We start from the raw sequence: 144,179 nt of genomic DNA on the forward strand, positions 1-144,179 counted from the left end.
CTTGTCTAGATCTTGGACGTGGTTTTTCTTTTATCTGCATGGTACCGTATTTTTCTGACCATAAGACGCACTTTTTTTCCCTCCAAATTTGGGAGGAAAGTGTGGGTGCGTCTTATGGTACGGATGTAGCATGTGGGGGGGGGCAGCAGTGAGTGGGATCGCACTGTTATCCCACTTCAGGATGTCCCCACTGCCTGGAATCAGTGCTGGGGAAACCATGTGGTCCCGATGATTAAGTGCAGTGAATATTCATTAGCTACTCCCCGCCCACCTATCAGCTGAGAGGTGAGCCAGGAGCAGCAAATGAATACTGCACTTAAGCAGGGACATGCATGGCTTCCCCAGCGCTGATTCCTGCAGCAGCTGGGGAGATCCGTGTGTCCGGGGGAGAGGAGGCAGCAGCAGCAGGGTCTGGGGGAGAGATCGCTGTACCTTCCTGGGCTGGAGCTGAGTCCTGTGCAGTGTGCACAAGGAGGACCTGTGATGATGTCAGAAGTGGGCGGGCTGGATCATCACATGGCAGCACAGAGCCCTCCCTCTTCTTGACATCATCACAGGTCCTTCAGACTCCAACACTAGAATCTGCTGGCTTCCATTACCTGTGCTGTGGAAAGGCAACAAGAGGGAGGGCTCTGTGTGCAGTCATGGGATGCTTTTACCTCACCACAGTGTGGCTGGCTGCCACAATTAAGAGGTTAGTCTTTCCAAAACACAATAAAGCACTCTGCCTCTTCTTTAATGAACTATATCTCCCAGCATGTCATAGGATCTGCAGGACATGCTGGGAGTTATAGTTCTACCATTGGATTTTAAAGCAGCACTCCAGTGTTATTTTGCAGTGCTGGAGTGGTGCTTTAAATATAAGCCCTGTGCCCCCATTCTTATACTCACCCTCCAGCATCTTCATATAGTACTGTACAGACACCACACTGGTCCCACAGCTTGGAACATAATAACATACTATTATATGTGGTGTTATTATATATAATAGTATGTTATTAAATATTTTACATTTTTTTGCTTCAAATATTTTTTTCCCTATTTTCCACCTCTAAAACCTGGGTGCGCCTTATAGTCCGGTGCGTCTTATAGTCTGAAAAATACGGTACTTCTTACTGCTTGAACCAGCTCTTCTGTATCTTCCACTGGAAAGTAATACTTCCTTCCTTGGACCTGCTCTTCCAGTGGCAACTCTCCTTCTTCCTGGTCTGAACCTCTATCCGATTCTGCTTCTGAGGAACCATCCTGATCCTCTTGGTCTGGATCAATTCTTGGTCTCTTACGAGCCGGGCCCGGACTGGATAAATCCCGTTGAGACATCGAGGTCAAAGAGTTTTGGGCCTCCTCCCGGATTAGACTCCTTATTTCCAATAACATTGCCGATTTTTCATCTCTGACAATATTAGTAATACAAGAGCTGCAGAGAGCTTTCTTGTATGCTTCTGGAAGCTTCACATTACATATGGAGCACCTCTTAGATTTTGACGCCATGCCAGACTTTTTTGTCTGAGGGAGGGGAGTCTGAGTGGCCTCTTTATCCTAAACATAAGAATTAAGAACTGCTCAGTGTGTGTGCGAGCGTCTGTATGCACTCTGTGCACTGCGTACTTACCCCTGTCTCATTTCTGGCCTCCATATTTTCTGTTGAGAGATGCACAGTATAAATATGTGATCTCCCAGTTAAAATAAGGGATGTAGCAGCTTCTGCTGCACTCACTCTTAGTCTCCGGCATTTGTAGCAGCCTGGCTAGCACGGACCCCACGATAATCCTGTGTCCTGCAGCCGAGATACCATCCAGAGATTAAAATCTGGCGCCTCCACCTTCCTTCACACCGGAAGGAACACTGGATGAACATCTGCGGCAACTCTGGGATTTTGCGCCTTTAACAGACGCGCACTTCCGTGTTCCACGAGGTGGAACGCACGTCGAGATGCCGCCCCCCACCCGGATGTGACGTCACCTTACCCTGCGCTGACACCGTAAGCTCTCTCCTGTATATGATCTCCTACTTCCGCGTTCCACACTGTGGAACGCACGCTGCGCCTGCTGCTGGCGCCGGATCTTCCATGCGGCACCTCTTCTCACCTGGCGCCTAAACCGAGAGACCCCCCCGGGAGGAAGCGGTTCAACCCAGGAGCCCGTCCGCTCGACTGGTCTCTGGGCAGAGGGACTCCCCACTGGGAAGTTCCTGCCTCGGGCTACTATTTAGGGGGAAGGATATTGGACTTATCCGCACGATCCCCCGAGCCCTCCAGACTGGTGAGTTTTTGCGCTGTACAGCGCTGTCTTCTCTCGTGAACCCCGCCATGCAGGGACAGGAAAAACACTAAAGGAAAGAGGGCGGAGTGGGACCTTTTAACCTCTCGTGTTGTTTTCCTGTCCCTGCAAGGAGGAGGACGACTGTTGTGAGTTCTGTTTTTGGGCTCCCTCTGGTGGTTACTGATGGTACTGGGTGATTTGTGTTCTGCTGTCTCTGGTGTCCACCTGTTCTATTAGGATTTGGGAGTTTCCTATTTAACCAGGCTTTCTTGTCATTTCCCCGCCGGCTATCAAGGTTTTCAGAGTGTTTTGTTACCTCAGCTTCTGGCTTCAGTAATCTTCAGGACAAGCTAAGTTTTGATTTTCTTGTTCCACGTTTTGCTTTATTTTTGTCTTGTCCAGCTTGCATATAATTGTCTCTTTGCTGCTGGTTGCTTTAGTGGGCTGTAATTGCTCCTCATGTTCCATGAGTTGGAACATGAGTTCAAGTAATTACAGGATGGTTTTTTGAAGGGTTTTTTGCTGACCGCGCAGTTTACTTTTGTATCCTCTGCTATCTAGTTTTAGCGGGCCTCATTTTGCTGAATCTGTTTTCATACTGTGTATGTGCCTTCCTCTCATTTCACCGTTATTATATGTGGGGGGCTGCTATTTCTGTGGGGTATTTCTCTGGAGGCAAGAGAGGTCTGTGTTTCTTCTAATAGGGGTAGTTAGATCTTCGGCTGGTGCGAGACGTCTAGGATCAACGTAGGCACGTTCCCCGGCTATTGTTATTTGTGTGTTCAGGTTTAGGGTCGCGGTCAGCTCAGGTTCCATCACCCTAGAGCTCGTTGGTGCTTGTCCTTTTGTGATTCCCTGCCATTGGAATCATGACAGTATAGCCGGCCAAAATGTTTGGGCTGAAGTAGGAGGAAAAGTAGTCTGAGGAAGTTTTTTTTTTTTTTTTCTCTCCTCTGAGGTTGCTGCCTAGCCTTAATTGCAGCCAGGCTGATTTTTTTTTTTTCCTCCTCTTAATCCTTGAATGGCTCTGACCTTAGCTGTTTATCATGGACGTCCAGAGTTTAGCTTCCAGCTTGAATAATCTTGCTGCTAAGGTTCAAAATATACAAGATTTTGTTGTACATGCTCCTATGTCTGAACCTAGAATTCCTATTCCAGAGTTCTTTGCTGGAGATAGATCTAGTTTTCTGAATTTTAGGAACAATTGCAAGCTGTTCCTTTCTTTGAAATCTCGCTCTTCTGGAGACCCTGCTCAGCAGGTTAAGATTATTATATCTTTCCTGCGTGGTGACCCTCAATATTGGGCATTTGCATTGGCACCAGGGGATCCTGCGTTGCTTAATGTGGATGCGTTTTTTCTGGCATTGGGTTTGCTCTATGAGGAACCTAACCAGGAGATTCAGGCTGAAAAATCTTAATTAGCTCTCTCTCAGGGGCAAGATGAAGCAGAAATATATTGTCAAAAATTTCGGAAATGGTCAGTGCTTACTCAGTGGAATGAGTGCGCCCTGGCTGCAAAGTTCAGAGATGGCCTTTCTGAGGCCATTAAAGATGTTATGGTGGGGTTCCCTGCGCCTACGGGTCTGAATGAGTCTATGACTATGGCTATTCAGATTGATCGGCGTTTACGGGAGCGCAAACCTGTGCACCATTTGGCGGTGTCTTCTGAACAGGCACTTGAGACAATGCAATGTGATAGAGTTCAGTCTAGAAGTGAACGGCAAAACTATAGGCGGAAAAATGGGTTGTGCTTTTATTGTGGTGATTCAGCTCATGTTATATCAGCATGCTCTAAACGCACAAAAAAGGTTGATAAGTCTGTTGCCATTAGTACGTTACAGTCTAAGTTCATTCTGTCTGTGACTCTGATTTGCTCATTATCATCCATTTCCGTCGATGCCTATGTAGATTCAGGCGCTGCCCTGAGTCTTATGGATTGGTCATTTGCCAAGCGATGTGGGTTTAGTCTTGAGCCTCTGGAAGTCCCTATTCCTTTGAAGGGAATTGACTCTACACCTTTAGCTATGAATAAACCTCAGTACTGGACACAAGTGACCATGCGTATGACTCCCGTTCATCAGGAGGTGATTCGCTTCCTGGTATTGTATAATTTACATGATGTTCTAGTACTTGGTCTGCCATGGTTACAAACTCATAATCCAGTCCTTGACTGGAAAACAATGTCTGTGTTAAGCTGGGGATGTCAGGGGGTTCATGATGATGCACGGGTTCATGATGACGCACCTCAGATTTCTGTCGCTTCATCTACTCCTTCTGAGGTTCCTGTATTTTTGTCTGATTATCGGGATGTTTTTGAGGAGCCTAAGCTCAGTTCGCTTCCTCCTCACAGGGATTGCGATTGTGCTATAGATTTAATTCCTGGTAGTAAATTTCCTAAAGGTCGTTTGTTCAATCTGTCAGTGCCAGAGCATACTGCTATGCGGGATTATGTTAAGGAGTCCTTGGAAAAGGGAAATATCCGTCCATCTTCGTCCCCTTTGGGAGCAGGTTTTTTTTTCGTGGCCAAAAAAGATGGGTCCTTGAGGCCTTGTATAGATTATCGTCTTTTGAATAAGATTACCGTAAAATATCAGTATCCTTTGCCTTTGTTGACTGATTTGTTTGCTCGCATTAAGGGGGCTAAATGGTTCACTAAGATTGATCTTCGGGGTGCGTATAATCTTATACGAATAAAGCAAGGTGATGAGTGGAAAACCGCATTTAATACGCCTGAGGGCCATTTTGAGTATTTGGTAATGCCTTTCGGACTTTCTAATGCTCCTTCAGTCTTCCAGTCCTTTATGCACGATATTTTCCGTGAATATCTGGATAAATTTATGATTGTGTATTTGGATGATATTTTGGTTTTTTCTGATGACAGGGAGTCTCATGTTCAGCAGGTCAGGAAGGTGTTTCAGGTCCTGCGGGCTAATTCCTTGTTTGTAAAGGGCTCAAAGTGTCTCTTTGGAGTCCAGAAGATTTCTTTCTTGGGGTATATTTTTTCCCCTTCTACTATTGAGATGGATCCCGTCAAGGTTCGGGCTATTTGTGACTGGACGCAGCCTGCATCTCTTAAGAGTCTGCAGAAGTTCTTGGGCTTTGCTAATTTCTATCGTCGTTTTATAACTAATTTTTCTAGTGTTGTTAAGCCTTTGACGGATTTGACTAAGAAGGGTGCTGATGTTGCTGATTGGTCTCCTGCGGCTGTGGAGGCCTTTCGGGAACTTAAACGCCGGTTTTCTTCTGCTCCTGTGTTGCGTCAGCCTGATGTTTCGCTTCCTTTCCAAGTTGAGGCTGATGCTTCCGAGATTGGAGCGGGGGCGGTTTTGTCACAGAGAAGCTCCGATTGCTCAGTGATGAAGCCATGTGCGTTCTTTTCTAGAAAATTTTCGCCCGCTGAGCGGAATTATGATGTGGGTAATCGGGAACTTTTGGCCATGAAGTGGGCATTTGAGGAGTGGCGTCATTGGCTGGAGGGTGCTAGACATCGTGTGGTGGTCTTGACTGATCACAAAAATCTGATTTACCTTGAGTCTGCCAGGCGTCTGAATCCTAGACAGGCTCGTTGGTCACTGTTTTTCTCTCATTTCAATTTTGTGGTTTCATACCTGCCAGGTTCAAAGAATGTGAAGGCGGATGCTCTTTCTAGGAGTTTTGTGCCTGACTCCCCTGGAAATTCTGAGCCCACTGGTGTCCTTAGGGATGGGGTGATTTTGTCGGCCGTCTTCCCAGACTTGTGACGTGCTTTGCAGGAGTTTCAGGCGGGTAAACCTGATCGTTGTCCGCCTGAGAGACTGTTTGTTCCGGATAGTTGGACCAGTAGAGTAATCTCCGAGGTCCATTCTTCTGCGTTGGCAGGTCATCCTGGAATATTTGGTACTAGAGACTTGGTGGCCAGGTCTTTTTGGTGGCCTTCCTTGTCGAGGGATGTGCGTTCTTTTGTGCAGTCTTGTGAGGTTTGTGCTCGGGCTAAGCCTTGCTGTTCTCGAGCCAGTGGATTGTTGTCACCTTTGCCTATCCCGAAGAGGCCTTGGACGCACATTTCCATGGACTTTATTTCGGATCTCCCTGTCTCTCAAAAAATGTCTGTCATCTGGGTTGTGTGTGACCGCTTTTCTAAAATGGTTCATCTTGTACCCTTGCCTAAGTTGCCTTCCTCCTCTGAGTTGGTCCCTCTGTTTTTCCAGAACGTGGTTCGTTTGCATGGGATTCCGCAGAACATCGTTTCTGACAGGGGATCCCAGTTTGTGTCTAGATTTTGGCGGACGTTCTGTGCTAAGATAGGCATTGATTTGTCCTTTTCGTCTGCATTCCATCCTCAGACGAATGGCCAGACGGAGCGAACTAATCAGACCTTGGAAACTTATTTGAGGTGTTTTGTTTCTGCTGATCAGGATGACTGGGTTACCTTTTTGCCGCTGGCCGAGTTTGCCCTTAATAATCGGGCTAGTTCTGCTACCTTGGTTTCTCCTTTCTTTTGTAATTCGGGGTTTCATCCTCGTTTTTCCTCTGGTCAGGTGGAGCCTTCTGATTATCCTGGAGTGGACATGGTGGTGGATGGGTTGCATCGGATTTGGAGTCATGTGGTGGACAATTTGAAGTTGTCCCAGGAGAAGGCTCAGCAGTTTGGTAATCGCCGTCGCCGCGTGGGTCCTCGACTTCGTGTTGGGGACTTGGTGTGGTTGTCTTCTCGTTTTGTTCCTATGAAGGTCTCTTCTCCTAAGTTCAAGCCTCGGTTCATCGGTCCTTATAGGATCTTGGAAATTCTTAACCCTGTGTCGTTTCGTTTGGATCTCCCGGCATCGTTTGCTATTCATAATGTGTTCCACCGGTCGTTGTTGCGGAGTTATGAGGTACCTGTTGTTCCTTCGCTTGAGCCTCCTGCTCCGGTGCTGGTGGAGGGAGAATTGGAGTATGTTGTGGAGAAGATCTTGGATTCTCGTGTTTCCAGACGGAAACTCCAATATTTGGTCAAGTGGAAGGGTTATGGTCAGGAGGATAATTCTTGGGTGGTTGCCTCTGATGTTCATGCTGATGATTTGGTCCGCGCTTTTCATAGGGCTCATCCTGGTCGCCCTGGTGGTTCTCGTGAGGGTTCGGTGACCCCTCAAGGGGGGGTACTGTTGTGAGTTCTGTTTTTGGGCTCCCTCTGGTGGTTACTGATGGTACTGGGTGATTTGTGTTCTGCTGTCTCTGGTGTCCACCTGTTCTATTAGGATTTGGGAGTTTCCTATTTAACCGGGCTTTCTTGTCATTTCCCCGCCGGCTATCAAGGTTTTCAGAGTGTTTTGTTACCTCAGCTTCTGGCTTCAGTGATCTTCAGGACAAGCTAAGTTTTGATTTTCTTGTTCCACGTTTTGCTTTATTTTTGTCTTGTCCAGCTTGCATATAATTGTCTCTTTGCTGCTGGTTGCTTTAGTGGGCTGTAATTGCTCCTCATGTTCCATGAGTTGGAACATGAGTTCAAGTAATTACAGGATGGTTTTTTGAAGGGTTTTTTGCTGACCGCGCAGTTTACTTTTGTATCCTCTGCTATCTAGTTTTAGCGGGCCTCATTTTGCTGAATCTGTTTTCATACTGTGTATGTGCCTTCCTCTCATTTCACCGTTATTATATGTGGGGGGCTGCTATTTCTGTGGGGTATTTCTCTGGAGGCAAGAGAGGTCTGTGTTTCTTCTAATAGGGGTAGTTAGATCTTCGGCTGGTGCGAGACGTCTAGGATCAACGTAGGCACGTTCCCCGGCTATTGTTATTTGTGTGTTCAGGTTTAGGGTCGCGGTCAGCTCAGGTTCCATCACCCTAGAGCTCGTTGGTGCTTGTCCTTTTGTGATTCCCTGCCATTGGAATCATGACAGAGGACGTCCTCCAATGTGCTGTCAGGGGGACGTCCTGGAAAATGTGATTTTTTTTTCACGGCTCTACGTTATAAACTTCTGTAAAGCACTTGGGGGTTCAAAGTGCTCACCACATATCTACATGAGTTCGTTAAAGGGTCTAGTTTCCAAAATGGGGTCAATTGTGGGGTTTTTCCAATGTTTAGGCACATCAGGGGCTCTGCAAATGCAACATGATGCCCGCAGACCATTCCATCAAAGTCTGCAATCCAAAACGGCACTCCTTCCATTCTGAGCCCTGCCGTGCGCACAAACAGTGGTTTTCCCCCACATATGGGGTATCGGCGTATTCAAGAGAAAATGTGCAACAACTTTAGTGGTTTATTTTTTCCCGTTACATTTATGAAAATAAAAAAATTGGGGCTAAAAGATCATTTTTGCGGAAAAAATTTGATTTTTTTTTCACGGCTCTACGTTATAAACTTCTGTGAAGCACCTGGGGGTTCAAAGTGCTCACCACACAGCTACATAAGTTCATTAAAGGGTCTAGTTTCCAAAATGGGGTCACTTGTGGGGGTTTTCCAATGCTTAGGCACATCAGGGGCTCTTCAAACGCGACATGGCATCCACTCTCAATTCCAGCCAATTTTGCATTCAAAAAGTCAAAAGGCGCTCCTTCCCTTCTGAGCCCTGCTGTGCGCCCAAAAAGTGCTTTACCCCCACATATGGGGTATTGGCGTATTCAGGAGAAATTGCTCACCAACTTTAGTGGATTATTTTCTCCTTTTACCCTTGTGAAAATAAACAAATTGTTGCCGAATTATCATTTTTGTGACTAAAAAGTAAAATGTTCATTTTTTCCTTCCATGTTGCTTCTGCTGCTGTGAAACATATGAAAGGTTAATAAACTTCTTGAATGTGGTTTTGAATACCTTGAGGGGTGCAGTTTTTGGAATGGTGTCACTTTTGGTATTTTCTGTTATATATACCACTCAAAGTAACTTCAAGTGTGAGGTGGTCCCTAAAAAAAATGGTTTCCTAAATTTTATTGAAAAAATGAAAAATAGCAGGTCATTTTTTAACCCTTATAACTTCCTGACCAAAAAATATTTTGGTTCCAAAATTGTGCTGATGTATAGTACACATGTAAGAAATGTTATTTATGAACTAATTTTTGCGATATATCTCTCCGATTTTAGGGCATAAAAATTCAAAGTTCAAAAATTGCTAAATTTTCATAATATTCGCCAAATTTCTGTTTTTTTCACAAATAAACCTTGCGTTTATGTGTGAAAAAAAAACGGAAATTTGGCGAATATTTTCAAATTGAAGAAATTTTATCACAATCATAAAGTACAATATGTCACGAGAAAACAATCTCAGAATCACCAGGGTCAGTTTAAGTGTTCCAGAGTTATGACTTCATAAAGTGACAGTGGTCAGAATTGAAAAAAATGGCCTGGTCAGGAAGTTGAAAACAGGCTTTGGGGTGAAGGGGTTAAACAATTCAAGTCACACACTAGTACATGAGGAGAGAGGACCCTGCCAGCCAGGGCTCACAATCTACAAGGGGTGGCTGAGGATACAGTAGGCGAAAGAAGAGCTGGTTGTGCAGCGGTTTGGTGGAACAATGACTACTGAAGTTTGCAGGCTTGTCGGAAGAGGTGGGTCTTCAGGTTCTTTTTGAAGGTTCCCCCAGTAGGCGAGAGTCTGATGTGTTGTGGTAGAGAGTTCCAGAGTAATGGAGTATTGCATAGGATAGCATTAGATACAGCAGACAGTAGCACACAGGGGAGGACTAGATACAGCAGACAGTAGCACACAGGGGAGGATTAGATACAGCAGACAGTAGCACACGGGAGAGGACTAGATACAGCAGACAGTAGCACACAGGGGAGGACTAGATACAGCAGACAGTAGCACACAGGGGAGGACTAGATACAGCAGACAGTAGCACACGGGAGAGGACTAGATACAGCAGACAGTAGCACACAGGAGAGGATTAGATACAGCAGACAGTAGCACACAGGAGAGGATTAGATACAGCAGTCAGTAGCACACAGGGGAGGATTAGATACAGCAGACAGTAGCACACAGGGGAGGATTAGATACAGCAGACAGTAGCACACGGGAGAGGACTAGATACAGCAGACAGTAGCACACAGGAGAGGATTAGATACAGCAGACAGTAGCACACAGGGGAGGATTAGATACAGCAGACAGTAGTACACAGGGGAGGACTAGATACAGCAGACAGTAGCACACAGGGGAGGACTAGATACAGCAGACAGTAGCACACGGGAGAGGATTAGATACAGCAGACAGTAGCACACAGGGGAGGATTAGATACAGCAGACAGTAGCACACAGGAGAGGATTGGATACAGCAGACAGTAGCACACAGAAGATTAGATACAGCAGACAGTAGCACACAGGAGAAGATTAGATACAGCAGACAGTAGCACACAGGAGAGGACTAGATACAGCAGATAGTAGCACACGGGAGGATTAGATACAGCAGACAGTAGCACACAGGGGAGGATTAGATACAGCAGACAGTAGCACACTTGAGAGGACTAGATACAGCAGACAGTAGCACACAGGAAAGGATTAGATACAGCAGACAGTAGCACGCAGGGGAGGACTAGATACAGCAGACAGTAGCACACAGGGGAGGATTAGATACAGCAGACAGTAGCACACGGGAGAGGATTAGATACAGCAGATAGTAGCACACAGGAGGATTAGATACAGCAGACAGTAGCACACAGGGGAGGATTAGATACAGCAGACAGTAGCACACTGGAGAGGACTAGATACAGGAGACAGTAGCACACAGGAAAGGATTAGATACAGCAGACAGTAGCACGCAGGGGAGGACTAGATACAGCAGACAGTAGCACACAGGGGAGGATTAGATACAGCAGACAGTAGCACGCAGGGGAGGACTAGATACAGCAGACAGTAGCACACAGGAAAGGACTAGATACAGCAGACAGTAGCACGCAGGGGAGGATTAGATACAGCAGACAGTAGCACACGGGAGGATTAGATACAGCAGACAGTAGCACACGGGAGAGGATTAGATACAGCAGACAGTAGCACACAGGAGAGAACTAGATACAGCAGACAGTAGCACGCAGGAAAGGACTAGATACAGCAGACAGTAGCACACAGGAAAGGACTAGATACAGCAGACAGTAGCACACAGGAAAGGACTAGATACAGCAGACAGTAGCACACAGGAAAGGTCTAGATATAACAGACAGTAGCACGCAGGGGAGGATTAGATACAGCAGACAGTAGCACACAGGAGAGGATTAGATACAGCAGTCAGTAGCACACAGGGGAGGATTAGATACAGCAGACAGTAGCACCAGGGGAGGATTAGATACAGCAGACAGTAGCACACAGGGGAGGACTAGATACAGCAGACAGTAGCACACAGGAGAGGATTAGATACAGCAGACAGTAGCACACAGGGGAGGATTAGATACAGCAGACAGTAGCACACAGGAGAGGATTAGATACAGCAGACAGTAGCACACAGGGGAGGATTAGATACAGCAGACAGTAGCACACAGGAGAGGACTAGATACAGCAGACAGTAGCACACGGGAGAGGATTAGATACAGCAGACAGTAGCACACAAGAGAGGACTAGATACAGCAGACAGTAGCACACGGGAGAGGAGCAGACAGTAGCACATGGAAGAGGATTAGATACAGCAGACAGTAGCACATGGGAGAGGATTAGATACAGCAGATAGTAGCACACAGGGGAGGATTGGATACAGCAGACAGTAGCACACAAGAGAGGACTAGATACAGAAGACAGTAGCACACAGGAGAGGACTAGATACAGCAGACAGTAGCACACAGGAAAGGACTAGATACAGCAGTCAGTAGCACACAGGAAAGGTCTAGATATAACAGACAGTAGCACGCAGGCGAGGATTAGATACAGCAGACAGTAGCACACGGGAGAGGATTAGATACAGCAGACAGTAGCACACGGGAGAGGATTAGATACAGCAGTCAGTAGCACACAGGGGAGGATTAGATACAGCAGACAGTAGCACGCAGGGGAGGATTAGATACAGCAGACAGTAGCACGCAGGGGAGGATTAGATACAGCAGACAGTAGCACACAGGAGAGGATTAGATACAGCAGACAGTAGCACACAGGGGAGGATTAGATACAGCAGACAGTAGCACACAGGAGAGGATTAGATACAGCAGACAGTAGCACACAGGTGAGGATTAGATACAGCAGACAGTAGCACACGGGAGAGGATTAGATACAGCAGATAGTAGCACACAGGGGAGGATTAGATACAGCAGACAGTAGCACACAGGAGAGGATTAGATACAGCAGACAGTAGCACACAGGGGAGGATTAGATACAGCAGACAGTAGCACACGGGAGAGGATTAGATACAGCAGATAGTAGCACACGGGAGAGGATTAGATACAGCAGACAGTAGCACACAGGAGAGGACTAGATACAGCAGACAGTAGCACACGGGAGAGGATTAGATACAGCAGACAGTAGCACACAAGAGAGGACTAGATACAGCAGACAGTAGCACACGGGAGAGGAGCAGACAGTAGCACATGGAAGAGGATTAGATACAGCAGACAGCAGCACACGGGAGAGGACTAGATACAGCAGAGAGTAGCACACAGGAGAGGATTAGATACAGCAGACAGTAGCACACAGGGGAGGATTAGATACAGCAGATGGTAGCACACAGGAGAGGACTAGATACAGCAGACAGTAGCACACGGGAGAGGATTAGATACAGCAGACAGTAGCACGTGGGGGAGGATTAGATACAGCAGACAGTAGCACATGGGAGAGGATTAGATACAGCAGACAGTAGCACGTGGGGGAGGATTAGATACAGCAGACAGTAGCACACAGGGGAGGATTAGATACAGCAGACAGTAGCACACGGGAGAGGACTAGATACAGCAGAGAGTAGCACACAGGAGAGGATTAGATACAGCAGACAGTAGCACACAGGGGAGGATTAGATACAGCAGATGGTAGCACACAGGAGAGGACTAGATACAGCAGACAGTAGCACACGGGAGAGGATTAGATACAGCAGACAGTAGCACGTGGGGGAGGATTAGATACAGCAGACAGTAGCACATGGGAGAGGATTAGATACAGCAGACAGTAGCACGTGGGGGAGGATTAGATACAGCAGACAGTAGCACACAGGAGAGGATTAGATACAGCAGACAGTAGCACACAGGGGAGGATTAGATACAGCAGACAGTAGCACACGGGAGAGGATTAGATACAGCAGATAGTAGCACACGGGAGAGGATTAGATACAGCAGACAGTAGCACACAGGAGAGGACTAGATACAGCAGACAGTAGCACACGGGAGAGGATTAGATACAGCAGACAGTAGCACACAAGAGAGGACTAGATACAGAAGACAGTAGCACACAGGAGAAGATTAGATACAGCAGACAGTAGCACACAGGAGAAGATTAGATACAGCAGACAGTAGCACACAGGGGAGGATTAGATACAGCAGACAGTAGCACACGGGAGAGGATTAGATACAGCAGATAGTAGCACACAGGGGAGGATTAGATACAGCAGACAGTAGCACACAGGAGAGGATTAGATACAGCAGACAGTAGCACATGGGAGAGGATTAGATACAGCAGATAGTAGCACACCGGGGAGGATTGGATACAGCAGACAGTAGCACACAAGAGAGGACTAGATACAGAAGACAGTAGCACACAGGAGAGGACTAGATACAGCAGACAGTAGCACACAGGAAAGGACTAGATACAGCAGTCAGTAGCACACAGGGGAGGATTAGATACAGCAGACAGTAGCACACAGGAGAGGATTAGATACAGAAGACAGTAGCACACAGGAGAAGATTAGATACAGCAGACAGTAGCACACAGGAGAAGATTAGATACAGCAGACAGTAGCACACAGGGGAGGATTAGATACAGCAGACAGTAGCACACGGGAGAGGATTAGATACAGCAGATAGTAGCACACAGGGGAGGATTAGATACAGCAGACAGTAGCACACAGGAGAGGATTAGATACAGCAGACAGTAGCACACAGGGGAGGATTAGATACAGCAGACAGTAGCACACGGGAGAGGATTAGATACAGCAGATAGTAGCACACGGGAGAGGACTAGATACAGCAGACAGTAGCACACGGGAGAGGAGCAGACAGTAGCACATGGAAGAGGATTAGATACAGCAGACAGTAGCACACGGGAGAGGATTAGATACAGCAGATAGTAGCACACAGGCGAGGATTAGATACAGCAGACAGTAGCACACAGGAGAGGATTAGATACAGCAGACAGTAGCACACAGGAGAGGACTAGATACAGCAGACAGTAGCACACGGGAGAGGATTAGATACAGCAGACAGTAGCACACAAGAGAGGACTAGATACAGCAGACAGTAGCACACGGGAGAGGAGCAGACAGTAGCACATGGAAGAGGATTAGATACAGCAGACAGCAGCACACGGGAGAGGACTAGATACAGCAGAGAGTAGCACACAGGAGAGGATTAGATACAGCAGACAGTAGCACACAGGGGAGGATTAGATACAGCAGATGGTAGCACACAGGAGAGGACTAGATACAGCAGACAGTAGCACACGGGAGAGGATTAGATACAGCAGACAGTAGCACGTGGGGGAGGATTAGATACAGCAGACAGTAGCACATGGGAGAGGATTAGATACAGCAGACAGTAGCACGTGGGGGAGGATTAGATACAGCAGACAGTAGCACACGGGAGAGGATTAGATACAGCAGACAGTAGCACGTGGGAGAGGATTAGATACAGCAGACAGTAGCACGTGGGAGAGGATTAGATACAGCAGACAGTAGCACGTGGGAGAGGACTAGATACAGCAGACAGTGGGTAGCACACGGGAAAGGATTAGATACAGCAGACAGTAGCACACAGGAGAGGACTAGATACAGCAGACAGCAGCACGCAGGAGAGGATTAGATACAGCAGACAGTAGCACACAGGGGAGGATTAGATACAGCAGACAGTAGTACACAGGGGAGGATTAGATACAGCAGACAGTAGTACACAGGGGAGGACTAGATACAGCAGACAGTAGCACACAGGGGAGGACTAGATACAGCAGACAGTGGGTAGCACACGGGAAAGGATTAGATACAGCAGACAGTAGCACACAGGAGAGGACTAGATACAGCAGACAGCAGCACGCAGGAGAGGATTAGATACAGCAGACAGTAGCACACAGGGGAGGATTAGATACAGCAGACAGTAGCACACAGGGGAGGATTAGATACAGCAGACAGTAGTACACAGGGGAGGACTAGATACAGCAGACAGTAGCACACAGGGGAGGACTAGATACAGCAGACAGTAGCACACAGGAGAGGATTAGATACAGCAGACAGTAGCACACAGGAGAGGATTAGACACAGCAGACAGTAGCACACGGGAGAGGATTAGATACAGCAGACAGTAGCACACAGGGGAGGATTAGATACAGCAGACAGTAGCACACAGGAGAGGATTGGATACAGCAGACAGTAGCACACAGGAGAAGATTAGATACAGCAGACAGTAGCACACAGGAGAAGATTAGATACAGCAGACAGTAGCACACAGGAGAGGACTAGATACAGCAGACAGTAGCACACGGGAGAGGATTAGATACAGCAGATAGTAGCACACGGGAGGATTAGATACAGCAGACAGTAGCACACAGGGGAGGATTAGATACAGCAGACAGTAGCACACTGGAGAGGACTAGATACAGCAGACAGTAGCACACAGGAAAGGATTAGATACAGCAGACAGTAGCACGCAGGGGAGGACTAGATACAGCAGACAGTAGCACACAGGGGAGGATTAGATACAGCAGACAGTAGCACGCAGGGGAGGACTAGATACAGCAGACAGTAGCACACAGGAAAGGACTAGATACAGCAGACAGTAGCACGCAGGGGAGGATTAGATACAGCAGATAGTAGCACATGGGAGGATTGGATACAGCAGACAGTAGCACACAGGGGAGGATTAGATACAGCAGACAGTAGCACACGGGAGAGGATTAGATACAGCAGACAGTAGCACACAGGAGAGAACTAGATACAGCAGACAGTAGCACGCAGGAGAGGATTAGATACAGCAGACAGTAGCACACAGGAAAGGACTAGATACAGCAGACAGTAGCACACAGGAAAGGTCTAGATATAACAGACAGTAGCACGCAGGGGAGGATTAGATACAGCAGACAGTAGCACACAGGAGAGGATTAGATACAGCAGTCAGTAGCACACAGGGGAGGATTAGATACAGCAGACAGTAGCACGCAGGGGAGGATTACATAGAGCAGACAGTAGCACACGGGAGAGGATTAGATACAGCAGACAGTAGCACACAGGAGAGGATTAGATACAGCAGTCAGTAGCACACAGGGGAGGATTAGATACAGCAGACAGTAGCACGCAGGGGAGGATTAGATACAGCAGACAGTAGCACGCAGGGGAGGATTAGATACAGCAGACAGTAGCACGCAGGGGAGGATTAGATACAGCAGACAGTAGCACACAGGAGAGGATTAGATACAGCAGACAGTAGCACCAGGGGAGGATTAGATACAGCAGACAGTAGCACACAGGAGAGGATTAGATACAGCAGACAGTAGCACACAGGGGAGGATTAGATACAGCAGACAGTAGCACACGGGAGAGGATTAGATACAGCAGATAGTAGCACACAGGGGAGGATTAGATACAGCAGACAGTAGCACACAGGAGAGGATTAGATACAGCAGACAGTAGCACACAGGGGAGGATTAGATACAGCAGACAGTAGCACACGGGAGAGGATTAGATACAGCAGATAGTAGCACACGGGAGAGGATTAGATACAGCAGACAGTAGCACACAGGAGAGGACTAGATACAGCAGACAGTAGCACACGGGAGAGGATTAGATACAGCAGACAGTAGCACACAAGAGAGGACTAGATACAGCAGACAGTAGCACACGGGAGAGGAGCAGACAGTAGCACATGGAAGAGGATTAGATACAGCAGACAGTAGCATACGGGAGAGGATTAGATACAGCAGACAGTAGCACATGGGAGAGGATTAGATACAGCAGATAGTAGCACACAGGGGAGGATTGGATACAGCAGACAGTAGCACACAGGGGAGGATTAGATACAGCAGACAGTAGCACACAGGGGAGGATTAGATACAGCAGACAGTAGCACACAGGAAAGGACTAGATACAGCAGTCAGTAGCACACAGGAAAGGTCTAGATATAACAGACAGTAGCACGCAGGGGAGGATTAGATACAGCAGACAGTAGCACACGGGAGAGGATTAGATACAGCAGACAGTAGCACACAGGGGAGGATTAGATACAGCAGACAGTAGCACGCAGGGGAGGATTAGATACAGCAGACAGTAGCACGCAGGGGAGGATTAGATACAGCAGACAGTAGCACGCAGGGGAGGATTAGATACAGCAGACAGTAGCACGCAGGAGAGGATTAGATACAGCAGACAGTAGCACACAGGGGAGGATTAGATACAGCAGACAGTAGCACACAGGAGAGGATTAGATACAGCAGACAGTAGCACACAGGGGAGGATTAGATACAGCAGACAGTAGCACACGGGAGAGGATTAGATACAGCAGATAGTAGCACACAGGGGAGGATTAGATACAGCAGACAGTAGCACACAGGAGAGGATTAGATACAGCAGACAGTAGCACACAGGGGAGGATTAGATACAGCAGACAGTAGCACACGGGAGAGGATTAGATACAGCAGATAGTAGCACACGGGAGAGGATTAGATACAGCAGACAGTAGCACACAGGAGAGGACTAGATACAGCAGACAGTAGCACACGGGAGAGGATTAGATACAGCAGACAGTAGCACACAAGAGAGGACTAGATACAGCAGACAGTAGCACACGGGAAAGGAGCAGACAGTAGCACATGGAAGAGGATTAGATACAGCAGACAGCAGCACACGGGAGAGGACTAGATACAGCAGAGAGTAGCACACAGGAGAGGATTAGATACAGCAGACAGTAGCACACAGGGGAGGATTAGATACAGCAGATGGTAGCACACAGGAGAGGACTAGATACAGCAGACAGTAGCACACGGGAGAGGATTAGATACAGCAGACAGTAGCACGTGGGGGAGGATTAGATACAGCAGACAGTAGCACATGGGAGAGGATTAGATACAGCAGACAGTAGCACGTGGGGGAGGATTAGATACAGCAGACAGTAGCACGTGGGAGAGGATTAGATACAGCAGACAGTAGCACGTGGGAGAGGATTAGATACAGCAGACAGTAGCACGTGGGAGAGGATTAGATACAGCAGACAGTAGCACGTGGGAGAGGACTAGATACAGCAGACAGTGGGTAGCACACGGGAAAGGATTAGATACAGCAGACAGTAGCACATGGGAGAGGATTAGATACAGCAGATAGTAGCACACAGGGGAGGATTGGATACAGCAGACAGTAGCACACAAGAGAGGACTAGACACAGAAGACAGTAGCACACAGGAGAGGATTAGATACAGCAGACAGTAGCACACAGGAGAGGATTAGATACAGCAGACAGTAGCACACGGGAGAGGATTAGATACAGCAGACAGTAGCACACAGGAGAGGATTAGATACAGCAGACAGTAGCACACAGGGGAGGATTAGATACAGCAGACAGTAGCACACGGGAGAGGATTAGATACAGCAGATAGTAGCACACGGGAGAGGATTAGATACAGCAGACAGTAGCACACAGGAGAGGACTAGATACAGCAGACAGTAGCACACGGGAGAGGATTAGATACAGCAGACAGTAGCACACAAGAGAGGACTAGATACAGCAGACAGTAGCACACGGGAGAGGAGCAGACAGTAGCACATGGAAGAGGATTAGATACAGCAGACAGCAGCACACGGGAGAGGACTAGATACAGCAGAGAGTAGCACACAGGAGAGGATTAGATACAGCAGACAGTAGCACACAGGGGAGGATTAGATACAGCAGATGGTAGCACACAGGAGAGGACTAGATACAGCAGACAGTAGCACACAGGGGAGGATTAGATACAGCAGATGGTAGCACACGGGAGAGGATTAGATACAGCAGACAGTAGCACGTGGGGGAGGATTAGATACAGCAGACAGTAGCACATGGGAGAGGATTAGATACAGCAGACAGTAGCACGTGGGGGAGGATTAGATACAGCAGACAGTAGCACGTGGGAGAGGATTAGATACAGCAGACAGTAGCACGTGGGAGAGGACTAGATACAGCAGACAGTGGGTAGCACACGGGAAAGGATTAGATACAGCAGACAGTAGCACACAGGAGAGGACTAGATACAGCAGACAGCAGCACGCAGAAGAGGATTAGATACAGCAGACAGCAGCACACGGGAGAGGACTAGATACAGCAGAGAGTAGCACACGGGAGAGGATTAGATACAGCAGACAGTAGCACACAGGGGAGGATTAGATACAGCAGACAGTAGCACACAGGGGAGGATTAGATACAGCAGACAGTAGCACATGGGAGAGGATTAGATACAGCAGACAGTAGCACGTGGGGGAGGATTAGATACAGCAGACAGTAGCACGTGGGAGAGGATTAGATACAGCAGACAGTAGCACGTGGGAGAGGATTAGATACAGTAGACAGTAGCACGTGGGAGAGGACTAGATACAGCAGACAGTGGGTAGCACACGGGAAAGGATTAGATACAGCAGACAGTAGCACACGGGAGAGGACTAGATACAGCAGACAGTAGCACACAGGAGAGGATTAGATACAGCAGACAGTAGCACACGGGAGAGGATTAGATACAGCAGACAGTAGCACGTGGGGGAGGATTAGATACAGCAGACAGTAGCACATGGGAGAGGATTAGATACAGCAGACAGTAGCACGTGGGGGAGGATTAGATACAGCAGACAGTAGCACGTGGGAGAGGATTAGATACAGCAGACAGTAGCACGTGGGAGAGGATTAGATACAGCAGACAGTAGCACGTGGGAGAGGATTAGATACAGCAGACAGTAGCACGTGGGAGAGGACTAGATACAGCAGACAGTGGGTAGCACACGGGAAAGGATTAGATACAGCAGACAGTAGCACACAGGAGAGGACTAGATACAGCAGACAGCAGCACGCAGAAGAGGATTAGATACAGCAGACAGCAGCACACGGGAGAGGACTAGATACAGCAGAGAGTAGCACACGGGAGAGGATTAGATACAGCAGACAGTAGCACACAGGGGAGGATTAGATACAGCAGACAGTAGCACACAGGGGAGGATTAGATACAGCAGACAGTAGCACATGGGAGAGGATTAGATACAGCAGACAGTAGCACGTGGGGGAGGATTAGATACAGCAGACAGTAGCACGTGGGAGATGATTAGATACAGCAGACAGTAGCACGTGGGAGAGGATTAGATACAGTAGACAGTAGCACGTGGGAGAGGACTAGATACAGCAGACAGTGGGTAGCACACGGGAAAGGATTAGATACAGCAGACAGTAGCACACGGGAGAGGACTAGATACAGCAGACAGTAGCACACAGGAGAGGATTAGATACAGCAGACAGTAGCACACGGGAGAGGATTAGATACAGCAGACAGTAGCACACAGGGGAGGATTAGATACAGCAGACAGTAGCACACAGGAGAGGATTAGATACAGCAGACAGTAGCACACAGGGGAGGATTAGATACAGCAGACAGTAGCACACAGGAGAGGATTAGATACAGCAGACAGTAGCACACAGGGGAGGATTAGATACAGCAGACAGTAGCACACAGGGGAGGATTAGATACAGCAGACAGTAGCACACAGGGGAGGATTAGATACAGCAGACAGTAGCACACAGGGGAGGATTAGATACAGCAGACAGTAGCACACGGGAGAGGATTAGATACAGCAGATAGTAGCGCACAGGGGAGGATTAGATACAGCAGACAGTAGCACACGGGAGAGGATTAGATACAGCAGATAGTAGCACACAGGAGAGGATTAGATACAGCAGACAGTAGCACACAGGGGAGGATTAGATACAGCAGACAGTAGCACATGGGAGAGGATTAGATACAGCAGATAGTAGCACACAGGGGAGGATTAGATACAGCAGACAGTAGCACACGGGAGAGGATTAGATACAGAAGATAGTAGCACACAGGAGAGGATTAGATACAGCAGACAGTAGCACACAAGAGAGGACTAGATACAGCAGACAGTAGCACAGGGGAGAGGATTAGATACAGCAGACAGTAGCACACGGGAGAGGAGCAGACAGTAGCACATGGAAGAGGATTAGATACAGCAGACAGTAGCACACGGGAGAGGATTAGATACAGCAGACAGTAGTACACAGGAGAGGACTAGATACAGCAGACAGTAGCACACGGGAGAGGAGCAGACAGTAGCACATGGAAGAGGATTAAATACAGCAGACAGTAGCACACGGTAGAGGATTAGATACAGCAGATAGTAGCACACAGGGGAGGATTGGATACAGCAGACAGTAGCACACAAGAGAGGACTAGATACAGCAGACAGTAGCACACAGGAGTGGATTAGATACAGCAGACAGTAGCACACGGGAGAGGATTAGATACAGCAGACAGTAGCACACAGGGGAGGATTAGATACAGCAGACAGTAGCACACAGGAGAGGATTACATACAGCAGACAGTAGCACACAGGAGAGGACTAGATACAGCAGACAGTAGCACACGGGAGAGGAGCAGACAGTAGCACATGGAAGAGGATTAGATACAGCAGACAGTAGCACACGGGAGAGGATTAGATACAGCAGACAGTAGCACATGGGAGAGGATTAGATACAGCAGATAGTAGCACACAGGGGAGGATTGGATACAGCAGACAGTAGCACACAAGAGAGGACTAGACACAGAAGACAGTAGCACACAGGAGAGGATTAGATACAGCAGACAGTAGCACACAGGAGAGGATTAGATACAGCAGACAGTAGCACACGGGAGAGGATTAGATACAGCAGACAGTAGCACACAGGAGAGGATTAGATACAGCAGACAGTAGCACACAGGGGAGGATTAGATACAGCAGACAGTAGCACACGGGAGAGGATTAGATACAGCAGATAGTAGCACACGGGAGAGGATTAGATACAGCAGACAGTAGCACACAGGAGAGGACTAGATACAGCAGACAGTAGCACATGGGAGAGGATTAGATACAGCAGACAGTAGCACACAAGAGAGGACTAGATACAGCAGACAGTAGCACACGGGAGAGGAGCAGACAGTAGCACATGGAAGAGGATTAGATACAGCAGACAGCAGCACACGGGAGAGGACTAGATACAGCAGAGAGTAGCACACAGGAGAGGATTAGATACAGCAGACAGTAGCACACAGGGGAGGATTAGATACAGCAGATGGTAGCACACAGGAGAGGACTAGATACAGCAGACAGTAGCACACAGGGGAGGATTAGATACAGCAGATGGTAGCACACGGGAGAGGATTAGATACAGCAGACAGTAGCACGTGGGGGAGGATTAGATACAGCAGACAGTAGCACATGGGAGAGGATTAGATACAGCAGACAGTAGCACGTGGGGGAGGATTAGATACAGCAGACAGTAGCACGTGGGAGAGGATTAGATACAGCAGACAGTAGCACGTGGGAGAGGACTAGATACAGCAGACAGTGGGTAGCACACGGGAAAGGATTAGATACAGCAGACAGTAGCACACAGGAGAGGACTAGATACAGCAGACAGCAGCACGCAGAAGAGGATTAGATACAGCAGACAGCAGCACACGGGAGAGGACTAGATACAGCAGAGAGTAGCACACGGGAGAGGATTAGATACAGCAGACAGTAGCACACAGGGGAGGATTAGATACAGCAGACAGTAGCACACAGGGGAGGATTAGATACAGCAGACAGTAGCACATGGGAGAGGATTAGATACAGCAGACAGTAGCACGTGGGGGAGGATTAGATACAGCAGACAGTAGCACGTGGGAGAGGATTAGATACAGCAGACAGTAGCACGTGGGAGAGGATTAGATACAGTAGACAGTAGCACGTGGGAGAGGACTAGATACAGCAGACAGTGGGTAGCACACGGGAAAGGATTAGATACAGCAGACAGTAGCACACGGGAGAGGACTAGATACAGCAGACAGTAGCACACAGGAGAGGATTAGATACAGCAGACAGTAGCACACGGGAGAGGATTAGATACAGCAGACAGTAGCACACAGGGGAGGATTAGATACAGCAGACAGTAGCACACAGGAGAGGATTAGATACAGCAGACAGTAGAACACAGGGGAGGATTAGATACAGCAGACAGTAGCACACAGGAGAGGATTAGATACAGCAGACAGTAGCACACAGGGGAGGATTAGATACAGCAGACAGTAGCACACAGGGGAGGATTAGATACAGCAGACAGTAGCACGCAGGGGAGGATTAGATACAGCAGACAGTAGCACACAGGAGAGGATTAGATACAGCAGTCAGTAGCACACAGGGGAGGATTAGATACAGCAGACAGTAGCACGCAGGGGAGGATTACATAGAGCAGACAGTAGCACACGGGAGAGGATTAGATACAGCAGACAGTAGCACACAGGAGAGGATTAGATACAGCAGTCAGTAGCACACAGGGGAGGATTAGATACAGCAGACAGTAGCACGCAGGGGAGGATTAGATACAGCAGACAGTAGCACGCAGGGGAGGATTAGATACAGCAGACAGTAGCACGCAGGGGAGGATTAGATACAGCAGACAGTAGCACACAGGAGAGGATTAGATACAGCAGACAGTAGCACACAGGGGAGGATTAGATACAGCAGACAGTAGCACACAGGAGAGGATTAGATACAGCAGACAGTAGCACACAGGGGAGGATTAGATACAGCAGACAGTAGCACACGGGAGAGGATTAGATACAGCAGATAGTAGCACACAGGGGAGGATTAGATACAGCAGACAGTAGCACACAGGAGAGGATTAGATACAGCAGACAGTAGCACACAGGGGAGGATTAGATACAGCAGACAGTAGCACACGGGAGAGGATTAGATACAGCAGATAGTAGCACACGGGAGAGGATTAGATACAGCAGACAGTAGCACACAGGAGAGGACTAGATACAGCAGACAGTAGCACACGGGAGAGGATTAGATACAGCAGACAGTAGCACACAAGAGAGGACTAGATACAGCAGACAGTAGCACACGGGAGAGGAGCAGACAGTAGCACATGGAAGAGGATTAGATACAGCAGACAGTAGCATACGGGAGAGGATTAGATACAGCAGACAGTAGCACATGGGAGAGGATTAGATACAGCAGATAGTAGCACACAGGGGAGGATTGGATACAGCAGACAGTAGCACACAGGGGAGGATTAGATACAGCAGACAGTAGCACACAGGGGAGGATTAGATACAGCAGACAGTAGCACACAGGAAAGGACTAGATACAGCAGTCAGTAGCACACAGGAAAGGTCTAGATATAACAGACAGTAGCACGCAGGGGAGGATTAGATACAGCAGACAGTAGCACACGGGAGAGGATTAGATACAGCAGACAGTAGCACACAGGGGAGGATTAGATACAGCAGACAGTAGCACGCAGGGGAGGATTAGATACAGCAGACAGTAGCACGCAGGGGAGGATTAGATACAGCAGACAGTAGCACGCAGGGGAGGATTAGATACAGCAGACAGTAGCACGCAGGAGAGGATTAGATACAGCAGACAGTAGCACACAGGGGAGGATTAGATACAGCAGACAGTAGCACACAGGAGAGGATTAGATACAGCAGACAGTAGCACACAGGGGAGGATTAGATACAGCAGACAGTAGCACACGGGAGAGGATTAGATACAGCAGATAGTAGCACACAGGGGAGGATTAGATACAGCAGACAGTAGCACACAGGAGAGGATTAGATACAGCAGACAGTAGCACACAGGGGAGGATTAGATACAGCAGACAGTAGCACACGGGAGAGGATTAGATACAGCAGATAGTAGCACACGGGAGAGGATTAGATACAGCAGACAGTAGCACACAGGAGAGGACTAGATACAGCAGACAGTAGCACACGGGAGAGGATTAGATACAGCAGACAGTAGCACACAAGAGAGGACTAGATACAGCAGACAGTAGCACACGGGAAAGGAGCAGACAGTAGCACATGGAAGAGGATTAGATACAGCAGACAGCAGCACACGGGAGAGGACTAGATACAGCAGAGAGTAGCACACAGGAGAGGATTAGATACAGCAGACAGTAGCACACAGGGGAGGATTAGATACAGCAGATGGTAGCACACAGGAGAGGACTAGATACAGCAGACAGTAGCACACGGGAGAGGATTAGATACAGCAGACAGTAGCACGTGGGGGAGGATTAGATACAGCAGACAGTAGCACATGGGAGAGGATTAGATACAGCAGACAGTAGCACGTGGGGGAGGATTAGATACAGCAGACAGTAGCACGTGGGAGAGGATTAGATACAGCAGACAGTAGCACGTGGGAGAGGATTAGATACAGCAGACAGTAGCACGTGGGAGAGGATTAGATACAGCAGACAGTAGCACGTGGGAGAGGACTAGATACAGCAGACAGTGGGTAGCACACGGGAAAGGATTAGATACAGCAGACAGTAGCACACAGGAGAGGACTAGATACAGCAGACAGCAGCACGCAGAAGAGGATTAGATACAGCAGACAGCAGCACACGGGAGAGGACTAGATACAGCAGAGAGTAGCACACGGGAGAGGATTAGATACAGCAGACAGTAGCACACAGGGGAGGATTAGATACAGCAGACAGTAGCACACAGGGGAGGATTAGATACAGCAGACAGTAGCACATGGGAGAGGATTAGATACAGCAGACAGTAGCACGTGGGGGAGGATTAGATACAGCAGACAGTAGCACGTGGGAGATGATTAGATACAGCAGACAGTAGCACGTGGGAGAGGATTAGATACAGTAGACAGTAGCACGTGGGAGAGGACTAGATACAGCAGACAGTGGGTAGCACACGGGAAAGGATTAGATACAGCAGACAGTAGCACACGGGAGAGGACTAGATACAGCAGACAGTAGCACACAGGAGAGGATTAGATACAGCAGACAGTAGCACACGGGAGAGGATTAGATACAGCAGACAGTAGCACACAGGGGAGGATTAGATACAGCAGACAGTAGCACACAGGAGAGGATTAGATACAGCAGACAGTAGCACACAGGGGAGGATTAGATACAGCAGACAGTAGCACACAGGAGAGGATTAGATACAGCAGACAGTAGCACACAGGGGAGGATTAGATACAGCAGACAGTAGCACACAGGGGAGGATTAGATACAGCAGACAGTAGCACACAGGGGAGGATTAGATACAGCAGACAGTAGCACACAGGGGAGGATTAGATACAGCAGACAGTAGCACACGGGAGAGGATTAGATACAGCAGATAGTAGCGCACAGGGGAGGATTAGATACAGCAGACAGTAGCACACGGGAGAGGATTAGATACAGCAGATAGTAGCACACAGGAGAGGATTAGATACAGCAGACAGTAGCACACAGGGGAGGATTAGATACAGCAGACAGTAGCACATGGGAGAGGATTAGATACAGCAGATAGTAGCACACAGGGGAGGATTAGATACAGCAGACAGTAGCACACGGGAGAGGATTAGATACAGAAGATAGTAGCACACAGGAGAGGATTAGATACAGCAGACAGTAGCACACAAGAGAGGACTAGATACAGCAGACAGTAGCACAGGGGAGAGGATTAGATACAGCAGACAGTAGCACACGGGAGAGGAGCAGACAGTAGCACATGGAAGAGGATTAGATACAGCAGACAGTAGCACACGGGAGAGGATTAGATACAGCAGACAGTAGTACACAGGAGAGGACTAGATACAGCAGACAGTAGCACACGGGAGAGGAGCAGACAGTAGCACATGGAAGAGGATTAAATACAGCAGACAGTAGCACACGGTAGAGGATTAGATACAGCAGATAGTAGCACACAGGGGAGGATTGGATACAGCAGACAGTAGCACACAAGAGAGGACTAGATACAGCAGACAGTAGCACACAGGAGTGGATTAGATACAGCAGACAGTAGCACACGGGAGAGGATTAGATACAGCAGACAGTAGCACACAGGGGAGGATTAGATACAGCAGACAGTAGCACACAGGAGAGGATTACATACAGCAGACAGTAGCACACAGGAGAGGACTAGATACAGCAGACAGTAGCACACGGGAGAGGAGCAGACAGTAGCACATGGAAGAGGATTAGATACAGCAGACAGTAGCACACGGGAGAGGATTAGATACAGCAGACAGTAGCACATGGGAGAGGATTAGATACAGCAGATAGTAGCACACAGGGGAGGATTGGATACAGCAGACAGTAGCACACAAGAGAGGACTAGACACAGAAGACAGTAGCACACAGGAGAGGATTAGATACAGCAGACAGTAGCACACAGGAGAGGATTAGATACAGCAGACAGTAGCACACGGGAGAGGATTAGATACAGCAGACAGTAGCACACAGGAGAGGATTAGATACAGCAGACAGTAGCACACAGGGGAGGATTAGATACAGCAGACAGTAGCACACGGGAGAGGATTAGATACAGCAGATAGTAGCACACAGGAGAGGATTAGATACAGCAGACAGTAGCACACAGGAGAGGACTAGATACAGCAGACAGTAGCACACGGGAGAGGATTAGATACAGCAGACAGTAGCACACAAGAGAGGACTAGATACAGCAGACAGTAGCACACGGGAGAGGAGCAGACAGTAGCACATGGAAGAGGATTAGATACAGCAGACAGCAGCACACGGGAGAGGACTAGATACAGCAGAGAGTAGCACACAGGAGAGGATTAGATACAGCAGACAGTAGCACACAGGGGAGGATTAGATACAGCAGATGGTAGCACACAGGAGAGGACTAGATACAGCAGACAGTAGCACACAGGGGAGGATTAGATACAGCAGATGGTAGCACACGGGAGAGGATTAGATACAGAAGACAGTAGCACGTGGGGGAGGATTAGATACAGCAGACAGTAGCACATGGGAGAGGATTAGATACAGCAGACAGTAGCACGTGGGGGAGGATTAGATACAGCAGACAGTAGCACGTGGGAGAGGATTAGATACAGCAGACAGTAGCACGTGGGAGAGGACTAGATACAGCAGACAGTGGGTAGCACACGGGAAAGGATTAGATACAGCAGACAGTAGCACACAGGAGAGGACTAGATACAGCAGACAGCAGCACGCAGAAGAGGATTAGATACAGCAGACAGCAGCACACGGGAGAGGACTAGATACAGCAGAGAGTAGCACACGGGAGAGGATTAGATACAGCAGACAGTAGCACACAGGGGAGGATTAGATACAGCAGACAGTAGCACACAGGGGAGGATTAGATACAGCAGACAGTAGCACATGGGAGAGGATTAGATACAGCAGACAGTAGCACGTGGGGGAGGATTAGATACAGCAGACAGTAGCACGTGGGAGAGGATTAGATACAGCAGACAGTAGCACGTGGGAGAGGATTAGATACAGTAGACAGTAGCACGTGGGAGAGGACTAGATACAGCAGACAGTGGGTAGCACACGGGAAAGGATTAGATACAGCAGACAGTAGCACACGGGAGAGGACTAGATACAGCAGACAGTAGCACACAGGAGAGGATTAGATACAGCAGACAGTAGCACACGGGAGAGGATTAGATACAGCAGACAGTAGCACACAGGGGAGGATTAGATACAGCAGACAGTAGCACACAGGAGAGGATTAGATACAGCAGACAGTAGAACACAGGGGAGGATTAGATACAGCAGACAGTAGCACACAGGAGAGGATTAGATACAGCAGACAGTAGCACACAGGGGAGGATTAGATACAGCAGACAGTAGCACACAGGGGAGGATTAGATACAGCAGACAGTAGCACACAGGGGAGGATTAGATACAGCAGACAGTAGCACACAGGGGAGGATTAGATACAGCAGACAGTAGCACACAGGGGAGGATTAGATACAGCAGACAGTAGCACACGGGAGAGGATTAGATACAGCAGATAGTAGCGCACAGGGGAGGATTAGATACAGCAGACAGTAGCACACGGGAGAGGATTAGATACAGCAGATAGTAGCACACAGGAGAGGATTAGATACAGCAGACAGTAGCACACAGGGGAGGATTAGATACAGCAGACAGTAGCACATGGGAGAGGATTAGATACAGCAGATAGTAGCACACAGGGGAGGATTAGATACAGCAGACAGTAGCACACGGGAGAGGATTAGATACAGAAGATAGTAGCACACAGGAGAGGATTAGATACAGCAGACAGTAGCACACAAGAGAGGACTAGATACAGCAGACAGTAGCACAGGGGAGAGGATTAGATACAGCAGACAGTAGCACACGGGAGAGGAGCAGACAGTAGCACATGGAAGAGGATTAGATACAGCAGACAGTAGCACACGGGAGAGGATTAGATACAGCAGACAGTAGTACACAGGAGAGGACTAGATACAGCAGACAGTAGCACACGGGAGAGGAGCAGACAGTAGCACATGGAAGAGGATTAAATACAGCAGACAGTAGCACACGGTAGAGGATTAGATACAGCAGATAGTAGCACACAGGGGAGGATTGGATACAGCAGACAGTAGCACACAAGAGAGGACTAGATACAGCAGACAGTAGCACACAGGAGTGGATTAGATACAGCAGACAGTAGCACACGGGAGAGGATTAGATACAGCAGACAGTAGCACACGGGAGAGGATTAGATACAGCAGACAGTAGCACACGGGAGAGGATTAGATACAGCAGACAGTAGCACACAGGGGAGGATTAGATACAGCAGACAGTAGCACACAGGAGAGGATTACATACAGCAGACAGTAGCACACAGGAGAGGACTAGATACAGCAGACAGTAGCACACGGGAGAGGAGCAGACAGTAGCACATGGAAGAGGATTAGATACAGCAGACAGTAGCACACGGGAGAGGATTAGATACAGCAGACAGTAGCACATGGGAGAGGATTAGATACAGCAGATAGTAGCACACAGGGGAGGATTGGATACAGCAGACAGTAGCACACAAGAGAGGACTAGACACAGAAGACAGTAGCACACAGGAGAGGATTAGATACAGCAGACAGTAGCACACAGGAGAGGATTAGATACAGCAGACAGTAGCACACGGGAGAGGACTAGATACAGCAGACAGTAGCACACAGGGGAGGATTAGATACAGCAGACAGTAGCACACGGGAGAGGATTAGATACAGCAGACAGTAGCACACAGGGGAGGATTAGATACAGCAGACCGTAGCACACAGGAGAGGATTAGATACAGCAGACAGTAGAATACAGGAGAGGACTAGATACAGCAGACAGTAGCACACAAGAGAGGATTAGATACAGCAGACAGTGGCACACAGGAGAGGATTAGATACAGCAGACAGTAGCACACAGAAGAGGATTAGATACAGCAGACAGTAGAATACAGGAGAGGATTAGATACAGCAGACAGTAGAATACAGGAGAGGATTAGATACAGCAGACAGTAGAATACAGGAGAGGATTAGATACAGCAGACAGTAGCACACAGGAGAGGACTAGATACAGCAGACAGTAGCACACTGGAGAGGATTAGATACAGCAGACAGTAGCACACAGGAGAGGATTAGATACAGCAGACAGTAGAATACAGGAGAGGATTAGATACAGCAGACAGTAGCACACAGGAGAGGATTAGATACAGCAGACAGTAGAATACAGGAGAAGATTAGATACAGCAGACAGTAGAATACAGGAGAGGATTAGATACAGCAGACAGTAGAATACAGGAGAGGATTAGATACAGCAGACAGTAGAATACAGGAGAGGATTAGATACAGCAGACAGTAGCACACAGGAGAGGACTAGATACAGCAGACAGTAGCACACGGGAGAGGATTAGATACAGCAGACAGTAGCACGTGGGAGAGGATTAGATACAGCAGACAGTAGCACACGGGAAAGGATTAGATACAGCAGACAGTAGCACACATATTGTAGTTCCTGAGATCAATTTACTTGATAAACATAACTCGCAGTTCCCGTCTGTATCACTAGGTGTCAGCAATTCTCCATTTGACACAGCGCATGCGTTCTTCTCATACACATCCTGTTCTACTCTCTGACGTCACCACCGCACAGCCTGTAGCCGCTATGGCATGAATGCTCCGGAAGTGGAAACGATCCGATCGGAAGTAGTACCGAGTGTGAGGAGAAGGTGGGATTTGGTGCCGGCCGCTGCAGCCACGGATTCGGTGAGTGTGAGCTGATCTGATAGTGGGTGAGGGGGCGGGAGAACTACCATCGTTGTGCACAGCGGAGCGGGGTAGAGCCTGTGGGAGCGGTGCATGGTGCGGACTGCAGTCTCCATTCATGGCTCTCCCGCCATTGTTCACGTGGTCATGTGACGTGAGAGCGGCCCATTGTGAGCGAGAATCCCTGGAGGAGATCGAGTAGTGGTCTGTGTGCGACCCTTAGGGATGATATGTCATTATGTAGCTCCTGCCTGGTACATACTAGAGAGTAATACGCTGCCATACAGTCACTCCCAACAGTGATGGCTGATAACAGGGAGTAATTGTAGTCTCCAGCCCTACAGTCACTCCCAACAGTGATGGCTGATAACAGGGAGTAATTGTAGTCTCCAGCCCTACAGTCACCTCTCCCCAGTAATGGCTGATAACAGGGAGTAATTGTAGTCTCCAGCCCTACAGTCACCTCTCCTTAGTAATGGCTGATAACAGGGAGTAATTGTAGTCTCCAGCCCTACAGTCACCTCTCCCCAGTAATGGCTGATAACAGGGAGTAATTGTAGTCTCCAGCCCTACAGTCACCTCTCCCCAGTAATGGCTGATAACAGGGAGTAATTGTAGTCTCCAGCCCTACAGTCACCTCTCCCCAGTAATGGCTGATAACAGGGAGTAATTGTAGTCTCCAGCCCTACAGTCACCTCTCCCCAGTAATGGCTGATAACAGGGAGTAATTGTAGTCTCCAGTCCTACAGTCTCCTCTCCTTAGTAATGGCTGATAACAGGGAGTAATTGTAGTCTACAGTCACCTCTCCCCAGTAATGGCTGATAACAGGGAGTAATTGTAGTCTCCAGCCCTACAGTCACCTCTCCCCAGTAATGGCTGATAACAGGGAGTAATTGTAGTCTCCAGCCCTACAGTCACCTCTCCCCAGTAATGGCTGATAACAGGGAGTAATTGTAGTCTCCAGTCCTACAGTCACCTCTCCCCAGTAATGGCTGATAACAGGGAGTAATTGTAGTCTCCAGCCCTACAGTCTCCTCTCCCCAGTAATGGCTGATAACAGGGAGTAATTGTAGTCTCCAGCCCTACAGTCACCTCTCCCCAGTAATGGCTGATAACAGGGAGTAATTGTAGTCTCCAGTCCTACAGTCACCTCTCCCCAGTAATGGCTGATAACAGGGAGTAATTGTAGTCTCCAGCCCTACAGTCTCCTCTCCCCAGTAATGGCTGATAACAGGGAGTAATTGTAGTCTCCAGCCCTACAGTCACCTCTCCTTAGTAATGGCTGATAACAGGGAGTAATTGTAGTCTCCAGCCCTACAGTCACCTCTCCTTAGTAATGGCTGATAACAGGGAGTAATTGTAGTCTCCAGCCCTACAGTCACCTCTCCCCAGTAATGGCTGATAACAGGGAGTAATTGTAGTCTCCAGCCCTACAGTCACCTCTCCCCAGTAATGGCTGATAACAGGGAGTAATTGTAGTCTCCAGCCCTACAGTCACCTCTCCCCAGTAATGGCTGATAACAGGGAGTAATTGTAGTCTCCAGTCCTACAGTCACCTCTCCCCAGTAATGGCTGATAACAGGGAGTAATTGTAGTCTCCAGTCCTACAGTCACCTCTCCCCAGTAATGGCTGATAACAGGGAGTAATTGTAGTCTCCAGCCCTACAGTCACCTCTCCCCAGTAATGGCTGATAACAGGGAGTAATTGTAGTCTCCAGCCCTACAGTCTCCTCTCCCCAGTAATGGCTGATAACAGGGAGTAATTGTAGTCTCCAGCCCTACAGTCACCTCTCCCCAGTAATGGCTGATAACAGGGAGTAATTGTAGTCTCCAGCCCTACAGTCTCCTCTCCCCAGTAATGGCTGATAACAGGGAGTAATTGTAGTCTCCAGTCCTACAGTCTCCTCTCCCCAGTAATGGCTGATAACAGGGAGTAATTGTAGTCTCCAGCCCTACAGTCACCTCTCCTTAGTAATGGCTGATAACAGGGAGTAATTGTAGTCTCCAGCCCTACAGTCACCTCTCCTTAGTAATGGCTGATAACAGGGAGTAATTGTAGTCTCCAGCCCTACAGTCACCTCTCCCCAGTAATGGCTGATAACAGGGAGTAATTGTAGTCTCCAGCCCTACAGTCACCTCTCCCCAGTAATGGCTGATAACAGGGAGTAATTGTAGTCTCCAGTCCTACAGTCACCTCTCCCCAGTAATGGCTGATAACAGGGAGTAATTGTAGTCTCCAGCCCTACAGTCACCTCTCCCCAGTAATGGCTGATAACAGGGAGTAATTGTAGTCTCCAGTCCTACAGTCACCTCTCCCCAGTAATGGCTGATAACAGGGAGTAATTGTAGTCTCCAGTCCTACAGTCACCTCTCCCCAGTAATGGCTGATAACAGGGAGTAATTGTAGTCTCCAGCCCTACAGTCACCTCTCCTTAGTAATGGCTGATAACAGGGAGTAATTGTAGTCTCCAGTCCTACAGTCACCTCTCCTTAGTAATGGCTGATAACAGGGAGTAATTGTAGTCTCCAGCCCTACAGTCACCTCTCCCCAGTAATGGCTGATAACAGGGAGTAATTGTAGTCTCCAGCCCTACAGTCACCTCTCCTTAGTAATGGCTGATAACAGGGAGTAATTGTAGTCTCCAGTCCTACAGTCACCTCTCCTTAGTAATGGCTGATAACAGGGAGTAATTGTAGTCTCCAGCCCTACAGTCACCTCTCCCCAGTAATGGCTGATAACAGGGAGTAATTGTAGTCTCCAGCCCTACAGTCTCCTCTCCCCAGTAATGGCTGATAACAGGGAGTAATTGTAGTCTCCAGTCCTACAGTCTCCTCTCCCCAGTAATGGCTGATAACAGGGAGTAATTGTAGTCTCCAGCCCTACAGTCACCTCTCCTTAGTAATGGCTGATAACAGGGAGTAATTGTAGTCTCCAGCCCTACAGTCACCTCTCCTTAGTAATGGCTGATAACAGGGAGTAATTGTAGTCTCCAGCCCTACAGTCACCTCTCCCCAGTAATGGCTGATAACAGGGAGTAATTGTAGTCTCCAGCCCTACAGTCACCTCTCCCCAGTAATGGCTGATAACAGGGAGTAATTGTAGTCTCCAGCCCTACAGTCTCCTCTCCCCAGTAATGGCTGATAACAGGGAGTAATTGTAGTCTCCAGTCCTACAGTCTCCTCTCCCCAGTAATGGCTGATAACAGGGAGTAATTGTAGTCTCCAGCCCTACAGTCACCTCTCCTTAGTAATGGCTGATAACAGGGAGTAATTGTAGTCTCCAGCCCTACAGTCACCTCTCCTTAGTAATGGCTGATAACAGGGAGTAATTGTAGTCTCCAGCCCTACAGTCACCTCTCCCCAGTAATGGCTGATAACAGGGAGTAATTGTAGTCTCCAGCCCTACAGTCACCTCTCCCCAGTAATGGCTGATAACAGGGAGTAATTGTAGTCTCCAGCCCTACAGTCACCTCTCCCCAGTAATGGCTGATAACAGGGAGTAATTGTAGTCTCCAGTCCTACAGTCACCTCTCCCCAGTAATGGCTGATAACAGGGAGTAATTGTAGTCTCCAGCCCTACAGTCACCTCTCCCCAGTAATGGCTGATAACAGGGAGTAATTGTAGTCTCCAGTCCTACAGTCACCTCTCCCCAGTAATGGCTGATAACAGGGAGTAATTGTAGTCTCCAGCCCTACAGTCACCTCTCCCAGTAATGGCTGATAACAGGGAGTAATTGTAGTCTCCAGTCCTACAGTCACCTCTCCCCAGTAATGGCTGATAACAGGGAGTAATTGTAGTCTCCAGTCCTACAGTCTCCTCTCCCCAGTAATGGCTGATAACAGGGAGTAATTGTAGTCTCCAGTCCTACAGTCACCTCTCCCCAGTAATGGCTGATAACAGGGAGTAATTGTAGTCTCCAGCCCTACAGTCACCTCTCCCCAGTAATGGCTGATAACAGGGAGTAATTGTAGTCTCCAGCCCTACAGTCTCCTCTCCTTAGTAATGGCTGATAACAGGGAGTAATTGTAGTCTCCAGTCCTACAGTCACCTCTCCCCAGTAATGGCTGATAACAGGGAGTAATTGTAGTCTCCAGCCCTACAGTCACCTCTCCCCAGTAATGGCTGATAACAGGGAGTAATTGTAGTCTCCAGCCCTACAGTCACCTCTCCCCAGTAATGGCTGATAACAGGGAGTAATTGTAGTCTCCAGTCCTACAGTCACCTCTCCCCAGTAATGGCTGATAACAGGGAGTAATTGTAGTCTCCAGCCCTACAGTCACCTCTCCTTAGTAATGGCTGATAACAGGGAGTAATTGTAGTCTCCAGTCCTACAGTCACCTCTCCTTAGTAATGGCTGATAACAGGGAGTAATTGTAGTCTCCAGCCCTACAGTCACTCCCAACAGTGATGGCTGATAACAGGGAGTAATTGTAGTCTCCAGCCCTACAGTCACTCCCAACAGTGATGGCTGATAACAGGGAGTAATTGTAGTCTCCAGCCCTACAGTCACCTCTCCCCAGTAATGGCTGATAACAGGGAGTAATTGTAGTCTCCAGTCCTACAGTCACCTCTCCCCAGTAATGGCTGATAACAGGGAGTAATTGTAGTCTCCAGCCCTACAGTCACCTCTCCCCAGTAATGGCTGATAACAGGGAGTAATTGTAGTCTCCAGCCCTACAGTCACCTCTCCCCAGTAATGGCTGATAACAGGGAGTAATTGTAGTCTCCAGCCCTACAGTCTCCTCTCCCCAGTAATGGCTGATAACAGGGAGTAATTGTAGTCTCCAGCCCTACAGTCACCTCTCCCCAGTAATGGCTGATAACAGGGAGTAATTGTAGTCTCCAGTCCTACAGTCACCTCTCCTTAGTAATGGCTGATAACAGGGAGTAATTGTAGTCTCCAGTCCTACAGTCTCCTCTCCCCAGTAATGGCTGATAACAGGGAGTAATTGTAGTCTCCAGCCCTACAGTCACCTCTCCTTAGTAATGGCTGATAACAGGGAGTAATTGTAGTCTCCAGCCCTACAGTCACCTCTCCTTAGTAATGGCTGATAACAGGGAGTAATTGTAGTCTCCAGCCCTACAGTCACCTCTCCCCAGTAATGGCTGATAACAGGGAGTAATTGTAGTCTCCAGCCCTACAGTCACCTCTCCCCAGTAATGGCTGATAACAGGGAGTAATTGTAGTCTCCAGTCCTACAGTCACCTCTCCCCAGTAATGGCTGATAACAGGGAGTAATTGTAGTCTCCAGCCCTACAGTCACCTCTCCCCAGTAATGGCTGATAACAGGGAGTAATTGTAGTCTCCAGTCCTACAGTCACCTCTCCCCAGTAATGGCTGATAACAGGGAGTAATTGTAGTCTCCAGTCCTACAGTCACCTCTCCTTAGTAATGGCTGATAACAGGGAGTAATTGTAGTCTCCAGTCCTACAGTCTCCTCTCCCCAGTAATGGCTGATAACAGGGAGTAATTGTAGTCTCCAGCCCTACAGTCACCTCTCCTTAGTAATGGCTGATAACAGGGAGTAATTGTAGTCTCCAGCCCTACAGTCTCCTCTCCTTAGTAATGGCTGATAACAGGGAGTAATTGTAGTCTCCAGTCCTACAGTCACCTCTCCCCAGTAATGGCTGATAACAGGGAGTAATTGTAGTCTCCAGTCCTACAGTCTCCTCTCCCCAGTAATGGCTGATAACAGGGAGTAATTGTAGTCTCCAGTCCTACAGTCACCTCTCCCCAGTAATGGCTGATAACAGGGAGTAATTGTAGTCTCCAGCCCTACAGTCACCTCTCCCCAGTAATGGCTGATAACAGGGAGTAATTGTAGTCTCCAGCCCTACAGTCTCCTCTCCTTAGTAATGGCTGATAACAGGGAGTAATTGTAGTCTCCAGCCCTACAGTCACCTCTCCCCAGTAATGGCTGATAACAGGGAGTAATTGTAGTCTCCAGCCCTACAGTCACCTCTCCCCAGTAATGGCTGATAACAGGGAGTAATTGTAGTCTCCAGTCCTACAGTCACCTCTCCCCAGTAATGGCTGATAACAGGGAGTAATTGTAGTCTCCAGCCCTACAGTCACCTCTCCCCAGTAATGGCTGATAACAGGGAGTAATTGTAGTCTCCAGTCCTACAGTCACCTCTCCCCAGTAATGGCTGATAACAGGGAGTAATTGTAGTCTCCAGTCCTACAGTCACCTCTCCCCAGTAATGGCTGATAACAGGGAGTAATTGTAGTCTCCAGTCCTACAGTCTCCTCTCCCCAGTAATGGCTGATAACAGGGAGTAATTGTAGTCTCCAGTCCTACAGTCACCTCTCCCCAGTAATGGCTGATAACAGGGAGTAATTGTAGTCTCCAGCCCTACAGTCTCCTCTCCCCAGTAATGGCTGATAACAGGGAGTAATTGTAGTCTCCAGCCCTACAGTCACCTCTCCCCAGTAATGGCTGATAACAGGGAGTAATTGTAGTCTCCAGCCCTACAGTCTCCTCTCCCCAGTAATGGCTGATAACAGGGAGTAATTGTAGTCTCCAGCCCTACAGTCACCTCTCCCCAGTAATGGCTGATAACAGGTAGTAATTGTAGTCTCCAGCCCTACAGTCTCCTCTCCTTAGTAATGGCTGATAACGGAGTAATTGTAGTCTCCAGCCCTACAGTCTCCTCTCCTTAGTAATGGCTGATAACAGGGAGTAATTGTAGTCTCCAGCCCTACAGTCACCTCTCCTTAGTAATGGCTGATAACAGGGAGTAATTGTAGTCTCCAGCCCTACAGTCACCTCTCCTTAGTAATGGCTGATAACAGGGAGTAATTGTAGTCTCCAGTCCTACAGTCACCTCTCCTTAGTAATGGCTGATAACAGGGAGTAATTGTAGTCTCCAGCCCTACAGTCTCCTCTCCCCAGTAATGGCTGATAACAGGGAGTAATTGTAGTCTCCAGCCCTACAGTCACCTCTCCTTAGTAATGGCTGATAACAGGGAGTAATTGTAGTCTCCAGCCCTACAGTCACCTCTCCCCAGTAATGGCTGATAACAGGGAGTAATTGTAGTCTCCAGCCCTACAGTCACCTCTCCTTAGTAATGGCTGATAACAGGGAGTAATTGTAGTCTCCAGCCCTACAGTCACCTCTCCCCAGTAATGGCTGATAACAGGGAGTAATTGTAGTCTCCAGCCCTACAGTCTCCTCTCCCCAGTAATGGCTGATAACAGGGAGTAATTGTAGTCTCCAGCCCTACAGTCACCTCTCCTTAGTAATGGCTGATAACAGGGAGTAATTGTAGTCTCCAGCCCTACAGTCACCTCTCCTTAGTAATGGCTGATAACAGGGAGTAATTGTAGTCTCCAGCCCTACAGTCTCCTCTCCCCAGTAATGGCTGATAACAGGGAGTAATTGTAGTCTCCAGCCCTACAGTCACCTCTCCCCAGTAATGGCTGATAACAGGGAGTAATTGTAGTCTCCAGTCCTACAGTCACCTCTCCTTAGTAATGGCTGATAACAGGGAGTAATTGTAGTCTCCAGCCCTACAGTCACCTCTCCCCAGTAATGGCTGATAACAGGGAGTAATTGTAGTCTCCAGTCCTACAGTCACCTCTCCTTAGTAATGGCTGATAACAGGGAGTAATTGTAGTCTCCAGCCCTACAGTCACCTCTCCTTAGTAATGGCTGATAACAGGGAGTAATTGTAGTCTCCAGCCCTACAGTCACCTCTCCCAGTAATGGCTGATAACAGGGAGTAATTGTAGTCTCCAGCCCTACAGTCACCTCTCCCCAGTAATGGCTGATAACAGGGAGTAATTGTAGTCTCCAGCCCTACAGTCACCTCTCCCCAGTAATGGCTGATAACAGGGAGTAATTGTAGTCTCCAGTCCTACAGTCACCTCTCCTTAGTAATGGCTGATAACAGGGAGTAATTGTAGTCTCCAGCCCTACAGTCACCTCTCCCCAGTAATGGCTGATAACAGGGAGTAATTGTAGTCTCCAGTCCTACAGTCACCTCTCCTTAGTAATGGCTGATAACAGGGAGTAATTGTAGTCTCCAGCCCTACAGTCACCTCTCCCCAGTAATGGCTGATAACAGGGAGTAATTGTAGTCTCCAGTCCTACAGTCACCTCTCCTTAGTAATGGCTGATAACAGGGAGTAATTGTAGTCTCCAGCCCTACAGTCACCTCTCCTTAGTAATGGCTGATAACAGGGAATAATTGTAGTCTCCAGCCCTACAGTCTCCTCTCCCCAGTAATGGCTGATAACAGGGAGTAATTGTAGTCTCCAGCCCTACAGTCACCTCTCCCCAGTAATGGCTGATAACAGGGAGTAATTGTAGTCTCCAGCCCTACAGTCACCTCTCCCCAGTAATGGCTGATAACAGGGAGTAATTGTAGTCTCCAGCCCTACAGTCACCTCTCCTTAGTAATGGCTGATAACAGGGAGTAATTGTAGTCTCCAGCCCTACAGTCACCTCTCCTTAGTAATGGCTGATAACAGGGAGTAATTGTAGTCTCCAGCCCTACAGTCACCTCTCCTTAGTAATGGCTGATAACAGGGAGTAATTGTAGTCTCCAGCCCTACAGTCACCTCTCCTTAGTAATGGCTGATAACAGGGAGTAATTGTAGTCTCCAGCCCTACAGTCACCTCTCCCCAGTAATGGCTGATAACAGGGAGTAATTGTAGTCTCCAGCCCTACAGTCACCTCTCCCCAGTAATGGCTGATAACAGGGAGTAATTGTAGTCTCCAGCCCTACAGTCACCTCTTCTTAGTAATGGCTGATAACAGGGAGTAATTGTAGTCTCCAGCCCTACAGTCACCTCTCCCCAGTAATGGCTGATAACAGGGAGTAATTGTAGTCTCCAGCCCTACAGTCACCTCTCCCCAGTAATGGCTGATAACAGGGAGTAATTGTAGTCTCCAGCCCTACAGTCACCTCTCCCCAGTAATGGCTGATAACAGGGAGTAATTGTAGTCTCCAGTCCTACAGTCACCTCTCCCCAGTAATGGCTGATAACAGGGAGTAATTGTAGTCTCCAGTCCTACAGTCACCTCTCCTTAGTAATGGCTGATAACAGGGAGTAATTGTAGTCTCCAGTCCTACAGTCACCTCTCCCCAGTAATGGCTGATAACAGGGAGTAATTGTAGTCTCCAGCCCTACAGTCTCCTCTCCCCAGTAATGGCTGATAACAGGGAGTAATTGTAGTCTCCAGTCCTACAGTCACCTCTCCCCAGTAATGGCTGATAACAGGGAGTAATTGTAGTCTCCAGTCCTACAGTCACCTCTCCTTAGTAATGGCTGATAACAGGGAGTAATTGTAGTCTCCAGTCCTACAGTCTCCTCTCCCCAGTAATGGCTGATAACAGGGAGTAATTGTAGTCTCCAGCCCTACAGTCACCTCTCCCCAGTAATGGCTGATAACAGGGAGTAATTGTAGTCTCCAGTCCTACAGTCACCTGTCCCAGTAATGGCTGATAACAGGGAGTAATTGTAGTCTCCAGCCCTACAGTCACCTCTCCCAGTAATGGCTGATAACAGGGAGTAATTGTAGTCTCCAGCCCTACAGTCTCCTCTCCTTAGTAATGGCTGATAACAGGGAGTAATTGTAGTCTCCAGCCCTACAGTCACCTCTCCCCAGTAATGGCTGATAACAGGGAGTAATTGTAGTCTCCAGTCCTACAGTCTCCTCTCCCCAGTAATGGCTGATAACAGGGAGTAATTGTAGTCTCCAGCCCTACAGTCACCTCTCCCCAGTAATGGCTGATAACAGGGAGTAATTGTAGTCTCCAGTCCTACAGTCACCTGTCCCAGTAATGGCTGATAACAGGGAGTAATTGTAGTCTCCAGTCCTACAGTCACCTCTCCTTAGTAATGGCTGATAACAGGGAGTAATTGTAGTCTCCAGCCCTACAGTCACCTCTCCCCAGTAATGGCTGATAACAGGGAGTAATTGTAGTCTCCAGCCCTACAGTCACCTCTCCCCAGTAATGGCTGATAACAGGGAGTAATTGTAGTCTCCAGCCCTACAGTCACCTCTCCCAGTAATGGCTGATAACAGGGAGTAATTGTAGTCTCCAGCCCTACAGTCACCTCTCCCCAGTAATGGCTGATAACAGGGAGTAATTGTAGTCTCCAGCCCTACAGTCACCTCTCCTTAGTAATGGCTGATAACAGGGAGTAATTGTAGTCTCCAGCCCTACAGTCACCTCTCCCCAGTAATGGCTGACAACAGGGAGTAATTGTAGTCTCCAGCCCTACAGTCACCTCTCCCCAGTAATGGCTGACAACAGGGAGTAATTGTAGTCTCCAGCGCTACAGTCACCTCTCCCCAGTAATGGCTGATAACAGGGAGTAATTGTAGTCTCCAGCCCTACAGTCACCTCTCCTTAGTAATGGCTGATAACAGGGAGTAATTGTAGTCTCCAGCCCTACAGTCACCTCTCCTTAGTAATGGCTGATAACAGGGAGTAATTGTAGTCTCCAGCCCTACAGTCACCTCTCCCCAGTAATGGCTGACAACAGGGAGTAATTGTAGTCTCCAGCCCTACAGTCACCTCTCCCCAGTAATGGCTGACAACAGGGAGTAATTGTAGTCTCCAGCCCTACAGTCACCTCTCCCCAGTAATGGCTGATAACAGGGAGTAATTGTAGTCTCCAGCCCTACAGTCACCTCTCCCCAGTAATGGCTGATAACAGGGAGTAATTGTAGTCTCCAGCCCTACAGTCTCCTCTCCTTAGTAATGGCTGATAACAGGGAGTAATTGTAGTCTCCAGCCCTACAGTCACCTCTCCTTAGTAATGGCTGATAACAGGGAGTAATTGTAGTCTCCAGCCCTACAGTCTCCTCTCCTTAGTAATGGCTGATAACAGGGAGTAATTGTAGTCTCCAGCCCTACAGTCACCTCTCCTTAGTAATGGCTGATAACAGGGAGTAATTGTAGTCTCCAGCCCTACAGTCACCTCTCCTTAGTAATGGCTGATAACAGGGAGTAATTGTAGTCTCCAGTCCTACAGTCTCCTCTCCCCAGTAATGGCTGATAACAGGGAGTAATTGTAGTCTCCAGCCCTACAGTCACCTCTCCCCAGTAATGGCTGATAACAGGGAGTAATTGTAGTCTCCAGTCCTACAGTCACCTCTCCTTAGTAATGGCTGATAACAGGGAGTAATTGTAGTCTCCAGCCCTACAGTCACCTCTCCCAGTAATGGCTGATAACAGGGAGTAATTGTAGTCTCCAGCCCTACAGTCACCTCTCCCCAGTAATGGCTGATAACAGGGAGTAATTGTAGTCTCCAGTCCTACAGTCACCTGTCCCAGTAATGGCTGATAACAGGGAGTAATTGTAGTCTCCAGTCCTACAGTCACCTCTCCTTAGTAATGGCTGATAACAGGGAGTAATTGTAGTCTCCAGCCCTACAGTCACCTCTCCCCAGTAATGGCTGATAACAGGGAGTAATTGTAGTCTCCAGCCCTACAGTCACCTCTCCCAGTAATGGCTGATAACAGGGAGTAATTGTAGTCTCCAGCCCTACAGTCACCTCTCCCCAGTAATGGCTGATAACAGGGAGTAATTGTAGTCTCCAGCCCTACAGTCACCTCTCCCAGTAATGGCTGATAACAGGGAGTAATTGTAGTCTCCAGCCCTACAGTCACCTCTCCCCAGTAATGGCTGATAACAGGGAGTAATTGTAGTCTCCAGCCCTACAGTCACCTCTCCTTAGTAATGGCTGATAACAGGGAGTAATTGTAGTCTCCAGCCCTACAGTCACCTCTCCCCAGTAATGGCTGACAACAGGGAGTAATTGTAGTCTCCAGCCCTACAGTCACCTCTCCCCAGTAATGGCTGATAACAGGGAGTAATTGTAGTCTCCAGCCCTACAGTCACCTCTCCTTAGTAATGGCTGATAACAGGGAGTAATTGTAGTCTCCAGCCCTACAGTCACCTCTCCTTAGTAATGGCTGATAACAGGGAGTAATTGTAGTCTCCAGCCCTACAGTCACCTCTCCCCAGTAATGGCTGACAACAGGGAGTAATTGTAGTCTCCAGCCCTACAGTCTCCTCTCCCCAGTAATGGCTGATAACAGGGAGTAATTGTAGTCTCCAGCCCTACAGTCACCTCTCCTTAGTAATGGCTGATAACAGGGAGTAATTGTAGTCTCCAGTCCTACAGTCTCCTCTCCCCAGTAATGGCTGATAACAGGGAGTAATTGTAGTCTCCAGCCCTACAGTCACCTCTCCCCAGTAATGGCTGATAACAGGGAGTAATTGTAGTCTCCAGCCCTACAGTCACCTCTCCCAGTAATGGCTGATAACAGGGAGTAATTGTAGTCTCCAGCCCTACAGTCACCTCTCCCCAGTAATGGCTGATAACAGGGAGTAATTGTAGTCTCCAGCCCTACAGTCACCTCTCCCCAGTAATGGCTGATAACAGGGAGTAATTGTAGTCTCCAGCCCTACAGTCTCCTCTCCCCAGTAATGGCTGATAACAGGGAGTAATTGTAGTCTCCAGCCCTACAGTCACCTCTCCCCAGTAATGGCTGATAACAGGGAGTAATTGTAGTCTCCAGCCCTACAGTCACCTCTCCCCAGTAATGGCTGATAACAGGGAGTAATTGTAGTCTCCAGCCCTACAGTCACCTCTCCCCAGTAATGGCTGATAACAGGGAGTAATTGTAGTCTCCAGCCCTACAGTCACCTCTCCCCAGTAATGGCTGATAACAGGGAGTAATTGTAGTCTCCAGTCCTACAGTCACCTCTCCTTAGTAATGGCTGATAACAGGGAGTAATTGTAGTCTCCAGTCCTACAGTCACCTCTCCCCAGTAATGGCTGATAACAGGGAGTAATTGTAGTCTCCAGCCCTACAGTCACCTCTCCCCAGTAATGGCTGATAACAGGGAGTAATTGTAGTCTCCAGCCCTACAGTCACCTCTCCCCAGTAATGGCTGATAACAGGGAGTAATTGTAGTCTCCAGCCCTACAGTCACCTCTCCCCAGTAATGGCTGATAACAGGGAGTAATTGTAGTCTCCAGCCCTACAGTCTCCTCTCCTTAGTAATGGCTGATAACAGGGAGTAATTGTAGTCTCCAGTCCTACAGTCACCTCTCCCCAGTAATGGCTGATAACAGGGAGTAATTGTAGTCTCCAGCCCTACAGTCACCTCTCCCCAGTAATGGCTGATAACAGGGAGTAATTGTAGTCTCCAGCCCTACAGTCACCTCTCCCCAGTAATGGCTGATAACAGGGAGTAATTGTAGTCTCCAGCCCTACAGTCTCCTCTCCCCAGTAATGGCTGATAACAGGGAGTAATTGTAGTCTCCAGCCCTACAGTCACCTCTCCTTAGTAATGGCTGATAACAGGGAGTAATTGTAGTCTCCAGCCCTACAGTCACCTCTCCTTAGTAATGGCTGATAACAGGGAGTAATTGTAGTCTCCAGCCCTACAGTCACCTCTCCCCAGTAATGGCTGATAACAGGGAGTAATTGTAGTCTCCAGCCCTACAGTCACCTCTCCCCAGTAATGGCTGATAACAGGGAGTAATTGTAGTCTCCAGCCCTACAGTCACTCCCAACAGTGATGGCTGATAACAGGGAGTAATTGTAGTCTCCAGCCCTACAGTCACCTCTCCCCAGTAATGGCTGATAACAGGGAGTAATTGTAGTCTCCAGCCCTACAGTCTCCTCTCCCCAGTAATGGCTGATAACAGGGAGTAATTGTAGTCTCCAGCCCTACAGTCACCTCTCCCCAGTAATGGCTGATAACAGGGAGTAATTGTAGTCTCCAGCCCTACAGTCACTCCCAACAGTGATGGCTGACAACAGGGAGTAATTGTAGTCTCCAGCCCTACAGTCACTCCCAACAGTGATGGCTGATAACAGGGAGTAATTGTAGTCTCCAGCCCTACAGTCACCTCTCCCCAGTAATGGCTGATAACAGGGAGTAATTGTAGTCTCCAGCCCTACAGTCACCTCTCCCCAGTAATGGCTGATAACAGGGAGTAATTGTAGTCTCCAGCCCTACAGTCACCTCTCCTTAGTAATGGCTGATAACAGGGAGTAATTGTAGTCTCCAGCCCTACAGTCACCTCTCCCCAGTAATGGCTGATAACAGGGAGTAATTGTAGTCTCCAGCCCTACAGTCTCCTCTCCCCAGTAATGGCTGATAACAGGGAGTAATTGTAGTCTCCAGTCCTACAGTCTCCTCTCCTTAGTAATGGCTGATAACAGGGAGTAATTGTAGTCTCCAGCCCTACAGTCACCTCTCCCCAGTAATGGCTGATAACAGGGAGTAATTGTAGTCTCCAGCCCTACAGTCTCCTCTCCTTAGTGATGGCTGATAACAGGGAGTAATTGTAGTCTCCAGCCCTACAGTCACCTCTCCCCAGTAATGGCTGATAACAGGGAGTAATTGTAGTCTCCAGCCCTACAGTCACCTCTCCCCAGTAATGGCTGATAACAGGGAGTAATTGTAGTCTCCAGCCCTACAGTCACCTCTCCTTAGTAATGGCTGATAACAGGGAGTAATTGTAGTCTCCAGCCCTACAGTCACCTCTCCCCAGTAATGGCTGATAACAGGGAGTAATTGTAGTCTCCAGCCCTACAGTCTCCTCTCCCCAGTAATGGCTGATAACAGGGAGTAATTGTAGTCTCCAGTCCTACAGTCTCCTCTCCTTAGTAATGGCTGATAACAGGGAGTAATTGTAGTCTCCAGCCCTACAGTCACCTCTCCCCAGTAATGGCTGATAACAGGGAGTAATTGTAGTCTCCAGCCCTACAGTCTCCTCTCCTTAGTGATGGCTGATAACAGGGAGTAATTGTAGTCTCCAGCCCTACAGTCACCTCTCCCCAGTAATGGCTGATAACAGGGAGTAATTGTAGTCTCCAGCCCTACAGTCACCTCTCCCCAGTAATGGCTGATAACAGGGAGTAATTGTAGTCTCCAGCCCTACAGTCTCCTCTCCTTAGTAATGGCTGATAACAGGGAGTAATTGTAGTCTCCAGTCCTACAGTCACCTCTCCCCAGTAATGGCTGATAACAGGGAGTAATTGTAGTCTCCAGCCCTACAGTCTCCTCTCCTTAGTAATGGCTGATAACAGGGAGTAATTGTAGTCTCCAGTCCTACAGTCACCTCTCCCCAGTAATGGCTGATAACAGGGAGTAATTGTAGTCTCCAGCCCTACAGTCACCTCTCCCCAGTAATGGCTGATAACAGGGAGTAATTGTAGTCTCCAGCCCTACAGTCACCTCTCCTTAGGCCTCTTTCACACTTCAGTCTTTTGGCGTCAGTCACTACCGACATAGTGACGGATTGACGGATCCGTCACAATTGTTGCGAAAACGGTTCTAACGGATCCGTTTTTTTGACGGATCCGTTACTTGGGGGTTGTCTGGGAGAAGTATCTACTTTTTGGAGCATGCGCAATTGAAAAAACGGATTGGGGCGACGGATCCGCCGAAAAAACGGTTGCGGCGGATCCGTCGCCCATAGGCGCCCATTCTATGGAATGGCGGACGCGACGGATCCGTCGCGATCCGCCTTTTCGGCGTTGACAAAAAACGTTCCAATGTCCGTCTATTTTCAGAAAACGTCCGCCAAATGTCAACGGATCCGTCGCATGGCGGATGGAACGGACGACCATCCGTCACAATCCGTCACTAATGCAAGTCTATGGGAAAATAACGGATCCGTCAAAAAAAATGACGGATCCGTTATTTGAGGAAAATGGCGGTTTTAGACTGACGCCAAAAGACTGAAGTGTGAAAGAGGCCTTAGTAATGGCTGATAACAGGGAGTAATTGTAGTCTCCAGCCCTACAGTCACCTCTCCCCAGTAATGGCTGATAACAGGGAGTAATTGTAGTCTCCAGCCCTACAGTCACCTCTCCCCAGTAATGGCTGACAACAGGGAGTAATTGTAGTCTCCAGTCCTACAGTCACCTCTCCCCAGTAATGGCTGATAACAGGGAGTAATTGTAGTCTCCAGCCCTACAGTCACCTCTCCCCAGTAATGGCTGATAACAGGGAGTAATTGTAGTCTCCAGCCCTACAGTCACCTCTCCCCAGTAATGGCTGATAACAGGGAGTAATTGTAGTCTCCAGCCCTACAGTCACCTCTCCTTAGTAATGGCTGATAACAGGGAGTAATTGTAGTCTCCAGCCCTACAGTCACCTCTCCCCAGTAATGGCTGATAACAGGGAGTAATTGTAGTCTCCAGCCCTACAGTCACCTCTCCTTAGTAATGGCTGATAACAGGGAGTAATTGTAGTCTCCAGCCCTACAGTCACCTCTCCCCAGTAATGGCTGATAACAGGGAGTAATTGTAGTCTCCAGCCCTACAGTCACCTCTCCCAGTAATGGCTGATAACAGGGAGTAATTGTAGTCTCCAGCCCTACAGTCACCTCTCCCCAGTAATGGCTGATAACAGGGAGTAATTGTAGTCTCCAGTCCTACAGTCACCTCTCCCCAGTAATGGCTGATAACAGGGAGTAATTGTAGTCTCCAGCCCTACAGTCACCTCTCCCCAGTAATGGCTGATAACAGGGAGTAATTGTAGTCTCCAGTCCTTCTGTCACCTCTCCATTGTAATGGCTGACAACAGGGAGTAATAGCTTGTAGGTCTTTTTTATTTTGTATTAGTATAGTACAGAACACCAGACAATACTATCCATAACATAACTGCGAAGCATCACAAAGTATAAAATGCAACAGACCAAAATAAATCCATTGCTCCAATCACACAACAAGGTGACATAGAATCAGACACAAAGCCATGAAATAGAATGTGAAATAAATCCGATTAAAGAAACAAATGGAATAATATTCTTAACCTACTGAAATAGAAAAAATAGGGTAAAATGACAGAAACAAAATAACCATATCCACATGAATATTTTTTTCCTCCATATAAAATAGTAAAACCACCGTCCCAGCATCATTCTTACTAAGCCACTGCTATGTACAAACTCAAAAGGTTCATGCTGTCCTATATACAATGTTCTATACAATTAATACACTATAACCAATCACATTATACTAAACCTAAATGCTATTATACAATATTACACATATCTATAACTGGAAACCGAACAGGACATTCTTTTGGACCCGGGTGCACTTCTGTTGTTTGTCTGTCCTATGTGTTAGACTAGGGATTTGAAGGGACAGCCGTCGCTTAGCCAGGGGCACCACTTCGCAATATTGGGGTGCCAACCTCTGCTGTCAGGTAGGCCATCAGATTCTAGGGCCTACTAGGGGTTGTGTCAGGTATACCATATTAGCCCCCCACCTGATTCTCTGTCTAATATCCTCATTTTGGTGTTTTTAATACATATTGATGTGTTAGTTTTTATTAATAATAAAAATAATATCTTCTTAGGGGTCTTTTTCTTTTGGTATTTCAGTCCTTGGGGAGCAATGGTCTCTGAAAATAAGATCCTCAGGTACAAGAGACGTGGTCAGAGTTTAGGGACATTTCTCCTTGATCCTACTGTGCTGCTCCTGCAGTCTGATTTTTGGATGGCTTTTGCCTGTCCTGTACTCACTGCTTTCTGGACCGCATTTCGCAAAGAACGCAGGCAATGACTGAATGGTTGACCAAGGTCACCACACAAGTTACACCTAGTGCTGCCACAAATTGCAGCAAGATGACCAAGGGTCCCACACTGCAAGGATTTCTGGGTGGTACACTGCGCAGTAAAGTATGTGGGGCTACCGTACCTGTGACGAACCTTAGGCTGCTTCCGGGAGAAAATTCAGATTCTATCCCTCCTCAAAAATGTTGAGGAACGGATATAGGTAAGTGTTTCCTGAAACCTTCAATTTTACCATGAAGGTCCATGCCCTGACCAGATATCATGATCATCAAGGTTCTTTGTAGGAACATCCACGATGTCAATCTACACAGGTCGTACTGTCCATACAGGAAAGTGACTTGTTACTAGTCAAAACAGTCACCTTCCTGACTGAATTCTAGGGGGGATATTGCTAGAGGAAAGAAACCCTGCCATTCAGGGCGACCCCACGCCAGCTCAGGGCGAGACAAGTAAAGCTCAAGGCCTTCTGGTCTCACAAAGCTGACATCGAAGTAGGAGGTCCCATAGGGATGGACCAAGGCAGGTCTCTCATATGCCATAAAGCGCATCCCCACCAGGAGCTCAGGTCGAAGGTTGCTATCAGGACAGGCATACTTGCTCACCCACCGAGGATGGGACACGATGTTACAGTTACGCTTTCCCATTTGTTCGCAGAGACCACACCGTCTCTGCCCCTCTATTTTGGAAGGTTAAAAGACCATGTCTCTCTAGAAAGAGACATCAACCTCCCTCCCCTCTACATTGATGGAACTCTCTCCTTTCCTCAGGGCGTCTAGAAGATGCTGTTCTAAGGGTACCGTCACACAGTGCCATTTCGATCGCTACGACGATACGATTCGTGACGTTCCAGCGATATCCATACGATATCGTTACGATATCGCTGTGTCTGACACCCAGCAACGATCAGGGATCCTGCTGAGAATCGTACCTCGTAGCAGATCGTATGGAACTTTCTTTCATCGCTGGATCTCCCGCTGTCATCGCTAGATCGGTGTGTGTGACACCGATCTAGCGATGCGATCCAGCGATGCGTTAGCTTGTAACCAGGGTAAACATCGGATTACTAAGCGCAGGACCGCGCTTAGTAACCCGATGTTTACCCTGGTTACCAGCGTAAATGTAAAAAAAAAAATAAACAGCACATACTTACATTCCGGTGTCCGTCAGGTCCCTTGCCGTCTGCTTCCCGCACTCAGTGACTGCCGGCCGTAAAGTGAAAGCAGAGCACAGCGGTGACGTCACCGCTGTGCTGTGCTTTCACTTTACGGCCGGCAGTCACTGAGTGCGAGAAGCAGACGGCAAGGGACAGACACCGGAATGTAAGTATGTGCTGGTTTGTTTTTTTTTTACGCTGGTAACCAGGGTAAACATCGGGTTACTAAGCGCGGTCCTGCGCTTAGTAACCCGATGTTTACCCTGGTTACCGGGGACTTCGGCATCGTTGGTCGCTGGAGAGCTGTCAGTGTGACAGCTCCCCAGCGACCACACTACGATTTACCTACGATCATGGCCAGGTCGTATTGCTGGTCGTGATCCTAGGTAAATCGTATAGTGTGACGGTACCCTAAGTCACAGTACCCAGGGCCATCAGACAAGGGCAGACTACTACCCCCAGCACTTCAAAGTAAAAGGAACAGCATCCAGTCCAGGTAATAAAAAAAAATCCAATATCTTTATTCTGCCATAATGCGATGTTTTGACCTAAAAAGGTCTTTGTCAAGACCTTTTTAGGTCGAAACGTCGCATTATGGCAGAATAAAGATATTGGATTTTTTTTATCACCTGGACTGGATGCTGTTCCTTTTACTTTAAAGACTGTTCATTTCAAATTGGGTCGTTGGACTGGAGCGTGCATCCCAGTATTGATGTGCTGTCGGCTGCTTTCCTTTTTTATCATTGTACTACCCCCAGCACTGACAGCTTCTGAACAGCTTTGGGCTGGATCCCCCACCACTTTTTGGGGGGGATGGGGGGGCATTGGGTCAGGACCTACTTTCTCCCAACAAACGGCGAGACCCCGTCACCACTCGTACCGGCGAGACCCCGTCACCACTCGTACCGGCGAGACCCCGTCACCACTCGTACCGGCGAGACCCCGTCACCACTCGTACCGCCGTACTCGCCACCACAACAGTTTATTCCACTGATTTCTCCACATTCACATCCTTCCCTTGAATTAGGAATTTATGCAGTCACACATGCTGGGTCTGTGGAGGGGCATATTTTGAGACCCCCCTTCCTCACCAGTACCAAATCCGTTTCCTTGGATTGGTGCTGGCTTTCTGTTGTGCTCTTGGAACGTCCTGCCTTCCTACTGCAACAGTTTCCTTATTATTATCCTGAGCCCGCTGCTTGTCGGACACAGCCGCGTGCCCTGTACCCACAGACTTTGGGACCTTAGTATCATGTTTGGGCGCTGAGGCACACTGCCCCCGTTGCAGTAGTGCGTCCAGTGTTCCTCCCTGGCCACTTATCTGCAGCAATATTTTCCTTAGCTGCTCCCCTGTCCTAGCCATCTGCCTTCTTTCCTCCGTGAAGGCGCACTGCTCCTGTCACAACAGTTCACCTTCACCAGGTTCATTAGCTGCCTTGCCCAACACTTTTGGACATCGGGGGCGCCCTATTACAGCGACATGCCTCTCCACCCTGCCCCATACAGCCCCGGCATCTGCTGGCTCAGCGGCAGAGTAGGAATGGAGACTCCTCACACTGTCCCCCTCTCACAGCGGTGTGTACATCCCTAACGCCCACATTGTCCCTGGTGATAACCAGCTTAGCCGCAGCTGGCACTGAGGGAAACTGCACAGGAAATCCTATGTCCGGCGCCATGACTACCTCCACAGCTTCGCCCCTGCACAGATGGCAGCATCGCTGGACGTCGTCGTCCTCTCCCCACCTTGCCTATGCCTTGGACCCACTTCAGAGCCCGCACTTTTAGGTTTGGTGGGGTTTACACAGGAGGCGGTAGGCGCAACATCAGACTCCCGCGCAGTCACTGTAGTCTTTTTTTCCTTTTTTTTTTTTTCTTGGTCTCCTCCACTTGTTCGTCCTCCCTGAAGGAACACCGATTTAGGTCCACAGGAGACTCCAGGTCTCAAATCTTTCTCAATAAGCCACCTTCCTCCCCGATACTCAAGTCTCTGCTGTCTTAAGGTACCGTTACACTAAACGATTTACCAACGATCACGACCAGTGATACGACCTGGCCGTGATCGTTGGTAAGTCGTTGTGTGGTCGCTGGGGAGCTGTCACACAGACAGCTCTCTCCAGCGACCAACGATCAGGGGAAAGACTTCGGCATCGTTGAAACTGTCTTCAACGATGCCGAAGTCCCCGGGTAACCAGGGTAAACATCGGGTTACTAAGTGCAAGGCCGCGCTTAGTAACCCGATATTTATCCTGGTTACCATTAAAAGTAAAAAAAAAACCAGTACATACATTCCGATGTCTGTCACGTCCCCCGCCGTCAGCTTCCCGCACTGACTGTCAGCGCCGGCCGTAAAGCAGAGCACAGCGGTGACGTCACCGCTGTGCTCTGCTTTACGGCCGGTGCTGACAGTCAGTGCAGGGAAGCTGACGGCGGGGGACGTGACAGACATTGGAATGTGAGTATGCACTGGTTTTTGTTTTTTTTTTTTTACTTTTACAATGGTAACCAGGAGCTTAGTAACCCGATATCTACCCTGGTTACACATCGCTGGATCGGCGTCACACATGCCGATCCAGCGATGACAGCGGGTGATCAGCGACCAAAAAAATGGTTCTGATCATTCCCCAACGACCAACGATCTCCCAGCAGGGGCCTGATCGTTGGTCGCTGTCACACATAACGAGATCGTTAGCGGGATCGTTGCTACGTCACAAAAAGCGTGACGTTGCAACGATATCGTTAACAAAATCGTTATGTGTGAAGGTACATTTAGTCCTTTGCCCTGCAGGCAGGCTGCTTCTTTTGTCTCAGGCTCTGCTCCTCACACTCCTGGCCAGTTCCAGCACTTGGGACACCATTCACATCTTCATTCTCTTATTAACTTAAGACTCTCCTGAAATATTTATCCCCTTAATTTCTGAGTACTGGTTGTTGTACCTCTCCAGGAAGGGACCTGTGTGTTTCTCAATTCCCTCCTGCAGGAACACTAGCCTGGTAATTTTTTTTCTGAGGGCCCTAAGGCTATGTGCACACGTTACGGATTGGCCTCTGCAGATTCGCAGCAGTTTTCCCTGAGTTTACAGTGCCATGTAAACCTATGGAAAACAAAATCCGCAGTGACCATGCTGTGGAAAATACAGCGTGGAAACGCAGCGTTGTTTATTCCGCAGTATGTCACTTCTTTGTGCGGATTCCGCATCGGTTTACACCTGTTCCTCAATAGGAATCTGTAGGTGTTAAACCGCAGGTGGAATCCGCAAAAAAAGCCATGGTAATTCCACAGGTAATCTGGAGTGCGGTTTACCTGCGGATTTACCAAAATCGGTCCGGAAAAATCCGCACCACTTTCCACAATGTGTGCACGTAGCCTTAATCTCTGGTAGGTTATGGGTCTTTCCTTGTTGGACGCATTGGTGTCCTGGACCCATGCATCACATGGCTCCTCTTACAGCTGGGTTAGGGATTTTCTGGCGCACTCATACTCCCGTAACATGGAGACCACTTGGGAGAAGGAACCTGCAAACTCACTGTGGCCCTTCTCGACCCCCTCCCCAAGATCTTCCTGGGCTCTTTCTCCTTTTCTGTAGGTAGGCTCACTCCATCCTCAGTCGGTTGCTGTTGCTCCCTGTTCGCTGGCATAGACTGGGGAACAGAATCCTGGAAAGGCAAGCTGGCCTCCTTGCAAAGTCTGCCTCTCCCTGGAGTGAAGAGAGGCAGACTACAGCCCTCCTTCTGTGGAAAGGGGAGGCCAGCCATGGTCCTCCTAGAGCTTCTTGGGCAGCTTTACACCTAGCAGAGATGAATAGATTGCAGTATCCTGTCCTCCAGTCACTTTCCCCCAGTAATGGCTGATAATATGGAGTGATAGACTGTACTCACCTGTCCTACAGTTGCCTCTCCAGTATAATAAAAAACGCAAATTTCTGCCAGAAAACTCCGGATTTTGTCAGGAAAATAACCTGACGTGTGCACATAGCCTCATAATAATGGCTGATATTCCCCCCTCCCAATTACTTGCAGTCTCCCAGCCCCTGCCTCATTCCCTGCAGTCCCTACACACACACTCATCTTCTTCCTCATTCAGCTTTCTGCAGATTGTGGCTCCACCCTCTGACCAGCTGATTGGGTGCTGGTCTCCAGTTGTATTTGTATATGAGCAGGGAGGGGCGGAGCTATCAGGGAAAGGAAACTGAAACTTTGCAGGCTCAGTCCAGGAAGCTCCTCAGATCTGCTCTCCTTCTCTTCCCATGTCCCACTGCTTGTGTGCTGTTTGCGGCCCCTATGCCTGGCACTAAGGTATCTCCCTGTATGCTCAGCAGGAGGAAGGTAGGTGTTGGGGCGCTAAGCTCTGCTGATAGATGCCTCCCCATATACAGTGACTGTTCCTGGTCAGGTGCCCCCCACAGCCTATCAGTCATGTGTCACATACACTAGTGCTTGTGGCTGATAACAGCCAGCAATAGCTTACTTTCAGTAATTGCCCCTTTTAATGTTCCTCATGCTGCGCCCCTTTATTGCGGATTCCCCTTTTACTCACTGATGTCCACCTTCCCCTTCGGTTTCTGTTCTTCCCTGTCCTGTTTCTTGCTGTAGGGCCCCCGTTGTATACAATAGGAGGCAATGAGGAAGTGAGCAGCAGGTCCCGTTTAACCACACATAACCTCTTAAAACCCCAAGCCATTTTTTAGCCCTCTTACTCTAACATTAGAGGTATGTAGGGGATGCAAGGGTCAGTTCCACTATTGTGCTTTTCATTTCTCACCAGTTTCCATACCTCTGCTTGCTGTCAGTGGGTGGTTGTGTAGTCATGTGATGTTGGCCCGTTGTCGCGTATCTGTTGGTGACTCTGTCTTCTCCTCCTGGCAGGGCCGTTCCTCTGTTGCATGAGTGCAGAGCTTTGCACCGCTCCCACCTGGCAATGAGATCCTACCGAGGCCGTCATTCTCACCCGCCTCCCCATAGCTCCATCCACAGCCCTAACTTGTTTTCTTTCGTTAATCCTTTCCTCACGCAGGAGCAGGAAGACCTCCGTAGAAATCAGAGAGCGTTCCTCCTGGATGGTCAGCCGAATCTTCCCACCTATCGCCCCCCAGACGCCTGGAACTCATACCGTGTCCCACAGAGACACTACAAGAACCCCCCGTCTGCTCCCATAACTCGCCCTGCCCATCCTCCCACCCGTCCTAACAGGTGGCAATCCGATCACAACACCAACAACCTGACAAGCGATTTTCAGCAGCTTTCCGTGTCCCAGAACACACTAGAAAGTGCCCTGCTGCAGAAATTTAACGGCCTCCGCCCAGGAGAATTCCTGACTGCCATCGGCCTGTCCAAGACTCTACGCATTGAGAAGAAGGTGATCAACCGCCATCTGTACAGCCTCCAGAAGAATTGCCTGCTGAGCCTAGAGGAAGGGAAGCCCCCAAAGTGGAGGCCGGCGAGTGGTGGCACCAGGGCAACCCCAAACCGCAGCATCCCCTATCAGCTCAAAGAAGGTCCCAGGAACGAGCAGTCGCCCCTCGAGTCAAACTGGTCGGCAGAAGTAATGGCAGAGAACAAGGAGAAGCTATGTGAGTTCCTGTATCAGTCCCCCGGCTCCACGCCTACCAACATCCGCAAAGGGTTAGGAGTGTCCCGGCCGCAAGAGATCAATCAGCTCCTGACCACCCTGGAGAAGCAGGGTGAAGTTTGCCGCCAGGGCAACTCCTCCAAGTGGTCACTGACAGAGAAGAAGCGGGAGAGGATGAACCTAAAGAAGAGAGCGGCAGAGATCCATGAGAACGAGCAGCCTGACCTCACAGATCCACATGTGACCAACTCTGAGAATGGCCAGCAGGGGGCAACACCTGATGTCTGCAGCTCTATTCCAGAGGTGAAAGAGGCCGACATGACCAACGAAGAACCGCCTGCCAAGCGCATGAAGGAGGCACCGATGGACTATGAGAACGGCCGATGGGCCATGGATGAGGTGTCCGACAAGGATGATGGCGGCTTAGATGTGCAGTCCACCGCTGAGCAGAACTTCTACGAGCCCCCCAATGAGTGCTCCCGGCTGGACAAGCTGCTGGCGTGCCAAGCCAAGAACCCTGTGAGCGGGCTGCTGGAGTTCACCCACTTCTTTTCGTTGCAGTGTGAATTTATTCTTCTGGACCAGAGCGGACCCTCACACGACCCCAGGTAAACATCCCTGCACCCCACAATCAGTCAGTCCTGTAGGGATGTATTCATAGTGATCAGATTACTGCAGCTCCATCTCCCGCTTTCCCTTGCAGGTTTAAGATTCAAGCGGTGATCGATGGACGAAAATTTCCGGAGGCAGAAGCAAGTAGCAAAAAGACTGCCAAGAAGGAGGCTGCTGCTCTCGCCCTGCGTATCCTACTGCGGGAAGAACAAGGCGGCACACAGGAGGAGGTCCTGGCTGAGCAGGTGACCATCGAGACCCCTGAAGATGTGGTAAGGACTTAAGACAAGCACACCTTTTGTGTGGTGGTGGGAAGCCCTTCTCAGGGGTGTGATTTGTATTTCCTTATCTCCTCTAAAGTTTTTCATTTTTTCTATCTGCAGAAAACTGCACCCACAGTGCCGCTGATCGCAGGGAAAAACCCAGTCAGCATTCTGATGGAGTACAGCCAGAAATCCGGGAATATGTGCGAATTCCAGCTGGTGTCTCAGGAAGGACCACCACACGACCCCAAGTATGTTTCTTATGTGACCCTGACACCTGCTTGCAGTCAGAATGCGTCCACACAGCAAATAGAGAGGAGGGATGTGCCCTGGTGAGGGCAGGGTGCAGGACCTGGAAGGTAAAGGGGTGGGCGAGAACCTGGAGGGTAGAGGTGTGGGCTCTGGTAGGCGAGAACTCTGAGGGTAAAGGGGTGGGCGAGAACCCGGAGGGTAGAAGGGTGGGTGAGGACCCGGAGGGTAGAGGGGTGGGCGAGGACCCGGAGGGTAGAGGGGTGGGCGAGGACCCGGAGGGTAGAGGGGTGGGCGAGGACCCGGAGGGTAGAGGGGTGGGCGAGGACCCGGAGGGTAGAGGGGTGGGCTCTGGTAGGGGCATGGGGAGAGAACCCAGAAGTTAGAGGGGTGGGGGCATGGGGGGAGGATCTAGAGGGTAGAGTGATGGGGCAGCACGGTACCCGGAGGGCAAAGGGGTGGGCTCTGGTGGCGGAAAGGTGAAGATCTGGATGGCAGAGGGTGTGGGTGTGAAGGAGGCCGATGCTCTGGGGGGGTTGCGTTGGTTGATGGCTCTGGAGGGAAGACAACAATTCGTGAGGTGGGTAGAGGTCCCGGTTCCGCTGTACATATGAGGCATACTGTTGTCTTTCCCCATCCACTTTGCGCTGCTCGGCCAGGCCTTCATATGTTATCAATGGTGAGAAAAGAGAAATCCGCTGTTGCACCCCTCGGTGCCCTCTTCTGCTGTGGAGATGTCAACCACTTGATCCTTATACTCCCCACATTGTCTGTATGGGAAAATATGGCGCCCCTCTCCCCCTTTTTGTAACCCCAGTCATCAGGTAGTCAACAGACATAGACTTCACCTGGATCTGTCAGTGTATAAGAGGTCTGTTGGTCTGTAGGTACAACACCCCTCCCTGAGTAACAGGAAATATTTTCACAGGTTCACCTATGTTGTAAAAATGGGCACCCAGACTTTCCCAGCCGTGGTTGCCAATAGCAAGAAGATGGCGAAGCAGATGGCAGCGGAGGAGGCTGTGAAAATGCTGCTAGGTGACAACCTGCTACAGCCGGAGAAGGTGCGGAGGGGCCCGTGTGTACTGTGGGGAGATTACTTGGGGATCTGTGTACTACGGGGGAATAATAATAATAATTATTTATTTCTGGGGTCTGTGTGTGCTCTGAGGTGGGGGGTCTGTGTGCAGTGAGATGGGTTATGTCTGTGTTATGGTGGGGGGGTCTGTGTGTGTGCTCAGAGGGCGGGGTGAGGGTCTGTGTGTACTTGGAGTGGTGGTGTCTGTGCGTGTACTCTGGTGAGGAAAGCGTAGGGGGCCTGTTCGCGCACTGCAGGGGGGGAGGGGTGTCTGCGTGCGCTCGAGGGGGAGCTCTGTGCGTGCGCTCTGGGGGGGGCCAGAGCTCTGTGCGTGCGCTCGGGGGGGGGGGGGGGGGCAGAGCTCTGCGTGTGCTCGGGGGGGGGGGGGGGGGCAGAGCTCTGCGTGTGCTCGGGGGGGGGGGCAGAGCTCTGCGTGTGCTCGGGGGGGGGGGGGGGGGCAAAGCTCTGTGCGTGCGCTCTTGGGGGGGGGCAGAGCTCTGTGCTTGAGCTCTGGGGGGGGCAGAGCTGTGCGTGCGCTCTGGGGGGGCAGAGCTCTGTGCGTGCGCTCTGGGGGGGGGCAGAGCTCTGTGCGTGCGCTCTGGGGGGGCAGAGCTCTGTGCGTGCGTTCTGGGGGGGCAGAGCTCTGTGCGTGCGCTCTGGGGGGGGGCAGAGCTCTGTGCGTGCGCTCTGGGGGGGGCAGAGCTGTGCGTGCGCTCTGGGGGGGCAGAGCTCTGTGCGTGCGCTCTGGGGGGGGCAGAGCTCTGTGCGTGCGTTCTGGGGGGGCAGAGCTCTGTGCGTGCGCTCTGGGGGGGGGCAGAGCTCTGTGCGTGCGCTCTGGGGGGGGCAGAGCTCTGCGTGCGCTCTGGGGGGGCAGAGCTCTGTGCGTGCGCTCTGGGGGGGCAGAGCTCTGTGCGTGCGCTCTGGGGGGGCAGAGCTCTGTGCGTGCGCTCTGGGGGGGCAGAGCTCTGCGTGCGCTCTGGGGGGGCAGAGCTCTGTGCGTGCGCTCTGGGGGGGCAGAGCTCTGTGCGTGCGCTCTGGGGGGGCAGAGCTCTGTGCGTGCGCTCTGGGGGGGCAGAGCTCTGTGCGTGCGCTCTGGGGGGGCAGAGCTCTGCGTGCGCTCTGGGGGGGCAGAGCTCTGTGCGTGCGCTCTGGGGGGGCAGAGCTCTGTGCGTGCGCTCTGGGGGGCAGAGCTCTGTGCGTGCGCTCTGGGGGGGGCAGAGCTCTGTGCGTGCGCTCTGGGGGGGCAGAGCTCTGTGCGTGCACTCTGGGGGGGGCAGAGCTCTGTGCGTGCGCTCTGGGGGGGCAGAGCTCTGTGCGTGCGCTCTGGGGGGGGCAGAGCTCTGCGTGCGCTCTGGGGGGGCAGAGCTCTGTGCGTGCGCTCTTGGGGGGCAGAGCTCTGTGCGTGCGCTCTTGGGGGGCAGAGCTCTGTGCGTGCGCTCTTGGGGGGCAGAGCTCTGTGCGTGCGCTCTTGGGGGGCAGAGCTCTGTGCGTGCGCTCTGGGGGGGCAGAGCTCTGTGCGTGCGCTCTTGGGGGGCAGAGCTCTGTGCGTGCGCTCTGGGGGGGCAGAGCTCTGTGCGTGCGCTCTGGGGGGGCAGAGCTCTGTGCGTGCGCTCTGGGGGGGCAGAGCTCTGCGTGCACTCTTGGGGAGCTCTGTGCGTGCGCTTTGGGGGGGGAAGCTCTGTGCGTGCACTTGGGGAAGGGGGGTGAGTTCTGTGTGTGTGCTTTGGAGGGATTATTTTGGTTGTCTGCACAGCTGGGGGAATTATTACTGGATGGTCTGTGGGTGCTGGGGGGGATCAATTGGGGATTATTACTTAAAGTAGTGACATTATTTCCCCCACAGCCTGAACCGGTCCCTGATGTGGTGACTGCAGAGTTCCCCCCTATCCCAGAACTTTCTCCAGAGGATCTGAAAATGGCACAGCTGTCAGGAGTTGGGGACTACATCAAGTATCTAAATGCCAACCCTGTCAGCGGGCTCTTGGATTATTCCCGTGCCAAGGGTTTTGCCGCAGAGTTCAAGATGGTCAGTCAGACCGGACCAGCACACGATCCCAAGTAAGACACCCTCTAAAAAAAATAAAAAATAAACCTCACACTGTCATATATTAGGTCGGGAGCAGATACTGGATACGTTCAATACCCGTGCTTGCAGGACGGGGGGATTCATTATCTGGGGGTGGACGCTCTGTGCTCACTCTTGTTATTTCTTCTGCAGATTTGTGTTTCAAGCCAAAGTTGGGGGTCGCTGGTTCCCCCCTGTCACTGCGTCCAATAAGAAGCAAGCAAAGGCAGAGGCGGCAGATGCTGCCCTGAGGGTCTTGATCGGTGAGGCAGAGAAAGCGATCCGGGAGGGAGACAGCATAACGGAGGTGAGCAGCTAGTGACCTGATACCGGGACACACAATAGTCTTGAGGACACGTGATCCTGGAGCTCTGATCCCCCTGTAAATGCTAACGGGGTCAGCGGGGTGAGAGTTGCTTATGGTAACCATGCCGAGAGCGATGAACGGGTGACTAGCACTAGAATGCACTAATGTTTTGGGAAGGGCCCAGACAAGGTGGGTCTACAGCACACGTTTCAAACTCTTTCCAAATTTGGCCCTCAGGGGGTTTGTTTAGCCCACATCGCTGGCACTAACCCCTCATCATTCGCCCTCTGCGTCTGACGTCTCAGCATAGCAGGCTCGATGATGTCACTATTTTGCGCACACTGAAAAAAGCTGCAGAGATCAGAGTAGCAGGGGGTAGAGGTATTTTATTATTTTTTTTTTTTAATGTGGGGCCCATTCTGTACGGAATGCTGAAGAAAATTTTCCTTCATTGTAGACATATTTGTAATATCAAGGGGGGCCCACAACTGTCCATGTTTTTAACTTTGGCCCTCTGTGTGTTTGAGTTTGGTATCCCTGGTCTGCTGTGTTCTTATTCATTGAGAGGAAGCAGGGGTATTGACAGTGTCAAATCCTCATTGTTTTTGTTGGCAGCTCCCAGTCAGCGGCAGCACCTTCCACGATCAGATCGCCATGCTCAGCCACCACAAGTTCAACAGCCTGACTGCTCGCATCCAAAACAGCCTCCTGGGCCGGAAGATTTTGGCGGCCATCATCATGAGACGGCACAGTGAGGACCTGGGCACCGTCGTTAGCATTGGCACCGGTTAGTGTTGCTTGACATGAGGTGAGGTCAGGGCTCAGCCATGTGTCCATGTCTTCTGAGCCGTCTGTTTCTGCAGGTAACAGGTGTGTGAAAGGCGAGGAGCTGAGTCTGCATGGGGAGACAGTGAATGACTGCCACGCGGAGATCATCGCACGCCGTGGCTTCATAAGGTGAATAGTAGTCTGCTGGTAGTTGTAGTTGTGAGGTCACAGACATTACAGGACACCTTCTTTTTGCAGGTTCTTGTATGATCAGCTGATGAAGTATAACCCTGACTCTCCAGAGGACACTATATTCGAGGAGTCGGAGGGAGAGCTGCTGAGGATTTGCCCCGGGGTCACCTTCCACCTGTATATCAGGTCAGTGGTAACCCCTGAGACTCCTCCGTCCCACGGGCAGGTGGTTGCACAGATGAAGTCTGATGTCTCGTACTCTCATTGCAGTACCGCCCCCTGCGGAGATGGGGCACTCTTTGACAAGTCATGCAGTGACCAGCCCTCTGTGGATGGAGACAAGCAGCACCACCCGTTGTTCGAAAACCCCAAACAAGGAAAGCTGCGAACCAAAGTGGAGAATGGTAAGTCCCACTGCTGGGTTGAAGTGCTGCCTCTCATCATCCTGCCATCTGGTGACATTTTATGTTGTGTCCGCAGGGGAGGGCACCATTCCCGTGGAGTCCAGTGATATTGTGCCCACCTGGGATGGGATCCAGCATGGCGAGCGGCTCCGCACCATGTCCTGCAGCGACAAGATCCTGCGCTGGAATGTGCTGGGCCTTCAGGGTGGCGTCCTGTCTCATTTCATCGAGCCAGTGTATCTCAGCTCCGTCACCCTAGGTAAGATGACCCTACAATGTCTGTGTGACCCCCTTCTACTCCGCAGCTTCATGCCTGGTGTCTAGATTGCATACGGATGGTGTGGTGCTGTAGTGTTGATCTGTAGGTTAATGGTGTGGCAATGCTACCCTGCCGCCTTACTGGAAGTTCGGCTACTGGGAGAAAGTAAACATATTTCCTCTGGAAGCTGCGGCTTCCAGCCACAGAGGTGTGCACAGCCTGGCTACAGGCACTGTGCTCTATGCTGTCAGCATGTCCCTGCACATTGACTGCTTTTGGCACAGATGCTCTGCAGAATCGACTGTCAATCAATGTGCCGGGGCGTGCAGACAGTATAGAGAGCAGCAGCTAGCTGGGCTGTGCACACCTCTGTGACTGAGAATTGGCGGCTCCTGGAAGAAATGCTTAATTTATTTCTGCAGCTACTCTTCCAGTAAAGCATCCAGGCAGATTAACCCCATAGCTGCAGGTAAATGGCATTTTCCAAGGTGTCGGGTTCCTTTTAACTAAATGTTTATTACAGCACGCTGCAACATTTGTGTCCAGAATTAACAGCACGTCCTAGTGGTCTCCACCCTCCGTCTTTTAGTTCTCCGATTCCTGTATTTCAGGATACCTGTTTAGTAAGGGTCACTTGACAAGGGCGATTTGCTGCCGCATGTCTAGGGATGGGGACGCCTTCCAGAAGCAACTGCCGGATCTGTACATGGTCAATCACCCTGAGGTAAGAGCTGCCTGGCCCCGGCTCTCTGCTGCCCTGCAAACTGTCACTAACAACAAATTTCTTGCAGGTTGGGCGGGTTAGCGTGTATGACTCCCATCGACAGACTGGGAAAACCAAGGAGTCCAGTGTGAACTGGTGCCTGGCGGACGAGGAGGTTGAGGTCCTGGACGGTACAAAAGGCAAAGTTGAAGGGTCAGTAGCACCCAGACAAGTCCAATTATGTCTGTTTCTCCCTTTTCGCTGCTTCTGATGGGTCGTCTGTGTTTTTCAGATCCCGGCTGGAGGTCTCCCGTGTCTCCAAGCTCCACATGTTCGTTTTGTTCCAGAAACTCAGTGACCTGCGCGGCCGCCGCGACCTGCTGCTGTACAGCTCCTACAGCGACATCAAAGCGGCAGCCACCCAGTACCAGCAGGTCAAAGGACAGTTCTTTAAAGCTCTGCGGGAGATGAGCTACGGCAGCTGGATCAGCAAACCCCAGGAGGAGAAGAGCTTCAACCTGGCCACTAATTAACGACTTGCATTTTTTTTCCCAGCCGCTGTTTTTGTTTATGTAACGGAATGTCACTAGTTTGTCACCGACGGGCGGGCGGGGGAATATGCCAGTGCCCGCCTGCCAGGCCCTCCAGAAACCCATCAGAGCCCCTTGCGCACAATATCCTGCTTTTTATTTCCTTTTAGTCTTGTAGTCTTCTACAATGTTTAAAATTGGCATTTTATGAGCAGTCTGATGTATCAGCTACTTCCCTGCCAGTGCAGAGAGGTGGTGTGGTATGGTGTAGTCACCCACTTAGTTGAGTGACTGTTGCTAGGCAATCTTTGTAATAATGGACTTTTTTCCTTTTAAGGATCAAGTTTGAAATAAAAAGAGACAGATTATTTAAGATGCCATAAATTTTTTCTTTGCAAATTAAAAAATTCACGGTGTGTGAGTATTGACGTCTCCTGTAGTACAGAGGAAGGGTCCAGATCCCCACCCGTTATTTATGTTGCAGTGCGTGCCTTAGTGTCCTGGTTGCCATGTTGGTGACTGCCGTCTTGCATAGTCTCTTGCCTTTTTCTCCTGCTGGGTTTCTGCGAGGTTTCTGGCAGCACGGTGGTACAGGCCCAGTTTTCTTTCAGTGTTTGCTCTCAGACTATTTTTTTTATATAGTCAGTTTTTTGCGGTTTGGTAGAGTCCTTTGGTTTTTCCAGTGCATGTCTGACTGCTACCGCTTCCTGTAAATGCAGACGTCCTCTGTTAGATTCGTAGTCAGACATCAGCCGCCGTAATACTCGCCAGTTTTGGTTCTACTTCTTTTTCATATTTTATTTTATCCTTTTAAAGAAACATTCCAAGTATAAAATCGTCCTAAACTGGATTGTGTTCTCCCAGGTGTCCAGATCTTTTTCTAGCCCCCCGTGTACAGAGCTCTGTCCCTTCCTTCCTTCCTTCAGTCGCTTAGCTTGTTTTTCCCGTGTTGTAGACTTTGGAGTTGCATGATTCTGGAGTTTGTGTTTTTTGTTTTTTTTTTCTTTTTTCTTAATCTCAATGATTCCTGTAGTTCATTTTTCAGGCTCTCAATAACACGACCAGTGTGACAGGCAGTGAATCACGACGGTGGGAGAACGCCAAACCTATGTTGTGTCCAAAATTGGTAAAATATACCTGGTCTTAAAAACATTGGTGTTATACTGTGATATATACATAGGAGAGCACCAAAATGACACCGACTGATACACGGTGGATAAAAAAAGTCTACACAGCCTTGTCATGTAAAAAAAAAAACATAAATCATTTTGGAACTTTTTCCCCTTTTCAATGTCACCCAATAATATGTACAAATCCATTGAAAAACAAGCTGAAATCTTTTTGGGTGAAAAAAATAAAAATTTAAAATGGGGGTTGCAAAAATGTGCACATCCTTAAATTAATACTTTGTTGAAGTCCCTATGAATTTCTGGTACATCTAGAATTGGTGATCTTTGCCTGTTTCCCTACTGAAGCCCCATTTCCAGCTGTTGGCAGAACATAATCGCTCTTGTATGTTTATCTCTGTATGATATGGCTTCTGTCTTGCCCCCCAGCTCCTCAACCCAAACCTCTGATGTCTAGTTCTGGGTAATGTCACTGTGGTGCCAAATTTAAGCCACTTCTTGATGTCTTAGTGTCCATTGTATCTGTTATGCATTGGAAATGTTATTGATTGATAACTTTCCACAATTGATTACTATGTAACATGAAGGGAACACCAATGTGCCCACATTATGTTCTGCCTTGATGATGGTTTCAGTGTTCATGGTAGATCTTATGCCTGGGAAATGTTTTTTGTTTTTTTTTTTGTCCCTTCTGACTAATAACTTTCCACAATGAGCTCCTTTGCTGTGTTGTCAGCTATTTATGGAAGAAAATCCTCCTAGAACAGTGACGCTTTCTCTGGAGTTAAATCATAATCCCTGTAAATGATGGCGGCTGTGCACTGACTACTATGTAACATGAGGGGAAATGTAATTGGCTGACTCTAGACAACCACACGCCCAGAGGGTGTATACGTTTGCAACTATATTTTGTAGTTTCATTTTTTATTTACCCTCAAAATGATTTCAATCTGTTTCTCAATGGATTTGTATAAATTATGGCCAACTAAAGAGAATTGTTAATGTGGCACCCCTAGGGGTATTTGCCACAAAAATAGTTACTGACAGTAAGTACAAATACTAAAATAGCAAGACTGCACTACCACCTCCGGCCAAAAGGGGGAGCTCCAGAGACTCCCCTTGATCCATTCTGGTCTGAGAGAAGAACTGGCAGTTGGGCTAAGGAGCTGATAGTGAGAGGTCATACAGTTGAATCTCTAACAGCCCTGTGACTGTTACCAGGCCTAAATCACCGGCCTGAGGAGAAGAGGGATAGAGAAAAAGGACATTGTGAGAACCGGGTAGCATTAATCACTACCCAGAACAGGCGCAAAGACGGATACCGGATCCGTGGCTGTATTCATTATATATAATACAGCAACCGGAAAAACGTGAGGTGATATCAGCTTCACTAGGGCCGGACGCAGCAACAGACACAGAGTTCAGCGGTACTCCCAGAGGGGGTAAACCGATAAAAGGACTCGGGTTGCCCGTCGAACCAGGACCCGGAGGGGACAGATTGGGCCGGCAGCCAGTTCACATACAGCAGCAGGGCCACACAGAAATTGCGCACAATAAGAGGCGAAGACCCCGGCAGGGTCAAAGTAACTCAGAGTTCCCATACAGACTCCGGTGACAGGACTGGTTGTAAATCCTTTTATGTTAAAGTAAACTGGTTAAACGTTTCAGTGCCTCAGTCTTTCATTTGGACAATAGCCATCTATCCAGGATCGGGATCGTCACCGCTGGGAGAACCTGCTGCTGATCAAGTAAGTGCCTGTCCCCTCATGATACCCCTTACACTGTGCATTGCCTGAGGCCACAGCACCGGGTCAAGCCACCCGTGACATCCCCCTCAAGAGACAGACTCCATTGGTTCGGTGCTGGGTATCCCGGTCTCCTGGGCGTCACATTATGAAATGTTTCTGCTCGATAAGATTTTTTTTTTTTTTTTTTTTTTTTTTACTTTCCCAGGGGTGTGTATATCCTCAGGAGCCCATTTTAATCACTGATCTATGTAATAACATTTTTTTCCCAAAATCTTAATTTCCATAACTTTGGCGGTAGCACACCAAGAGGGTAATTATTGTTCTTTCCCAAATGGGACAGAAAGCAATTAAAATTATTAATAGAAAATCCCTTCAAGACATCTAGATAGTAACCACATGCATAAGTATGTAGAAAGGTAGGTGTAATGTGCTTCCTCTAAACTAATGGAAAGATAGCAAAATAAGAGTGGGGGTGTGTAGTGAAGAGGTCGCCAATTCAAGCTGGCTTAATCTTTATCACTGATGTCCAGACTGTAATGTGTGACGAAGGTACATGTAGATTTCCAGCTTTTACAGAATAGTCATAAACAAAACAGTAAAAATTGTGTCCTATCAAAAATTCAATGTTTAGACAAATCCACTGGTGAATTTCTCCACAGATTTACATGGCAACAATAGACGTAACAGATACATACTTCCATTGATCCAGAACTTAAATGGAATGTCAGAAGTTTATTGCAAAGTAATCCGAGAGCCTGATTATTATATATTATTATAGCACCATTTATTCCATGGTGCTTTGTCTGAAATCAAGTGATGTGTTCATTATTAGGCGGTCAGAACAATCCATGTTTTATCAGCAGGAAATTATCATTACTGGACTAGATCTCACATGCCAGATAGTCCAGCCAATCTGTGGAAGCCCATCCCCCCCCCACTGCTACCTGGCAGCTTGATGACTGCCCAGTGCAGAAAGCTGCCAATCTGAGGTGTCGGTAGGGTTATACGCAGCTCAACATTCCCGAGCACTGCTGCATGTACAGTAGAGTAAACTGGGATTCCATCAAAACTGCAGCAATCAGCCCAGAAAGTCACACATCCCTGGACACAGGCGTTCTGTCCCTACATAATGCTGCCTTCAGATTACAGGTGACATTTTTTTTTTTTGTGAATTCCTTTGACAGTCCAGAAATTAAAGCGCTTCTCTACCACAAGAGGAAAGAGAACTTGCTGCTTCTTTATCCATCTTGTTGCAGTTACGTCTACCAAGAGAGTTGATGAAATGTCATCCTAGGAAATAATTCTTCCTTTATTTTGGTAATAGCCTTCCATGTCGAAAAGTAAGGGAATATCGTCCTTTATTGTAAGAATATCTGAGAAAAGCAAAGGAATGTTGGAAAAAGCTTGAGCTTCTATTTCCTGGACGATCAGTTGCTGCTGGTGCAATGTCTGCCTCCTAGGAACCATCTATTGAATCTTTTAGCAAAGCTACTGCTTGCTCTTCGCCTAAACAAAAAAAACAACCAAAACCTATTTGTCACTACCTTTTGAAGGGGGATAGCTCTTTCATCTCAACTGTAGTCCCACCCTAATGGTTCATCACGTGCTGTTGTGGAGAGGAGGAAATTGGAAATTAAGTTTGTTTCCTCAACCACAACCGCGCCCTTGTAGTCTCAAATCTGCTAATCTATGAGGTTCTTGCGGGTTCCTTAACCTGCAAGCAAAGGAAAAGTGCTTCCATTTGCTTAACAGATTTCCTGACGCACTGCGGTGCTATCCTGGTTGGAGGAAATCATTACCGAAAAGTGTAATTGCCAATTCTGCGTTGTATTTTGCCAACAAAAAGACAATGTTTTCTTTCCAGGAAAGGAACTTCAAGACTGTATGAGAACTAACACAAGGTTCAGGAGTCCTAACTGGAGAGTGGAGTGTTTTATTTATCTCCTTAAAAAAAATTGCTAGCTGATGGTAATTTTAAAGGGAAAAAAATGGACCTTTATAGGTCTCACTTTATCAAAAGTCTCCAGAAGAAACTTCAACTGATCAGAGCTAGGTGATTAAATATTCTGAGTTCACCAGGGAGAGAAAAAAAAAAGCTTCAAAATTTCACTGTACATTTTGGCTGTAGATGGCTCTGGAAGATAGTTGTAAACCCACCACAATGGCGGCCAAACACTTCCTTTCCGGGGTCCCCATTGTGGGTGGGTTTTTCAAAATGCTGAGCACTCGTTAAACACAACAGTAACCTAAAAATCAGTGATACTTTTCTAACTGGGAGTAATAGTTTGTAGTCTTATTCCCTCTTCCCTTTAATGGCTGATAACAGGGAGTAGTAGATTGCAGTCTGCTGTTCTACAGCTGCTGTGCCCGGCCAAGAAGCTGATGAGCGGCTGCTGGAGTTCACCTACTTGTAACTCGCCTACTTATAACTTCCGCAAAGCCCCTGAGGGACCCTGTAACAGTGACCAGGTTACTGCAGCGCCATCTCCTTCCACCCCTCTCTGTCACCAGTATAAGATGTAGGTAATAATGCTACTTTCTTGGGACAGTGGAGGAGGCCCACCTTAGAACTTGCACAGCTTCACAACTCGAGTGCATGGAGTCGATCTGTTCAGATATTGGATTGTAAATTTTGATTATGTACATAGCAAGAGATGTGAGAACTTAAAATATCACCTTTATTGGTGTTAATTTTAATATTTTTGGCAATTATATTTGCTTTAATTAGGTGTTGCAACTGTTTGACTAGTATTGAGACCCTCTACCCCAGCTGCATTCTCCATCTCTTAACTACTAAATAGACATTTCTTAGGGGAATAAGGGACAGTATAAACCATCATTGGTGAACAAAATGTGATAAATACGACCCCCTATATGTCCACAAGTCATGTATATAACCAATCGAATTATAGACCCTATTAGAAAGGAGTTATCAGTGGTCAAACCTTACCCACCATAGATCTCTCTCAACATTTAGCGTTGGTCAAGAACTCGAAATGAACAACATTAACCCCTTTCTGCCATTAGACGTACTATTCCGTCCATGTGGGGTGGGCTTTACTTCCCAAGGACGGAATAGTACGTCATAGCCGATCGGCCGCGCTCACGGGGGGAGCGCGGCCGATCGCGGCCGGGTGTCAGCTGCTTATCGCAGCTGACATCCGGCACTATGTGCCAGGAGCGGTCACGGACCGCCCCCGACACATTAACCCCCGGCACACCGCGATCAAACATGATCGCGATGTGCCGGCGGTGCAGGGAAGCATCGCGCAGGGAGGGGGCTCCATGCGGGCTTCCCTGAGACCCCCGCAGCAACGCGATGTGATCGCGTTGCTCCGGGGGTCTCCTACCTCCCTCCCTGCATCAAGTCCCGGATCCAATATGGCCGCGGATCCGGGTCCTGCAGGGAGGGAGGTGGCTTACCAAGTGCCTGCTCAGAGCAGGCACTTGGTAACGCTGCAGCGCTCTGAGACAGATCGGTGATCTGTCAGAGTGCTGTGCAAACTGTCAGATCACCGATCTGTATTGTCCCCCCCGGGACAAAGTAAAAAAGTAAAAAAAAAAATTTTTTACAAGTGTGTAAAAAAAAAAAAAAAAAAAAAAACCTAAATAATGAAAAAAAAAATATATATATTATTCCCATAAATACATTTCTTTATCTAAATAAAAAAAAAAAAAACAATAAAAGTACACATATTTAGTATCGCCGCGTCCGTAACGACCCGACCTATAAAACTGGCCCACTAGTTAACCCCTTCAGTAAACACCGTAAGAAAAAAAAAAAAAAAAGAGGCAAAAAACGCTTTATTATACCGCCGAACAAAAAGTGGAATAACACGCGATCAAAAAGACAGATATAAATAACGTCATCTTGTCCCGCAAAAAATGAGCCACCATACAGCAACATCAGCAAAAAAATAAAAAAGTTATAGTCCTCAGAATAAAGCGATGCAAAAATAATTATTTTTTCTATAAAATAGTTTTTATCGTATAAAAGCGCCAAAACATAAAAAATGATATAAATGAGGTGTCGCTGTAATCGTACTGACCCGAAGAATAAAACGGCTTTATCAATTTTACCAAACGCGGAACGGTATAAACGCCTCCCCCAAAAGAAATTCATGAATAGCTGGTTTTTGGTAATTCTACCTCACAAAAATCGGAATAAAAGGCGATCAAAAAATGTCACGTGCCCGAAAGTGTTACCAATAAAAACGTCAACTCGTCCCGCAAAAAACAAGACCTCATATGACTCTGTGGACTCAAATATGGAAAAATTATAGCTCTCAAAATGTGGTAACGCAAAAAATATTTTTTGCAATAGAAAGCGTCTTTCAGTGAGTGACGGCTGCCAATCATAAAAATTCGCTAAAAAATCTGCTATAAAAGTAAATCAAACCCCCCTTCATTACCCCCTTAGTTAGGGAAAAGTAAAAAAAAATTTAAATGTATTTATTTCCATTTTCCCATTAGGGTTAGGGCTGAGGTTAGGGCTAGGGTTATGGTTAGGGCTAGGGTTAAGGCTACAGTTAGGGTTGGGGCTAAAGTTAGGGTTAGGGTTTGGATTACATTTGCGGTTGGGAATAGGGTTGGGATTAGGGTTAGGGGTGTGTCAGGGTTACAGGTGTGGTTAGTGATACCGTTGGAATTAGAGTTAGGGGTGTGTTTGGATTAGGGTTTCAGTTATAATTGGGGGGTTTCCACTGTTTAGGCACATCAGGGGCTCTCCAAACGCAACATGGCGTCCGATCTCAATTCCAGCCAATTCTGCGTTGAAAAAGTAAAACAGTGCTCCTTCCCTTCCGAGGTCTCCCGTGTGCCCAAACAGGAGTTTACCCCAATATATGGGGTATCAGCGTACTCAGGACAAATAGGACAACAACTTTTAGGGTCCAAGTTCTCCTGTTACCCTTGGGAAAATACAAAACTGGGGGCTAAAAGATAAGTTTTGTGGGAAAAATTTTTTTTTTAATTTTCACGGCTCTGCGTTATAAACTGTAGTGAAATACGTGTGGGCTCAAAGTTCTCACAACACATCTAGATAAGTTCCTTTGGGGGTCTAGTTTCCAATATGGGGTCACTTGTTGGGGGTTTCTACTGTTTAGGTACATCAGGGGCTCTGCAAACGCAATGTGACGCCTGCAGACCATTCTATCTAAGTCTGCATTCCAAATGGCGCTCCTTCCCTTCCGAGCCCTCCCATGCGCCCAAACGGTGGTTCCCCTCCACATATGGGGCATCAGCGCACTCAGGACAAATTGGACAACAAATTTTGGGGTCCAATTTCTCCTGTTACCCTCGAGAAAATACAAAACTGGGGGCTAAAAAATAATTTTGGGGGGAATTTTTATTTTTATTTTCACGGCTCTGCGTTAGAAACTGTAGTGAAACACTTGGGGGCTCAAAGTTCTCACAACACATCTAGATAAGTTCCTTGGGGGGTCTAGTTTCCAATATGGGGTCACTTGTGGGGGGTTTCTATTGTTTAGGTACATTAGGGGCTCTGCAAACGCAATGTGACGCCTGCAGACCATTCCATCTAAGTCTGTATTTCAAATGGCTCTCCTTCCCTTCCGAGCCTTCCCATGCGCCCAAACGGTGGTTCCCCCCCACATATGGGGTATCAGCGCACTCAGGACAAATTGCACAACAAATTTTGGGGTCCAATTTCTCCTGTTCCCCTCGGGAAAATACAAAACTGGGGGCTAAAAAATATTATTTGTGGGAAAAAAAATTTGTTTTATTTTTACGGCTCTGCATTATAAACTTCTGTGAAGCTCTTGGTGGGTCAAAGTGCTCACAGCACATCTAGATAAGTTCCTTAGGGGGTCTACTTTCCAAAATGGTGTCACTTGTGGGGGGTTTCAATGTTTAGGCACATCAGTGGCTCTCCAAACGCAACATGGCGTCTCATCTCAATTCCTGTGAATTTTGCATTGAAAAGTCAAACGGCGCTCCTTCCCTTCCGAGCTCTCCCATGCGCCCAAACAGTGGTTTACCCCCACATATGGGGTATCAGCGTACTGAGGACAAATTGTGCAACAACTTTTTGGTTCCAAATTCTTTTCTTACTATTGGGAAAATAAAAAATTGGGGGCGAAAAGATCATTTTTTTTTTACAAAAAATATTTTTTATTTTTACGGTTCTGCATTATAAACTTCTGTGAAGCACTTGGTGGGTCAAAGTGCTCACCACACCTCTAGATAAGTTCCTTAGGGGGTCTACTTTCCAAAATGGTGTCACTTGTGGGGGGTTTCAATGTTTAGGCACATCAGTGGCTCTCCAAACGCAACATGGCGTCCCATCTCAATTCCAGTCAATTTTGCATTAAAAAGTCAAATGGCGCTCCTTCGCTTCCAATCTCGGTCATGCGCCCAAATAGTGGTTTACCTCCACTTATGTGGTATCAGCGTACTCAGGACAAATTGTACAACAAGGTTTGGGGTCCATTTTCTCCTGTAACTCTTGGCAAAATAAAACAAATTGGAGCTGAAGTAAATTTTTTGTGAAAAAAAGTAAAATGTTAATTTTTATTTAAACATTCCAAAAATTCCTGTGAAACACCTGAAGGGTTAATAAACTTCTTGAATGTGGTTTTGAGAACCTTGAGGGGTGCAGTTTTTAGAATGGTGTCACACTTGGGTATTTTCTATCATATAGACCCCTCAAAATGACTTCAAATGAGATGTGGCCCCTAAAATAAAATGGTGTTGTAAAAATGAGAAATTGCTGGTCAACTTTTAACCCTTATAACTCCCTAACAAAAAAAAATTTTGGTTCCAAAATTGTGCTGATGTAAAGTAGACATGTGGGAAATGTTACTTATTAAGTATTTTGTGTGACATATCTCTGTGATTTAATTGCATAAAAATTCAAAGTTGGAAAATTGCAAAATTTTCAAAATTTTCGCCATATTTCCGTTTTTTTCACAAATAATCGCAAGTAATATCAAAGAAATTTTACCACTATCATGAAGTAACATAGTAACATAGTAAGGCCGAAAAAAGACATTTGTCCATCCAGTTCAGCCTATATTCCATCATAATAAATCCCCAGATCTACGTCCTTCTACAGAACCTAATTGTATGATACAATATTGTTCTGCTCCAGGAAGACATCCAGGCCTCTCTTGAACCCCTCGACTGAGTTCGCCATCACCACCTCCTCAGGCAAGCAATTCCAGATTCTCACTGCCCTAACAGTAAAGAATCCTCTTCTATGTTGGTGGAAAAACCTTCTCTCCTCCAGACGCAAAGAATGCCCCCTTGTGCCCGTCACCTTCCTTGGTATAAACAGATCCTCAGCGAGATATTTGTATTGTCCCCTTATATACTTATACATGGTTATTAGATCGCCCCTCAGTCGTCTTTTTTCTAGACTAAATAATCCTAATTTCGCTAATCTATCTGGGTATTGTAGTTCTCCCATCCCCTTTATTAATTTTGTTGCCCTCCTTTGTACTCTCTCTAGTTCCATTATATCCTTCCTGAGCACCGGTGCCCAAAACTGGACACAGTACTCCATGTGCGGTCTAACTAGGGATTTGTACAGAGGCAGTATAATGCTCTGATCATGTGTATCCAGACCTCTTTTAATGCACCCCATGATCCTGTTTGCCTTGGCAGCTGCTGCCTGGCACTGGCTGCTCCAGGTAAGTACAATATGTCACGAGAAAACAATGTCAGAATCACCGGGATCCGTTGAAGCGTTCCAGAGTTATAACCTCATAAAGGGACAGTGGTCAGAATTGTAAAAATTGGCCCGGTCCATAACGTGCAAACCACCCTTGGGGGTAAAGGGGTTAACAATCAATGACAAATGAGGAGTTGACAATGCAACATTCCTTATGGGTGATTATCAACGTTGAGTGCATTATATAGCATGATACGGAAGATTCAGAACCCACCTGGACTGAAGTAAAAGGGATCCTAACAACAAAGAGGTCAGACTGGACACCTCCACCTGGACGCAACCCTTATTTGGATAAATATATAGACTCCTTCAGACATTTGATAAAATCCACCATCATAGATACTAACAGGAGACAAGCATCCAACATCAGTGCCCAGGAGAGAAAAGCCATACAGTCTCTGAAAACCAACAAAGAAATGATCATGAAACCTGCTGACAAGGGAGGTGCAATAGTCCTGAACATTTCAGACTATATGAAGGAAGCAAACAGACAACTTATGGACACACGCTACTACAAAAAATTGGGAGTCGGATCCTACACAGGACTATTACAAGGAACTAAACGAGTTGGTATCTTGTCTGCCCGACGAAACCATAAGAGCCAATGACCTGATACCAGAAAGTCCAAGAACAGGGATATTCTTCCCAAAATCCACAAATCTGTAAATCCAGGAAGGCCAATTATTTCATGTGTGGGCACCCTTACTGAGCAGGTTTCTGGATGGGTAGAGGGCATTCTTAAACCCCTGGTAAAGGATACACCCAGCTTCATTCAGGACACAACTGACCTATTGAATAAACTATCAGCGATAGGTCCTCTACCAGAAGGAACCATCCTGGCCACCATGGATGTGGAATCTTTGTACTCCAATATCTCACACCAGGACGGATTAAATGCCTGCAAATTCTTCTTGGAAAACACAGGGACTGATGCAAATTCTGTGGTGAAACTTATAAACTTCAACCTCACCCACAATTACTTTGAATTTGACAAGAAGATCTATCTACAGGAGACTGGCACAGCAATGGGAAGTAAAATGGCCCCACAGAATGCAAATCTTTTCATGGCCAAGCTTGAAAACGACTTTGTCCTCATGTCCCATCAGGCCTCTGGCATACTACCGCTACATTGATGATATTTATTCATCTGGACGGAGTCTGAGCCACAGCTAAAGACGTTCCATGAACAGTTTAATCAATTTCATCCTACCATCAACTTGACACTCAACTACTTCAACTGAAATTAACTTTTTGGACACCATCATTAAGCTGCAGAACAATTAAATGGAGACATCCCTGTATCAGAAGCCAATCGACCGTCCAACATACCTTAAATGGGACAGTTTCCATCCAAAACACATAAAAAAACTCCATTGTTTACAACCAAGCCATCAGATACAATCGTATATGTTCCAAGCCAATGGACAGGGATGAACACCTTGGTCGCCTCAGAAAGACCTTTTTGAATCAGGGCTACCATCCAAGAACAATAGAAAACCAGATTACAAGAGCCACCAGAATATCAAGGAATCACCTGCTACATTACAAAGCTAAAGAAGAAAATAACCGGGTACCTCTAGTAGTTACCTACAATCCAAAGCTGGAGGCGCTAAGGGGAGCTGCACGGAAATTACAGCCTTTACTACAAAAAGATGCCTGATTACAATCCATTTTTCCAGACCCCCACTACTGTTTTTTAGTCAGCCCCCAAATCTAAGAAGCATCATTGTAAAGAGCTCCATGTCTTCTCCAACAGCTGCAGGTACCTTTCCTTGCAATCAGAAAAAATGTAAAACCTGTCCATTTATAATGACCACGGACAAGATAAAGATCCCCAATTCACATCAGGACTACAAGATCGCAGGTACCTTCAGCTGCAACACTTCTAATGTGGTGTACCTAATTATTTGTACTAAATGTCCAACTGGGGGTCTGTATGTGGGGGAGACAGGGCAAAATGTTTGAGCAAAAATGAATTCTCACTGCCACACAATAAGAGAAAAAAGAATGGATCTACCTGTGGCAATACATTTTTGTCTCCCAAATCATAACATGGACATGAAATTACTTGTGTTAAAAGGTAGCTTCAAATCTAAGAGACAGAAGAGTATGGGAATATAAACTGATGACCTTTGACAGTCTCATTGCAGGAATGAATGTGTTGCATGGATTTATGTCTTTTTACATCAACTAAGAAACTTGCCCCTCAGACCATGTGGGGTCATCACAACAACCAGACCCCAATAAAACAATCCTTATCTAGAACTGGCCCAATATTTATGGACATGACTGTTTATCACTCATGGTAATTCTGCTTCATGTCACCTGTCTTATCCATGGCTTTTTTTTCCTTCTGTGCTATGTTGTGCATAAATATGTGATTCTTCAGAATTTCTTGCAGTCTTTGCCTGATGAAGAGACCTGTGTAGTGTTGAGCATTCCGATACTGCAAATATCGGGTATCGGCCGATATTCGCTGTATCGGAATTCCGATACCGAGTTCCGATACTTTTGCGATATCGGAATCGGAAGTTCCTATAGTGCAGTGATGCACTATAATGGAGTGTGAGCGGGGTCTGTGTGTGTGTGCGCCGGGGCTCTGTGTGTGTGCTGGGGCTCTGTGCGTAGCGTGCCGGAGCTCTGTGGGCCTGCCAGGGCTCTGTGCGGCGTGCGGGGCTCTGCATGTGTGCTGGGGCTCTGCGTGTGTGCCGGAGCTTTGCGTGTGTGCCGGGGCTCTGCGTGTGCGCCGGGGCTCTGTGGGCTACGGTTGCTCTGCCTGTGTGCAGGCATCATCCGATGGGACTACAAGTGCCATCGGACGATGCCAACTACAGTGACAGTGATTGACACATTAGCCAATGATGGGACAGTAGTAGTCCCATCTTACGGCTAATGTGTTGAATGAAAAAACATACATGCTACATAAATACTACATACAGTACATTCATACATTAAGCATACAGTACATTAAACATAGAGTTCATACCATTACTTGTCACTTTGTTCCCCGAAGCCAGTGTCATCTGTAAAAATGAAAATAACAAACCACCAATATACTTTCTGTCCGCAGAAATCCACGAGTGTCTCACAACGATCTCCCGTAGAGAACGGCAGTATCAGGTGATGCGACTGCTCTCTAGGGGCTCCAGGAACATAATGACGGGAGGAAGGTATCCTTCCGCACTGTATTCCTCCGTCGCTGTAAAAAAAAAAAAAAGTCCCTAGTCTCCCTTTTGGTATTGCTGTATGAGAAATTTTCCCACGCAGCAATTGCCAAAAAGTGAGACTTTCCTAAGGTAACCTCAGTGATGCACTGCAGGAGCCATTGTCTCCTGTCAGTGTGTCACTGAGGGTGCTATAGAGCAGTGACATCACCCGATTTCACTGTTCTATAGGGGAGATCGTCGTGGGACACTCGTTATTGATTGGACTACGGCGGACAGGTAGTATACGGTTTATTTTACGTTTTTTGCAGGCGCTGAAGTATGGTAAGTATGGTTCAATGAAGAATATTAAAATACTTTTTTCCTAATGTGTGTGTTTTATTAACCCTTTATTACTAATGGATTAATAATGGATATCCATGGCCCCTCTCTAGGCTATGAATATCAGCCCGCAGCTGTCTACGTAGCCTTTCTGGCTATAAAATATAAGGGGACCACACCTCATTATTTGGGGGGTCCCCCTATTTTAATAGCCAGTAAAGGCTACGCAGACAGCTGCGGGCTGATATTCATAGCAGGCTACAGATATTGGTTCCCGGCCGTCGGCTTTCCCCCTCTGGCGCAAAAAATTGCATGGGAGCCTATGCCGTGTTTTTTCCTTTTTTTTTTTTAAATTAAATGCTCATTAACCCCTTAATGGCATTGGACGTACTATACCGTCCGATGCCGGCTCCCCTGCTTTGATGCAGGGCTCCGCGGTGAGCCCGCATCAAAGCCGGGACATGTCAGCTGTTTTGAACAGCTGACATGTGCCCGTAATAGGCGCGGGCAGAATCGCGATCTGCCCACACCTATTAACTAGTTAAATGCCGCTGTCAAACGCAGACAGCGGCATTTAACTACCGCTTCCAGCCGGAAATGACGTCATCGCCGACCCCCGTCACATGATGGGGGTCGGCGATGCTTGTATATTGTAACCATAGAGGTCCTTGAGACCTCTATGGTTACTGATGACCGGTGGCTGTGAGCGCCACCCTGTGGTCGGCGCTCACAGCACACCTCCATTTCTGCTACATAGCAGCGATCAGCAGATCGCTGCTATGTAGCAGAGCCGATCGCGTTGTGCCTGCTTCTAGCCTCCCATGGAGGCTATTGAAGCATGGCAAAAGTTTAAAAAAAATTTGAAAAAAATAAAAAAAACATAAAAGTTTAAATCACCCCCCTTTTGCCCCAATCAAAATAAATCAATAAAAAAAATATCAAATCTACGCATATTTGGTATCGCCGCGCTCAGAATCGCCCGATCTATCAATTAAAAAAAAGTATTAACCTGATCGCTAAACAGCGTAGCGGGAAAAAAATTCGAAACGCCAGAATTACGTTTTTTTGGTCGTCGCGACATTGCATTAAAATGCAATAACGGGCGATCGAAAGAACGTATCTGCACCGAAATGCTATCATTAAAAACGTCATCTCGGCACGCAAGAAATAAGCCCTCAACCGACCCCAGATCACGAAAAATGGAGACGCTACGAGTATCGGAAAATGGCGCAATTTTTTTTTTTTTTTTAGCAAAGTTTGGAATTTTTTTTCACCACTTAGATAAAAAATAACCTAGTCATGTTAGGTGTCTATGAACTCGTACTGACCTGGAGAATCATAATGGCAGGTCATTTTTAGCATTTAGTGAACCTAGCAAAAAAGCCAAACAAAAAACCAATGTGGGATTGCACTTTTTTTGCAATTTCACCGCACTTGGAATTTTTTTCCCGTTTTCTAGTACACGACATGCTAAAACCAATGATGTCGGTAAAAAGTACAACTCGTCCTGCAAAAAATAAGCCCTCACATGGCCAAATTGACGGAAAAATAAAAAAGTTATGGCTCTGGGAAGGAGGGGAGCGAAAAACGAACACGGAAAAACGAAAAATCCCCTGGTCATGAAGGGGTTAAGGCCTCTTTCTTACTTGCGTCGGTACCGGTCCGTCGCTATGCGTCGGGCCGACGTACCGACGGACATTGTGAAATTTGTGCACGACGTGGGCCGCGGATACAGTTTTTCAACGCATCCGCTGCCCATTCTGAAGTCCGGGAGGAGGGGGGGCGGAGTTTTGGCCGAGCATGCGCGGTATAAAATGGCGGACGCGATGGACAAAAAAACCTTCACTTGAACCTTTTTTTGTGCCGACGGTTCGCCAAAACACGACGGATCCATTGCACGATGGATGCAACGTGTGACCATCTGTTGTGATCCGTCGCTAATACAAGTCTATGGGTAAAAAAAATGCATCCTGCAAGCACATTTGCAGGATCCGTTTCTTTCCCAAAACGACGGATTGCTAAAAACGCAAGTGTGAAAGTAGCCTTAGAAACATCAACCTTTCAATTATGTCCATGGATATATCTATCTATAGATACATTGATGTATCTAGCCATATACAGGTCCTTCTCAAAAAATTAGCATATAGTGTTAAATTTCATTATTTACCATAATGTAATGATTACAATTAAACTTTCATATATTATAGATTCATTATCCACCAACTGAAATTTGTCAGGTCTTTTATTGTTTTAATACTGATGATTTTGGCATACAACTCCTGATAACCCAAAAAACCTGTCTCAATAAATTAGCATATCAAGAAAAGGTTCTCTAAACGACCTATTACCCTAATCTTCTGAATCAACTAATTAACTCTAAACACATGCAAAAGATACCTGAGGCTTTTATAAACTCCCTGCCTGGTTCATTACTCAAAACCCCCATCATGGGTAAGACTAGCGACCTGACAGATGTCAAGAAGGCCATCATTGACACCCTCAAGCAAGAGGGTAAGACCCAGAAAGAAATTTCTCAACAAATAGGCTGTTCCCAGAGTGCTGTATCAAGGCACCTCAATGGTAAGTCTGTTGGAAGGAAACAATGTGGCAGAAAACGCTGTACAACGAGAAGAGGAGACCGGACCCTGAGGAAGATTGTGGAGAAGGACCGATTCCAGACCTTGGGGAACCTGAGGAAGCAGTGGACTGAGTCTGGTGTGGAAACATCCAGAGCCACCGTGCACAGGCGTGTGCAGGAAATGGGCTACAGGTGCCGCATTCCCCAGGTAAAGCCACTTTTGAGCTACAGAGAAGCAGCACTGGACTGTTGCTAAGTGGTCCCAAGTACTTTTTTCTGATGAAAGCAAATTTTGCATGTCATTCGGAAATCAAGGTGCCAGAGTCTGGAGGAAGACTGGGGAGAAGGAAATGCCAAAATGCCTGAAGTCCAGTGTCAAGTACCCACAGTCTGTGATGGTGTGGGGTGCCATGTCACTGCTGGTGTTGGTCCACTGTGTTTCATCAAGGGCAGGGTCAATGCAGCTAGCTATCAGGAGATTTTGGAGCACTTCATGCTTCCATCGGCTGAAATGCTTTATGGAGATGAAGATTTCATTTTTCAGCACGACCTGGCACCTGCTCACAGTGCCAAAACCACTGGTAAATGGTTTACTGACCATGGTATTACTGTGCTCAATTGGCCTGCCAACTCTCCTGACCTGAACCCCATAGAGAATCTGTGGGATATTGTGAAGAGAAAGTTGAGAGACGCAAGACCCAACACTCTGGATGAGCTTAAGGCCGCTATTGAAGCATCCTGGGCCTCCATAACATCTCAGCAGTGTCACAGGCTGATTGCCTCCATGCCACGCCGCATTGAAGCAGTCATTTCTGCCAAAGGATTCCCGACCAAGTATTGAGTGCATAACTGAACATTATTATTTGTTGTTTTTTTTGTTTGTTATTAAAAAACACTTTTATTTGATTGGATGGGTGAAATATGCTAATTTATTGAGACAGGTTTTTTGGGTTATCAGGAGTTGTATGCCAAAATCATCAGTATCAAAACAATAAAAGACCTGACAAATTTCAGTTGGTGGATAATGAATCTATAATATATGAAAGTTTAATTGTAATCATCACATTATGGTAAATAATGAAATTTAACACTATATGCTAATTTTTTGAGAAGGACCTGTATCTGGCTGCTTTCACACATTAGGTTTTTGCCGTTAGGCACAATCCGGCGAGTTTTGAAAAACCGTTTTTTTCTTCCGAATCAGTTTTTTTCCGCCGGATCTGTTTTTTTTTTTTCCCCCTCCGGATCTGTTTTTTTCAAAACTCGCCGGATTGTGCCTGACAGCAAAAACCTGATGTGTAAAAGCAGCCAGAATCCAGATATATGGATAGATATTGATCCTGCAAATGTGCTCGCGGGATGCGTTTTCTACCCATAGACTTGTATTAGCGACGGATGGCCACACTTCGCATCCGTCGTGCAACGGATCCGTCGTGTTTTGGCGGATCGTCGGCACGAAAAAAAGTTCAAGTGAAGGTTTTTTGTCCGTCACGTCCGCCATTTTCTACCGCCCATGCGCAGCCAAAACTCCTCCCCCTCCTCCCTGCACTTCAGAATGGGCAGCGGATGCGTTGAAAAGCTGCATCCGCTGCGCACGTCGTGCACAAATTTCACAACGTGCGTTGGTACGTCGGCCCAACGCAGAGCGACAGACCCGTACCGACACAAGTGTGAAAGAGGCCTTAATGAGCATTGAATTAAAAAAAAAAAAACGGAAAAAAACTGCGTGGGCTTTCCCCCTCTGGCGCAGAAAATTGCCGACGGCCGGGGACAAATATCTGTAGCCTATGAACATCAGCCCGCAGCTGTCTGCGTAGCCTTTACTGGCTATTAAAATAGGGGGACCCCCCTCCAAAAAATGACGTGGGGTCCCCCTATATTTTATAGCCAGAAAGGCTACGCAGACAGCGCGGGCTGATATTCATAGCCTGGAGAGGGGCCATGGATATTGTCCCCCCACCCCTGGCTACAAGTACCAGTCCGTAACCGCCCCAGAAATGGTGCATCTGTAAGATGTGCCAATTACGGCACTTAGCCCCTCTCTTCCCACTCTCGTGTAGCGGTGGGATATGGGGTAATAAGGGGTTAATGTCACCTTGCTATTGTAAGGTGACATTAAGCCGGGTTAATAATGGAGAGGCGTCAATAAGACGCCTATCCATTAATCCAATAGAAAGGGTTAATAAAACACACATTAGGAAAAAAGTATTTTAATTTTCTTTTAACCACACTTATCATACTTCAGCGCCTGCAAAAAATGTAAAATAATAAACCGTATACTACCTGTCTGCCGTAGTCCAATTAATAACGAGTGTCTCACGACGATCTCCCCTATAGAACAGTAACAACGGGTGATGTCACTGCTCTATAGGACCCTCAGTGACACACTGACAGGAGACAATGGCTCCTGCAGTGCATCACTGAGGTTACCTTAGGACAAAGTCTCACTTTATGCAATTGCTGCGTGGGAAAATTTCTCATACAGCAATGCCAAAAGTGAGACTAGGGACTTTTTTTTTTTTTTACAGCGGCGCAGGAATACAGTGCGGAAGGATACCTTCCTCCCGTCATTATGTTCCTGGAGCCCCTAGAGAGCGGTCGCATCACAAGATGCTGCAGTTCTCTACGGGAGATCGTCGTGGGACACTCGTGGATTTCTGCAACAGGGAGTATATTGGTTGTTTATTTTCATATTTTTTTACAGATGACACTGGCTTCGGGGAACAAAGTGACAAGTAATGGTGAGTATGAACTCTATGTTTAATGTAATGTATGTCTGTCTGTATGTATGTAAAGTATGAATGTACTGTATGTAGCATGTATGTTTTTTTTTTTTTTTTTTTTTTCATTCAACACATTAGCCGGAAGATGGGACTACTACTGTCCCATCATTTGCTAATGTGTCAATCACTGTCACTGTAGTAGGCATCGTCCGATGGGACTTGTGGTTCTAGTATGTTTCGCCCCCAGCAGTTTGCCCCTGGGTACATTTCGCCCCCGCACATTTCACCCCCGCACAGTTCGCCCCCAGCAGTTCACACCCAGCAGTTCGTCCCTGGGTACATTTCGCCCCCGCACATTTTGTCCCCAGCATTTGGCACCCAGGATGTTTCGCTCCCGCACATTTCGCCCCCAGCTGTTCGTCCCAGGGTACATTTCGCCCCCACACATTTTGTCCCCAGCACTTGGCCCCCAGGATGTTTCGCTCCCGCACATTTCGCCCCCAGCAGTTTGCCCACAACAGTCTGCAACTGGGGTACATTTCGCCCCCGCACATTTCGTCCCCAGCATTTGGCCCCAAGGATGTTTCGCTCCTGCACATTTCGCCCCCAGCCGTTTGCCCACAACAGTCTGCAACTGGGTACTTTTCGCCCCCGCACATTTCGTCTCCAGCATTTGGCCCCCAGGATGTTTCGCACCCGCACATTTCGTCCCCAGCATTTGGCCCCTGGATGGTTTGCCCCCAAATATTTGTACCCTTGTGCTTCATGAATTCTTTTCTATCATCAATGTTTTGCCCCAAGAAGTTTGCCCCCGGCAGTTCGCCCCGGATATTTATACCCTTGTGGTTCATGAATTCCCGTCCATCATCAATATTTCGCCCGCGGCAGTTCGCCCCCGGATGCTTGTACCCTTGTGGTTCATGAATTTCTTTCAGTCATCAGTTTCGCCCCCGGATGTTTGTACCTTTTGTGGTTCATGAATTCCCGTCCGTCGTCAATGTTTCGCCCCCAGCAGTTTACCCCAGGATGTTTCACCCCCGAATGTTTCTCCTATAGCATTTTGTCCCTGGATGTCACCATCTTATGTTTCGCACATAACATTTTGACCCCAGATGTTTCACCCTCAACTTTTGGGGTCAACATGCAAGGATCAAAACATCTAGGGCTGAACATATCTTTGGGTAAAATATACAGGACCCCAATTGCTGGGGATTCCTGTGGCTGTCTTTTCAACAGCTCACCCAGTGTCTCTTCTGGCTGGCCTTAAAGGAGTAGTATCGCCCTAGAACAAAAAAAATGGACATACTTATCAGTCGCAGCTGCAGCTCCTTGGGTCACAGAGGCCAGTCCAGCAGTTCCCTGTGATGTCTTTTCCTGCATTTGGCTGTCTTTTCATCTTCCCTGGATCACTGATCCATGAAGCATAATGAATGCCGCAGCAGTGAGGTCAAATGTCTCCAGTCCGCTCACTGACATGACATCACTGCTGCCCCATTCATCAGTCAATCCAGGGGGCATGATGCCTCTCCTGTCACCATGGAATTGCATATGTGGCACCCCTAGGGGTATTTGCCACAAAAATAGTTACTGACACTAAACACAAATACTAAAATAGCAAGACTGCACTACCACCTCCGGCCAGAAGGGGGAGCTCCAGAGACTCCCCTTAATCCATTCTGGTCTGAGAGAAGAAATGGCAGTTGGGCTAAGGAGCTGATAGTGAGAGGTCATACAGCTGAATTTCTAACAGCCCTATGACGGTTTCCAGGCCCAAATCACCGGCCTGAGGAGAAGAGGGACAGAGAAAAGGGACATTGTGAGAACCGGGTAGCATTAATCACTACCCAGAACAGGCGCAAAGACGGATACCGGATCCGTGGCTGTATTCATTATATATAATACAGCAACCGGAAAAACGTGAGGTGATATCAGCTTCACTAGGGCCGGACGCAGCAACAGACACAGAGTTCAGCGGTACTCCCGGAGGGGGTAAGCCGATAAAAGGACTCGGGTTGCCCGTCGAACCAGGACCCGGAGGGGACAGATTGGGCCGGCAGCCAGTTCACATACAGCAGCAGGGCCACACAGAAATTGCGCACAATAAGAGGCGAAGACCCCGGCAGGGTCAAAGTAACTCAGAGTTCCTATACAGACTCCGGTGACAGGACTGGTTGTAAATCCCTTTATGTTAAAGTAAACTGGTTAAACGTTTCAGTGCCTCAGTCTTTCATTTGGACAATAGCCAATATCCAGGATCATCGCCGCTGGGAGAACCTGCTGCTGATCAAGTAAGTGCCTGCTCCCTCACGATACCCCTTACACTGTGCATTGCCTGAGGCTACAGCACCGGGTCAAGCCACCCGTGACATCCCCCTTAAGAAACAGACCCCATTGGTCTGGTGCTAGGTATCCCGGTCTCCTGGGCGTCTCAATTGGCGTCATGAACAGGATCTAGCCAGCCCGTATACCGGGTATTGTGTGCCGTGATTGGAGCCCAAAACTGTGAAAACTTGGATGAAAAATCTTGAAAATTGACTTTATTAAAGAAAAATCCATTCCCCATTGAAAACTATTGAAAGTAACTTTTCCCCATTGGTTATAATGGAGTAAAGATGGCCGCCATCCCCTGAGGTAATCACCTCATAACCGTTAGGCACGAGACTGTTAATTGAGCTATGCCATCACCTGAGCCCCAGTCTAACTTAAAAACTTCAGAATCCGCCATTACTGAGCGCGCGGCGGGCGGGAGCAGCAGGGGGCGTGTCATTGTGGGCGGCACCAAGCTGAGCGCTCTGACATCAGAGCAAGGGGAAAATCGATCCTGCTGCACAGCGGAACGAATCTACACTATCCCGACGGAAGCGGAGGACCGGACGGGTCCGGATTAACTAAGGGGGCACAGTATGTCGCAGCACGGAGACGCCGCAGCATCCGGCGACGCTAATGCAGCTCAAAGACAGAGTGTCGATAGAGAGTCCGGTAGCGCAGCGGTGCAAGGAGTGGCGCCCATCATGCCGGTGCTGATGCCATATACCCCGGGTGGCCCATGGCTTCCAATGTATGAAGGTGAGCCTAATACCCTTGACAATTTCAGAGAAAAGATGCTGGCCCATTTTGACATGTTCCCCGTGGGTGAAGTTCAGCGTGTTAGTCTCCTGATGATGCAGTTAAGTGGCCATGCTAAGCGAGAAGTCACAGCATGGGCAGCTGATCTAAAAGGCACTGTTGAACGCATATTTGCTGGATTAAAAGCTACATTTGAAACCACTGCCAGCAGCAAAGCTAAAGTACGATTCTTTAATTGCAAACAAAAAGTTAATGAGGGCGTGAGAGACTTTGCCTTAAACCTGCAGGAAGCCCTTAAATCACTTACACTGGCTGAACCCATTTTTAACACCGGACCGGATAAACTGCTAAGAGATCAATTTATTGAGGGACATGTAAGCATGCTTGTTTTTAAGAACCCTGAATTTACATTTGCCCAATTAAAGGAGAGCGTTATACGTCTCCAGCTGGCAGAGGCACCTCGGGATCAGGAGCCTGCGCAACTCATGGCAGAGGCTCCTCAACAACATGGAGTACCAGTGACATCAGCTATGTCCGGGGCCATTGCTAAGCCCCTGGGGCCCAGTACTAATGAGGCTCTTCAACAAAAGCTTGACTCTTTAACTGATGTTGTTGCTTCAATGGCTAAAACCATGGAGGAGATGAGAGGACCCAAGATGGAGTTGTCAAACCGTAGGGAAGGTGTTCCATGGATGAGACCCCGGAGATACCCGACATGGAGAGGACGACCCCGCGACCGCTACCAACCGGATGGACAGCCCATTTGCTGCCGTTGCCAGCAGCCAGGCCACTTTGCACGAGATTGTGATTTAAACGGGAATCCCCTGGGAATGCGGGCCGCTTCGCAGGAATGAACTTTCAAGGCCCAACACCCTGGCACGACAGGTACATCGGAGGACGACCCATTATCCCTATCGTGCTGGACGGAATGCCCCTCAACGCTTTGCTGGACACAGGTTCCCAGATTTCATCTATACCGTATATCCTTTATAAGAGGTACTGGGCTGATGCAGATATTGATAAAGGGCCCTCTGATGTTGAACTAGATATATGGGCCAGTAATGGTAAGTTGGTACCGAAACTAGGATTCAGGGAGATGACCATAAAGATTGGTAAAGTAGAATTGAAGAAACAGGGTATAATTGTTGTTGATGTTGACCGGCGGAACTGTGAACCAACTGTATTGATAGGAATGAATGTGTTAGAGAACTGCTTTTCCGAAGTCATTTCTGTCTTACAGCAAATTGCTGAAACTGCCCAATCCTGCCAGCAGAGAGTTCTCCGGAGGGAAATAAAAGTATTGATGTTAAGGCAACAGGTAGAAGTTGCAGGTGGAGAAATCGGCAGTGTGAGGGTAAGTGATCCAACGTCTATTGTAATCCCACCAAAAACAGAAATGCTGGTATGGTGTAGAGCAGCCATTGGTACTAAGGGACGAGATTATCAAGCCTTAATAGAACCAGTGTACACCGACAGCAGGCCCACTATACTCACAGCACGAGGGATAGTCGAGGTACATCGGGGACGAGTGCCGGTACGACTTTTGAACTGTGGAGAGGAAGAGGTCACTTTGCCAAGGTATGCTACAATGGCAAAGCTATATACTGTTGACAACAATGCCATCACAACCATTGAGCCCTTAGAACCAACCTGTCAGGTGGAAGGCAATGGCTCAGATGGAGAAATGGAGGATTGGTGCCAACAGCTACACGTGGGCATAAATTCAACACCTACCCATCAAAAACAAGGGGTGTATAGGCTAGTGACGGAATATGAACAAGTCTTCAGTAAACACCCATTGGACTTCGGACGGATAGAAGAGGTAGAACACACAATCCCCACAGGTGACCATCCCCCAATAAAAGAAAGATATAGACCCATACCGCCCGCTCACTATCAATGTGCAAAAGATATGCTGAGGGAAATGAAACAGGCCGGGGTAATAAGAGACAGCTGTAGCCCCTGGGCGGCCCCTCTAGTGATTGTCAAAAAAAAAGATGGAACTATGAGAATGTGCGTAGACTACCGGAAGATTAATAACATCACCCATAAAGATGCCTACCCCTTGCCTAGGATAGAAGAGTCCTTGACTGCTTTGAAATCTGCTAATTATTTTTCCACCTTAGACTTAACAAGCGGGTATTGGCAAGTCCCTGTGGCTGAGAGAGATAAGGAAAAGACGGCATTCACCACACCAATGGGTCTAAGTGAATTTAATCGCATGCCGTTCGGACTCTGCAATGCATCCGGTACCTTCCAGCGGCTGATGGAATGCTGCCTCGGACACAAGAACTTCGAGACCGTCCTCCTGTACCTAGATGATGTGATCGTCTACTCAAAGACTTACGAACAACACTTAAAAGACTTGGCAGAAGTGTTCGAAGCCTTATCCAGGTATGGCATGAAAGTCAAGCCATCCAAATGTCACCTTCTCAAGCCAAAGGTACAGTACCTGGGACACATCGTGAGTTCGGAGGGAGTAGCACCGGATCCCGAGAAAATAACCACCATAAGGGATTGGCCGAGACCTACCAGCGCAAAAGAAGTGAGGCAATTCCTGGGATTGGTGGGTTACTATCGCAGATTTATAAAAGGATTTACCAAGTTGGCAGCACCCTTGCAAGACGCCTTGGTAGGGCAGACGAAGAAACCTTCAAACCGAAACCCTCCTTTCCAGTGGAACGACGAAAGGGAAGACTCCTTTGAACAACTAAAGAAGGCACTAACCGGAGAAGAGGTTCTGGCATACCCAGATTACCATCAACCTTTCATCCTCTACACCGATGCCAGCAATGTGGGACTAGGAGCGGTGCTGTCACAAAAGCAAGAAGGTCGGGAGAAAGTCATCGCCTTTGCCAGTAGAAAGCTCCGGCCTACTGAAAGAAATCCAGAAAATTATAGCTCCTTCAAATTGGAACTACTGGCAGTAGTTTGGGCTGTGACTGAACGTTTCAAACACTATCTGGCCGCTGCAGAATTTATTGTCTATACTGACAACAATCCGTTGACCCACCTGGACACAGCCAAATTAGGTGCGTTAGAACAGCGATGGATAGCCCGGTTATCTAATTACAACTTCAAGATCAAGTATCGAGCAGGTCGCAAGAATGGAAATGCCGATGCCCTATCCCGGATGCCACACTTGAGAGATGTAGAAGAAGAAACGGGGGAGCTTGAAGAAATTGAACTACCAGCCTTCCATCATCCCAAGGCGAAACATCATCAGTCAAGTACCTATCAGAAACAACAAGAGGTGAATTTTAATCCGTTAGCACACCATAGATGGGCTGACACCCAAGACAGCAATCCGGCTGTGAAGTTGGTGAAGGAACTGTTAACTGAGCAAAGTGCATATCCCGATGAGGATGCCCCAGAAGAGACGCATCAACTCTGGAAAGAGAGAGGCAAAATGTTCCTGTATCAAGGGAAGCTCTGTAGAAGGTACACCAATCCGAAAACACATGAATTGGTTTGGCAGATTATCGTGCCTAAACAAGATGTCAAGATGGTCCTCGAAGCTTACCATAATGGTGCTGGTCACTTTGGTTAGAAAAAGTTAGAAGTACTTCTAAGAGAAAGATTTTATTGGGTCGGGATGAGAAAATCAATCGAACAGTGGTGCAGAAATTGTGGCCCGTGCAACCTCAGAAGAAACGATCAAAAGAACCAAAGAGCACCACTGCAGCCCATAATCACCAAACAACCACTTGAACTTGTAGCCATAGACCACGTGAAGTTAATACCAAGCCGGTCCGGCTATGTCTATGCCTTGACCATCGTGGACCATTATTCACGCTTCTTGGTAGTAGTACCCGTAAAAGATCTGACAGCAAAAACAGCAGCCAAAGCGTTCCAAATGTACTTTTGTAGACCCCATGGATATCCGGAACAGGTTCTCACCGACCAAGGTACAGCCTTTGAATCAGAGATCTTCAGAGAATTCTGTAATATGTATGGTTGCAAAAAGATCAGGACGACGGCCTATCATCCACAAACAAACGGCTTATGCGAGAAGATGAACCATATTGTAATAGACCTACTAAAGACTTTACCTGAGACAGAAAGGAATCAATGGCCAGAGAAATTGCCTGACTTGGTGGATCTGTATAATCATGTCCCGGTGAGCTCCACCAACTGCACCCCAGCTTATCTTATGCGTGCAAGACCCGGCCAATTACCAATCGATCTAGAAATGGGAATTCTGAAACCAGACGCAGAAGTTCAAGACTCCAATTGGGATATCATACGGCAAAAGCAGTATCGCCAAGTGCAAGAGAGTGTGGAAAGAAGCCTTCAGCAAACTAGAGAAAGACAAGAGCGAACTTTCAACCAGAATGCTCTAGCGACCCCATTAAGACCGGGTGACCAAGTGCTCAAGAGAAATCGTCGAACCAATAAACTGGACAATCAGTGGGAAGCCGTACCCTACACAGTTTTACCAACAAGAGTGGATAATCCTAAAATGTGTCTCATTAGCAAAAACGGAGGCTTAACATCTGTACTAGTGTCAAGAGACAATCTTAAATTATGCCCGGAAGCATTGAAAGAGCCAGACGTTGTCCAGCCAGAACCAGAAGTTATTCAACCCATACAGGTTCAACCAGTAAAGGAAAAAGAAGAGGAAATGTATCACACCTGTATAGGAGACTTTCCCAAAACCCTACTAACATACCATGGTGCAGTAGTGGTTCCCATGGTGGCCTTTTATCCAACACCGAACCCAATACCAGAAGTCCCAAGACAGGAAGAGGCTGACCCCGTACTACAGAAGGTTCCAGGCCAGGAAGAACAGATTCCTGAAAAGAGTAATCCCATTCACGGTGGACTTGCCAACTCCATAGTTATGGAATTATCTTTAGCAGAGCGGGCAGATACTACATCCGCAGTAGACAGTAGTACACCACATGAAGAGATACCGTTATTACGTAGATCACAGCGTAGTACCCAGGGTCAATTACCGGCCAGGTATGCAGATTACCAACTATAAAGCTCATAATGTGAATTGTATATATGTTATGCCGTATATAGTTAAACAGAAAATGTAGTATAGTCATTGTTATCAGTCTGCAACGTTTAAGCCCAGTACCTACAGAGACTTGTCTGTATGAACTTCTTGCATATTCTTGAACTTGTTATCAGCCCGGAGGCACTAAATCAAAGCTCCGGAAAGACTGCTTTTTGAACTTTGCTTTTTGCTCTTTTTGAACTTTCTTTAGACTTTATATTGAGTACCTTCAAGGGTAGAACTGTATTAATGGACGCTATTTGAAGTGACTTTTTACAGAACTCTATTTTTGTTTCCTTGAGTGGTTTTTGTAACTTTTCATTTTTAAGACTCTGTACATATTAATTGTTATTTCAAAATGTTATCGTCCCACAGTCCCGGAGTACTGTTCTTAACTAAGGGGGAATGTGGCACCCCTAGGGGTATTTGCCACAAAAATAGTTACTGACACTAAACACAAATACTAAAATAGCAAAACTGCACTACCACCTCCGGCCAGAAGGGGGAGCTCCAGAGACTCCCCTTAATCCATTCTGGTCTGAGAGAAGAAATGGCAGTTGGGCTAAGGAGCTGATAGTGAGAGGTCATACAGCTGAATTTCTAACAGCCCTATGACGGTTTCCAGGCCCAAATCACCGGCCTGAGGAGAAGAGGGACAGAGAAAAGGGACATTGTGAGAACCGGGTAGCATTAATCACTACCCAGAACAGGCGCAAAGACGGATACCGGATCCGTGGCTGTATTCATTATACAGCAACCGGAAAAACGTGAGGTGATATCAGCTTCACTAGGGCCGGACGCAGCAACAGACACAGAGTTCAGCGGTACTCCCGGAGGGGGTAAGCCGATAAAAGGACTCGGGTTGCCCGTCGAACCATGACCCGGAGGGGACAGATTGGGCCGGCAGCCAGTTCACATACAGCAGCAGGGCCACACAGAAATTGCGCACAATAAGAGGCGAAGACCCCGGCAGGGTCAAAGTAACTCAGAGTTCCTATACAGACTCCGGTGACAGGACTGGTTGTAAATCCCTTTATGTTAAAGTAAACTGGTTAAACGTTTCAGTGCCTCAGTCTTTCATTTGGACAATAGCCAATATCCAGGATCGGGATCATCGCCGCTGGGAGAACCTGCTGCTGATCAAGTAAGTGCCTGCTCCCTCACGATACCCCTTACACTGTGCATTGCCTGAGGCTACAGCACCGGGTCAAGCCACCCGTGACATCCCCCTTAAGAAACAGACCCCATTGGTCCGGTGCTGGGTATCCCGGTCTCCTGGGCGTCACACATATATAGATCAATAGTTGGCGGTTTGTAAGTAGAGCACTGGCAGTAGTCCCAGGAAGGGGAAGGTAGACAGCCGAGTGCCCGCAGCTCCAGCCGGGCACCCCCAATGGAGGATGTAATAACAGTTTATAGAAGAAAAAGCCGGTCCTAGGAGCGCAGAAAAAAGGACTGACCCCAGGTTGAGTTGAGCCACAACGCATTTCAACGGCATACACTGTCTTCTTCAGGTGGTCCACATGAAGAAGACTGTGTATGCCGTTGAAACGCATTGTGGCTCAACTCAACCTGGGGTCAGTCCTTTTTTCTGCGCTCCTAGGACCAGCTTTTTCTTCTATCTCCTGTCACCAAGACTCATGGTGGCCTCCGGATCCAGCATGGCCAGCGCCAGCCCACAGCCAGGAGAAAATTAGGCAAAGATGAGCAGAAGACCTCTAGGTAAGTACCAGGAGGGGAAGATCGGCAGCATGCTTACTGCAACATGATTGCTTAAGCATGATGCCTTATTTTGATTTTGCTTTTCGGCATGAGAATACCCCTTTAATGCAGGCTATGTATGGAAGCAGGGGGATTGTTGACTGACTACAGGGTTAATCCCACCAACCATCTCTGCAGAACTGAGATATTGGCTTTGCTGAACTAAAGTGGTGGTCAACCAGCTTCTACAGAACCTCTTTATCAGATGGGGGGTTTTGGGATTAGCCCTCACAGAACACTCTGCCCGTATACAAAAGAATGGAGCAGCAGATAAAAGTGGTATTTTCACTTCAAGATCTGTTTTTCTATACATACCCATTCCTCAGATTGGGCCAAGAATAGGGTCCAGTTGTATTCTGCATTGAACCAGCTGTTTATCAGCAACTTTCAGCACCAATGACAAGTGACTGTAAGCTGCAGCCATAGCTCTCCATGATTTCAGTGAGATCCAGGGAAGATATGCCTGGCAAAGAGCTGATCCACCTTGCCATGCCTTATACAGGGGCATGCACTGCTCTGTTTAGAGAAATGCATGTTCTGGATGGGACTCAGTTGTGTGCATTTGGTCTTTCAGCAACAAATGGCCCTTTGGGGACAACAATTAAATTGGTGTGGCCCTTGGTGAATATGAGTTTGACACCCCTGATCTAAGACAAGTGACCATTTTACTGTAATGTACTAGTGGTGTTACACTTGGCTTCTTTTTGTCATCCATTACATATCATACTGTATCTAGTGATGAGCAAACCCGATTTGGAAAGTTCAGGGTTTGTATCGAACATTGAACCTGAGCAGGCAATCACACCAACCCCAAACAGGCAAAGTTCTGAGTTTGCTCATCAGAAAATAAAAATTACTTCTCTCCCTTATTTTGAGGTCCCGACCTGTGTGGAGAGTCACGATAATGTATGAAATGTAATATAATTATTAGTTTTCCCTGTTAGCACACCCTGGGCTCTGACCCCCCCTTCTGTCAGTGTTTCTGCTTGCTGAAATGTGTGTGTGTGTGTGTGTATGGATCCCAAATCCCTCATTCCCTCCCACCAGAAGACTTTTTATGACCTCTGTAGCTGCTATAGACAATTGAACCAGCTAAAGGTGGTCTGATATCTCTCTTAAGACAGGAGGTTCTTTGTTCTAATATAGTAAGATATTGAGCCACCGATTTGGGCTAGGAAAATAAGTACATATTGCTAACGTCCATCAGTAGATCTGCCAAACACTGTAAGCACGAGCCTCTAATCCCAATGGGTACAAAGTATGGATTTCTCCGTAACCGTGTGTCCCATCTAGCCTGAATTTGGTACCAATAGAAAGCCAATTTTAATACAAGATGGATGAGGTGTGTGTTATGACTCTGCCAGATTCTCCAGCAAAGATATGACCATTATAAGAATTGCTGTTGAAATCTATGTCTGAGGAGAGGGGAGGGTCCCGGGAAACCAGCCCCTTTAGTGATGTCACCAGGCTGCAGGTACAAGGGACTCCACTTAACCCAGCCTTCAGTTATGCCTGAGGAGCTGTTCCTATCCAGACCTCCTGATGCACTGGGACATTTGGGGCTCCGCCTACCAGCATGGTTTTTCCTGTAATGATCTGAGACCATGTGAGTTTTATCTTTCTTCTTTAATCCATGTAATTTTTTAATTGCTTTGTACATACTTTCAATTGTCTCTTATTGTAACATCCTTGTAATCTTTTTATAAACACTGCCTAATCTTTAGGAGTAAAATATTTAAATTACTAGTTTCGTTCTCCTGCTCTAAAACATACCCTCAGTCTCTGGAAGGGAATTACGCTACTGTTTTGGGTTAGCTTTGGACCCGTTAATCGGAGCTGGTGGTGGCATACCATGTCCTGTGCTTTTGAGAGTCGCTGTAGCGATGGCAGCGTTGATAATTATTGTTCCTGCATAGCCGTGGGCTGGCCAAAGGTCACCCCGATCGTGACATATTGATGACAGTCATGGTGCGATCCGTGACAGATACAAACATCCGGGGGCGAACAATTGATGATGGACAGGAATTCATGAACCACAAGGGTACAAACATCTGGGGGCGAAACATTGATGACGGACAGGAATTCATGAACCACAAGGGTACAAACATCCAGGGGTGAACTACTGGGGGCGAACTGCTGGGGGCGAAACATTGATGATGGACGGGAATTCATGAATCACAAGGGTACAAACATCCGGGGGCGAACTGCCGGGGGCGAAAAATTGATGGACAGGAATTCATGAACCACAAGGGTACAATCATCTGGGGGCGAAACATTGCTGACGGACAGGAATTCAAGAACCACAAGGGTACAAACATCTGGGGGCGAACTGCTGGGGGTGAAACATTGATGATGGACAGGAATTCATGAACCACAAGGGTACAAACATCCGGGGGTGAACTGCTGGGAGCGAAACATTGATGACGGATGGGAATTCATGAATCACAAGGGTACAAACATCCGGGGGCAAACTGCTGGGTGCGAAACATCCGGGGGCCAAATGATGGGGACAAAATGTGCGGGGGCAAAATGTACCCAGGGATGAACTGCTGGGGGTGAACTGCTGTGGGCGAAAAGTGCGGGGGTGAAATGTACCTAGGGGCGAACTGCTGGGGGCAAAATGTGTGGGGACGAAATGTACCCAGGGCCGAACTGCTGGGGGCAAACTGCTGGGGGCAAACTGCTGGGGACGAAATGTACCCAGGGGCAAACTGCTGGGGGTGAAACATCCTGGGGGACAAATGCTGGGGATGAACTGCTGGGGCAAACTGCTGAGAGTGAACTGCTGAGGGCGAAACATCCAAATCCCGGGACTTGTAGTCCCATCGGACAATGCCTGCACACAGGCACAGAGCCCCGGCACGCCGCACAGAGCCCCGCACGCCGCACAGATCCACGGCAGGCCCGCACAGACCCCGCTCGCACACACAGACACACACAGTGTCCGCCCACGCACCATCCACACTCTTCCCCCCACCGGAACAGGATGTAGAAGGACAGAAAGGGCTTATTTACATTCCGATATTTGTGTCCCATTGACTTGCATGGGTATCGGAATCGGCGATATCCGATATTTTTTGGATATCGGCCGATCCAATCCGATACCGATACTTCTGGATATCAGAAGGTATCGCTCAACACTAGACCTGTGTAGTCTCGAAAGCTTGCAATTTGTTACCATCTTTTCAGTTAGCCATTAAAAGGTATCAACCACTGAGGACTCTCAATTCTAAATATTTTTCTATCTACTGGCTAACACGGTACCAAGATATATATATTTCCTGTATATAGCATGTAATATCAGAATGAGCGCACCCATTTGTAGATCGGGGAAGGCAGAGTCAAAGTGAAGAATGTCACAGCGTGGATCCTTGTCTCAGGTTTTCCCTCAATGTCTACCTGGTCCTATCGACCCATTGACGCCCGCTCTTACAAGTGCAGTCCACAGCTGGCCCTTTGGCACAAAACGCCCTAATCTTTTCCCTATAAGCCTTACCTCTGCTAGGATTCATCAGGTGATTTGCTTGAGACAGAAAATATTTCGGGTCATTCAGGCCCATGCCATAGAATTTGGGTTATTCCATGCTAACATCTAGGGTGCAGCCTCTCAAATGAGACTGTTGTATAAATCCAAAGATCATAATAATTGTATGAGTAATTGAAAACTGATGTAATGCCTATGTGTTAGGCTGCCGTCACACTATCAGTATTTGGTCAGTATTTTACATCAGTATTTGTAAGCCAAAACCAGGAGTGGAACAATTAGAGGAAAAGTATAATAGAAACATATGCACCACTTCTGCATTTATCACCCACTCCTGGTTTTGGCTTACAAATACTGATGTAAAATACTGACCAAATACTGCTAGTGTGACGGCAGCCTTAAACTTAACTCAATTTTTATGAAACAAAGGAAACCAGCCCCATGTTAATCCAGTTTACATTTTCCCATGAAATGCTTGTGGTCCATCTGTGGAATGCTTGTTGAGTGCATTACTTCCTGATGCATTGTGAATCAGGTTGCCAAAATGGGAAAACCTGTTTTATAACAACAAACCTTAGGCTATATGCACACGTTGCGGATTTTGCTGCGGATTCAAGGTGTTTCCGCAGCTGCAGATCCGCAGCAGTTTCCCATGAGTTTACAGTACAATGTAAACCTATGGGAAACCAAAAACGCTGTGCCCAATTCTCTGTGCGGAATCAGCAGCGTTTTTACACCTGCTCCAATAGAAAACTGCAGATGTAAAACCGCAGCGGAATCCACAACAGAAAACATGATAAATCCGCAGTAAAAACCGCAGCGGTTTTGCACTGTGGATTTATCAAATCCGCTGCGGAAAAATCCGCAGTGGACCATTCTACGTGTGCACATACCCTTACCGCAGGTGATCTATATCTTCTGCTGCCCAGTATACAATATCAGGGCAAGTAGGCTTGATTAAGCTCTTATTTATAAATAATGGTCATGTGTCCGTTCACCCAGGGCAGGCAGGGTATCAATATAATAGTAGGCAAAAAATGCGCATATTCATCACTGTAATGAGCGGTACCACGTGACCGCTCACACAGGACCTGCTGCCAACGCTGAGAGGAGACATCGCGGGAGCTGGGTGAGTATTTCTCTGCAAGCAGGCGGGTGCACAGGGGATGGGAGGCGGGAGGTGACCCACAAACTTTATTTTTAACACAAACAAAAAAAACCCTTGATTTTTCATCTCTTGTCTCCTGCAGGGGACAAGAGATGAATGCCGCATTCAGCACCACACGCAGTGGGGACAGCGCTTACTGTAGCGCTGTCTCTCCTGCGGGCGGTACGTGCACACGGAGGAGAGTGCACACTGTTCTCCATGTGCACGTGTGCGGGACGTATTGTGGTACGTGCTGCCGGAGAAAAGCGGACATGTCTCCGTGTTTTGCACACGGACACACTGTCCATGAAAACATGGAGACATGTGCATAGACCCATTCATTTGAATGGGTCTACGTGTGTCAGTGTCTCCGGTACATGAGAAAACTGTCAGTACACATACTGGAGACACTGACGTGTGAAAGAGGCCTAAACCAATTTTATTTGTACACGTGTATATGCTTTTCTTCCAGACTACTCTTTTGTATGCATAGGAGTCTCAAAACTACTGATCTCTCAGAGTGTTAACCAGCAAAAACCCCTGGTGTGTTCACTAGCTAATGGTTAAGATGCTGCTGTTGAAAAGGGACATTATTATCCTTTGGCTTCTGAGAGATGATCCCAGGGTGACCAATGGGTCCCACAATAATACCTGTGTATGTCTTTGGTGTGTGTGAGGAAGCCAGAGTCTGGGGAGGAAATCCACAAACACACGGGGAGAACTACTACAATATACATACTACAACCACATTATTCATTTAGTAGATGTCTGTCTTATCATCTTATGCCATCAATGATCCCATCCTCTGGTCCTTGAAAAGCCGGACTCGTGTTTCAGTCTTGGAGAAGCACATGCAGCGCCCCAGAGATCTGGTCGTTGCAGTATGACACTCTGCCGCTAAGGGGAGTGATGGTACGTCTGATGGCACTGAAGGAATTCTACTGACCAGGAATCACCAGCACACATTACACTTCACACTCCGGCCACTAGGGGGAGAAAAAGGCTTTATTTATTGGGCCACTCCTCACACTGGTAAAACTAGGGGTTGGATAGGAAGTTAGTCAGAAGCTGACTGGGTTGGATTCAGGCAACATCTCGTGGCAGGGGGTGTTGCAGGGAGAAGATTCAGGGGGGTGCCTGTCAGGCGTGGGAACCTGGCAGGTACCTAGCGAACAGAACGTTACGGAACTGCGCCTGCACTACCTTGCGGCGGTATCCTAAGAAAGAGACACGAAGCGAAGGATATTGTGGAACAGTGAGAAACGAGATCAAGCACAAAGGAGAACCAGTAGGAGTCATGCCCCGAGAACGGCAACATCCTACTGAGGCGCGTAGCCGGTGGCTGGAACACCGAGGAAGTAACTGACTCTATGCCTTACTTCAAACGCCGCAGGACAGTTAATTATAGGTTGGCTGTCTACCTTAAATTTCCTACGAAGACATAGGGGGCAACGCGTGGAGAGGGGCTCTCTAGGGTCCCGGAAGAGCTCCGAGCCTTCCCGTCATACGGGTGCGTCCTACCCATAACATACCTGGGGGACGAGAAACTAGTAACATCTGGAACGAAATAGAAAGAAAGAGAAAGAACTAGAAAGAACGAACTAGAACAGAAGTTGTGAGTAGGGTTGAGCGACTTTTACTTTTTCAGGATCGAGTCGGGTTTCGCGAAACCCGACTTTGTCAAAATCGGCCGATCATTGCGAAAAGTCGGGGGGCCGACTGAAACACGAAACCCAATGCAAGTCAATGGGGAATAAAAGTCGGCAGTGAGTGGAGGACAGAAAAACACCTACAGTGCCCATTTTAATGTCAAAAACATAAATTCTTGTTACTTAAGCTTGTCAATCTTAATTAACCTTATAATAATAGTTAGGCATTGAAAATTGGGGGTCATTTGGTTAAAGTTGTGGGGGGGGGGGGGCTGGCTCAATTTTTTCTTGGGTTCAGGAAATGTGGAATACGTCACGGCGGTGGAGCAGGGAGAGGCAAGTATTTCAACTTTGCAAGTGCTGTGATCCAGAGCAAGCAGGGGGGCCCACTCGTTCGCATTGGCACTGACACAGGGCCCCTCAAAATACGGCGTTGTGTTTGACGGCGGGGGCGCCTCCCACCGGCAGTGACACTTTTGCGCACTATGACGGGCCCTGTGACAGTGACGACGCCAACGAGTATGCCCCCCACCTGATGAAGGAACCTGCACTTTCATATGCACCTTCCTCTTTGTCCCCGTGTAAGGTGGTATAGTATGCGGGAAGGGGGACCTGACTTTCAGCAGGGTCAAATTCTGGCTGTGTAGAGTGCAAGGGGAATGTAGTGGTCTGGGTCAATGTACCAGCAGACCCATCAAGCAGTGGCTGGGTAATAGGCAGGATGAAGAGGAAACACAGATATAGGCCCAAAATAAAAAAAGGAGACTAAAAGCAGAAAAAAAATTGGTAACAGGAGTAAACAGGCAGCATTGCTTTGTTCAGTGGAGGACAAGAACAAGCAGCAGCAGACACTGTTAGTAGGGCCCAACCAAACTAGTAGGGCAAATACAGTTTCAAATTCTAAATACAGGCCCAAAGCCTGTAGATTGAAACTCAGCTTTGTTTCTTTGGGGAAACCAAGAGGCAGCAGCAGACGTCACTAGGCCCAAACCAAGAACCAGGCCAAATGCAGTTTCATATTGTTGATAGAGGCCGAAAGCCTGTAGATTCAATCAACTATGTAAACTATGAACATGCCAGCAAGTGGCTGCCCGATATATACGACACACTAGCAGTACAGCAGAATATACACTGTGTGCGAATTTTAATCTCCCTTTTTTTTGGGGGGGAGACACAGAAGCACAACTCTGGCCCAGTGGTATAACCGTAAACTATGAACGTGCCAGAAAGTGGCTGCCTGATATATACGACACACTAGCAGTACAGCAGAATATACACTGTGTGCGAATTTTAATCTCCCTTTTTTGGGGGGGGGAGACACAGAAGCACAACTCTGGCCCAGTGGTATAACAGTAAACTATGAACGTGGCAGAAAGTGGCTGCCTGATATATACGACACACTAGCAGTACAGCAGAATATACACTGTGTGCGAATTTTAATCTCCCTTTTTTTTTGGGGGGGGGGGGGGAGACACAGAACCACAACTCTGGCCCAGTGTTATAACACAACACTATGAACGTGCCAGAAAGTGGCTGGATTTATTATTTAAAAAAAAAAAACAAGCTCCCTACAATGAGCTCAGGACAAGTATGGCAGCAATAAAAAGGACTGCGTAACACAAAAATGTGGACAAATAAACAAGATAGGTAACTGTGCAGAAAGGAGCAACAGGAATTTTGCTTTAAAAAAAGCAGTTGGTTTGCACAGCACCGTGCACACAGCTATGCAGCTGCTGCTCTAAAATACGACCTCCACTGTCCCTGCACAAAAAGGTGGTGTGGGACAGTGAAAATTGCTCCAGCACAAGCGGTTTGGGGGTTTATATTTCCTCCCTAACTCTGTCCCTGCTTCTGACTAACTGCAGCAACACCTCTCCCTATGCTCAGATCGGCAGAAGTAAGATGGCGGTCGGCGTGCACGCCCCTTTATACCCCCTGTGACGCCACAGACAGCAAGCCAATCACTGCCATGCCCTTCTCAAAGATGGTGGGGACCGAGACCTATGTCATCACGCTGCCCACACTCTGCATCCTCCTTCATTGGATGAAAAACGGCGGTGACAGCGTCATATGAAACGCAACTTTGGCGCTCTGATCGTGTACCGCATGGCCAATCCCACTGTAGGATCAGTTCGGGTTTCATGAAACCCGACATTGCCTAAAAGTCGCCGATTTATGAAAATGACCGATCCGTTTCGCTCAAGCCTAGTTGTGAGGACTATACCGAATGCTCAGCAGGGTAGCACTACAACACACAGGCGCTATTGGTAGGCAACGATTTCCACCTGTAAAGGGAACTCTGGATGTGCCATCGGACCGGCCGGTCTCAGAAAGCCCTGTTAAGCGTGCTCTGGCTTGAGGATCCTGAAGTCATCAGTAAAGAGGTAAAGAGACTGCAACCTTGTGTCCTCGTTATTGTCTGCACCTCACACCATCGCCATCTACATCACTGGGAAGCCCTGGGGACATACTTCACCTGTGGGAAGGTATACCATCTAGCTGCCATTCCATCACCCCAGCGGGCCCCAAGCAGCGTCGGTCATCCTGACCGAACACCACAGGTGGCGTCACGAAACCTTGACAGACTCCTATCACCTTTTATTGGACACCCCTTAGCAGGGTCATGGACCGGGTCCAGCCACCGTGACAACCCCAGAACTGAGACAGAAAGGACCAGTACCGAGTAACCTGTGGCCCTGTGTCTGGGACGATCCAACTTGGCGTCACGAACAGGATCGTACTTAAGCCTTAAAAATTGGGTCATGTGTGCCTTGGAACTGTAATTGAATTGTGCTTGAACTGTGATTTATTGCAAAGACTGTGTATTGCTGTTTGCAGCAAGATTCCCGCCAAAACTGCCGCCATTACAGCGCCACGAGGAGCGCAGGAGAAGAAGAAGGGCGTGAAAGTGGGAGTGGACAAACTGCAGAGCGCGAACGACAATGACCACCCAATCTAAATATTTCTGCACCCTGAGGACGTGTCCGTCAGCGGCCGAGATCCGCCTCCTGATAGTCAATGGAGGGCAGAGACAAAGGAAACGGAACCGCCCACGAAGGAGAGAGCGGGAAAGAGACCAGGAAGTGACCCACGTGGAGGACGCCATGGCCAGTCGCTCAGACCCAGACTGCGGGGTTGAAGCAGAGGGCTCCCCCAGCTACCCGGATGAGCACAGCAACCAAACCTCCACAACTGGGACCGGTCTCCTGCAGGGTGAGATGGAGGATCTCATGGAACAGCTTCTCCAGTGGTGGCTGGAGACCTAGGCCTCGGCCAGGAGGCACCGGCGGAGGAGCTCTCGACTCCGGATCCTTTGCAATCACCGGAGCCGGCTGCAATGGAGGAAGTCGCATCAACCGGTGAGTCTGCTGACCCCGTCCCGCAGGCAGAGGACCTGTTAATAGGCGCCCCCTCTCCCTGGCACCCATAGGCTCCAGCTCCTCCCGCCCTGGGACCGGGCCACAGGCACGGAACACTTCCTAAAGGCCCCGATCTCGCCGATCACCATGCCAGGCGAGGTCTACGCGGAGCGCACAGTGTGTCGCTGGGTGAACCCGGGATCTGACTTCATGGGGTTCCCCGGGGTGAAAACACAGGAAGGGGAGATGGTGGAGGCCCTCAGCTGGGAAGCATACCAGGCCCAGCTGGACCGGCAGTGGGAGGAACAGGAGAAGAAATACCAGGCCGGGCGAGAGGCCCACTACCGGCGGGACCTCACGGTCAAGGATCGGGCCCGCAAGGACCGCACCACCCACCAGGCCCCGCGCAGGTAGGGCACCGTTGTGGATTTCAAGCTCCGTGGGGGATGGGGCTTCATCAAGGAGCCGGACCTGTATTCTGAGGTTTTCGTTAACCGGAGGGATGTGGAGTCCCATCTCAGAGAAGGCCACCCGGACCGGGATCTCTACCCGGGGGACGAGGTAACCTACACGCGATACTTTGGGGAAAGGGGGTGGTTCGCCCTGAATGTACACAAGCGGCCAGTCCCCGTGACATCGACAGACAAAGCGTCAGAGAAGCCATCCCCCGTCGCGAGGGTGCCCCCTTGTGACCGGACCACGACCATCACTAAGACTACGGTAGTGACCCCCACATGTACCATCGTGAAAACCACCACTTGTACCGTGGACACTACCACTACGGTGGTGGCAGAAAGCTCAGCCTCAGGAATGGTTGGCACCTCGGTCGCTGCGAGGTTCAAAACAATTGCCACACAGACCCCTGACTGGAGCCCGGGATCTCCTGTGACCACACCGAGTGCCCGTGGGTACCCGGCGGGATGGCCCCGCCCACTGCTGCCGGTGGAGTTGTCACAACCACCCATGCCGAGGAAATAAACCTCGGAAGCCGCAAATGTATATAGTTAACTCTCTGCTTTCCTTCCCTTTTTTCTACTCAAACCCGTCCAGGGTTAACTCTTGGGATCCCTTTGTTTACCCGGGATCCCTATTGTTTTATATTTTCTTTTGCACAAGTTTATCATTGTTTCCAAAGACTGCCGGATCATGAACAGTGAATGATTCCAAAACTGTTTTGTACATAGTTCGCACCTTATTAAAGGTGCTCCCTACTGGTTTTACAAAAGAAAGAAGACTTTGCGAAGATACTACTTTTGGACATGACACAGAAGGTCTTGCTTTCGTTAGACTTGCAGACAGAGAGAATCTGCACTACCTCAAAGACACTTGGTTCCCTCTTAGAGGGAATGTTCACATGTTGCACTGAAGTTATAATGTTGCCTTAAGAAAAGTTGAAATGTTAATAATGTTGTGATTCAGAAAAGTTTGATAATGTTACTAGAGATTGAGGACAGGAAAGATTGAAAGTGAACCCGTAGGGGTTAGAGAGAGAGTCCTCCTGAGAACCATAGAACGACAGTTGGTTGCTGATAGAAAGACAATGACAGTAGGCCCAGCCAAGGAGCTAGGCGGTCCTGCATTGGTGAAGCTCGAAAGAAAAGAAAAAGTTGAGTTTGTCTTATAGTACTTTATAGTAGGCCTTTAGTGGGTTCAGCTTATTCGCCCTTAAAGGAAAAGTTAAGGTTATACACATGGGAAGAAGGAATCAATATCACCATTACACACTGAATGGGAAACCACTGGGTAAATCTGACAGGGAGAAGGACTTGGGGATCCTAGTTAATGATAAACTTACCTGGAGCAGCCAGTGCCAGGCAGCAGCTGCCAAGGCAAACAGGATCATGGGGTGCATTAACCCCTTTACCCCCAAGGGTGGTTTGCACGTCAATGACCAGGCCAATTTTTACAATTCTGACCACTGTCCCTTTATGAGGTTATAACTCCGAAACGCTTCAACGGATCCTGGTGATTCTGACATTGTTTTCTCGTGACATATTGTACTTCATGATAGTGGTAAAATTTCTTTGATAGTACCTGCGTTTATTTGTGAAAAAAAACGGAAATTTGGCGAAAATTTTGAAAATTTCGCAATTTTCAAACTTTGAATTTTTATGCAATTAAATCACAGAGATATGTCACACAAAATACTTAATAAGTAACATTTCCCACATGTCTCCTTTACATCAGCATAATTTTGGAACCAATTTTTTTTTTTGTTAGGGAGTTATAAGGGTTAAAAGTTGACCAGCAATTTCTCATTTTTACAACACCATTATTTTTTAGGGACCACGTCTCATTTGAAGTCATTTTGAGGGGTCTATATGATAGAAAATGCCCAAGTGTGACACCATTCTAAAAACTGCACCCCTCAAGGTGCTCAAAACCACATTCAAGAAGTTTATTAACCCTTCAGGTGTTTAATAGGAATTTTTGGAATGTTTAAATAAAAATGAACATTTAACTTTTTTACACAAAAAATTTACTTCAGCTCCAATTTGTTTTATTTTACCAAGGGTAACAGGAGAAATTGGACCCAAAAAGTTGTTGTCCAATTTGTCCTGAGTACGCTGATACCCCATATGTGGCAGTAAACCACTGTTTGGGCGCATGGGAGAGCTCGGAAGGGAAGGAGCGCCGTTTGACTTTTCAATGCAAAATTGACAGGAATTGAGATGGGACGCCATGTTGCGTTTGGAGAGCCACTGATGTGCCTAAACATTGAAACCCCCCACAAGTGACACCATTTTGGAAAGTAGACCCCCTAAGGACCTTATCTGGATGTGTGGTGAGCACTTTGACCCACCAAGGGCTTCACAGAAGTTTATAATGCAGAGCCATAAAAATAAAACAAAATTTTTTTCCCACAAAAATTATTTTTTAGCCCCCAGTTTTGTATTTTCCCTAGGGTAGCAGGAGAAATTGGACCCCAAAAGTTGTTGTCCAATTTGTCCTGAGTACGCTGATACCCCATATGTGGGGGGGAACCACCGTTTGGGCGCATGGGAGGGTTCGGAAGGGAAGGAGCGCCATTTGGAATGCAGACTTAGATGGAATGGTCTGCAGGCGTCACATTGCGTTTGCAGAGCCCCTAATGTACCTAAACAGTAGAAACCCCCCACAAGTGACCCCATATTGGAAACTAGACCCCTCAATGAACTTATCTAGATGTGTTGTGAGAACTTTGAACCCCCAAGTGTTTCACTACAGTTTATAACGCAGAGCCGTGAAAATAAAAAATCTTTTTGTTTTCCCACAAAAATTATTTTTTAGCCCCCAGTTTTGTATTTTCCCTAGGGTAGCAGGAGAAATTGGACCCCAAAAGTTGTTGTCCAATTTGTCCTGAGTACGCTGATACCCCATATGTGGGGGGGAACCACCGTTTGGGCGCATGGGAGGGTTCGGAAGGGAAGGAGCGCCATTTGGAATGCAGACTTAGATGGAATGGTCTGCAGGCGTCACATTGCGTTTGCAGAGCCCCTAATGTACCTAAACAGTAGAAACCCCCCACAAGTGACACCATTTTGGAAAGTAGACCCCCTAAGGAACTCATCTTGATGTGTTGTGAGAGCTTTGAACCCCCAAGTATTTCACTACAGTTTATAACGCAGAGCCATGCAAATAAAAAATATTTTTTTTTCCACAAAAATTATATTTTAGCCCCCAGTTTTGTATTTTTCCAAGGTTAGCAGGAGAAATTGGACCCTAAATGTTGTTGTCCAATTTGTCCTGAGTACGCTGATACCCCATATGTGGGGGGGAACCACCGTTTGGGCGCATGGGAGGGCTCGGAAGGGAAGGAGCATCATTTGGAATGCAGACTTAGATGGATTGGTCTGCAGGCGTCACATTGCGTTTGCAGAGCCCCTAATGTACCTAAACAGTAGAAACCCCCCACAAGTGACCCCATATTGGAAACTAGACCCCTCAATGAACTTATCTAGATGTGTTGTGAGAACTTTGAACCCCCAAGTGTTTCACTACAGTTTATAACGCAGAGCCGTGAAAATAAAAAATCTTTTTGTTTTCCCACAAAAATTATTTTTTAGCCCCCAGTTTTGTATTTTCCCAAGGGTAACAGGAGAAATTGGTCCACAAAAGTTGTTGTCCAATTTGTCCTGAGTACGCTGATACCCCATATGTTGGGGTAAACCCCTGTTTGGGCACACAGGAGAGCTCGGAAGGGAAGGAGCACTGTTTTACTTTTTCAACGCAGAATTGGCTGGAATTGAGATCGGACGCCATGTCGTGTTTGGAGAGCCCCTGATGTGCCGAAACAGTGGAAACCCCCCAATTATAACTGAAACCCTAATCTAAACACACCCCTAACCCTAATTCCAACGGTAACCCTAACCACACCTCTAACCCTGACACACCCCTAACCCTAATCCCAACTGTAAATGTAATCTAAACCCTAACCCTAACTTTAGCCCCAACCCTAACTGTAGCCCCAACCCTAGCCCTAACCCTAGCCCTAACCCTAGCCCTAACCCTAGCCCTAACCCTAGCCCTAACCCTAGCCCTAGCCCTAACCCTAGCCCTAGCCCTAGCCCTAGCCCTAACCCTAGCCCTAATGGGAAAATGGAAATAAATACATTTTTTTTTATTTTTCCCTAACTAAGGGGGTGATGAAGGGGGGTTTGATTTACTTTTATAGCGAGTTTTTTTAGCGGATTTTTATGATTGGCAGCCGTCACACACTGAAAGACCCTTTTTATTGCAAAAAATATTTTTTGCAATACCACATTTTGAGAGCTATAATTTTTCCATATTTTGGTCCACAGAGTCATGTGAGGTCTTGTTTTTTGCGGGACGAGTTGACGTTTTTATTGAAAACATTTTTGGGCACGTGACATTTTTTGATCGCTTTTTATTCCGATTTTTGTGAGGAAGAATGACCAAAAGCCAGCTATTCATGAATTTCTATTGGGGGAGGCGTTTATACCGTTCCGCGTTTGGTAAAATTGATAAATCAGTTTTATTCTTCGGGTCAGTACGATTACAGCGATACCTCATTTATATCATTTTTTTATGGTTTGGCGCTTTTATACGATAAAAACTATTTTACAGAAAAAATAATTATTTTTGCATCGCTTTATTCTCAGGACTATAACTTTTTTATTTTTTTGCTGATGATGCTGTATGGCGGCTCTTTTTTTGCGGGACAATATGACGCTTTCAGCGGTACCATGGTTATTTATATCTGTCCTTTTGATCGCGTGTTATTCCACTTTTTGTTCGGCGGTATGATAATAAAGCGTTGTTTTTTGCCTCGTTTTTTTTTTTTTCTTACGGTGTTTACTGAAGGGGTTAACTAGTGGGACAGTTTTATAGGTCGGGTCGTTACGGACGCGGCGATACTAAATATGTGTACTTTTATTGTTTTTTTTTTTTTATTTAGATGAAGAAATGTATTTATGGGAATAATATTTTTTTTTTTTTTCATTATTTTGGAATATTTTTTTTTATTTTTTTTACACATTTGGAAAATTTTTTTTTTACTTTTTTACTTTGTCCCAGGGGGGGGGGACATCACAGATCAGTGATCTGACAGTTTGCACAGCACTCTGTCAGATCACTGATCTGATATGCAGCGCTGCAGGCTTCACAGTGCCTGCTCTGAGCAGGCTCTGTGAAGCCACCTCCCTCCCTGCAGGACCCGGATCCGCGGCCATCTTGGATCCGGGGCTGGAGGGAGCAGGGAGGGAGGTGAGACCCTTGCAGCAACGCGATCACATCGCGTTGCTCCGGGGGTCTCAGGGAAGCCCGCAGGGAGCCCCCTCCCTGCGCGGTGCTTCCCTGCACCGCCGGCACATCGCGATCATCTTTGATCGCGGTGTGCCAGGGGTTAATGTTCCGGGGGCGGTCCGTGACCGCTCCTGGCACATAGTGCCGGATGTCAGCTGCGATAAGCAGCTGACACCCGGCCGCGATCGGCCGCGCTCCCCCCGTGAGCGCGGCCGATCGGCTATGACGTACTATCCCGTCCAGGGTCAGATAAGCCCAGGGCACCTCGACGGGATAGTACGTCTAAGGTCACAGAGGGGTTAAAAGAGGTCTGGATACACATGATGAGAGCATTATACTGCCTCTGTACAAATCCCTAGTTAGACCGCACATGGAGTACTGTGTCCAGTTTTGGGCACCGGTGCTCAGGAAGGATATAATGGAACTAGAGAGAGTACAAAGGAGGGCAACAAAATTAATAAAGGGGATGGGAGAACTACAATACCCAGATAGATTAGCGAAATTAGGATTATTTAGTCTAGAAAAAAGACGACTGAGGGGCGATCTAATAACCATGTATAAGTATATAAGGGGACAATACAAATATCTCGCTGAGGATCTGTTTATACCAAGGAAGGTGACGGGCACAAGGGGGCATTCTTTGCGTCTGGAGGAGAGAAGGTTTTTCCACCAACATAGAAGAGGATTCTTTACTGTTAGGGCAGTGAGAATCTGGAATTGCTTGCCTGAGGAGGTGGTGATGGCGAACTCAGTCGAGGGGTTCAAGAGAGGCCTGGATGTCTTCCTGGAGCAGAACAATATCGTATCATACAATTAGGTTCTGTAGAAGGACGTAGATCTGGGGATTTATTATGATGGAATATAGGCTGAACTGGATGGACAAATGTCTTTTTTCGGCCTTACTATGTTACTATGTTACTATGTAAATTATTGTTCAGAATTTGCACTTAGTAGAATACCCGGAAGGGTACCAGAAGTTATTTATAGTCAGAATGTTATTTAAAAATATTTAACTTTGTTTTTGTTTGTAACATTCAAGTGTCCTCACCTCCCATAAAGGGAAGCCTTGTTATATCTACTTGTTTCAAGCATTCCAAAATTTTGTATGTCTTTTGCTGACATGTATTGTTGTTCTTCTTCCCAGTCCAGGAGTATTGGATTTAACCGGGGGGGGAGGGGGGGAGTGCAGCGCCCCAGAGATCTGGTCGTTGCAGTATGACACTCTGCCGCTAAGGGGAGTGATGGTACGTCTGATGGCACTGAAAGGATTCTACTGACCAGGTATCACCAGCACACATTACACTTCACACTCCGGCCACTAGGGGGAGAAAAAGGCTTTATTTATTGGGCCACTCCTCACACTGGTAATACTAGGGGTTGGATAGGAAGTTAGTCAGAAGCTGACTGGGTTGGATTCAGGCAACATCTCGTGGCAGGGGGTGTTGCAGGGAGAAGAGTCAGGGGGGTGCCTGTCAGGCGTGGGAACCTGGCAGGTACCTAGCGAACAGAACGTTACAGAACCACACCTGCACTACCTTGCAGCGGTATCCTAAGAAAGAGACACGAAGCGAAGGATATTGTGGAACAGTGAGAAACGAGATCAAGCACAAAGGAGAACCAGTAGGAGTCATGCCCCGAGAACGGCAACATCCTACTGAGGTGCGTAGCCGGTGGCCGGAGCACCGAGGAAGTAACTGACTCTATGCCTTACTTCAAACTCCGCAGGACAGTTAATTATAGGTTGGCTGTCTACCTTAAATTTCCTATGAAGACATAGGGGGCAACGCATGGAGAGGGACTCTCTAGGGTCCCGGAAGAGCTCCAAGCCTTCCCGTCATACGGGTGCATCCTAGCCATAACATACCTGGGGTACGAGAAACTAGTAACATCTGGAACGAAATAGAAAGAAAGAGAAAGAACTAGAAAGAACGAACTAGAACAGAAGTTGTGAGGACTATTCCGAATGCTCAGCAGGGTAGCACTACAACACACAGGCGCTATTGGTAGGCAACGATTTCCACCTGTAAAGGGAACTCTGGATGTGCCATCGGACCGGCCAGTCTCAGACAGCCCTGTTAAACGTGCTCTGGATTGTGGATCCTGAAGTCTTCAGTAAAGAGGTAAAGAGACTGCAACCTTGTGTCCTCGTTATTGTCTGCACCTCACACCATCGCCATCTACATCACTGGGAAGCCCTGGGGACATACTTCACCTGTGGGAAGGTATACCATCTAGCTGCCATTCCATCACCCCAGCGGGCCCCAGGCAGCGTCGGTCACCCTGACCGAACACCACAGGTGGCGTCACGAAACCTTGACAGACTCCTATCACCTTTTATTGGACGCCCCTTAGCAGGGTCACGGACCGGGTCCAGCCACCGTAACAACCCCAGAACTGAGACAGAAACGACCGGTACCGAGTAACCTGTGGCCCTGTGTCTGGGGGCGATCCACACACATTCCAATCAGATGTCAGAATTAATCACCTCTTCGAATGTGATCTGGGAGTTTGTCATCTAATATTCTTAGTGTTTGAAAATATGTATATACATATGGACTTTTGTGTTTATTATATATATATATTTTTTTTTTTCTGATAAGATGAACATGTATTGATATGTATGGGACTAATCACTGTTCCAATTTTCACTGTAATATGTAAGCTATATAACAATTGTGGGGCCCTTATGGGTGAAAATGATGGGTGGTTTATCCATGATAATTGTATGTTGCATATCTTTGGTGCTTTATTTACCCTGTTTCCGGTATCTCAAGCATTGGATCATATCCTTTTTATCATCATACCTGTTTTCCCTTCTATTTGCCCTTTCCATCATGGCACTTTCTGGCGTGTGCGCATGCCCGCTGTGTCTGGGTCTGGGATGCATCTCTCCGGCTTCTGGTAATGACGCAGCCAGTCTCTGACGTCACAAGGGATTTCCCTCTGACCTGCCGTGTCACGTGAGAGGCTGGGGGAGTGGCGTCCATGCACGGCCTGGGACCCAGCACGCATGCACCATTAATGCTGCCTCTTACGCCCGACACCTGGGGAATACACTTATAAGGATCCTGGGATGACACACACAGCCACAGTCCCCCGAGGAAGCCCACGTGAAACGTGCGTCGGGACTGCCAGGACACACACTGACAGGCCACATGGGTGAGCTGGATGGTGCTTGACTATTAGTTTTGTCCCCTGGTTGGGTTATTTGGCAAGTAGGTTTATCTTGAGTAGCACATGCCTCCCCCACTTTGCCCCCTGCTCTGGGACATTTGGTCTGTCTGACCTTCTGTTTGACCTATTGTTTACACCTTTTTTGCACTATGCACTTTTGATGTTACGCAGCTTGTTGGGGGGGTTTAACCCCCTACTGTCAGCTAGCCTGTATAGACTTATAGTGATTTGGGGTCCTTGTGGTGTGTTACAAAAGGCCCTCTCTGTGCCTTGTCCATGATTAGCTGCTTTCAATGTGACTTATGTGTGATATATTATAAAAAAGGCAAATTAGATATAATTTCACACAAAACCCCCAAAATGGTCAGGACACAATTGTTGACACCAGGGCTGGTGTCAGCACCCGGGCAAGTGCCAAGGCCCTGAGCAGGCAGGGGGCCACTTGCTGTCGGGGACACTGGCGCGCTCTAGTGCCGGCCCCCGCGAGTGGACCCCCCGCCTGCTCCGGGACCCGGCACTTGCGATTCTTACCTCTCCCGGTTCCAGCACTACAGCGTCTTCCATCCTCTGACTGTGACGTTCAGGTCAGAGGGCGCGATGACGTCACCAGTGCGCGCCCTCTGCCTGAGCAGTCACAGCACAGAGAGCAGGAAGACGCTGAGGAGTCCAGAGCAGCAACAAGCAACGAGAGGTGAGTATTTCATTTTTTTTTTTTAATATTTGGAGCAATATATGGGGACCATCAGAAGGGGCCCATATATGGAGCATTATATGGGGCCAATAATATAGGGAGCATCTTATGAGGCCAATAATATAGGGAGCATCTTATGGGGCCAATTCTATAGGGAGCATTATATGGGGCCAATTTAATATGAAGCATCTTATGGGGCCAATAATATAGGGAGCATCTTATGGGGCCAATAATATAGGAAGCATCTTATGGGGCCAATTCTATAGGGAGCATTATATGGGGCCAATTCTATATGAAGCATCTTATGGGGCCAATAATATAGGGAGCCCATCTTATGGGGCCAATAATATAGGGAGCATCTAATGAAGCCAATTCTATAGGGAGCATTAAATGGGGCCAATTTAATATGGAGCATCTTGTGGGGCCAATGTAATATGGAGCAGTTTATGGGACCAATTACATATGGAGCAGTATATGGGGCCAATAATATATGGAGCATCTTATAGGACTAATTATATATGGAGCATTATATGGGGCCCATTATACATGGAGCATTATATGGGGCCCATTCTGTATGGAGCAATATATGGGACTCAGTATACTGTATGGGGCCGATCATATACTGTATGGAGCATTATATGTGGCTCACTATACTGTAAGAAGCATTATATGGGGTCAATTCCGTATGGAGAAATATATGTGGCTCATTCTGTATGGAGCACTCTGTGGAGCCCATTATACTGTATGGAGCATTATATGAGGCTCATTATTCTGTTTGGAGCAATATATGGGGCTCATTATTCTGTATAGAGGACTATGTGGTGCCAATTATACTGTATGGAGCACTATATGGGGCCATTATACTGTATGGGGCAATATATGGGGCTCATCATTCTGTTTGGAACAGTATATGGGGCCATTTTACTGTATAGAGGACTATGTGGTGCGAATTATACTGTATGGAGCACTATATGGGGCCATTATACTGTATGGGGCAATATATGGGGCTCATTATTCTCTTTGGAGCAATATATGGGGCTCAGTATTCTGTATAGAGGACTATACTGTCTGGTTTCTGAGCTAATGTAGAATGTACAATAGACATCACTCATGTAATGTAAGAAGTATGTGAAATATTTGGCATTGTACTATACCTTTATTTCTCTGCCATATCGGTGCATTATGAATTGTGGTATGTGTTAAAGGGGCCCACTGGGACTCTTTCGCCCAGGGCCCATGAAAACCTGGAGCCGGCCCTCGTTGACACCTTCAACTTAACCCCTTTCTGATCTCGGACGGGATAGTACGTCTGATGTCAGATCCCCTGCTTTGATGCGGGCTCCAGCGGTGAGCATGCATCAAAACATGGACATGTCAGCTATTTTGTACATCCACCCGCGGCTATTAACTAGACAAATGCTGCTGTCAAACGCCGATAGTGGCATTTAACTATCGCTTCCGGCTATCGGGCCAGAAATGAGCGCATCTCTGACCCCGTCACGTGATCGGGGGTCAGCGATGCATCGGCATGAGAACCAGAGGTCTATTGATAATGGTTGTTGATGCCGGATTGCTGTGAGCGCCACCTTGTGGTTGCTGCTCATAGCAATGCAGTAATTCAGCTACGTAGGAGCGATCTATCCATCGCTCCTATGTAGCAGAGCCAATCGTGCTGTGCCAGCTTCTAGCCTCCCATAGAGGCGGCTATTGAAGCATGACAAAAGTAAAAAAAAAAGTTTTAAAAAATATGAAAAAAATATATAAAAGTTTAAATCACCCCCTTTCACCCCATTCAAAATAAAACAATTAAAAAAATCAAATATACACATATTTGGTGTTAGGTAGTAGTGGTCACTGTGAGGTATATTATTGGTGTAGTACTGAACACATCCAGCAGGTGGTAGTAGAGGTCACTATGCGGTATATTAGTGCTGTAGTACTGAACACATCCAGCAGGTGGAAGGTAGTAGAGGTCACTGTGTAGTATATTATTAGTGTAGTACTGAACAGATCCAGCAGGTGGTAGTAGAGGTCACTATGTAGTATGTTAGTGATGTAGTACTGAACACATTCAGCAGGTGGTAGTAGAGGTCACTGTGTAGTATATTAGTGGCGCAGTTCTGACCACATCCAGCAGGTGGTGGTAGAGGTCACTGTGTAGTATATTAGTGGTGTAGTGCTGAACACATCCAGGAGGTGGTAGAAGAGGTCACAGTGTAGTATACTAGTGGTGTAGTACTGAAGACATCCAGCAAGTGGTAGTACAAGTCACTGTGTAGTATATTAGATGTGTAGTACTGAACAGATCCAGCAGGTGGTGTAGAGGTCACTGTGTAATATATTAGTGGTGTAGTACTGACAACATCCAGCAGGTGGCAGTAGGGGTAACTGTGTAATATATTAGTTCTGTAGTACAGAAAACATCCAGCAGATGGTAGTAGAAGTCACTGTGTACTATATTTATGGCATAGTCGTAGAGTTCACTGTGTAATATATTAGTGGTGTAGTACTGAACACATCCAGCAGGTGGTAGTAGAGGTCACTGTGCAGTATATTAGTGGTGTAGTACTGAGCACATTCAGCAGGTGGTAGTTGAGGTCACTGAGTGGTATATTAGTGGTGTAATTCTGACCACATCCAGCAGGTGGTAGCATAGGTCAGTGTGTAGTATATTAGTGGTGTAGTACTGATCACATCCAGCAGGTGGTAATAGAGGTCACTGAGATGTATATTAGTGGTGTAGTACTGAACACCTCCAGAAGGTTGTAGCAGAGGTGACTGTGTAGTATATTAGTGGCATAGTACTGAGCACATTCAACAGGTGGTAGTTGACGTCACTGAGTAGTATATTAGTGGTGTAGTACTGACCACATCCAGCAGGTGGTAGTAGAGATCTCTGTGTAGTATTTTATTGGTGTAGTACTGACGACATCCAGAAGGTGGTAGCAGAGGTGACTGTGTAGTATGTTAGTGGTGTAGAACTAAGCACATTCAGCAGGTGGTAGCCGAGGTGACTGTGTAGTATATTAGTGGTGTAGTACTGAGCACATTCAGCAGGTGGTAGTTGAGGTCACTGAGTGGTATATTAGTGGTGTAATTCTGACCACATCCAGCAGGTGGTAGCATAGGTCAGTGTGTAGCATATTAGTGGTGTAGTACTGACCACATCCAGCAGGTGGTAGCATAGGTCAGTGTGTAGTATATTAGTGGTGTAGTACTGACCACATCCAGCAGGTGGTAGCATAGGTCAGTGTGTAGTATATTAGTGGTGTAGTACTGACCACATCCAGCAGGTGGTAGCATAGGTCAGTGTGTAGTATATTAGTGGTGTAGTACTGACCACATCCAGCAGGTGGTAGCATAGGTCACTGTGTAGTATATTAGTGGTGTAGATCTGAGAACATGAAGCAGGTGATAGTTGAGGTCACTGTGCTGTATATTAGTGCTGCAGTACTGACCACATCCAGCAGGTGGTAGTAGAGGTCACTGAGTAATATATTAGTGGTGTACTACTGAACACATTCTGCAGGTGGTAGTAGAGGTCACTGAGTAATAAGTGGTGTAGTACTGAACACACACAGCAGGTGGAAGTATAGGTCACTCTGTAATATATTAGTGGTGTAGTACTGAATACATACAGCAGGTGGTAGTAGAGATCAATGTGTAGTATTTTAGTGGCGTACTACTGAACACATCCAGCAGGTGGAAGTAAAGATCACTGTGTAATATATTAGTGGTGTAACACCGAACACATCCAGCAGGTGGAAGTAGAGGTCACTGTATAATATATTAGTGATGTAGTACTGAACACATCCAGCAGGTGGTCAGCTACACCACTAATAGACCACATAGTGACCTCTACGCCTACGTGTTATGAACCAAGAAACTCACTGTTGGGAAATATTAGTGGTAATATCAGTCGCCAGGGGACAGTAGAGAGAAGAGGCTCAGTGGTAAGTGATCCTGTGGCTGTGGAGCTGAAGACACCAAAGATTCAGCGTGTGTGTGTGCGTGCGTGCGTGCGTGCGTGCGTGCGTGTACAGTACAGACCAAAAGTTTGGACACACCTTCTCATTTAAAGATTTTTCTGTATTTTCATGACTATGAAAATTGTACATTCACACTGAAGGCATCAAAACTATGAATTAACACATGTGGAATTATATACTTAAAGGGACACTGTCACCTGGATTTGGAGGGAACAATCTTCAGCCATGGAGGCGGGGTTTTCGGGTGTTTGATTCACCCTTTCCTTACCCGCTGGCTGCATGCTGGCTGCAATATTGGATTGAAGTTCACTTTCTGTCCTCCATAGTACATGCCTGCATAAGGCAAGACACCCGAAAACCCCGCCTCCATGGCTGAAGATTGTTCCCTCCAAATCCAGGTGACAGTGTCCCTTTAACAAAAAAGGGTGAAACAACTGAAATTATGTGTTATATTCTAGGTTCTTCAAAGTAGTCACCTTTTGCTTTGAATAATGCTTTGGACACTCTTGGCATTCTTTTGATGAGCTTCAAGAGGTAGTCACCGGAAATGGTCTTCCAACAATCTTGAAGGAGCTCCCAGAGATGCTTAGCATTTGTTGGCCCTTTTGCCTTCACTCTGAGGTCCAGCTCACCCCAAACCATCTCGATTGGGTTCAGGTCTGGTGACTGTGGAGGCCAGGTCATCTGGTGTAGCACCCCATCACTCTCCTTCTTGGTCAAATAGCCCTTACACAGCCTCGTGGTGTGTTTGGGGTCATTGTCCTGTTGAAAAATAAATGATGGTCCAACTAAACGCAAACCGGATGGAATAGCATGCCTCTGCAATATGCTGTGGTAGCCATGCTGGTTCAGTATGCCTTCAATTTTGAAATCCCCAACAGTGTCACCAGCAAAGCACCCCCACACCATCACACCTCCTCCATGCTTCACCGTGGGAACCAGGCATGTAGAGTCCATCCGTTCACCTTTTCTGTGTCGCACAAAGACACGGTGGTTGGAACCAAAGATCTCAAATTTGGACTCATCAGACCAAAGCACAGATTTCCACTGGTCTAATGTCCATTCCTTGTGTTCTTTAGCCCAAACAAGTCTCTTCTGCTTGTTGCCTGTCCTTAGCAGTGGTTTCCTAGCAGCTATTTTACCATGAAGGCCTGCTGCACAAAGTCTCCTCTTACCAGTTGTTGTAGAGATGTGTCTGCTGCTAGAACTCTGTGTGGCATTGACCTGGTCTCTAATCTGAGCTGCTGATTACCTGCGATTTCTGAGGCTGGTGACTCGGATAAACTTATCCTCAGAAGCAGAGGTGACTCTTGGTCTTCCTTTCCTGGGGCGGTCCTCATGTGAGCCAGTTTCTTTGTAGCACTTGATGGTTTTTGCCACTGCACTTGGGGACACTTTCAAAGTTTTCCCAATTTTTCGGACTGACTAACCTTCATTTCTTAAAGTAACGATAGCCACTCGTTTTTCTTTACTTAGAATTTGTATTATGGCAAGAAAAAAAAGCAGCTAACAGTCTATTCAGTAGGACTATCAGCTGTGTATCCACCAGACTTCTGCACAACACAACTGATGGTCCCAACCCCATTTATAAGGCAAGAAATCCCACTTATTAAACCTGACAGTGCACACCTGTGAAGTGAAAACCTTTCCCGGTGACTACCTCTTGAAGCTCATCAAGAGAATGCCAAGATTGTGCAAAGCAGTCATCAAAGCAAAAGGTGGCTACTTTGAAGAACCTAGAATATAAGATATAATTTCAGTTTTTTCACACTTTTTTAAGTATATAATTCCACATGTGTTAATTCATTGTTTTGATGCCTTCAGTGTGAATGTACAATTTTCATAGTCTTGAAAATACAGAAAAATCTTTAAATGAGGTGTGTCCAAACTTTTGGTCTGTACTGTACGTGTGCACATACCCTTAAACCTCTCCAGGAAGGGAAATAGTTTTCTCAATCCACTCCCTGAGGAGCACTAACCTGACCACCTCATCTGTGAGGGCTTTAAATGTTTGTGAGGTCAACGGCTTTTCCTTCTTTGAAGCATGTGTTTAGGATCCTGGTCTCACACAGCTCCTGTCAACTGAGTCAGGACTTTGCCAGCGTCCTCACACTTCTGCAACAGGGAGATCACTCTGGAAAAGGAACCTGTGGACTCACTGGGGTCCATCTCCCCCAGGATCTTTATAGGGTACCTCTCTCCCCAGCTTCGGGCGGCAGATGAACCGTCACGGGATTGGAGTAGGTAGACATTCTTTCTCACCCTTCCTGATCTTCTCTATCCTGGATCAGTCACTGCTGCTCAAAGGGAATGTCACTGGGTTTTTGCTTTGTAATCTGAAAGCAGCATGATGTTGGAGCAGAGACCCCGATTCCAGGGATTGGTCACTCATTAGGCTGTGTGTTGTTTCAATCCAAGCAGTGTTTGATAAGGATATTATCACAGCAGCACTAGGTCTGAAAAGCCAGACAGACCAGCTAATCTGTGTAACCCCGCCCATACCACTGATTGGTAGCTTCCTCTACAATGTTGGCAAGCTGCCACTCAGAGGTGTGGGCGGTGTTATACACAGCTCAGCATTTGGGCATTGCTACATCTAGAGCAAATAAAAAAAGGAAATTATTAAAACTGCAGCAAGTACCTCACAAAGTGACTTAGGCTACTTTCACACTAGTGTTAACTGCAATCCGTCACAATGCGTCATTTTACAGAAAAAACGCATCCTGCAAAAGTGCTTGCAGGATGCGTTTTTTTCCCCATAGACTTGTATTGACGACGCATTGCGACGGATTGCCACACATCGCATCCGTCGTGCGACGGATGCGTCGTGTTTTGGCGGACCGTCGGGAGCAAAAAACGCTACATGTAACGTTTTTTGCTCCTGACGGACCGCTTTTTCCGACCGCGCATGCGCGGCCGGAACTCCGCCCCCACCTCCCCGCACCTCACAATGGGGCAGCGGATGCGCCGGAGAAATGCATCCGCTGCCTCCGTTGTGCAGTGCGTTAAACGCGTCGGAATCTCTGCCCGACACATTGCGACGGGGAGAATCCGACGCTAGTGTGAAAGTAGCCTGGAATCAGGCACTCTGCACCTACATCATAGCAAAAATCTGCTACTAGATTCTCTTTAAAGGGACAGTACTGTATTGGAAATACGTACGCTACTCACCTGGTAGCAGTGTTTTTTCAGGAGCCATGACAGCACAACGAGAGAGGGGATCCGTCCTTCAGGGACAGGAAACCTACAGACATAAAAAGGGCGGTACCTCTCTCCCACGTCAATTGGTTCCAGAGCATGAGAGGACCACCTTGGTTAGTAACACAGATGCAGCATATAAATAAATACATTTTATTATGTAAGTTAACATGGAATTTAAAGAAAACCCGAAAGGGTGTTCAATCATCCAAAAAATAGGGTAGGGAATCTAAGGGTGCTGTCATGGCTCCTGAAAAAACACTGCTACCAGGTGAGTAGCGTACGTATTTATTCAGTCGCCATGACAGCACAACGAGAGACTTTCATCGAAGTAAGGAAGCTTAGGGGGGATAATAGCCTCCAGCACCCTTCTCCCAAATGTAAGGTCCGAGGAACTACCCAGATCCAATCTGTAGTGTCTAAGAAAGGTAGGAGAAGACCATGTGGCCGCCTTACATATATCTTCAATCGATACTTCTGACCTCTCCGCCCAGGAAGATGCTACCGCCCGCGTGGAGTGTGCCTTTATACCATCTGGGACTTCATTGCCACCTGCTGTATAAGCGAGAGAGATCGCCTCCCTGATCCATCTGGCTAGAGTGTTTTTAGATACTCTAAGACCCTTCCTCACTCCTTGATAGGCTACAGAGTTATCTTTTTTCCAGGCATCTGAAACTGAAATATATCCAAGGAGGCATCTTCTTACATCTAAGGAATGAGATTTACGTTCTTTGTCATTAGCAGGGTTGGAGCAAAATGAGGGTAGGACTACCTCCTGTACCCTGTGGAATTTTGACGCAACTTTTGGAAGATAGAGGGGATCGGGTTTCAAGATTACTCTATCCTCCCTGAACTGCATGTATGGTGGATGTCTGGAGAGTGCCTGCAGATCACTAACCCTTCTAGCAGATGTGAGTGCAACCAAGACGGCTGTTTTGATTGAAAGGATTTTTACAGGGATGGTATCAATAGGCTCGAATGGGGCTTGCGTTAGGGCTGAGAGAACCAGATTCAGATCCCATGGGACTAACCTTTGTTTAATGATTGGTCTGGACCTAGTGACTGCTTTGAAAAATCTGGATATCCAGTGATTACTGGCTAAGTTTGTATAGTGCCCCCAGAGCCGACACTTGTACTCTGAGAGTACTTGTGGCCAAGTCCATCTCTAGACCTTTCTGTAAAAATTCAAGAATCTGGTTTATACATGGTTTCTGGTCAATTTGAGCCCCTGAACATGATAGAAATTTTCTCCACACTCTAACATAGATGTTCGTTGTAGAGAGTTTCCTACTTTTAAGGAGTGTATTTACTAAATTCTGAGAGAATCCCTTCCCCCTCAGTAAAGACCTCTCAAGTTCCACGCCGCTAGGTGTAAGTTGGCTACTCGTGGATGGAGGATTGGGCCTTGGGAGAGCAGATCTGGTAATTCTGGGAGAATCCATGGTTGGCAGACAGACATCTTCCTCAGCCAAGGAAACCATGACCTCTTGGGCCAGAATGGGGCTATCAAGATTACCTGAGCCCTGTCCTCCCGAATCTTCCTCAGAACTAATGGAATTAGATTTAGAGGGGGAAAGGCATATGCGAGACTGAAGCGCCAAGATACCAGCAGAGCGTCCACAGCATATGGGTTGTCTTTTGGATTTAGGTGTAATTTTTTGTTCCCCCTGCTGGCAAAAAGGTCTATTTCTGGACAACCCCATAACTGAATGATTTGATTGAAGATGGCTGGATTTAGCGACCACTCTCCCTGTCTGAGTTTGTTGCGGCTTAGATAGTCGGCTTTGGTATTGATACTTCCTCTTATATGAAGAGCCGTCAGAGAGAGAAGATGTTCTTCGGCCACCTGAAAAATATGATTTGCGACCTTCATCAATGAACTGGATCGTGTACCACCTTGACGATTAATGTAGGCCACGGTTACCCGATTGTCCGATAATAGCCTGACGTGTGGACCCTGTAGGGGTACAAGGAATTTATTTAAGGCATGTTTTACAGCCAACAGCTCTTTCAGATTGGAGGATGAGTCCTGTTCAGACTGAGGCCATAGCCCCTGAACCCAATCCTCCCCTAAGTGAGCCCCCCAACCCTTAGAGCTAGCATCCGTAGTCAATACTCTAGATACATGATTTATCCAAGGGACCCCCCTATGTAGATTTGAAGTGTGAGCCCACCAAACAAGGGAATGTGTAGTCTCCGCAGAAAGTGTAAATTTACTATCAAGGTGAGCCCCTAGACGAAGGGAATTGTGTAAAACGTCCCATTGTAGTGTCCTTGTGTGGAACTGGGCCCAGAGAACCGCCGGGATGCAGGACATAAGAGAACCCAAAAGAGACATTGCACTTCTAACCGATACTAAGGGATTGCTAATTGCCCTGGTGACCAGCCGTTGAACCTTAGCTACTTTTGCGTCCGGCAGGCGACACTCCTGCCGACTAGAGTCTATAATAAATCCCAGAAACTCTTGTAATTTTAGGGGCTGAAGACGCGACTTTTTGAAATTGATTATCCATCCTAACCCGTGCAAAGCTCTCATTATAGGGTCCTCATTCCTCCTGTACCAGTTATGACTTGTATTGTTTAAGATTATTGTACTTGTTTTCATTATGTATACCCCTCCTCACATGTAAAGCGCCATGGAATAAATGGCGCTATAACAATAAATAATAATAATAATTACTTTCTCCAGCTGGTCCTTGCAATGTGATTCTGAATGACCCACAATTAGTAAATCATCCAGGTATGGGATTACTAATATGTCTTGTTCATGCAAGTGCGCCATAACCTCCACCATGATTTTTGTGAACACCCGGGGTGCAACTGCGACTCCGAAGGGAAGTGCTTGATGTTGAAAATGCTCTATCGTGCCGGCTAGTGAAACCGCCACCCTAAGAAACCTTTGATGATCTACATGTATTGGAACATGGTAGTAGGCGTCTTTGAGATCTAAGACAACCATAAAACAATGGTTAAAGAGTAATTTTATTGCCGTCTTAACTGACTCCATCTTGAAGGAGGGAACCAACAAAAAATTGTTCAGGCCTTTCAAATTAATAATGGTGCGATATGAACCGTCAGGTTTTTTGATCAGGAATAGAGGGGAATAAAACCCCCTACCTTCCTCTCCCGTAGGGACTCTGATTAGAACTTTCTTCTGTTGAAGCTCCCGGACCTCAGACTCCAGCGCCAACTGTTCTGTAGAGGAGGAACGAACAGGTGTCAACATAAACTTGTCCCGAGGAATATGGTGGAAGTCAAAGGTTAGGCCCTTTTCCACAATGCTTAGAATCCATGGACTGTTTGGTGATCCGTACCCAGGCCGGGTAGAAGGCCGAAAGCCTACCCCCCACCTGGTCCGCCAGTCATTGCGGTTTCTTAAAATCTCATGAAGGATTAAACATAAATCCTTTACCCCTCCTTCTGTTGCTGTCGTATCTGGTAGATTCCTTGTTAGAATCTCTATATGGCCTTCTGCGGTTAGACCATCCTCTATTGTAGTCCCGTCTGTAAAAGGGTCTTCCAAGGAAAGGGAAGCGTTTTTTATTATCCCCTGCCTTTTCCAATAACTCATCTAGGACCGGTCCAAATAAGTGAGCTCCTTCACAGGGAATGCTACATAACTTCGTCCTGGCTTGTAAGTCCCCCGGCCAGCATTTTATCCATAGCGCTCTCCGGGCTGCGTTAGATAACGCCGAGGACCTGGCGGCCAACCTGACCGAATCTGCTGATGCGTCCGAAAGGAAAGCTGCCGCATCCTGGATTATAGGCATAGAGGATAATATTTCAGTTCTGGGGACTTTATCCCTGAGCTGTTCTTCAAGGTGACCTAACCATACCATCAGGGACCGGGCTGTACAGGTGGCTGCTATAGCTGGTCTCAAGGACCCCGCCGAAGTCTCCCAGGCCCCTTTAAGGAAGATATCAGCTTTCCTGTCTAATGGGTCCTTCAGGTTTCCCAAGTCGTCAAAAGGGAGAGATGTTTTCTTGCATGCTTTGGCGACTGCCGCATCCAGCTTCGGAACTTTATCCCATGAGGATGAAGCCTCCTCCTCAAAGGGATATCTTCTTTTAAATGCAGGCGGAAGTGACCCCTTCCTCTCGGGTTTCTTCCATTCCTTTGAAATTAGCAATTTAATTTTGTCAATCACTGGAAAGGCTCTTCGGGATTTCCGCTCAATACCCTTGAACATAACATCTTGAATGGAGCATTCTGACTGGGTGTCCTCTATCCCCATTGTACTGTTAACTGCTTTAACTAGATGGTTAACCCTATCCAGGAACAAACAGGCCCGACTAGACACCAGATCCTCAGAGGAGGAGGAAGACGGGAGGGACCCAGAGCTTAGCTCACCCGAGTCCGAATTCACATCAGATAAAGGGGATGACCTTTTAACTTCCGTCACCCGAGACCTGGATTTTACAGAACTTCTGACTTCTTGTCGAACCATCTCTCTTAATGTAGAGGTCAGATCAGGAGCCTCTTCCTCCAGCAAACGTTGTATACATGTCCTGCACAACTTTTTTAAATGCCCATCCGGAAGCGGCTCTGCGCATTCGGCACACTGCCTATGTTTGGCCTTAGTTGAACTTTTCCTCCCCTAGTAAGGAGAGAGGGAAAATAAGGGGGACACAACAATCACTAAGTGAACTTTCACGAAGATCACTTACCCCGCCAGTAATGAGTGGTACCGTAGATGGGGGGTCCTTCGCAGCCGGCCATTCCTTACGGCTTGAGGACTTTGGTTTAGAAATCTGAGCCTCTTTAGCTCGACCAGTGCGGCTACTGCCACTAGACCGACGCTGGGAGCTCCTTCGAGGCTTTTCTGACGACTGCTGCTGCTGGCTGCCGTTAGTTCCTTCTGGCGACTCAATTATGGAATGAACAAGGAACACCTGCAACCCATGCGTGCAGCATTAAATAAGGCCCCCAGGGTACCGCCCCCGGATGGGGGTCAGTAGGGAATCCCAGGTGCCGATTACCGCATTAGCTTTTAGTCAATGGGGGACCGCCACCGCTCCGTGCTGCGCTGCCCCCGCCCGACGGAAAAACAGTCAGACCATCCCCAGAAGCCCCGACCGTCCCTGCAGTCGGGCGCCGCCATTAGCCGGAAACGGCGCTACTGCGCATGCCCGGCCACGTCATTCGGCCGCGCCGCTCGCCGCGTCACTTCCGGACGCGGCAGCGGCGCTAAGCAAACACGCGGACCAGGATGGCAGCGGACAACTCACCGGACCGACGCCGCTCCCCCGCAGGGCACAGATGAGCTTCCGAGAACCCAGCAGGCCGCACCAAGCCTGGACTCCCCCAGGTACCCCCTTGCTGCGGACACCACAGAAGTCAGCCTATATGTCTGAGGCTGCTTCCTCCTGCTGCCACCCACACAAAACAGTCCCCCTGCCGTGTGGTGCTTCCTGCCTCCTGATCAGGCCGAGGTAGGGGACCCCCGCTACCTGCACCGGCCTGCCAGGAGTGGGGACGTCTTCATACCTTCGACCTTCTTCACAGGCCTGTCTGAAGAGGTTCCACTGTCAGGGACAGGAAACAAACTGACGTGGGAGAGAGGTACCGCCCTTTTTATGTCTGTAGGTTTCCTGTCCCTGAAGGGCGGATCCCCTCTCTCGTTGTGCTGTCATGGCGACTGAATAAATGATACTGCAGATTAGCCCCATACTCTCACACCCAGTTGTTCAGTTTTCTATTTTACTGTGTTTCGGAACATCTCAGCTTATTACCCTGATGTCCTGCAGTTTTTGTTACAATGTATCAGTAACGGTGCTTTCACATTGTGTTTAGGCAACCGTTCAGTGGCCCTGTTGGGGCTCAAGTGTGAACAGCAACCCAATAGACCAGAGGTGTCAAACTGCAGTCCTCAAGGGCTGCAAACAGGTCATGTTTTCAGGATTTCCTTGTGTTGCACAGGTGATAATTTAATCACCTACACAGAATGATTCCATCACCTGTGCAATACTAAGGAAATCCTGAAAACATGACCTGTTTGCAGCCCTCGAGGAATGCAGATTGACACCTCTGCAATAGACCTTTAGAGTCAGCACAGAACTTACATTGTGACTAGTGATGAGCGAATATATTCGTTACTCGAGATTTCCAGAGCATGCTCGGGTGTCCTCCGAGTATTTTTTAGTGCTCGGAGATTTAGTTTTCATCACCTCAGCTGAATGATTTACATCTCTTAGCCAGCTTGATTACATGTGGGGATTCCCTAGCAACCAGGCAACCCCCACGTGTACTTATGCTGGCTAACAGATGTAAATCATTCAGCTGCAGTGAGGAAAACTAAATCTCCGAGCACTAAAAAATACTCGGAGGACACCCGAGCATGCTCTAGAAATCTCGAGTAACGAGTATATTCGCTCATCACTAATTGTGACTGCTAGCACTAGGGGGTGATAACTGTTTACTAAATGCTTAGTGATAAATCAGTAGTCTCCTTGCTGCCCTCTAGTGGTGGCTGCAGGCATTTAAAGCTGCACATATAACCTACCAGTGATATTCTGGAGATCTGGACGTTTTGACCCCTTCACTAGACACTCGGTCCAGCACATATTCTTCCAGGTCACCCTCTGACATAATTACTAGTGATGAGCGAATATACTCGTTACTCGAGATTTCTCGAACACGATCGGGGGTCCTCCGAGTATTTTTTAGTGCTCGGAGATTTAGTTTTCATCGCCACAGCTGAATGATTTACATCTGTTATCCAGCATAAGTACATGTGGGGGTTGCCTGGTTGCTAGGGAATCCACACATGTAATCAAGCTGGTTAAGAAATGTAAATCATTCAGCTGAGATGAGGAAAACTAAATCTCTGAGCACTAAAAATTACTCGGAGGTCACCCGAGTACGGGAAATCTCGAGTAAAAAGTATATTCGCTCATCACTAATAATTACCTACTAGATACCCCCACCAAGCTCTGGCCTATGTATGAATCAAGGTCTATACTATCTGTGAGTGCACTGTGTAGAGGCTTCAGTGTGTCCTATGTGATACAGCTTCAGCCTCACTCCTGCTCGTGATAGGTCTCTCCCTGTCACATCTTTACATGAAGAAGGAAGGCTGTAGCTAAGTCCCCGATGTAACCTGAAAGATAAGAAAAACAAGTTAGATTATACTTACCCAGGGGAAGTCGCGATGCGGTCCGGTCTGATGGGCGTCGCGGTCTGGCGCCTTCCATCTTCATATGATGTTGTCCTCTTCTTTGCTTCCTGTCGCGGCTCCTGCACAGGCGTACTTTGTCTGCCCTGTTGAGGGCAGAGCAAAGTACTGAAGTGCGCTAGAAAAGGTCAGAGTCCCGGCGCCTGCGCACTGCAGGACTTTACGCTGCCCTCAACAGGGCAAATCAGTACGCCTGCGCTGGAGCCGCGACAGGAAGCAAATAAGAGGACGTGATCGTATGAAGATGGAAGGCGCCGGACCCGGATCGTGACGCCCATCGGACCCGGACCGCCCCTGGGTGAGTATAATATAACTTGTTTTTCTTATCTTTCAGGTTACATCGGGGGCTTATCTACAGCATTACAGAATGAAGATAAGCCCCTGATGGTGGTGGCCTCAGCTTATAGGCCTAAAATGGGGTGACAGATTCCCTTTAAGAGAGAAAGAGCCAAATGATCTCCTAGAATTTATGAGGAGGCTGCAGTTATTTTCTCGATATCAGAGGAAACTATTAATATTACCACGGCTTCCACTCTGTAAACACTAAAGTCTGGGAGATTTCAGCCAGACTTGTAGTGTTCTTAATGCTGAAATAATTTTCCCATAATTACTCCAATGAAACTTTGCTGTGAGACATTTGATACAAACAGTTTTCCTTTTATATGAGAACCAGCAGTGAATGGTGTCAGTCCGGCCCCTGAGATCGTACATGGGAGGAGAAAGGTGGAGTTGAGGCTGGCTGTGCTCCAATAAAAAAATCTCCCCCCTATAAGTAAAGAATAAGTGAGTCCCGAGCACAGCGTCTCAATCCTTGGGTGAAGAAAAGCAAGTGATAGTTGAGCTACCCTGCCAGCGTACATACGATACAACGGATGGGTGCAGAACAGGTGAGGGGCAGGGGTAAGAGCCTAAATACATCTGTGCAAAGTGATCACTGTCATAGGGGAATCGTCAACACAGGTGGCCGGGGAGCAGTTCCACAACAGCCTGTGTATACTTTCCTCACTCCTGTATTCAAGATCTGTGATTGCTTTCAGTGAATGTAAATATTCTTCTATTATGGATGCAAAACACACCTGCAAAATACACAAGATCCAGCATCTCTCTCCTGTCTCCGACCATCTCTGGCACATGGAAATGCATAACCCAAAAACTTCACAAAACAGTCTACTTCCCCCTCTGATGTTTGTAACTATAGCTCTGATTAATGATTAACCTGTGCACTTGACCCGATCCCTTCCCACTTGATCCCAAACCTCGCCACAGTCTTCATCCCAACTCTAACCCATCTCTTCAACCTATCACTAACAACTGGTGGTTTCCCCTCAAGCTTTAAACATGCCTCCATCACACCTATGCTCAAAAAGCCCTCTCTTGACCCATCCTCTGTATCTAGCTATCGCCCTATATCACTTCTCCCCTATGCCTCAAAACTACTGGAACAACACGTCCATCTTGAACTGTCCTCCCATCTCTCTTCCCGCTCCCTCTTTGACCGCTTACAATCTGGCTTCCGGTCACACCACTCCACTGAAACTGCCCTAAGGTCACCAATGACCTCTTAACCGCCAAGAGCAAGCGACACTACTTTGTCCTCCTCGACCTGTCGGCTGCCTTTGACACAGTGGACCATTCCCTATTACTACAGACCCTCACATCCACTGGCATCACTATCATGGATCTCGTCATACCTAACAGCCCGAACATTCAGCGTCTCCCATTCACCCACCACCTCCTCACCTCGCCCCCTATCTGTCGGAGTCCCACAAGGTTCAGTCCTTGGGCCCCTGCTCTTCTCCATTTACACTTTTGGCCTGGGACAGCTCATAGAATCTCACGGTTCTCAGTATCATCTCTATGCTGATCACACAGATCTACATCTCTGGACCAGATATCACCACCCTACTAACCAGAATCCCTCAATGTCTATCCGCTATTTCATCCTTCTTCTCCGCTAGATTTCTAAAACTTAACATGGTCAAAACAGAATTCATTGTCTTTGCCCCATCTCACGCGACCCCCCTTTCCCCCAACGAACCTATCCATTACAGTAAACGGCTGCCCACTCTCCCCAGTCCCACAAGCTCGCTGCCTCGGGGTAATCCTTCACACTGATCTCTCCTTCAAACCGCATATCCAAGCCCTTTCCACTTCTTGCCGACTTCAACTCAAAAATATTTCACGGATCCGTACATTCCTAAATCAGGAATCTGCAAAAACCCTAGTCCATGCCCTCATCATCTCCCGCCTCGACTACTGCAACCTCTTACTCTGTGGCCTCCCCTCTAACACTCTCGAACCCCTCCAATCTATTCTAAACTCAGATGCCCGACTAATCCACATGTCCCCCTGCTATTCCCCAGCCTCTCCCCTCTGTCAATCCCTTCACTGGCTCCCCATTGCCCAGAGACTATAGTACAAAACCTTAACCATGACATACAAAGCCATCCACAACCTGTCTCCTTCATACATTGTGATCTCGTCTCCCGGTACTTTCCTGCACGCAACCTACGTTCCTCACAAGATCTCCTTCTCTATTCCTCTCTTATCTCCTCTTCCCACAATCGCATACAAGATTTCTCTCGCGCATCACCCCTACTCTGGAACTCTCTACCACAACATATCAGACTCTCACTTACCATCGAAACCTTCAAAGAGAACCTGAAGACCCACCTCTTCCGGCAAGCCTACAACCTGCAGTAACCGCCGATCGACCAAACCACTGCATGACCAGCTCTACCATTACCTATTGTATCCTCCCCCATCCCTTGTAGATTGTGAGCCCTCACGGACAGGGTCCTCTCTCCTCCTGTACCAGCTGTGACTTGTATTGTTCAAGATTATTGTACTTTTTATTATGTATACCCCTCCTCACATGTAAAAGCGCCATGGAATAAATGGCGCTATAATAATCAAGTCAGCATCCTTGCTCCCTGGCAGAAATTAATACAATTCTATTTATGTTTTCAGTCAGTCTCCTTCCCCTTCTGAAAGTTATAAATCAAGTCCCTAGTTAGTTACTTCCTTAATCAGTCTCTTTCCCAAATATACAGGTGCTTCTCATAAAATTAGAATATTATCAAAAAGTTAATTTCAGTTCTGCAATAAAAAAGTGAAACTCATTATAGAGAGTGATCTATTTCAAGTGTTTATTTCTGTTAATGTTGATGATTATGGCTTACAGTCAATGAAAACCCAAAAGTCATTAAGTAAATTAGAATATTTTATAACACCAGCTTGAAAAAATGATTTTAAAATCCGAAATGTTGGCCTACTGAAATGTATGTTCAGTAAATGCACTCAGTACTTGGTCGGGCTCCTTTTGCATCAATTACTGCATCAATGCTGCGTGGCATGGAGGCGATCAGCCTGTGGCACTGCTGAGGTGTTATGGAAGCCCAAGGTTACTTTGATAGCAGCCTTCAACTTGTCTGCATTGTTGGGTCTGGTGTCTCATTTTCCTCTTGACAATTCCCCATAGATTCTCTATGGGGTTAAGGTCAGGCGAGTTTGCTGCCAATCAAGCACAGTGATACTGTTGCTTTTAAACCAGACACTGGTACATTTGGCAGTGTGAACTGATGCCAAGTCCTGCTGGAGAATGACATTTCCATCTCCAAAAACTTGTTGGCAGAGGAAAGCATGAAGTACTCTAAAATTTCCTGGTAGATGGCTACCCTGACTTTAGTCTTGATAAAACACCGTGGACCTACACCAGCAGATGACATGGCTCCCCAAACCATCACTGATTGTGGAAACTTCACACTAGACCTCAAGAAGCTTGGATTGTGGCCTCTCCACTCTTCATCCAAACTCTGGGACCTTGATTTCCAAATGAAATGCAAAATTTACTTTCATCTGAAAACAAAACCTTGGACCACTGAGCAACAATCCAGTTAATTTTCTCCTTGGCCCAGGTAAGATGCCTCTGGCGTTGTCTATTGGTCATGAGTGGCTTGACACAAGGAATACGACACTTGCAGCCCACGTCCTGGATACATAATTGGTGTGGCCATTTTTGAATGGCCTTTCCTTAACAATCCTTCCAAGGCTGCGGTTATCCCGGTTGCTTGTGCACCTTTTTCTACCACTTTTTCCTTCCACTCAACGTTCCATTATTGTGCTTGGATACAGCACTCTGTGAACAGCCAGCTTCTTTAGCAATGACCTTTTGTGGCTTACCTCTCTTGTGGAGTGTGTCACTGACTGCCTTCTGGACATCTGTCAAGTAAGCAGTCTTCCCCATGATTGTGGAGCCTACTGAAGCAGACTAAGGGATCTTTGTAAACCCTTAGGAAGCCTTTACAGGTGTTTTTTGTTAATTATTCTAATTTACTGAGATAATGACTTTTGGGTTTTCATTGGTTGCAAGCCATAATCATCAACAGTAACAGAAATAAACACTTGGAATAGATCACTGTTTGTAATGACTATTTAACATGAGTTTCACTTTTTGTATTGAAGAACTGAAATAAATTAACTTTTTCATGATATTCTAATTTTGTGAGAAGTTTTCTACACATGTGCCAGCTGCAAATTTAGTCCCTATTGAATTCCTTAGTCTGTCTCCTTTCCTCTCTGGCAGATGTAAATATAATCCCAAGTATGTTCCTCTGCATACTGATATTTGCACCATCAATTGTTATCTGGAGTCTTCTCTATCACCCCTCCAACTGACAAGAAGAGAAAGCTATTCCAATTGCTGCCAAACCTTTCAACACTGCTTCCATTCACTGACAGCAAGCCCAAATCTTGGCTATGGCCACAGAGATAAGTATAGGTCTAGAAGAGGTAAATGAGCTCATCTGCGACTGCCTCTGAGCAAACTCGGACGTGGATGACTTCACTTCTGAGAAACAGGCAGTCGCGCTCGGCCGCATTCTGGGCCAGGAGCAGATTGCCACAACCTGTGGTTTCGGTCACACGCCCTCGCTCTGGCCGAGAAACAGACTGCAACGACCCATAGTTTGGGTGAAGAGCAGGCGGTACACACACCCGAACTCTGGGTGAAGAGCAGGCGGCACACACACCCAAACTCTGGGTGAAGAGCAGGCGGCACACACACCCAAACTCTGGGTGAAGAGCAGGCGGCACACACACCCAAACTCTGGGTGAAGAGCAGGCGGCACACACACCCAAACTCTGGGTGAAGAGCAGGCGGCACACACACCCAAACTCTGGGTGAAGAGCAGGCGGCACACACACCCAAACTCTGGGTGAAGAGCAGGCGGCACACACACCCAAACTCTGGGTGAAGAGCAGGCGGTACACACACCCAAACTCTGGGTGAAGAGCAGGCGGTACACACACCCAAACTCTGGATGAAGAGCAGGCGGTACACACACCCAAACTCTGGGTGAAGAGCAGGCGGTACACACACCCAAACTCTGGGTGAAGAGCAGGCGGTACACACACCCAAACTCTGGGTGAAGAGCAGGCGGTACACACACCCAAACTCTGGGTGAAGAGCAGGCGGTACACACACCCAAACTCTGGGTGAAGAGCAGGTGGTCACATGCCTACGCTCTGGTCAGGGAGCAGACAGCCACTGAGGTTTGGGTGAAGAGCAGGCAGTCACGCGTCTGCGCTCTGGGCGAGGAGCAGACTGCAACGACAAATTTTTGGGGCGAAGAGCAGTCACAAGTCCACGCTATGGGCGAGGAGCAGACGGCCACAATCTGTGGTTTGAGTGAAGAGCAGGTGGTCACACGCCCGCTCTCTGGGTGAGGAGCAGATGGCAACGACCCACTTTTTGGGTGACGAGCAAGCGGTCACAAGTCCGAGCTCTGGGCGAGGAGCAGGCAGCCACGACCCGTGGTTTGGGTGAAGAGCAGGCATTCACACGCCCGTGATCTGTAAAACTGATGTTGCAGCTTTTCCCTTTTGTATTTTATTGCTTGGAATAAGAAGTGATTTCCCCATGACATGACCTTTCCCTACCCCCACTTTTTCAGGTTGTGCTGGGGTCTTCAGTCTGTGTAGGGCCAATCATTGGCAGAAAACCTTGACTAGTAGTGATGGAGGAGGCGTGCTACTCCATCCTGAAAGAAAGTAATTCCCCATGGTTTTGGCTGGAAGAGCATCAGTCTTATATGTCTCCTAATAAATAAAGTTCTCTCCATGTTCCGGTACACGGGGAGACACTTTAGTTGGAGGCGGGAGCCCCGTGGTTCAGCTGTATTAATGTGTTTGTTGTGTAATTCTGGAACAGTGGCTGCAAGAACATCCCGATTGTCCCAAAGACACAGACGAAGACGAAAATCCACAGGAAGAGACGATCGATCACCATGGCCACGTACTTCCAGTCCTCGCTCACCTGCAACGGGAATAAAAATGATGTCAGGAGCAGGGCTGACTACCTCTCATACACAATATACAGACTGGTTGTCAACAGTAATTCATGGGTTACACTTACACTCTGGTCGTCGTCTTCACTCTTCATGTGATCGGCGATGAAGCGCACTCCATCCACTGCCTCTTCCAGACCGCACAGACACTGCCGCACTTTACCCTGTCTGTCCCGGAAGCCGTTCACGCCCTCGGGTAACTCTGGGAGCTGCCCGCCGCCACCACCATATTTCTTCACCGAGGCTTGGTTAACATAACAAGTGCAGGATTTGGCGCTGTCTCGGAGGAATAAGCTTCCTGTAGACCTCTCCTGGTTCTGCCTCTGCTGGCGCAGGCGCTGCCGGGCGCAGTTTTGCCTCGGCTGCTTCATGAAGAGCAGGGTGGGCAGCTTGTCTAGGAAGACCACTTTCACCCAGGGCGGCATGGTGTGAGTGGTGGGCGAGCGGTGGTGCACATTGAGGACACAGACGCTGGTGACGATTGAGAACGTGACGAGAACCATGGTGAACATTAAGTACTTGCCCACAAGCGGGACGTCAAGGGACGTGGGAGGCACAATCTTGGAGATGAGCAGTAAGAAGACAGTGAGCGCCAGCAGCACAGAGATGCACAGCGTCATCTTCTCGCCACAGTCCGAGGGCAAGTAGAAGACCAGGATAGCAAGTGAGGTGATGAGGATGCAGGGGATGATGAGGTTGATGGTATAGAACAGAGGCTTGCGGCGGATGATGAAGTCATAGGTGATGTCAACGTATGTGGAGTCCTCGGGGTTCTCATTCCTGCGACCCGGCAGCGCAATGATGTCCCACTCTCCGCTGGGGGTGAAGTCGTCCAGGCTGGCCACATCACTCTTCAGCACCAGGTCCAGCTCAGTGCGGTCATAAGTCCATGAGCGGAACTTCATGGTGCAGTTCTGCTGGTCGAACGGGAAGTGCTTCACCTCGATCTTACAGGCGCTCTTATAAATGGCAGGTGGCAGCCAGAAGATGCTGCCGTCGTGCGAGACCACCGCGTTAGAGTAGAAGGAGACCTCATACATCCCATCAGCACTAGAAGAGAATGACACAGTCAGTACAGACAGGGGGTCCACAGACACACCACCAGTGACACATGAAAGCCTGACCCAGGGCTGTCTGGTCTGAATTAATTTAGGAGCCTGGTATGGAGGGGGGGTAGAGGTCTCAATTCATTAAGGGGCATGATTTGGCAGGGTCTCAAAATTTATTTAGGTGCCTGGTCTGGAGGTGGGGGGGCGTCTCAATTCATTTAAAGGCCTGGTCCGGGGGGAGGGGGGTCTCAATTCATTTAGGGCAGGCCTGTACCCTCCTTCCTAACTTCAGATGTATTTGCATCTTTTGGATGCAATTACATTTTCACACTGCAACAGGAGCAACGCAGCGATCGGGTCAGTTCCGGCCTGAATGTGCATGGGCGTGATGAGGTCAGCGCACTGCTGCTGGGCTGCAGAGGTGGAGATGCTGCAGCAAAGAACTCCAGAAGGAGCCGAAAGATGAAATGTGTTTATTTTTTTGGGATTCCGTAGCAACCAGGCAACTCCCACATGTACTTAGCCTGGCTAATAGCTGTAAATCATTCAGCTGCTGATGAATACTTAATCTCCGAACATTAACAAATACTCGAACACTAACAAATACTCGGAGGTCACTCGAGCGTGCTCGGGAAAACCCGAGCATTGAGTATATTCGCTCATCACTAGATGTAACCTGATCTTGGTGGATCTGATACCGAACCATATCCTGCCTTTGCCACAGTGTACCCACTGCAGGGGCGCCTGCAGTGTATGGATAATGCACGCTGTACCAGCGACACTCACTTGTTGTACAGGACAACATCCGGCAGCCAGATGTGCTTGGATGGGAGACGCACTTTCTTCATGTTCTCAAACTCAGAAGGCTCCCAGGTCAGTCTGTAATCCTCCCACTCCTGGCAAAGGATTAAGAACACAATCTCCAGGGTGTAAAGCTCTAAATACAGACACTGGTTATATTGTAATATCATCGCCACCTACCTGAGTCAGCCAGACATTCGTCGTCATTATCTGCTCCCGCTCATGCTGCAAAGACAAGAAGATCGGCGGTGACATCACTGAGAATGCCTCCTATCCATCACTAGAGATCAGCGGTGACATCACTGAGAATGCCTCCTATCCATCACTAGAGATCAGCGGTGACATCACTGAGAATGACTCCTATCCATCACTAGAGATCAGCAGTGACATCACTGAGAATACCTCCTATCCATCACTAGATATCAGCAGTGACATCACTGAGTGCCTCCTATCCATCACTAGAGATCAGAGGTGACATCACTGAGAATGCCTCCTATCCATCACTAGAGATCAGCAGTGACATCACCGAGTGCCTCCTATCCATCACTAGAGATATGAGGTGACATCACTGAGAATGCCTCCTATCCATCACTAGAGATCAGAGGTGACATCACTGAGAATGCCTCCTATCCATCACTAGAGATCAGCAGTGACATCACTGAGAATGCCTCCTATCCATCACTAGAGATCAGCGGTGACATCACTGAGAATACCTCCTATCCATCACTAGAGATCAGCGGTGACATCACTGAGAATGCCTCCTATCCATCACTAGAGATCAGAGGTGACATCACTGAGAATGCCTCCTATCCATCACTAGAGATCAGCGGTGACATCACTGAGAATACCTCCTATCCATCACTAGAGATCAGCGGTGACATCACTGAGAATGCCTCCTATCCATCACTAGAGATCAGCGGTGACATCACTGAGAATACCTCCTATCCATCACTAGAGATCAGCGGTGACATCACTGAGAATGCCTCCTATCCATCACTAGAGATCAGCAGTGACATCACTGAGAATGCCTCCTATCCATCACTAGAGATCAGCAGTGACATCACTGAGAATGCCTCCTATCCATCACTAGAGATCAGCGGTGACATCACTGAGAATGCCTCCTATCCATCACTAGAGATCAGCGGTGACATCACTGAGAATGCCTCCTATCCATCACTAGAGATCAGCGGTGACATCACTGAGAATGCCTCCTATCCATCACTAGAGATCAGCAGTGACATCACTGAGAATGCCTCCTATCCATCACTAGAGATCAGCGGTGACATCACTGAGAATGTCTCCTATCCATCACTAGAGATCAGAGGTGACATCACTGAGAATGCCTCTTATCCATCACTAGAGATCAGCGGTGACATCACTGAGAATGCCTCCTATCCATCACTAGAGATCAGCAGTGACATCACTGAGAATGCCTCCTATCCATCACTAGAGATCAGCGGTGACATCACTGAGAATGCCTCCTATCCATCACTAGAGATCAGCGGTGACATCACTGAGAATGCCTCCTATCCATTACTAGAGATCAGCAGTGACATCACTGAGAATGCCTCCTATCCATCACTAGAGATCAGCGGTGACATCACTGAGAATGCCTCCTATCCATCACTAGAGATCAGCGCTGACATCAATGAGAATGCCTCCTATCCATCACTAGAGATCAGCGGTGACATCACTGAGAATGCCTCCTATCCATCAGAACAGCGGTGACATCACTGAGAATGCCTCCTATCCATCACTAGAGATCAGCGGTGACATCACTGAGAATGCCTCCTATCCATCACTAGAGATCAGCGGTGACATCACTGAGAATGCCTCCTATCCATCACTAGAGATCAGCGGTGACATCACTGAGAATGCCTCCTATCCATCACTAGAGATCAGCGGTGACATCACTGAGAATGCCTCTTATCCATCACTAGAGATCAGCAGTGACATCACTGAGAATACCTCCTATCCATCACTAGAGATCAGCGGTGACATCACTGAGAATGTCTCCTATCCATCACTAGAGATCAGAGGTGACATCACTGAGAATGCCTCTTATCCATCACTAGAGATCAGCGGTGACATCACTGAGAATGCCTCCTATCCATCACTAGAGATCAGCAGTGACATCACTGAGAATGCCTCCTATCCATCACTAGAGATCAGCGGTGACATCACTGAGAATGCCTCCTATCCATCACTAGAGATCAGCGGTGACATCACTGAGAATGCCTCCTATCCATTACTAGAGATCAGCAGTGACATCACTGAGAATGCCTCCTATCCATCACTAGAGATCAGCGGTGACATCACTGAGAATGCCTCCTATCCATCACTAGAGATCAGCGCTGACATCAATGAGAATGCCTCCTATCCATCACTAGAGATCAGCGGTGACATCACTGAGAATGCCTCCTATCCATCAGAACAGCGGTGACATCACTGAGAATGCCTCCTATCCATCACTAGAGATCAGCGGTGACATCACTGAGAATGCCTCCTATCCATCACTAGAGATCAGCGGTGACATCACTGAGAATGCCTCCTATCCATCACTAGAGATCAGCGGTGACATCACTGAGAATGCCTCCTATCCATCACTAGAGATCAGCGGTGACATCACTGAGAATGCCTCTTATCCATCACTAGAGATCAGCAGTGACATCACTGAGAATACCTCCTATCCATCACTAGAGATCAGAGGTGACATCACTGAGAATGCCTCCTATCCATCACTAGAGATCAGCGGTGACATCACTGAGAATGCCTCCTATCCATCACCAGAGATCAGCGGTGACATCACTGAGAATGCCTCCTATCCATCACTAGAGATCAGCAGTGACATCACTGAGAATGCCTCCTATCCATCACTAGAGATCAGCAGTGACATCACTGAGAATGCCTCCTATCCATCACTAGAGATCAGAGGTGACATCACTGAGAATGCCTCCTATCCATCACTAGAGATCAGAGGTGACATCACTGAGAATGCCTCCTATCCATCACTAGAGATCAGCGGTGACATCACTGAGAATGCCTCCTATCCATCACTAGAGATCAGCAGTGACATCACTGAGAATGCCTCCTATCCATCAGAACAGCGGTGACATCACTGAGAATGCCTCCTATCCATCACTAGAGATCAGCGGTGACATCACTGAGAATGCCTCCTATCCATCAGAACAGCGGTGACATCACTGAGAATGCCTCCTATCCATCACTAGAGATCAGCGGTGACATCACTGAGAATGCCTCCTATCCATCACTAGAGATCAGCGGTGACATCACTGAGAATGCCTCCTATCCATCACTAGAGATCAGCGGTGACATCACTGAGAATGCCTCTTATCCATCACTAGAGATCAGCAGTGACATCACTGAGAATACCTCCTATCCATCACTAGAGATCAGAGGTGACATCACTGAGAATGCCTCCTATCCATCACTAGAGATCAGCGGTGACATCACTGAGAATGCCTCCTATCCATCACCAGAGATCAGCGGTGACATCACTGAGAATGCCTCCTATCCATCACTAGATATCAGCGGTGACATCACTGAGAATGCCTCCTATCCATCACTAGAGATCAGCAGTGACATCACTGAGAATGTCTCCTATCCATCACTAGAGATCAGCGGTGACATCACTGAGAATGCCTCCTATCCATCACTAGAGATCAGCGGTGACATCACTGAGAATGCCTCCTATCCATCACTAGAGATCAGCAGTGACATCACTGAGAATGCCCCCTATCCATCACTAGAGATCAGAGGTGACATCACTGAGAATGCCCCCTATCCATCACTAGAGATCAGAGGTGACATCACTGAGAATGCCTCTAATCCATCACTACAGATCAGCGGTGACATCACTGAGAATGCCTCCTATCCATCACTAGAGATCAGAGGTGACATCACTGAGAATGCCTCCTATCCATCACTAGAGATCAGCGGTGACATCACTGAGAATGCCCCCTATCCATCACTAGAGATCAGAGGTGACATCACTGAGAATGCCTCCTATCCATCACTAGAGATCAGCGGTGACATCACTGAGAATGCCTCTTATCCATCACTAGAGATCAGCAATGACATCACTCACCACGCTGATCAGTTGGGCCAGGGATACCATCAGCTGGACGGTGACCTGTTCGGATCCGTTGGTCGCGGGTCGGATCAGCTTGTTGTACCGAGATGGGTCCAGCAGGAATTCAACGAGCCGTTCCTCGGTGTCCGTGCCCGTACTTCCTGGAATACATGTGACATCATGAGGTGTCGCCCCCTGCTGGTCACCACACAGCGTCATTTCACTGCTCAAGTAGATCATGCACCATGGTCACTGGACCGTGAGCCCCCACAGCTTCACACATTTGGGGAGAGTAATGAGAATAGTAGTGTCTCAGCCCCGGGGACTGTCACATGATGGGGGTAGTAGTTCTGCGTCACACCTAGATATCAGCATATCCACAGTATCACACATAATAGGAATAGATACACAGCTTGGCGGACACACAGACACAGCCAGCTAGCATACTCAGGAGACAAACAGCCAGCGGATGCAAACATGCATACACACAGTGGACATACACATGCACTCAGTGGACACACGCACAGCCAGCGGACGCATAGACGCCACAGACACACACAGCCAGCGGATACAGGCATGTAGCGGATACAGGCATGTAGCGGACACACGCAGCGGACGCACAATCGCACGCCACAGACGCACGTACGCATACACACAGCGGACACACACAACAAGAAGACGCAAGCACGCAGCCAGCGGACCCAAGCACGCAGCCAGCGGACCCAAGCACGCAGCCAGCGGACCCAAGCACGCAGCCAGCGGACCCAAGCACGCAGCCAGAGGACCCAAGCACGCAGCCAGAGGACCCAAGCACGCAGCCAGCGGACCCAAGCACGCAGCCAGCGGACCCAAGCACGCAGCCAGCGGACCCAAGCACGCAGCCAGCGGACCCAAGCACGCAGCCAGCGGACCCAAGCACGCAGCCAGCGGACCCAAGCACGCAGCTAGAGGACCCAAGCACGCAGCCAGCGGACCCAAGCACGCAGCCAGCGGACCCAAGCACGCAGCTAGAGGACCCAAGCACGCAGCCAGCGGACCCAAGCACGCAGCCAGCGGACCCAAGCACGCAGCCAGAGGACCCAAGCACGCAGCCAGCGGACCCAAGCACGCAGCCAGCGGACCCAAGCACGCAGCCAGCGGACCCAAGCACGCAGCCAGCGGACCCAAGCACGCAGCCAGCGGACCCAAGCACGCAGCTAGAGGACCCAAGCACGCAGCCAGCGGACCCAAGCACGCAGCCAGCGGACCCAAGCACGCAGCCAGCGGACACAAGCACGCAGCCAGCGGACCCAAGCACGCAGCACATGACATATTACAGTCCATCTCTCACCCCACTACATCAGCATTACACACGTTAGACAGGAGCAGCCATTCTGCAGCGCCCCCTCCCCGCCTCCTATCTTTGGTGCTCAGGGGTCCCCGGCTATGGTCTCGGGCCCCGGTACTCACTGGTGACCAGGCCGAGCAGGCTGAGGTGCAGGACGAGGAGGAGAGCCGTCATCCTGCCGCCGCCGCCGCCTCACAGCCTCATGTGACCGGGGCGCCGTGCTCTTCACACCGGGTTATTCCGCAGCCTGTCCGGGGCTCATCCTGCCGCGTCCTGGATCCCGGTACTGAGAACCAGAGCTCCTGCGCAGACTCCGGGGGGCGGAGGAAGAGGCGGAGGCCACGGTGCGGGAGAAGCCAGAACAGCGTGGATACGGGATTAGCACCGTCACCTGTACACACGGAGGAGGGGGCCGCACCGTCACCTGTACACACGGAGGAGGGGGCAGCACCGTCACCTGTACACACGGAGGAGGGGGCAGCACCGTCACCTGTACACACGGAGGAGGGGGCAGCACCGTCACCTGTACACACGGAGGAGGGGGCAGCACCGTCACCTGTACACACGGAGGAGGGGGCAGCACCGTCACCTGTACACACGGAGGAGGGGGCAGCACCGTCACCTGTACACACGGAGGAGGGGGCCGCCCGTCACCTGTACACACGGAGGAGGGGGCAGTAGCACCGTCACCTGTACACACGGAGGAGGGGGCAGCACCGTCACCTGTACACACGGAGGAGGGGGCAGCACCGTCACCTGTACACACGGAGGAGGGGGCAGCACCGTCACCTGTACACACGGAGGAGGGGGCAGCACCGTCACCTGTACACACGGAGGAGGGGGCAGTAGCACCGTCACCTGTACACACGGAGGAGGGGGCAGCACCGTCACCTGTACACACGGAGGAGGGGGCAGCACCGTCACCTGTACACACGGAGGAGGGGGCCGCCCGTCACCTGTACACACGGAGGAGGGGGCCGCCCGTCACCTGTACACACGGAGGAGGGGGCAGTAGCACCGTCACCTGTACACACGGAGGAGGGGGCAGCACCGTCACCTGTACACACGGAGGAGGGGGCAGCACCGTCACCTGTACACACGGAGGAGGGGGCAGCACCGTCACCTGTACACACGGAGGAGGGGGCAGCACCGTCACCTGTACACACGGAGGAGGGGGCAGCACCGTCACCTGTACACACGGAGGAGGGGGCCGCACCGTCACCTGTACACACGGAGGAGGGGGCAGTAGCACCGTCACCTGTACACACGGAGGAGGGGGCAGCACCGTCACCTGTACACACGGAGGAGGGGGCAGCACCGTCACCTGTACACACGGAGGAGGGGGCAGTAGCACCGTCACCTGTACACACGGAGGAGGGGGCAGCACCGTCACCTGTACACACGGAGGAGGGGGCAGCACCGTCACCTGTACACACGGAGGAGGGTGCAGCACCGTCACCTGTACACACGGAGGAGGGGGCAGTAGCACGGTCACCTGTACACACGGAGGAGGGGGCAGTAGCACCGTCACCTGTACACACGGAGGAGGGGGCAGCACCGTCACCTGTACACACGGAGGAGGGGGCAGCACCGTCACCTGTACACACGGAGGAGGGGGCCGCACCGTCACCTGTACACACGGAGGAGGGGGCCGCCCGTCACCTGTACACACGGAGGAGGGGGCAGCACCGTCACCTGTACACACGGAGGAGGGGGCAGCACCGTCACCTGTACACACGGAGGAGGGGGCCGCCCGTCACCTGTACACACGGAGGAGGGGGCCGCACCGTCACCTGTACACACGGAGGAGGGGGCAGCACCGTCACCTGTACACACGGAGGAGGGGGCAGCACCGTCACCTGTACACACGGAGGAGGGGGCCGCACCGTCACCTGTACACACGGAGGAGGGGGCCGCCCGTCACCTGTACACACGGAGGAGGGGGCAGCACCGTCACCTTTACACACGGAGGAGGGGGCCGCCCGTCACCTGTACACACGGAGGAAGGGGGCAGCACCGTCACCTGTACACACGGAGGAGGGGGCCGCCCGTCACCTGTACACACGGAGGAGGGGGCAGCACCGTCACCTTTACACACGGAGGAGGGGGCCGCCCGTCACCTGTACACACGGAGGAGGGGGCCGCACCGTCACCTGTACACACGGAGGAGGGGGCCGCCCGTCACCTGTACACACGGAGGAGGGGGCCGCCCGTCACCTGTACACACGGAGGAGGGGGCAGCACCGTCACCTGTACACACGGAGGAGGGGGCCGCCCCGTCACCTGTACACACGGAGGAGGGGGCAGCACCGTCACCTGTACACACGGAGGAGGGGGCAGCACCGTCACCTGTACACACGGAGGAGGGGGCCGCACCGTCACCTGTACACACGGAGGGGGCCGCTCGTCACCTGTACACACGGAGGAGGGGGCCGCCCGTCACCTGTACACACGGAGGAAGGGGGCCTCATGTCACCTGTACACACGGAGGAGGGGCCTCACGTCACCTGTACACACGGAGGAGGGGCCTCACGTCACCTGTACACACGGAGGAGGGGACCCCACATCACCTGTACGTACACGCAGGAGGGGGCCGACCCGTAACCTGTACACACTGTTCTGTCCCCACATGAGGCGAATGAAGGTGTTGCAGACTAATAAGAGTTGTGAGAGAGATAATCGTACCTTCGTATTTCCTCGATATGAGGCAGACAGGACCAATGCTGCTCAGCGTCCAGAGAGATGATGCACTCCAGGGATTGTGTAATCCAGACTTGTTTATTTTGTTGATCTGGACATACAGCGTATAACTGGTAATACAGAACTTCTCCAGAAATGCAGGGTAGACAGGGTACAGTAAGATGTAGCACCAAGTATGACTGCAAGTGTGAGCAGCATGAGAGAGTGGTCGAAAGACTGATGCCTTCCTAAGCCCAGTTCAAAAGCACGTCCTCTCACAACAGAAAGTAAACTGGAAATGGCTGCCAGAGGAAGAGAAGATTTGACCCCTGAACCGGATGTAAGACATGCCCACAAGAAATACATGAAAAACAAGCTGCCATACAGAAAAAGGCCATTGGGTGGCAGCAGAGTAAAATATAACAACATACATGGAAACTGAGGAATATACATGGAACAGCACACTCCCCGTCTGAAATTCCGTAAGGGATTTCACTATATCAATGTCCTTAAAAAGTCCAACAACCTAGAAAGTGAAACCAAACATGCATGTAATGCAATAATAACTTTAAACAAGACATTAAGTCAGTTCCTGAGATAATCCAATGGAAAACCCATCTTCGGATCAGAGAAGCCGCACTAGGCCAAACTATCTCTGACCCACTGTAATCCAATGGACAAATAGTAGTGCAGTGTTCTGTTCATAGTTTATCCTACCGGACTGTCCTCGATTGGTAGTATTTTTTGGCAGACGTGCCAACCATGACAGTCTTTGTCTCCATGTGGCTTGTGATAAGATCTCGCAATGTGGACTAACCTTGCAATAGTCTTAATGAGTTTCATCAAATTGGAGAAGCGTTCGAAGCGCTGACAACCGAGGGTGGAGGTTGGTTTTGCATTCGTGGCCAGAGCACTGACCTCGGAGCGGACTTCTGCATCATCGTCCGGATCCTGGATGCTGAAGAATTCCTGAACACATTCACTTCCCTTCTGTTCCAGCAGAAACTTTGGACCTGAAAGCCAAGAAGAGTTAGCAAAGGAATTTATAGACATAGGTCTAGTGGCATGGTCGGCTGGATTAAGTTCAGATGGGATATAGTGCCACTGTTCAGGTTTGGAAGACCTTCTTATTCTCTCAATGCGGTTACTGACGTACACGTAGAAGCGCCTTGTTTGGTTGTAGATGTAACCTAAGACAACTTTACTGTCACTGTAGTATTGTACGTCATCTATGTGAGTGTCCAGCTCATGCTGAATAAAGTCTGCGAGTTCTACTGCAAGCACAGTCCCACAGAGTTCCAGCCTGGGAATAGTGTGGTCAGGCTTGGGAGCCAACTTAGCTTTGCCGAAAACGAACCCAACATGATCTTGATTGTCAGATCCCGTTACCTTCAGGTAGACAACAGCTGCAATGGCCTCCGTGGATGCATCCGAGAACACATGGAGTTCCGTCCTGGTGCTAGCAGCAAGTGAGATTCCAGCGTAGCATCTCGTTATATGGATTTTATCCAAGGCACACAAAGACTGCTTCCAGGTTTCCCATTTTGGTTCCTTATCATGGAGGTAGAGGGGTATCCCAGTCCTTGACGGTTTCGGACAGCTGTCTCAGAAGGGATTTACCTTGTATGGTAATTGGTGCTACGAATCCCAGTGGGTCATACAGGCTATTTACCACTGACAGGACACGTTTAGTGAATGGTTTGTCTGCACAGTTGATTTGGAATCCGAAGGTGTCGGCTGACAGGTTCCACCTCAGGCCTAAGCTT

At 48.2% G+C, this 144,179-nt stretch overlaps 2 protein-coding genes across 4 annotated transcripts; one reads left to right on the forward strand and one right to left on the reverse strand.

Moving 5' to 3' along the window:
• Positions 1-544: 544 nt before the first annotated feature.
• On the forward strand, positions 545-64,472 carry ADAR (adenosine deaminase RNA specific). Of its 3 annotated transcripts, XM_069728891.1 has the most exons (16): positions 545-694; positions 31,398-31,594; positions 55,336-56,498; positions 56,594-56,774; positions 56,886-57,016; positions 57,943-58,078; positions 59,936-60,150; positions 60,311-60,464; positions 61,080-61,251; positions 61,328-61,421; positions 61,491-61,610; positions 61,695-61,828; positions 61,905-62,087; positions 62,699-62,811; positions 62,879-63,003; positions 63,083-64,472. In XM_069728891.1, exons 2-16 carry the CDS (start codon positions 31,499-31,501, stop codon positions 63,321-63,323), a joined length of 3,258 nt encoding a protein of 1,085 aa, XP_069584992.1. In that variant the 5' UTR covers positions 545-694; positions 31,398-31,498; the 3' UTR covers positions 63,324-64,472. The 3 variants fall into 3 exon arrangements, with proteins under 3 accessions (XP_069584992.1, XP_069584991.1, XP_069584993.1); XM_069728890.1 differs by lacking the exons at positions 545-694; positions 31,398-31,594 and adding an exon at positions 54,504-54,647; XM_069728892.1 differs by lacking the exons at positions 545-694; positions 31,398-31,594 and adding an exon at positions 54,525-54,647 and having other exon boundaries at positions 55,188-56,498.
• Positions 64,473-131,966: 67,494 nt separating this feature from the next.
• On the reverse strand, positions 131,967-140,045 carry CHRNB2 (cholinergic receptor nicotinic beta 2 subunit). The gene is made up of 6 exons (XM_069728893.1): positions 139,857-140,045; positions 138,423-138,568; positions 134,495-134,539; positions 134,300-134,409; positions 132,533-133,514; positions 131,967-132,433 (listed from the first exon to the last, which is right to left on the reverse strand). The coding sequence occupies exons 1-6, from the start codon at positions 139,906-139,908 to the stop codon at positions 132,263-132,265; spliced, it is 1,506 nt and encodes a 501-aa protein (XP_069584994.1). The 5' UTR covers positions 139,909-140,045; the 3' UTR covers positions 131,967-132,262.
• Between the last annotated feature and the right edge of the window lie 4,134 nt (positions 140,046-144,179).

The sequence above is a fragment of the Ranitomeya imitator genome, chromosome 1 (assembly GCF_032444005.1).
Source record: "Ranitomeya imitator isolate aRanImi1 chromosome 1, aRanImi1.pri, whole genome shotgun sequence".
Lineage (NCBI taxonomy): Eukaryota > Metazoa > Chordata > Amphibia > Anura > Dendrobatidae > Ranitomeya > Ranitomeya imitator.

What these genes read in the sequence shown, in the direction of transcription:
- ADAR (XM_069728891.1), top strand. Translation starts at nt 31,499, where the DNA reads ATGAATGCTCCGGAAGTGGAAACGATCCGATCGGAAGTAGTACCGAGT. An exon ending in ACCTGCTACAGCCGGAGAAG is followed by an intron (nt 58,079 to 59,935) that starts GTGCGGAGGGGC and finishes TTTCCCCCACAG; the next exon opens with CCTGAACCGGTCCCTGATGT. An exon ending in GGACCAGCACACGATCCCAA is followed by an intron (nt 60,151 to 60,310) that starts GTAAGACACCCT and finishes TTTCTTCTGCAG; the next exon opens with ATTTGTGTTTCAAGCCAAAG.
- CHRNB2 (XM_069728893.1), bottom strand. Translation starts at nt 139,908, where the DNA reads ATGACGGCTCTCCTCCTCGTCCTGCACCTCAGCCTGCTCGGCCTGGTC. An exon ending in CCTGCTCGGCCTGGTCACCA is followed by an intron (nt 138,569 to 139,856) that starts GTGAGTACCGGG and finishes CATGTATTCCAG; the next exon opens with GAAGTACGGGCACGGACACC. An exon ending in TGGCCCAACTGATCAGCGTG is followed by an intron (nt 134,540 to 138,422) that starts GTGAGTGATGTC and finishes TTGTCTTTGCAG; the next exon opens with CATGAGCGGGAGCAGATAAT.